This window comes from Barbus barbus (genome assembly GCF_936440315.1).
Source record: "Barbus barbus genome assembly, chromosome: 9".
NCBI classification, from domain to species: Eukaryota; Metazoa; Chordata; class Actinopteri; order Cypriniformes; family Cyprinidae; genus Barbus; species Barbus barbus.
Genome location: NC_136737.1, coordinates 10,918,352 through 11,050,740, shown reverse-complemented (window position 1 = coordinate 11,050,740; position 132,389 = coordinate 10,918,352). Strand labels below are relative to the sequence as shown.

The window sequence follows — 132,389 nt, the reverse complement described above, 5'->3', positions numbered from 1 at the left end:
CGGTGGTGGAGAGAGCGCAACACGCTGCAAATAGAAAAAACACCTGCAAATTAAGAAAACAACTTCATCAATTTGACAACACATACCCTACAAATGCTCACAACCAAATAAAGAAACACACTGCTAACACTCACAACACAACCAAACTAAGAAACACGTTTGCTGTCAAGCACCTGCTGTCAAACTGACGAAGATGTTTTCTTGATTTGCTGGTGCTTTTTCTATTTGCATGTGTTTTCTAAAGTTGCAGCGCGTTGAGCTCTCTCGGCCACCACTTGGCATGCATACTACATGTTGGAATATAATGAATGAATGAATGCATTTTATAAGCCTATTAAAATTATATAATAACTATATTATTGAACATTATGTATGGCCAAGATGACCATATCAAAGTTTCACATGAACACACAATACACATTATAAACTGCCAAAAACAATAACAACAACAACAACAACATGACCCAAAAGCATTAGGATAGTGTTACAACCTGAGAATCTAAAATAATGGCTCCGGTTTGCAAACACTGCTGTGCTGTTTACTACTGCTGTTTTAATGTTATTTAGGTTATACTATTAGGCAAATATTTTAAAGTATGTACTGTATTCATATTATGTTGTTTTGTTACGTAACATTGTGCAAACCTATGTGGCTTGTCTTGGATAGGACACGTCTGTAAAAGACGATGAATAAATGTGCAAGTCCTTTCAGGTGGAAAACATGAGTCTGACAGCAGAAGTGGCCCCCTATCCAAATGTCAGCCACATACATCCCATAATAGACACATTCTCATGTACCTGCTGTGCATTTACCAAAAACAGAACAAAACCACACTGGTTCAGTGCAAGAAAAGACCCTTAGTCTAAATAATACAGACCACTGCAGATCTTGGTCTGACTCAGAAACTGAGCTATCACTGTGTCACAGTGCATGACCCTCATGTTTACCCTCATGTTTTGAGTCAAAATAAATTGAAATTACAAAAATACAATCAGTTTGCATAATCACCATGAATAGTTGTTATTCATATCTCATGTAAATTACATGTTTGCCCAGCTTTCTGTATGGCCAATGAACTTTAGATTCTATCAGGTGTGTGAGAATGATTTAAAAAAGGTGCTGAAAATCAGTGCTTCAGGGAACATTCAGATTTCATTTGAACTATTCAGTCTTGGAGAAATGCTATGATTGCATTTTCTGCTGAAAAGCTGCAATTTAATATAACTAGTTTGTATACAAAATAAAATGATATGATGTAATTCAAGCTTGAGGTGAGATACTGCATGTTAGAACTTAAATTGTTTTGTCATTGGCTTGGTTGATCAGAAGCTGTTAGTTCTGTTTTAAGACATTATTGTTTCAAAAGGTTAAAAAATATTGTGAAATTAACACAATATTAGTGCTGGATTACTGTCAGAGAACATCAGTTACAGGCCTGGTATTGTACAATCTGACATTTATCTTCAAACTGTTAAGTCAGCTTCAGATAATAGCAGTTTGCAGTGTGGGATCATTGCATCAACTGTTTGGCTTTCAGTTTTGTGTGTGTGTGTGTGTGTGTGTGTGTGCACGTGCGTTTCCGTTGACGCTTGGTTACTTTAACTCAAAATAACCTTGTGTCAAACCTTGTGATTTTTTTTACACTGCCCTGGTACTGTGTGAAAAACTTTCAAAACAAACTGTTAACTCTGTTTTATCATGATAAAAATGCAGATATATTACAGCAACTCTGTATTCCTTTTTCTGGTCTCTCATGTAATGCATTTGCTACTTGATACGATCAAGCTTCTCTCAGATGATTCACAAATGCTCTCCACCGAGATGATCACAGGGCTTGATTATTTCCTACAGGCTGGACTTTTCATCTCCTACAATGACAGTTGTTCCTTATTTTAGGTTTCAGTTCTTTAAGATCATTCATGGAAATATTTTCATGGCTGTGACAATTGGAATAAAAACCAATAATCATATTTAAAGTACTCTTCGGAAGTTCTTACATCCCCCCAAAAAATAAAGCCTTAATTTTTTCATAATTTAACAAATCTAGTAGGCTATATTCTAGTCAGTTAAATAAACAGAAAAACTCCCACATTAGCTCTGAGAAATTCTTGAACCCCCTCCCTCTATTTCAGGTTCTACATTTCTTCACCATCTCGCTTACAAACCAAATCCTGACCACACTGTCATGAGAGACAGAATCACATCATGTGACTATAAAAACAATATACTGTATAATTGTCACAGATCGAGCCAGAGACAACAGGTAAGTAAGTAAATAAACAGACAGGTTTATTGACGGGCTTGAGGTTGCAGATTGTGAAGAGCAATGGCAGGTGAGTATCAAGCACAATGTTCAGTTCTTGGGTTCTTAGCTGTATGCTGAAATGTGGTTTCTTTGCAGGTTCGTAGGAGATCGGTGACCAGGAGCGAGGAAGAACAATGTAGGAGAATCTTTGGAGAATCGTCAGGAGACCTAAAGGTATACACACAGGTATGTATTGCACGGGAGTCAGGGTACAGTTCTAGGATGTGAACGGTAGACCGGACGATGAGTTACTGAGTGAAACGTGTTCTTAACGGTGGCTTGATTGGAAACTGCAGGTGATCAGAATTCAGGTGAGTGCGATCTGGTGTGAGTGGTGGCTGATGAGTGTGGTGACGGTGGAGGCTGTGACTGTGTGGATTCGCTAACATTACCCTGTCCTCCAGGGGAGGCTGCTGACACCCTTGAGCGGCGACGGGGCGGCCATGGCCTCTGGGTGCGGGACGATTAGGATGGGTGCAATGGAAGTCATCAAGTAGCATGGGATCCAGGATGTCGTCCTGGACCACCCAGGATCATTCCTCAGGTCCATATCCTTCCCAGTCAACTAAGTACTCTAGCCGGCCACCCCGCCGCCGCAAATCCAGGATGTCTCTGACCTAATAGACTGATGGTTTGTCCAGGATCTCTGGAGGAGGAGGCTCGTCTGGCTCAGTGGGTCCAAAAGAAGGCTCTCCTGACCAAGGGAAGAGCGGGTTCTGGTAGCCGAGCATGCACTGGAAGGGCGTGAGGCCGGTGGTTATATGTCAGAGGGAATTTTGTGCATACTCCAGCTGTGTATGCACAGTGAAAGCTAACCCTGTGTTTCCTGATGATATTTCCCAAGGGTAACATGTAAAGCATGAAAAGTAACGGCCCTAGTACTGGGCCTTGAGGTACTCCATACTGCATTGGTGATCGATATGATACCTCTTCATTCACTGCTACGAATTGATGGCGGTGTGTTTTGAACCATGCTAATGCACTTCCACTAATGCCAACAAAGTTTTCTAGTCTATTCAAAAGAATGTTGTGATCGATAGTGTCGAACGCAGCACTAAGATCCAGTAGCACTAATAGAGAGATACAACCACGATCAGATGATAAGAGCAGGTCATTTGTAACTCCAATGAGAGCAGTCCAGTACTATGAAACGGTCTAAATCCTGACTGGAAATCCTCACAGATATAATTTTTCTCTAAGAAGGAATGTAATTGTGAGGATACTACCTTTTCTAGTATCTTTGACAGAAAAGGGATATTCGAGATCGGTCTGTAACTAATTAGATCTTTGAGGTGAAGTTGTGGTTTTTAAATGAGAGACTTGATAACAGCCAATTTGAAGGTTTTGGAGACATATTCTAAAGGCAATGACATATTAATAATAGCCAAAAGAGGGTCTATGACTTCTTGAAGCACCTCTTTTAGTAATTTAGATGGAATAGGGTCTAACATACATGCTGTTGGTTTAGATCAGGGGTTCCCAAACACATTCCTGGAGCCTCCCCAACACTCCACATTTTGCATGTGTCCTTTGTCTGACACACCCATTTCAGGTCTTGGAGTTACTACTAATGAGCTGATGAGTTGAATCAGGTGTGATTGATAAAGGAGACATGCAAAATGTGCAGTGTTGGGGAGGCTCCAGGAACCTGTTTGGGAACCCCAGGTTTAAATGATTTAACAAGTTTATACAATTCTTCCTCTCCTATAGTAGAGAATGAGTGGAATTGTTCCTCAGGGGATCTATAATGCACTATTTGATGTGATACTGTAGCTGACAGCTGCATGGTTACAATTGTATCTCTAATAGTATCGACCTTGGAAGTAAAATAGTTCATAAAGTAAAATAGTTCATAAATTACTGCTGTGCTGTTTTGAAATGTCATCACCTGTTGATGCTTTATTTTTTGTTAATTTAGCCACTGTATTGAATAAATACCTGGGGTTATGTTTGTTTTCTCCTAAAAGAGATGAAACGTAATCAAATCTAGCAGTTTTAATGCTTTTCTGCAGGATAGGGTACTTTCCCGCAAAGCAATACGAAATATCTCTAATTTGGTTTTCCTCCAGCTGCTCTCCATTTTCCAGGTTGCTCTCTTTAGGGTGCGAGTGTGCTCATTATACCACGGTGTTAGACTCTTTTCCTTAATCTTCCTTAAGCGTAAAGGAGCAACCATATCTAAAGTGCTAGAAAAGAGAGAGTCCATAGTTTCTGTTGCATCATCAAGTTTTCCTGCGCTGTTGGATATGCTGAGGAATTGAGATAAATCAGGAAGATTACTTACAAAGCAGTCTTTTGTGGTAGAAGTGATGGTTCTACCATACTTGTAACAAGGAGTAGAATTTACAGTTTTAGCTATATGGAGTTTACACAAGACTAGATAATGATATTTCGATAATGAGTCGGTCCTGAAACGTGTTGTCTAACCCCAATAGAGTTCAAAATGTCTATGAATACTGATCCTAATGCATCTTTTTCATTATCAACGTGGATATTAAAATCACCAACAATTAAGACTTTATCTGCAGCCAGTACTAACTCAGATAGAAAATCAGCAAATTCTTTAATAAAGTCTGTATGGTGCCCTGGTGGCCTGTATACAGTAGACAGTACAAACATCACAGGGGATTTATCATTAACACTTGTTTCTCTAGATAATGTTATATGAAGCACCATTACTTTTAAGGAGCTATACTTAAAGCCTGTCTTCTGAGAAATACTGAGAATATTGCTATAAATTGTAGCAACACCTCCCCCTTTGCTTTTTGGACGCGCCTCATTTTTATAACAATAATGGGGGGTAGACTCATTAAAAATAATGTATTAATCTGGTTTTATCCAGGTTTTGTCGTGTCCTCCATCTCCTCTAAAGAATCACTCTTGAAGCCTTGGGGTTTTGATGCCAGAATTTTAGATTTTATTATCAGAGACAATAAAACCGAGAGACCCTGCAGTGAATCTCCCGACTCTATGTTCGTTCATGCTTAAATACTGGTTTTGCCCCTAAGGCGTGTTCTATACATTTCCTACACCGTTATTGTTTAACAGTCTCCATCTGTCTATACATTTCCTATACCGTCTCCATCTGTTTCCTAGAGCAGACAATAGGCCCCACTTTATGTTACGTTAAAGGAAGAGACCCTATCATGTCAAAACAGGATGTGCAACTTTAGCTTACACCATACGTCTGCACATTCCATTCTTCTGCAGGCCTCTACAAAGGCAGATACAATTTTATAATAGTAGAATGACTTGATACATAAATGGCTATATTCACATTGATTACACTTGATTAATTTGTATTTTGATTAATAAAACTCTTCGACAGTTTCTGTCAAACAGAGCACATCTAGGTGATCAGTGATCATATAATTTACAAAAAGCGCTTTTGTAGAAAGGGACCTGATATTCAGTAAGCCAAGCTTTATAATTCGTTTCTCTGTGTTATATAAATTTTTTATTTGTTGAACATCAATTAAATTGTTACTCATAAAGTGGCTTGGACGTTTTTTGTATTTTCTAGTTCTGGGAACAGACAGTCTCTATAGTGCGATATCTAGGTGAAAGAGTCTCAATGTGCTCAGAATTAACTGACTTCTGTGGCGTGAGGTGGCTAGCAGACGGTCGGTTTAGCCAGTCGGTCTGCTTCCTGACCTGGGCCCCAGTTAGTCAAGTACGAACTCTAAGACTATGTGCCATATTTCTAGAGAGAAGTGTGGCACCACCCCAGGAAGGATGAAGACCATCTCTTTTCAACAGGTCAGGTCTGCCCCAAAAACTTGTCCAATTGTCTATAAAACCTATGTTATTCTTCGGGCACCACTTAGATATCCAGCCATTGAGTGACAACAGTCTGCTATGAATCTCATCACCCCGGTAAGCAGGGAGGGGACCAGAGCATATTACAGTGTCTGACATCGTATTTGCAAGTTCACACACCTCTTTAACAGTATTTTTAGTGATCTCTGACTGGCGAAGTCGAACATCATTAGCGCCGACGTGGATAACAATCTTACTGAATTTATGTTTAGCATTAGCCAGCACTTTTAAAGAGAGAGAGATAAACTATACATGTGGCAAGCAACAATAGCAGGAGAAGAAGCCATTACTCATCGTGATTGATGACTGATTCTGACTTACCACTGTTGTTTGATGAACTCGTGAAAAATGGAGCGAGAGAGAAACTAAACAGAGCGAAAAAAGAAAAAGAAAACAGTAATAGATGCGAACAGAAACGCGAATGGAAGCGTGAATGACAAGCTAACCGGCTAACGAATGCTAACCAATCGCGGTTTTAGATTAAAAGCGAACAATCAAATTAGTCAGATTAGTTTGATAGATAATATCAGAAATATGGTGGGAATTAAGTTATATTTTATCACTTTAAACAATAGAGAGTGAAAGTAAGATGGAGATTCAACAGAAAAGCGAAGCTACACAATCGCAAACCTCTCAGCAAAACTCCTGACACTGACACTCCTAATTGAGATTGTAGAGAGCGTGTCAATGGTACATTTGAGAGATAGGTGGTGGTAATGCACTTTTAAGTCTGTGTTCCACCGTAAAGCAAGAAGAAGAAGAAGACGTGTCATGCTGTTGTGAACACAGGACAATTGGACATTGCGGTGGATCAGAGGTAAAAAAAAACTATATAAATACTGTTCAGTTTCTTGCACAGACCGATCGTTTCATGTCTTTAGACCTCAATGTATCGTCACGAGCCACAGGGTTTAATTTAGTTTTGTCTGTGTATGTTTTTTTGACTCTCAAAGCCGTGGAGCCCATTGACTGCCATTATATGACTGACAGACTGCAACGGTTTGAGTTAAAAATCATATTGATTGAGTCACCTACATATTGAATACCCTGGGGGTAAGCAGATAAACATCAAATTTTCATTTTTGGGTGAAATATCCCTTTAAGTCGGTACTTCCCAAATTATACCAGCATGTTAAAGGGATAGTTCACTATTTAAATTGTAATAAGTAGTGCAACTATTTAGATTACTCTACTAAAGTAATGTAACTGATTCCATTTGATTACCATTTCATTACTTTTCAAAATTTCTAGCAAATGTTTTAAACTGTTAATCAGTTAATCAACGCTCAGTCTAGCCTAAAGCATGAAGATATTGATGCAACTGACCTAAAAATGTTCAATTATCATTCCGGTTGGTTAACACTTTTTATACTTTCATCCAAAGTGACTAAAAAGTGCCTAAAATTGTATATACCCATAATGCAAGATTTAGTGCGAACAATTAGCAAAGTTGAAAGGACATTTCTAAATAAATAAATAACTACATTTACTAATGTTATCTGCTTATGTGGAGGTCAAATCAGTGGTAAACATGAGTCTGACAACAGAAGCGGCCCACTGCTCAAATGCACAAACGCCAACCACATACATTCCATACTAGACAAGTTCTCATATACTCGCTGTGCATTTACCCAAAAACAAAACAAAACCACATCGGTTCAGGGCACACTTAGACCCATTGCCTAAATAAACCAGACCACAGCAGATCTCGCTCTGACTCAGAAACTCAGAGATGTCAGTGTGTCACAGTGCATGAAGACCCTCATGTTTATTCCACTCACAGGCCTTCTGAAAATCCACTGCAAAAAAACACAATGCAAAATCTTTTTATATATCATGGTAATCACCTGTTTGTCCAGTTTTCTATCGGTAAGGCACTTTAGATGCAGATCAGGGGTGTGGGAACCCTTTTAAAATGCAGTGACACAAATAAGTGGTTCTGGGAATACTCAAATTCCATCTGAAATATTCAGCCCTGGAGAAATAACATTTTTGCATTTTCTCTTAATGTAATGTCAGAAATGTGATTACAAAATGAAATAATCTCAAGTAAATCAAGCTTGAGCACAGTTAATTCATGCTAGCAATATGAATGTCATTGGTTTGGTTGAACAAAAAGTATTGTTCACTGGTTTTGATTTAAGTCATAACATTAGTTCAAAGACCTCAACCATGCTGGGTAAAGCAGTGGTGAGATTAATGTTGTTAATTATTGCTGGACTAATGTCCGAAAACATCACTTACTGGCTGGCGTGGTATAAATAATAATAATAATAATAAAAAGAATTTAGCTGTTTTTGAAGGTTATGTCTTATCCATGGAAACTATTTACAGTAAATGATATACCCCTGTTTATCTCCAGACTGCTTACATCAGCTTCAGATAATAGCAGTGTATAGTGTGGGATCATTGCATCAGCTGCTTAGCTTTTAGTTTTTGTGTGTGTGTGTGTGTGTGTTTTTCCGTTGAGGCTTGATTATTTTAACTCTCTCTAGTTTCAAGTCACATCTTGTGATTTTTATTTTTTTTACACTGCCCAGATATACAACTTTCAAAACAACATGTTATTTGTGTTTTAACATGATGATAATGCAGATCTCACAGCATCTCTGCCTTTCTTTTTCTCTCTTGTCCTTCCCGTAATGCATTAGCTATCTATCCCCATATCTACTGATTGGCTTCATCACGGTCTCCTCTCCACCAATAAGCTGGTGTGTGGTGGGCGTTCTGGCGCACTATGGCTGCCGTCGCATCATCCAGGTGGATGCTGCACATTGGTGGTGGATGAGGAGATACCCCCTTACTATGTAAAGCGCTTTGAGTGCCTAGAAAAGCGCTATATAAATGTAACAAATTATTATTATTATTATTATTATCTGATACCATGCAGCTTTTATTTCACTCGGATGACTCAATAATGCTCTCTAGATGGTCAAAGGGCTTGATTACTTCCTGCAAACTGGATCTCTGACAATGATAGTTATTGTTCCGCTTTTTACTTCTCTAAAATACTTTTATGACTGTAACAACTGGAATAAAAAACAGCGCACACTTTGTAAGTCGTTGCATCAAAGAAATGGCTCAATTTGCTCTTAACAGATCATATAAGAAATCATTATATAAAATTGTAGTCAAACAAACAGGCAAATCTCCCCACATTAGCTCTGAAAAATTCATGAACGCCCTCCCTCTGTTTCAGCTTCTACATCTCTTAACCATCTCTCGCTTAGAAACCACATCCTGACCACACTGTCACGAGACACAGAATCCCATTATGTCACTGTAAAAATTATATAGAATTAAAATGAGATACTTCATATAATGTTACATAAATATTTTATATAAACCTACATAAATAATTTAAACTCAGTCTGGTAAACAAACTCATGCACATGCTGATGGCATAACGAGAGAGCGCACAGTTCTGCACCCTTTATAGTGTACCACATGTAATTCTTCAGAGTACACGACTACTTTTGGATGACAGGCTTTTTGTCCGTGATATGCTTAGCCTACGGCATCAATCAGCAGAATGTGATCAGATGCGCATATGCACATGTTGCTGGACATCATAGTTAGCGATTTCTTGAAGATAAATAAAGCTTTTCGACTGCGAGTCAAACAGCATGTCTTTTGTTCTGCTGGAAAAAAAACAAAAAAAACAGCTAAAACTAGCCTAAGCTGGTTGACTGGTCTTAGCTGGTTTAAGCTGGATGTAGCTGGTTTACCAGAGGTCGACCAGAGCCTGACCAGAGACCAGCCTGACCAGCTAAGGAAGTGGGCAAAACCTCTCTAAAATCAGCCTGCTGACCAGCTATGACCAGCTAAAACCAGGCTGGATGACCAGCTAAAACCAGCTTGCTGGTTTTCGCTGTTTTTAATTCAGCAGGGACTTAAAATGATAGTTCACCCAAAAAAGAAAATTCTGTCATCATTTACTCACCCTCAAGTAGTTCCAAACCTGTATGAATGTCTTTGTTCTGCTGAACACAAAGGAAGATATTCGGAAGAATGTGGGAAACAGAGCAGTTCTGGGGCATCACTGACTTAGTATTTTTTTTAATACTATGGAAGTCAATGGTGCTGTTTTGTACAGCTAAAAATAGCTGGAAGCAAATGAGACCAGAAGACCATAAAATTTACAAATGGCCACGCCCAATTTTCGTGAAGAATAAGGTGGATAAGATCATTAGAAGTCATATTCTGCGACATGGATCTAATACACTTGGTACAACATGTATGAAGAATGTGTGCGATGATGACACCTAGTAACTATAGGCTATGACACAAGTTACTATAGAATAGGGGTGCCCAACCCTGTTCCTGGAGATCTACCTTCCTGCAGAGTTCAGCTCCAACCCTGATCAAACACAACTGAACCAAATAATTAGGATCTGAAGGAGCAGTTGATAATTACAGACAGGTGTTTTTGATCAGGTTTGGAACTGAACTCTGCAGGAAGGTAGATCTCCAGGAACAGGTTGGGCACCCCTGCTATAGAAGAAGAAAATGTCATTAGCATGCGCTAATGGTAAACAAACAGAGCACGGTGAGGCACAGTTTGGCAGTTGTACTTTTTATGTTTGCCGAAAAAAGAGGAAGTTAAGAGTTTGAGGTAAGCAGTTTTAAGTTTTAGCGCCATGTGTTGATCAACACAACATTTCATGTCGCATTTTTATTGGCTGGTCAGTAAACATGGGTCGTAGCAGCAAACACACTGTGTGATGATCAGGCTGAATTTCTGACAATGTCAGAAAATGATCGCAGGCCATCTTTGTTTCTCAAGACCGTGACAACGGCCGTGTTTGAACCTCTCTTATTGTACGACATGACCGTTTAAGAGTCACAATCATTGAAATCGCCACAATTGTTTCACAATGCCAATCTTTCATCTGGAACACCCGAAAATCGTGCAGCGTAGGCGGCTTTACATAATGACTTATGATCACAACAGTTATCTTGACAAAAATATTTTGTTATTTAACAATAATGCATGTCCTCCCCTCAGTGAGTGCATACATTACAGAAATTCAGCAACCGTTTTTTCCAGGCTCACTTTTGTCTGCTTGATGACACCCCTGCAGATCTTTTCCATCATTTTCTGCAATAGGAAACCATGCTCTAAAGCCATACAGCCTATCATTTCTGTAAAATTAATCATTCTCTAAGAAATTTAATAGTTTATCCCATTCTGTCTGCCTTGTATCATCCTTCTTGTATTTGTTCCAACAGGGCAAAACATCAGGTCTGAAAGAGATCTGTTCACACCTGGAGGTCATGTGCACTAGATTTAACCTATAAACGCATCAAACTCCATCTGGTCTGCGCTCATGACAATCAACACAAAGAGAATGTGTGAGAGGAGGGTTTTTCCCATCATTACTCAACTTACATCTACATTAAAGAGCAAGGTCCAACAAAGAGTAGCTGTTACATGACTCAATGGAACATGAGGGTTCAATGGTTAGAAGACAAAAAGGATATTTAGAATCTTCATTATACATTAGATAAATCAGGTTTTAATCTGAACTAGTTTTGAGCAGGTTAGTGAAACTGAAAACAGCCTAAATTGTCATTATTTTCCAAACAATGCTCTTGTACATTAATGTTCATCTTGATGTTAATTTCTCCACTTTAACTGTAAATTCAGATCAGATAATAACAACTGCAGTAATCTACAGAAGCCCACTGTCAAACATCCACGAATCATCTGCACACCTGCTCATCTCCTTTGAATCCTTCAGCACCGCAGACAATGAATCATCATGATGCATCTGCTCAAACATGAGGCCTTCTGGTGATGATCAGAAGGTCTTCTTCAGGACAAACATTTTTCCAAGATGTTCAGTTATTCATAAACCGAGTTTCACTGCGTTGTGTGTCGATAGTTAACAGCTGTCTCTGTTCTGCCCACATATCTGTATGAAAGAAACATTCAACATCACAAACATAAAATTCAGTATTGACAGGAAGTAGACCTTAACAGACCTTAATTTATCCATGAAATTGTTAAGTTAATAAAGTAATATTTAAAGTAAAATCAGTCACAATCAGATAAAGTGTTTACTGACCTCTGGCAAATCTTCCTTCTGAAGGCAATAGATAATCTGTGTGTATTCTGACATGTGTTGCTGTTCTATGATTGTCAGATCTACAGACATAGACACGTGAGTACATATATATGGACTATGATGGCACGACAATGAAGAAACACTGCAAAAAATAATTTTCTTAGAATGTTTTAGTACAAATATCTAAACATTATTTAATCAAGGTGCATTTACTCGAGAAGCAAAATGACTTAAGATATGTCAGATTTTCTAAAAAAAAAAAAAAAAAAAAAAAAATTCTAAATTTTGTTTTGGTTAAAACAAGAAAAAATATCTGCCAATGGGGGTAAGAAAAATTCTTAATTTAAAGGCAAAACAAGATTATTTTTCTAGCCCCATTGGCAGATATTTTTTTATTGTTTTAAGAAAAATTTGAAAACAAGACTTTAAATCTTAAGTCATTTTGCTTGTCAGGTAATTGTGTCTTGATTCAAGAATGTTGAGATATTTAGAATGGAAAACAAGACAAAAATACTAAGAAATTCTTATAGGCTTTGTCAGTTACTTGCCCTTTTGTTGTGCTTGACACAATTTCCTGCTGCAACAGTAGATCATAACAGCAGAAATGAACACCAACAGCCATACACTGAATATTATCATCAGAATAAAATATGACTGTTGGTTCTGTTCTGTAATGAACATGAAGAGAAAAACTTTCTGTTCCAAATTCACCCAAAATAATATTAAGTGTCAGTCTATAAATAGGAAACGTCAGTCCTAAAAAGAGCAACAGATAAGTAACATCACTGACCTGCACATGACAGAGTTGACTGATGTCCAGATGTTTTGTCTGGTTGCTGATGGGATTGTTTACTCTACAGCTGTAGGTGTTTTTATCCTGATATTCCACCTCCAGAGGTAGAGAGAGACTGATGCTGGACAATAAACTGTTTCCTTTGTACCAGGAGAGAGTCACATCACTCACATTCATCACTGAACACAGCAGTGAACATTTAGACAGTGATGATCCTGATGATGATGATGAAGAACAGTTTGAAGAATTACTGCTGATGACAGGAGAGGGAAGAGGAGCTGGAAAACATGAAAGACCAAGTATGTATTATAATCAACAAACTATAATAAAATATGACGTTTTCTTGCAAGGCTAATAAAAAAAAAAAAAACATTTTAAATGCAAGTCTGAGAACGAAATGAATGCTTATAAATCTACTCTAAAACAATGATTGATCATTTGAGCAGCAATTTCATATTTTAACATTTAGTAGGTAATTTCAGCAGTATTTTAGGCATCATATATCATTTACTGCATTGTGAGTTCAAACTAGAATTAAACATTACTGAACAGTTCTAGCATTAGTGACAGTACAGTTTACTCACCATACACAGTAACACTGAAGCTCTTCAATGAGGTTTTTCCACTGATGATGACAGTCAGTTTATAAAGTCCAGTGTTTTCAGATCTGATGTTTCTGATGGTCAGAGATCCAGTTTGATTGTTCATCAGTAGTTTGTCTCTGAATCTCCCATCATTACTGACAAAAATAGTTTATTTAGTCCCTTTTAATCATTTCAGCTATTCAAGCGTTTTGAGGTCCAAACGTCCACAGTATCTGATCATCTCTCTGTACTTTAACATCAGTCTGTATGTGACAGAATCTCCCTCCATCCCTGATACTGACTTCACTTCATCTGTCACAGCAACAAACACATTTTTTAAACAGACTGTTTACCACGTTAACAGAGAAACAGAATCCAATCCAATCACATGACTCAAAATAATGTCTGATGCTATTATAGGCCTATATATAAAAAAAATAATGAAAATGTTATGTATCTGAGCATTACTGTGGCATAAGAAAAAGAAACATGAATCACTCCAGAGAGCATGCTTTAGTGTTTATTTTTCAGCAAATACAAGCCACCTCTACAGCCACTGAAATTACACCACCAACACAAAAAAAAAAAAAGGCAGAGGCCAAGAAATTCTAGTTATGCTTCGACACAAATGATAAAACAGTTTCAGTGAATATTTTCAATACTTTCAAGAAATAAAAATCAAGATCAACCCTGCTTAACTTCAGTGGGCAACCAGTCTCAGTCCTCTTCATACTGAATACTACTGAGATAAAACTTGTTTGCAGTTGCTTGGTAATTATTATGCTACAATGCAGTGTGTAAATTACACCAAAGATGGCACATCGGTAATCAAAACAATAGAAGATTACTATCTTTAACTGACTGTACCAACACTGGTAGGCAGCAATAAATGTAAATGACATGTTTTAATGATATTAGCTTTAGCACAGTTTTTTTTTTTTTTTCAGCTGGGTTGTTCAATTGTCTTCTTCAGAATACACAGAATTCAGTTCTTAAGGCTGTCGGTAGATAAAGACGTGCTTTGTGTCACAGAGATGGTGTAATTGCTATTATCTACCAGCAGGGTCCGACCATACTGCACGTAAAACTCCCAAATAGTCAGCAGATAGAGCAGGGTTGCTCAAACTTGGTCCTGGAGGGCCGGTGTCCTGCAGAGTTTAGCTCCAACTTGCCTCAACACACCTGCCTGGAAGTTTGTAGTACGCCTAGTAAGAGCTTGATTAGCTGGTCCAGGCGTGTCTAATTGGGGTTGGAGTGTAATACTGGCCCATCAGAACTGATCATTATGTAGCTCATGCTGGCTCATAGTATGCATTATGTAGCTCATGCTGGTTCTTTTTCTTATCCTTCTTCCTTGTTTTGGTCTATTTGTGTCCTGTTCATCATGACCCTTGGTTCATAAATAGAGCTAATATAATAATCATGTGAATGGGTGTGAAAATAACACTGAACACAAACCACCTAAATTCAAGTCTAGACAAGATTATACTATGTAAGGTATGAGGCTGCGCAGCTGCAGACAAGACTGAGATCAGAAATTAACGGAGCGTCTCTCAAGAACCTGTTTGTCGTGAATACTATAGACTTCTGGTCTTTCTGTCTTATGAAGATCAAATTGTTTTCATCAAATACTTGCATGATGAAATCCACTCATTTGTAGTAAACACTGCCACAACCAGTGGATTTTCAGTTCAACTTTGAGGCTTGAAGCTTTGTTACATTCTGACATACGCCCCAACACGCTCTGGCCTGTAATAAGATGATCTGTATAATAATACTCTGAATGATCATCATCTGAAAGCCACCTCTGAATACTCTGTCTGATTCTGTCCATTAGTCTCCTGTAAGAAAAGACACACGCATCAGGAAGAGACAGTAAAACAGTGCTGATACTGCAAATGCTTAAAGCATCTGAAGTAGCACAAACACACAAAATAATACATTCCATACATAGAGAAAAGGAATACTATGAGAAGACCGAAGCCCACAAAAAAGGGAATGAAAAGCTTCAAGATCATGTAGGTACATGCACAGAGACGCAGAAGAACTGAAGCCAAAATTCACAGCCAAAGCACATTAAATTAACAGATCATTCGAGATATTGAATCCTTTAGACAAGATAAAATACGCTACTTTTTTAGGGTTTTTATCAGGACACAAAAGAAAGAAAGAAAGAAAAAAAGAATCAGCACAATAAGAAAAAGTCTAGTTATTTAAATTATTCATGCTGCGACTTCATTTGTATAAAGGTGCAGAGAATAACAAACACATCTTACCGAATCTTGAGCTCTGTTTGTATTAAATATTGTATCAGTATAATCCACCTCTTCCACAGTAGTCCGAGCTGTTTAGTAAAATTACATTTACAACATAAAAAAACACTAACTGCATAAAACTATTTTGTATTGATTATACAGGTAATACTTGCTTTCTTGTACTGCTTCTTTGTGGCTCCTACGGCGACAGAATATCCACACAGCTAAAACTGAGATCACTAGCAGCAGCAGCAGAGATACAGCAGCAATTACAGCTTTGAAAGCCACCTGTGGACCATCTGCGATGAATAAGGCAAAATCAGCCATTACTGTAAATTAATCTCACCAGACTTCACTCAAGATTAAATAAAAGTAGAACGATAATTGATTAATCAGTCAATTATTTACTTAATTGGATAAAAATTATTTCATTTCCTTATTAAAAACATTTTTAATTTACATTTTATCAAGTTTTTATCATTTTTAGATATATAATGCAGATTACAACAGTAAAGTTATTTCATGAATCATTTAGAGATAAACCGGCACAACAGTATTAACAGACATAGTTTCGTGAAAAACCCTGACATACCTGAACATGGCTGACAGAGATCAGTGATGTTGAGGTGTTTAGTCTGGTTGGTGAAGGAATAAGCCACAACACAGCTGTAGGAATCATCCAGACACTCAATCTCCAGAGGAAGAGAGAGACTGATGCTGAGATCAGACGCACTGATGCTGGACAATAAACTGTTTCCTTTGTACCAGGAGAGAGTCACATCACTCACATTCATCACTGAACACAGCAGTGAACAATACTGCTCTGATGATCTTTCAGATACTGAAGGGTTTTGAGGAGAATCACTGATGACAGGAACAGTCAGAAGACCTAAGAAATATGAAGAAAATATATTTTAAAAACAATCAATTATTGAAAGAGATGTGTGCAAAGATCCTTATTAATCATAGATCTAAAAAGAATTGATCTCTGGCCCAGATTCAGATTTATTTTGACATTTTTGCCTTTATTATGACAGGAGAGTGATGAGCATACCGAAAATCCCTTTCTGTATTTTTTATTCAGTTTACTCACCATAGACAGCAAGATTGAAGCTCTTGTATATGACTCCTCCATCGATGATCTGTAGTTTATAAAGTCCAGAGTGTAATTTGTTGATGTTTGTGATGGTCAGAGATCCTGTCTGCTCATCTATCTGTAGTCTGTCTCTGAATCTCTCATTATTCTCTTTATAATCATATATAGAGATGATCTTTTTATAGATTTCAGCGATACGAGTCTCTGAATTTTGGAGTTTAAACATCCACAGTATCTGATCATCTCTCTGTAGTTCAGTAACATCAGTGTTTAAAGTGACAGAATCTCCCTCCATCACTGATATCATCTGTGTTTCATCTGTATCAGCAACAAACACACCTGGAAGAAAACCGTCAACAACAACAAATTAAAGATTATCATCTTAGATATCTTTCAGAGTTTATTTAAAAAAAAGACCAAATTCCTTTATAATTTCTCAAACATAAGAATGTTTGGCTACACTATTTTACAGCATGTGTTCTTGTACTTAGTGTACTTATTCGAGAACATACAGAGTATGTTAAGGTGACTAAGATTAATTTAGGTTTAGGGGTGGGTTAATTATTACCCAGTTATTGTAATTGCCATAATACGTGGTATGCACACAGAAAACAGGACTGTAAAATGAAGTTAGGCCAATGTTTTGGTATTAAAATACATTAGTTAATAAAATACATCAAATGTATTGATTATCCTCACATTTAGGGCTGCAACTCTGGTCTCACAAGTGTGGGGTTAAACAAGAAACTTTTTAAAGGAAATTTGGCAGAATAAAATAATTTATTACATTACTTATCTTAAGTGAGCAAAATATGTTCATGTTAATCCAATACTTTTGTAGAAAAATGTGATTGTTCTTGATTTATCCATTATGTAATATAACAAAATGTGTATAAAAAGTAAACATCTTTCTCCCAGTTTTTTCTGCTTGTTCAGATTTTTTATTGCAAGAACAAATAAATACAATAGAACAAATACAAATTAAATAGCCTAAACAGAGCTTTAATTATTTATTTCCCCCAGGTAGGTCTTAGTACCGAACGATATATACACACACACATACAAATCCTTATTAAAAAAATGTTAAACAGTCAAGAGCAGCTTTGGCTGTGATAAACTTTCCTAACAAGTCAAGCAGTTGCTTCAAATTTCACAGTTGATTATTTCACACTTACTCTTTACTGTCGATGAGCTTGAGTTCTGATTCTGGGAGAGAGCATCTGACAACTTGAAATCTGCAAAATATTGTGCAAAACGAGTTAAATCTGATACTTTCTAATGTTCTGCAAAAAAAAAAAAAAAAAAAAAATACGCATTTTCCACATCAATAACCTAATGCGACGGATCCAATCAAGTACCTACACAGAAGCACGACCGATGTAGAAATATGACTGATTAAACTTAGCGTGCCCATTTATGTGAAGAGCATGCAGGACTACGTGAACTAAAGCCATAGAAAACAAATATAACTTACCATCTAAAAGCAATAAGCAAAAACAGACAAACGTGTAAGACATATCCCTTAACAGCTCAAAACATAAAACGCACATGCGTGTGACCGCATCCAAGTGCTATACTTTCACTCACACACACACACACACACACACACACACACCACACACCCTCTTAATTTTCCAGGCTTACAGTAATGAGTGGTTGATCATTGATCTCGTCTGTCACGAACCGAACAGAAATGAGAATATTAACTGAACACAAACACTGCGCGAAAATAAGCTATTGTAACATACTGAATTAGTATGCTATTTAAGGTGTAACTTTAGCCTGTGCATGTGTGTGACGTTCTTTGGACGTAGAAAGCACGCGGTAAGGAGAACGATGCCCCCCTGAGGAACAATGTAGTAAATAAGCTTAAAAGTGAATAAATAAAATCATTACATTCCTGTTCAAAGTGTTGCTGTTATGACATCTTAAATTAAAATATTGGCAATTAAATGTATAATATAGCCTAATATAATAATAACATAATATAATATTTTTTTTGGAAACAGAAACCCAGTAAAAGAGATTCATCTGAAAGATGAAATTATTCATTCCATGACTTACAGGCACATGAATATTTACATATTTAATTGGCCATCTTTTAATTAAAGTATGTAACGATTTCACTCAGTTAACACTGGTTTTAATTAAAGTACACCTAATTCATTGAAATATTAAATAATAAGACCATTAATTACAGTAGATATTAAATTTTAAAATAACAACACTAGTAACAACAATCTGTGCTAGTTTTGGGTGGGTCATCTTACCCCAAGGGTCTAATTTTAGTTTTTAACTTAAAAAAAAAAAAAAAAAAAAAAAAAAATATATATATATATATATATATATATATATATATATATATATATATAAATTAAATACTTTTATTATAACAAAACATCGATTTGTCCACAGATCCCTCATTAACAATTAGACACAAACACCACTGATTTTGAAAAAATATTTGTATTACTTTATTATTTTACCATTATATATTCAATAACGTCACACCAACAAAGGTAACCTACCATACACTTGTAGGCTTTCATCTTCATGTTTTTCGCTGTTATTTTATATTGTATTTAGATCTGCAGTAGGCTAATATTTTCCAAGAATACATTAAAAATCTACAGTAACATACTGTATGCAGATTCTACAGTATATAGAACTGTTGAGAATACAGTAATATTTCTGTGAAAACAACAAAAATCATTTACATTGTACAGTCTTCAAAGGAGTGGAAACAGTAGAAATCAGGATTAGGCATAAAACAATAAAACTCATTCATAAATGTGGAAATTGGCTGAGAATTAAGCAAATAGTTGTGAACTGGCTCAGAGGAAGATACAAATCGTGTCTTTGTTTATTTTGTGAGAAAATATGATGAGTAAAACAAGCACTATTTTTTTTTAAATCGCCTTTAGTTTTGCAAACACAAGTACACACCTTCCTCACACAACTAAATGTTTTGCACTTGCAAAGTAGTTTACAGTAAACCACTGTTTCCTGTAGCTCAGACAGCATCTCTCCTACTCTTTGATCAAATATAGCCTATAACCTAGGATGTCTAGAAATCAATCAATTATGTAAATGAAGAAGCAGGTATAAGGTCTGAGGGGGACAATGATCCAGATGACAGATATAGCGTAACCTACTTCTGTTAATACTTAAAACGTTTTTGTTGACAATTTTTCTGACTTTTTTTACAGGTTTATTCCAGCAGATATTTAGACTCGGGTTTTACTTTAAACAAATGCAGATATTTTAGTTAATTCCAGATGAAGGATGAAGATCCTAAACTGCAAAACAGTTTTTGCATAAACACTGAGGTATTTATATTATAAACATAATTATGTAGTGAGATTGTTTACACTGATGGCACAAGCTGGCCTTCAGCTAAACCCACCAAACCATCCACCCACACACTCAATGCACGTAAGTCCCCCATACATTTAAAAAAAAAAAAAAGTTACAAAAGCTGTCTCTGGTGCGGTACCTTTTCAAAAGGTACAAATATGTACTATTAAGGTATATACACTTTAGGTACCAATATGTACCTTGAAAGTATTTCTATGCACCCTAGCTTTAGGCCAACAGCCTTAGAAATGAGCACAGTGTGTCTTTTTTGTGTGTCTACATGTGGGGCGAGGGTGAGAATATTCGTTGCGTGCATGAGGGTGGGAACGTATGCTTGTGTATATGTGTGCTTGTTCGTCTACGTCTATCAGGTCGGGCCTTAGACTCCACCTCACTCATCATCTCAGTCGACCCCCACCCCACCACCATGCCCTGCCGGTGGAGGATGCCGCCGGTGCGTTGGTGGTTTCTCGCGCCAGGGCAGGATGCTCGGGTGAGCGCTGGCCCACTCTCGGCGGTCGCTTGGCGGGGCCTGGCCCTACTGGCCTTGCTGGGCCCCGGTTGGGGGGTGGGGGGCCCTTGGATCTCCGGGCCCAGGGCTCGGTCTGCCCTGGTGTGGTCGGCTGCCGGCGGAGCCTGCGGGCTTGCCGCCACGGCACCCTGGGGTGTCTATACTGTGGCTGTCGGATGTCCCACCTTCGGGCTCTCCTCTGCCCTTTTCTGGGTGGGGGCCGCAGTTGTCCCTGCGGTGGTTCCCCTGGGGGTCCCGTGCCCTGGGGGGCCTCCGGATGTTTGGGGCCTGGGTCTCTTCCATGCCTGCTTCATGCCTTGCGGGATGGGGCTGTTGTTCCCCACACACACACTATTAAACATTTACATGGAGGAACCTTATGAACACAAGCACGCTCACACACACAGGTGTACACTCAAGCATTCACATTGGTGTAAAAACGGGTGCTCACAGACACACATTGTTCTGATCTGCTGTTGCTTCAAAACTTATTTTATAATATTAGTTATGCGTGTTGCTCAATAACATTTAGAATTTATTGTGATTCATACAGATGTTGGTTGTTGCTGCAGTTTCTCTGATGTTGTGTCTTCTGTTGTGTCTTCTGTTGTTTTCTCTTTTTGTCAGCAGGTATCGAAGCAAATTGTCTGTTTTTTTTTTTTTTTTTTCTCTCTCTCTCTATCCCCCATTCTCCTTTTTTTTTCTCTTTCTCTCCCCCTTCTCTGTTGACTTTATCCACAACTTTTTTTTTTGTTTGTTTTGTTTTCTAATTCCTTTTTTTTTTTTATTATTATTATTATTTTTATTTTTATTATTATCATTATAATTATTATTTTTTTTTTTTTTATTATTATTATTATTATTTTTCTTTCTCTCTCTTGTTTTCTCTGTCCCCTGGTCTTGTCGGTCATAGTATGGTTAAATAAAAGGGTATATAAAATTTAATTAATTAATTAATTAAAATAAAATAAAATAAAAAATAAATATATAAAAAAAAAGATAAAAAAAAAAAAAAAAAAAAGGCTGTGAATGATGATAGCATAGCTACACATACGTACTGTCATGTGTTATCTGTGTTACTGACAGGCCGGGTAATAAAAAAAAAAAAAAAAAAGAAATGAGCACAGAACATCTCACTTAGATTCAGCACTGAGCTGGAAAGTGTGTCACAGAGCATGAAGAACCTAGTGTTTATTCTGCTTTCTGCAGACACACAAAGAAACAGATATTAAATATGCACCATGCAAAATGCACAAGAATTAGAATAAATAATTTGAAAGGTAATGCATTTAACAGTGATTTGCATTTACATTATTTTGTCTGTTCTTGTCTATACATTTTGTTTTTGTCTATACAAAGAAAGTCATTGGTGTTCAAAACAATAGTGGCCAACTTTGACTTTCATTTCATTGACAAAAACATTTATCAAAATATCATTACAGGAGAAAGAAGGTCATACAGGTTTATAAGAGCATGATGGTGAGTAAATGATAACAGAATGTTATCTATCCCTTTAAGAGAATGGAAACTTGAATTCTGTGTGCTATGTGACTTCGCATTTCCTTCATCTCTCACTTACAAACCACATCCTCTGAAACTTGTCTTGTAAAACCAAGAAAAACTAAGAGAAACCATAATCCCATCACACTATGGGGCATTGTCAGAAAGCACTAAAATCAAATTATACCTATTTTTTGGAGAAAACAATTTAAATGATTATTTTTTTAACGATGTAGAATTACACAATGTACCCAATGTGTCACACAAGAGAACCAAATATTATTTTAGGACCACAAATTATTAATCATGACATTTTTAGATATTATTAATCTTTGTAGATATTGGCTGTTTATTAGTACTTATAAAGCACATATTTATGCGTTATTCTGCATGAGCATATTCACAATAACTATCTTACTTATATTAAGCATTCAATTAGGAGTTTAATGAGGGAAAACTCTTAGTTAATAGTCGATATAATATTATACAAAAGCACAAATGTTGTAATTCCCTTCGAGGGATAGTTCACTCAAAAATGAATGCACTGTCATCACTTTCAAGTTGTTTCAACCCTGTATGAGTTTCTTTTTTTTTCTGTTGAACACAAAAGAACATGTTTTGAATAATGTGGGTAACAAAACAGTTGCTGGTTCCTATTGACTTCTATAGTATTTTTTCCCATACTATGGAAGTCAGTGAGGACCAGCAACTGTTTGGTTACCCACGTTATCCAAGTTATCTTCTTCTGGGTTCACTGAATGATTAATTGGTGAAGCAAACAGAAAGAGAATACAGATGAGATCTCATACATTAGAGAGTCAGGAGAGGAGTGAAGTAAGTCTAACAACATTTGAAGTTTAACATGTATCTGTGGTTACTGTGCCACAAGCTATAATTAATATATGCATCTAACTAAATGCGTTTAACTTCAAAACAGAACAAAAACAAGTTAAAGACAGATATGAGCCTCGATTGGGAGGTCAAGTGTGACAGGGTTTTTTTTTTTATCAGTACGGTTAACATGAGGCTCTTTGTCCTGTTTCTGTTGTTTATAAATATGCAAGTAAATGATATTTTGTAAAAGTCAAAATGATTTTTCCATCTGCACAAAGCAAGAAAATAATTAAACTAAGGGTGATAAACATCTGATATGGATTATGTATCCATCTATAGTAGAAACATGCCATAATCAATAAGCAAACATGGTATAAATGAAGATGGTGATAATAAAAATGATCAGCATAATAAATATACATAAGCATACTTATAATAATAAAAGAGCGCAGCTATTTATGCATATTTCTTAACTTGACATCTTTAGTAAATATCTAACATATCTTTAAATCCTAATCAGTTTACTCACCATAGACAGAAACACTGAATCTCTTGTATGAAGTCCCTCTGTTGCTGAGGATCTGTAGTTTATAAAGTCCAGAGTGTTCAGTTCTGCTGTTTCTGATGGTCAGAGATCCAGTTTGACTGTCCATCTGCAGTCTTTTCTCAAATATTGTATTAGTGGCATCTATATAGATGTTCTGTCTGTGAATTTCAGCAATACGAGTCTCTTTAGGTCCAAACATCCACAGTATCTGATCGTCTTGCTGTATTTTAACACCAGTGTTTAGAGTAACAGAATCTTCCTCCATCACTGATACTGACTTTATAACATCTATATCACCAAACACACCTGAAAATCATATAAATGCAATATATGTAATTATTAGACAACAAAACTAACTAGAATTAATTTCATAGAGATTGACTATTAAAATGTGTTTTTTTCTTTATCTCTTGTGGTGGAAATTTGTGTTTAACTAACCACATTTACTGATTAAAAGAGTTACTCACCACACAGGACAAACAGTATCAGAGCACACAGATGAGAAAACATCATTCTGGATCTAAAAACTCTCATTTCGGATATTTATCAAAGATATAACAGGTTTTCAGAAGGTTACTTTGTGGTTGTAAGAAAAAACTGCACAATCTCTCACATTTTCATGAACATGAACACACATACACACATAATCTAACACTCTCAGGAACATGAACACAAACACTCATCGTCTAACATCGAGTGCAGTCACATTCAGCTCAGACGCCACATTTACTGACCTCAATAACAGAAGGTCTGACTCAAAAACATCTCATGAGCTGCTTCACACAAAATGCAAACACAAATCTCTTTCAAATATTTTGACACAATAATTTATTGAAATGAAATCATTAGAAAATTAGAATATTAGAATTAGAAAATACTGAATTATCTTAAAATAATGTCTAATTACATTGTAAAATATCCACATATGAATCATAATGCTTATTAATTTTAAACACCATTGTGTGTCTATGACACTGTTTTAGCACAACTTCAAGTTTTAGTACATGAGGCAGATTCATTGACAATCAACTTCAAAGCTATATGTTGACATTTCTGTTTAAAAATATTAATATCAAATAATATAATAAATATTATATATTATAAAATAATTGTATTTCTACAAATTTTTAACCTTATTAAATTGCATGATTTTTGCTCTTTTAGACATTTAGTGATTTATCAAAGTGAAAGTGTATGTGAATAATAAACTATATTTATAAGTCATATTGCAGTCCAGTTGAGTTTAAAGCAGATGTACATTAAGTCAAGATTCATCATATCTGTGAAATGAAATCAGTCATATTAATCATAAATCAGTCCTGATGAGTTGTGGTGTATTATGGGTGATGATCAGTGATCTGCAGACGGTAGATGATCTGTGTGTATTCTGACAGATTTTTCTCATCTACAAACACAAACACAAGCAGATGATGAATGTACTGTATTTAACATCAGGTGCTGCTTTCTGTTGTTTCTCATGTAGAAAATACATTGCAAATTACATAAGCATACTTTTCATTTTCAAACTAATAAAAGTGTTAAAACATCAACTATGGCTCTTAGTTTTATAACTATTTTGCACGTAAACAGTTTTGTCATGTCAGTTGTAGTAATACTTGCCGTCTGGTTTTTCTTGGTTGCATTTCCTGCAGCAGCAGTAAAACACACATGAAGAAATGAGCAGCAGCAGCACACAAACGCTTATAAGTGGCATGAAATGTAAACCCTGGACGTTTTCTGTAATAGACAGAGAGAATGGTAAGTCCTTTCAATGCAACTTCAACCAGATGCTATGAACTGCACAATTAGAAAGCTTATATGTTAAAAATGTTGCTGCTGACCTGAACATGGCTGACAGAGATCAGTGATGTTGAGGTGTTTAGTCTGGTTGGTGAAGGAATAAGCCACAACACAGCTGTAGGAATCATCCAGACACTCAATCTCCAGAGGAAGAGAGAGACTGATGCTGAGATCAGACACACTGATGCTGGACAATAAACTGTTTCCTTTGTACCAGGAGAGAGTCACATCACTCACATTCATCACTGAACACAGCAGTGAACAATACTGACCTGATGATCTTTTTGATACTGAAGGGTTTTGAGGAGCATCGCTGATGACTGGAACAGTCAGAAGAGCTAAGAAACACAAAAACAGTTCAGGAAGCAACCAATTATTGAAAAATATGTGTGTAACGATGCTTAATATTCAGATCCATAAACAACAATCACATGATGCTCCCGAACAAATTTGACATACATGGGCAAAGGCATCTTGATGCAGCAGCTTATAATATAAAAATAATTTATACATTTCTTCTTATTAAACAATTCTCATTAACGGCCTTCACTATCCCACATAGACGGCAATAAAAATGATAAAAATTATTATTTTGTTTACTCACCATAGACAGCAAGATTGAAGCTCTTGTATCTGAGTCCTCCATTGATGATTTGTAGTTTATAAAGTCCAGAGTGTAATTTGTTGATGTTTGTGATGGTCAGAGATCCTGTCTGCTCATCTATCTGTAGTCTGTCTCTGAATCTATAATTATTCTCATTATTATCGTGTATAAAGATGATCTGTTTATAGATTTCAACGATACGAGTCTCTGAATTTTGGAGTTTAAACATCCACAGTATCTGATCATCTTTCTGTAGTTCAGTAACATCAGTGTTTAAAGTGACAGAATCTCCCTCCATCACTGATATCATCTGTGTTTCATCTGTATCAGCAACAAACACACCTGGAAGAAAACCGTCAACAACAACAAATTAAAGATTATCATCTTAGATATCTTTCAGAGTTAATAAAAAAAAAAAGACCAAATTCCTTTATAATTTCTCAAACATAAGAATGTTTGGCTACACTATTTTACAGCATGTGTTCTTGTACTAACAGTGTACTTATTCGAGAACATACAGAGTATGTTAAGGTGACTAAGATTAAGTTAGGTTTAGGGGTGGGTTAATTATTACCCAGTTATTGTAATTGCCATAATACGTGGTATGTACACAGGAAACAGGACTGTAAAATGAAGTTAGGCCAATGTTTTGGTATTAAAATACATTAGTTAATAAAATACATCAAATGTATTGATTATCCTCACATTTAGGGCTGCAACTCTGGTCTCACAAGTGTGGGGTTAAACAACAAACTTTTTAAAGGAAATTTGGCAGAATAAAATAATTTATTACATTACTTATCTTAAGTGAGCAAAATATGTTCATATTAATCCAATACTTTTGTAGAAAAATGTGATTGTTCTCGATTTATCCATTATGTAATATAACAAAATGTGTATAAAAAGTAAACATCTTTCTCCCAGTTTTTTCTGCTTGTTCAGACTTTTATTGCAAGCACAAATAAATACAATAGAACAAATACAAATTAAATAGCCTAAACAGAGCTTTAATTATTTATTTCCCCCAGGTAGGTCTTAGTACCGAACGATATATACACACACACATACAAATCCTTATTAAAAAAAATGTTAAACAGTCAAGAGCAGCTTTGGCTGTGATAACTTTCCTAACAAGTCAAGCAGTTGCTTCAAATTTCACAGTTGATTATTTCACACTTACTCTTTACTGTCGATGAGCTTGAGTTCTGATTCTGGGAGAGAGCATCTGACAACTTGAAATCTGCAAAATATTGTGCAAAACGAGTTAAATCTGATACTTTCTAATGTTCTGCAAAAAAAAAAAAAAAAAAAAAATACGCATTTTCCACATCAATAACCTAATGCGACGGATCCAGTCAAGTACCTACACAGAAGCACGACCGATGTAGAAATATGACTGATTAAACTTAGCGTGCCCATTTATGTGAAGAGCATGCAGGACTACGTGAACTAAAGCCATAGAAAACAAATATAACTTACCATCTAAAATCAATAAGCAAAAACAGACAAACGTGTAAGACATATCCCTTAACAGCTCAAAACATAAAACGCATCCAAGTGCTATACTTTCACACACACACACACACACACACACACACACACACACACACACACACTCACACACACACACACACACACACACACCCCCTCTTAAGTTTCCAGGCTTACAGTAATGAGTGGTTGATCATTGATCTCGTCTGTCACGAACCGAACAGAAATGAGAATATTAACTGAACACAAACACTGCGCGAAAATAAGCTATTGTAACATACTGAATTAGTATGCTATTTAAGGTGTAACTTTAGCCTGTGCATGTGTGTGACGTTCTTTGGACGTAGAAAGCACGCGGTAAGGAGAACGATGCCCCCCTGAGGAACAATGTAGTAAATAAGCTTAAAAGTGAATAAATAAAATCATTACATTCCTGTTCAAAGTGTTGCTGTTATGACATCTTAAATTAAAATATTGGCAATTAAATGTATAATATAGCCTAATATAATAATAACATAATATAATAATTTTTTGGAAACAGAAACCCAGTAAAAGAGATTCATCTGAAAGACGAAATTATTCATTCCATGACTTGCAGGCACATGCATATTTACATATTTAATTGGCCATTTTTTAATTAAAGTATGTAACGATTTCTCTCAGTTAACACTGGTTTTAATGAAAGTACACCTAATTCATGGAAATATTAAATAATACGACCATTAATTACAGTAGATATTAAATTTTAAAATAACAACACTAGTAACAACAATCTGTGCTAGTTTTGGGTGGGTCATCTTACCCCAAGGGTCTAATTTTAGCTTTTAACTTAAAAAAAAAAAAAAAAAATATATATATATATATATATATATAAATTAAATACTTTTACTATAACAAAACATCGATTTGTCCACAGATGCCTCATTAACAATTAGACACAAACACCACTGATTTAAAAAAAAATATTTGTATTACTTTATTATTTTACCATTATATATTCAATAACGTCACACCAACAAAGGTAACCTACCATACACTTGTAGGCTTTCATCTTCACGTTTTTCATGTTATTTTATATTGTATTTAGATCTACAGTAGGCTAATATTTTCCAAGAATGCATTAAAAATCTACAGTAACATACTGTATGCAGATTCTACAGTATATAGAACTGTTGAGAATACAGTAATATTTCTGTGAAAACAACAAAAATCATTTACATTGTACAGTCTTCAAAGGAGTGGAAACAGTAGAAATCAGGATTAGGCATAAAACAATAAAACTCATTCATAAATGTGGAAATTGGCTGAGAATTAAGCAAATAGTTGTGAACTGGCTCAGAGGAAGATACAAATCGTGTCTTTGTTTATTTTGTGAGAAAATATGATGAGTAAAACAAGCACTATTTTTTTTTAAATCGCCTTTAGTTTTGCAAACACAAGTACATACTACACCTTCCTCACACAACTAAATTTTTTGCACTTGCAAAGTAGTTTACAGTAAACCACTGTTTCCTGTAGCTCAGACAGCATCTCTCCTACTCTTTGATCAAATATAGCTTATAACCTAGGATGTCTAGAAATCAATCAATTATGTAAATGAAGAAGCAGGTATAAGGTCTGAGGGGGACAATGATCCAGATGACAGATATAGCGTAACCTACTTCTGTTAATACTTAAAACGTTTTTGTTGACCAAATTTTTTGGACTTTTTTTACAGGTTTATTCCAGCAGATTTAGACTCGGGTTTTACTTTAAACAAATGCAGATATTTTAGTTAATTCCAGATGAAGGATGAAGATCCCGAAAACAGTTTTTGCATAAACATTGAGGTATTTATATTATAAACATAATTATGTAGTGAGATTGTTTACACTGATGGCACAAGCTGGTCTTCAGCTAAACCCACCAAACCATCCACCCACACACTCAATGCACGTAAGTCCCCCATACATTTAAAAAAAAAAAAAAGTTACAAAGCTGTCTCTGGTGCGGTACCTTTTCAAAAGGTACAAATATATACTATTAAGGTATATACACTTTAGGTACCAATATGTACCTTGAAAGTATTTCTATGCACCTTAGCTTTAGGCCAACAGCCTTAGAAATGAGCACAGAACATCTCACTTAGATTCAGCACTGAGCTGGAAAGTGTGTCACAGAGCATGAAGAACCTAGTGTTTATTCTGCTTTCTGCAGACACACAAAGAAACAGATATTAAATATGCACCATGCAAAATGCACAAGAATAATTAATTTTAAATGTAATGCATGTAACAGTGATTTGCATTTACATTATTTTGTCTGTTCTTGTCTATACATTTTGTTTTTGTCTATACAAAGAAAGTCATTGGTGTTCAAAACAATAGTGGCCAACTTTGACTTTCATTTCATTGACAAAAACATTTATCAAAATATGATTACAGGAGAAAGAAGGTTATACAGGTTTATAAGAGCATGATGGTGAGTAAATGATAACAGAATGTTATCTATCCCTTTAAGAGAATGGAAACTTGAATTCTGTGTGCTATGTGACTTCGCATTTCCTTCATCTCTCACTTACAAACCACATCCTCTGAAACTTGTCATGTAAAACCAAGAAAAACTAAGAGAAACCATAATCCCATCACACTATGGGGCATTGTCAGAAAGCACTAAAATCAAATTATACCTATTTTTTGGAGAAAACAATTTAAATGATTATTTTTTTAACGATGTAGAATTCCACAATGTACCCAATGTGTCACACATATGAACCAATTTTAAAATATATACATTTAAAGGTAAATTTAATAATGTTTTTAATGTGGTGGGAGAATGGACATGTTCGGACAGCCTCCACTGAACTTTGACCTTCCAAAACATTTTGCATTGTAAGTTTTTAAGCACTGACTGTTTGTTTGTTTTAAATAATTTTATTTGTAATTATTTTGCACATTTGCTAGACTTTGCACACTGTAAAAAAAGTTGAGCCAACTAAAAATTTTAAGGCAACCAGCTTCAGCAAATTTTTGAGTTTTCTCAACTTTCAAGTTTATACAATGAAAAGTTGAGAATCTCCTACAAAAATTAGTTGAGAAAACTCTTTTTTTTTTTTTTACAGTGCACCAATGCTTGAAAAACAAAATGAATGAAAATATATAAATAGTAAAATGTATAGTGTAGATGCAGCTTACAAGGTGAAGGAGAATGCCTGGGTTTTCATGCATTTGACATTCAGTAGTTGCACAGCACTTTCATTTCCTTTGTTATAAAATAAATCTCCTATTGAGGTCAGTTGAACAAAGATTTTGGCAGCTGCAGTTTTCAAGGTGATTAAGATAAAGCACCCACCTGCTTATAAACAGGAGGTGCATGTGTGTTTGTGTATGAGGAGGTGCTGGGTGTTTTCCACACTCTCAGAAAAAAAGTACAAAAGCTGTCATTGGGGCAGTGCCATTTCAAAAAGTACACCTCTTCACCTTATTTACCCTTTAAGATACATATTATTATGTAAAGTGTACATAATAGTACCTAAATGGTACATAGTACATATTTTTAAACTTAATGCCAGTGACTGATTTTGTAACTTTTTTTCTGAGAGTGCAGAACAACTGCTGTTTACAAAATTATTTAAAAAAAGTGTATCAGGTTCAAAGGTTTTTGTGAAAGGTAGGTCACATGACAGTAAAATATGGCGAATGTAGTACGTCCAAAATGACATATTATCATATTATACAAATAAGCCTCAGCTTAAAGAAAACATTTATGTATGTCTTGGACTGTGGTTGTGATATTTGCAAAGTCAACCGAACATAAAATCAGTTATGCAAATCGTGCTATTATGCTTCAACTGAAATGAACTATGCAAATTCTTATAACCTAGAGAGAAATTGTTGTTTTGTGTGTGCTTGTATATGTTTTAATTGATATTTGGTTAAATGCCTGAAATAAGGTTAAGCTCAACTATTTTTGTTATGCTTTATTTCATGACATAACAATAAACAAGTGTTCAAATTGGACTACACCCAGGGGGAACCATGGGTGATGCTTACTTCTGGGTTGGCCAAAACAAGTCATCACTGCAACACTCTGGCTGTTTCTCAAACGGAAGGCTGCATCCTTCAGAGGTCGCATTTGTAGGCTGCATACGTCATAAAGAAGACCTTATTTTAGAATATTAACAGTTATAAATTTGACCATTTTTCTTAGTTAAGCATAAATTGTTGTAATATGCTTTTGACTCGCATATGTAATGCTCAGTTAACTGAAATAAACCAGGCTTGATGATGTATGTAGCCTACAAATGCGACCTCCGGAGGATGCAGCCTTCCGTTTGAGAAACGGCCTCTATACAAACAAGAAAAAGGAACTCTCCCTTGATGACCATGTGATAGGAAGTGACCAATAAAAACACATTTAATGCTACATAGACCTCAAAGGAGAAGAAAAGCTTTATTTGCACAATCAATTCCTTTACGTTTCTCTTTAATGTGCTTTATATTCAAATAGGAGCTTTATTTATTAGAGAACATAAGTTTAAATTTGTTCATAGTTTTCTAAACTTTTATCTTACTCTTGTATTTTGATTAGCAGATATAATGCATATTACATTAGATTAGAAAACATCTCCCCCTGCTGGTGTCTCTTCATGTATCGTCTTACTGAGCTCTTCCAGATGTGATATCATAAAGCACTACAGCAACAGTAGCCACGCCCACCACAGCAGAGATGACCAATCGGATCACAGCTTCAGTAGAACCACAAAACTGAACTGAGTCTGAAACAGAAGAACAAGGAAACAGTGCTCTTTCAGTCATGTGCAGGTATATCAGCAGTAAATGCACTTTACAGACCTGAAAGAGATCTGTCCTTTCAATGCAACTTCATCCAAATGCTATGAACTGCACATTTAGAAAGAAAAGGTGTTGAAAATGTTGCGGCTGACCTGAACATGGCTGACAGAGATCAGTGTTGTTGAGGTGTGTGGTCTGGTTGTTGAAGGAATAAGCCACAACACAGCTGTAGGAATCATCCAGACACTCAATCTCCAGAGGAAGAGAGAGACTGATGCTGAGATCAGACACACTGATGCTGGACAATAAACTGTTTCCTTTGTACCAGGAGAGAGTCACATGACCCACATTCAACACTGAACACAACAGTGAACAATACTGCTCTGATGATCTTTCTGATACTGAAGGGTTTTGAGGAGAATCACTGATGACAGGAACAGTCAGAAGAGCTAAGAAACACAAAAACAGTTCAGGAAGCAACCAATTATTGAAAAATATGTGTGTAACGTAACGATGCTTAATATTCAGATCCATAAATAACAATCACACGATGCTTCAGAACAAATTTGACATACATGGGCAAAGGCATCTTGATGCAGCAGCTTATAATATAAAAATAATTTATAAATTTCTTCTTATTAAACAATTCTCATTAAGCCAATTCCTGAGACTAACGGCCTTCACTATCCCACATAGACGGCAATAAAAATGATAAAAATATTTATTTTGTTTACTCACCATAGACAGCAAGATTGAAGCTCTTGTATCTGAGTCCTCCATTGATGATTTGTAGTTTATAAAGTCCAGAGTGTAATTTGTTGATGTTTGTGATGGTCAGAGATCCTGTCTGCTCATCTATCTGTAGTCTGTCTCTGAATCTCTCAGTATTCTCTTTATTATCATATATAGAGATGATCTGTTTATAGATTTCAGCGAAACGAGTCTCTGAATTTTGGAATTTAAACATCCACAGTATCTGATCATCTCTCTGTAGTTCAGTAACATCAGTGTTTAAAGTGACAGAATCTCCCTCCATCACTGATATCATCACTGTTTCATCTGTATCAGCAACAAACACACCTGAAACAAAACCGTCAACAACAACAAATCAAAGATTTTAATCTCAGATATCTTTCAGAGTTGAATCATTTGTGTGCTGTAAAACTTGCTTTTGTATTTAAATTTATGCATTTGGGGGATGATTTTATCCATGTGATTTACATTTAATGAACATATTTTAACAAAAAAGTTGACAATCATTTTAAAGCCCTTTAGAAATTTAATAAACAAAGAAGACGACAATGAATGTATAACAGTGCATAATGTATGACGGAGTAAATACTTGTCCACTTTGCATTCACTCTTTAACTTAATTGATGAAGATTATCAGATACATCAATTTCATTTAAATTCAATAAAATCCACTTACAGTTTGTGAAAAACATCCACAGACAGAAAACAGCAGCGTTTGAGACCATATTCCTCCAAAGGTGTCTGAAAATGTCAAACTCCTGTAAACAACAGAAATTCCAGAAATAATCCAGTTATGCATACTGCTTTCTCAAACTCTCAAGCTAAACTGTAAAATCCTTCTTATTGTTGAATCTTGAACATGTAAAGTGTGCAGAACACACTGGACGTCAAAGATTGAGTCCACACACCATAAAATTGACACTGACCTAAATAAAGAGTATATATAAATATACTAAATAAAGAGCAAAACGGCAAACCTCACTGAAACACTCAATCTGAGCTGTTAGTGTGCCAAAGTGCACGAACAGCCTCATGTGATTGAAGAAAAAACCTGACAATAGATGCAGTTTCCTTTGAAAGTGATATATAGGCACTTTTCTGTTGTTTTATATATATGTATATATATATATATATATATTTTTTTTTTTTCAAATAGTATCATGTATTTTAATACAAAGCTCTAAGAAGTCAAACTTTTCCACATGAGCTCTTGTCAGTTAGTATCTGAGTTTTTCTGCAGCTCTCACCCTTCTCACTTACAAATATAGCAACATAATCTGTACAGATAGAACAATTCAGAATAAAACTTATTTATTTCCCATTAAATACATAAACCATATGTGCATATAAAAATATACAAAAGAAAAGAAGAACTTATGTGAATAAAAAAGTGAGGAGCCATTAGGACCTACTGCCAAAGTGTTTGAATTTATGAATTATCCATTAATTTACTTCATTATATGTTTTAATAAATCACACACTTTCACAAAAACATATTTATACATATTTCTAATTTATATTAAGTTACATTAGTGTACTGCTTTAGTTTACATACATAAGAAGTACAAAAATATATAACGTTTGGGGTTTTTTGTTATTAAAAAAACAAATAATCAATCCTAGCCCAGGTGACAAAAGGTAATGAAAAAGTAACATAATGCATTACTTTCCATAAAAAGGAATGCAATTAGTTACTTTATGAAGTAGCAATATTGTAATACATTACTTTTAAAAGTAACTTTCCCCAACTCTGGGCACAAATATGTGACGATGTGAATTCAACAACTTTTATGAATCATATGGATATAACTATTAACAACCATACTTTGGTGAATAAACTCTAATGCTGATTTATCTGAACATGTCCAGCAGAGATCAGCTGGTTACCAAACATTTGAAAATTACGCCGGTTTTCTGTTGGCTTTGTTTGGTGAAACATAAACAAGCGTCTAACGGTTTTTAACTGATCTCCAGTCAGTTTTATAATGCAGGCTCATTTTTAATGAATGTAATGAATTTTAATACTTATGCATGTATAATATAAGGAGAATGACATTCAATTGCTTTTAATTAGCCCTGCCTAATAACTCTACAAATAGCACTGCAAATTCATAAAACACAAATTTTACAGAACCTTCATATTTAATTGTATTGAATTAAACAACACTTTTTCCTAATACAAAATGCTGAATATTAAGTGATTAAAAATATACTGAAAAGTTACTTGCCACACAGGATAAACAGGAAGAGAGCACCCATACGAGAGAACATCATTCTGGATCTGGAAACTCTCATTTCAGATATATATCACAGGTTTGAGTCAAACAGGTTCTCAGAAGAATTATTTGTGGTTGTCAGAAGAAATTGGCCCCCTCACACTCTCATGAAGACACAAACACACCGTCTATCACTGTGTGCATTATCTGAACATCCTCTCAGCATTTCAAACCACATGCATTCAGCTAACGCACATCTACTGACCGCAGTAACACAAGGTCTTACTCGAAAACATGAACATGTACTGCTTCACTCACAATATAACAGAGAATGACTTCTGAAATGAAATATTTTACACAATACAAGAAAAAAGAGAAAGGATAATTCATCATAAATGTTAAGTGAAATCTATTGTACTGAATGTATAATAAGTGTGAACTACGCCAGATCCCTCACCTGATGATAAGTGAGTATTCTGACATGCTTTTCTGACAACAGTTTAACAACAGTTACGCAGATGGCCTGCTCTGAACAGCACATTTAAAAAGAAAATAGGTAGAAAATATGTCTGATGTAGCCTATAGCTTTACATGGCCGACAAAATTCAGTAACATTGAGATGTTCAGTCTGGTGATTGAGAATCACTGAGACAATGGAAATGGCTAGAGGAGCTGGAAAACAAGAGGAAAGGACCACTAATACTGATAAAGATTGTGTTTGTATGTAGCAGGCATTTATTAGTTTTGTTGTCCACTAGGTGGCACTGTGTTAGTTTGAAACAAGTGATCAAGGGCTTACGACCAGTAGCGGGCACTCATGTGACATAATCAATGACATACATCCGAGGAAATGAGATGGAGGCAAGTCTGCGAGTAAAGGGCATTAAAAAATGGACTGGAATGCAGTCCTTGACCATGCGAATTGTAGCGTGCATGGAAATATAGGCTACAGCAGGGGTCTTCGAACTCGGTCCTGGAGGGCCGGTGTCCTGCAGAGTTTAGCTCCAGCCCTAATCAAACACACCTGAACAAGCTAATCAAGGTCTTTCTAGGCATGCTAGAAACTTCCAGACAGGTGTATTGAGGCAAGTGTGAGTTAAATTCTGCAGGACACCGGCCCTCCAGGACCAAGTTTGGATACCCCTGGACTACAGTGTGGATTGGACAGTGTGACTTCAATAACAGATACCAGGAAAAGGATTTGAACCTTTGTTTATTCACTGCAACCAAATCAAGTAAGACATTGTTTTAGATTTCTCCTCAAAATGCATGGTCTCTTTTTAAGTACACGTTAAAATTGCACATTTATCACACACAATCTAACCAATAAAACCACATGAGCTCAAAGCCCTAATTTACTGACCTCAATAACAGTTCAACATGTTCCACCAAAACTGATGCACTACTTTAAAAACAGACATTCACAATTCAGTTTTTTTTTTTTAACTTTTGAACTTATAAAATGTCTACTGTTATCAGATTTATTTATACGTAAAGAGATTGTTAAGCAGTTTTACACAAATGTAACGCCTAAAGAGATTTTTCTGAACAAAATGAATCAACAGGGACCGCGTTTCCCAAAAGCATCATAAGCCTAACTTGATTGTAGCTCCATTGGTGGCAGTGGGTCTATGATGTACTTAGACTTACGATACTTTTGGGATGCGTAGCCCTTAAATGTATCTATTAAATGTATATTCATAACCATTTGTATTATCGATATCTTTAGTGTAATTTTACTGATATTAATAATTGTGACTAAAAAGTGCTGCATAGTTTCAGCTCTCTTGATCATCATTGTGTCATGTGATTAAAGTTCACAGCCGTCAGATATCGGTTCATATCCTGAAGTGATTTCTGTTATGAACAGAGAAAAATATCAATACAAATGAGTAAAACTCCTCAGACAAACAAAAATGCAATTTAAAAGCTAAAACTGTGCTTTTACACAGAAAGGCCTACTCTCATTCGCTCTCTAAAATGAGCTAAGAGGAAGTAGATGAACAAAGTCAACAATCACTAATATAAACTAAAATCTGTTGTGTTGAATGTGAAATCAGTGACCTGGGTCTGATCTCTCATCTGACGACTGTAGATGATCTGTGTGAATTCTGAAGAGCTTCTCTTATCTAGAAACATAAAACAAGTTGATTCAGAGGGGTTTATCATTTATGAATCATTGTGATGAGACAACAGACAGACATCACAGAACTAATCACCAGAATTACAGCTGACAGAGAAATCAGCAGATACAGAAGACGAGGTTCACTGACTAAAATCATGAGAAAACATGACGACAAATTTAATACATCAAACTAGAAAAATACAATGTTTTGATCTCATTTTATATGTCTTTACAGTAATATAAGCACAATATACAGGAAATGAGAACTTTATTACTCTCACAATGTAACAATCTCCCGAGTCTCCGGCAATAATTGTTCAACGGCATTGTAATAATACAACAATAATAATGATGAGTAAAGACATTGTTGCCATAGCTCTCAACTCATTAACAGGTCTTGGAAAGCTTCTCAGACATGGTTAGAAAGCTTGAATAATATATTTAATCACTAATATCACCACTGATGTACCTGCACATGGCTGACAGAGTTGACTGTTGTCCAGATGTTTGGTCTGTTTGCTGATGGGATTGTTGAGCACACAGCTGTAGGTGTTTTTATCCTGATATTCCACCTCCAGAGGTAGAGAGAGACTGATGCTGAGATCAGACACACTGATGCTGGACAATAAACTGTTTCCTTTGAATCAGGAGGAAACAGTCACTGAACCATCACTGAACACAGCAGTAAGCTGTAAGCATTTAGACAGTGATGATGGTGAACAGATTGAAGATTTACTGGTGATGACAGGAACAGGCAGATGAGCTGTGAAAAACAATATATTCACCTCATTAAAATAAGAGCAGGTGCTGTCATTTGTAACCTGAATGTTTCGAGGCTTCTAGTGTCATCCGCTTCCAGTTATTTTTAGTGCATGGTACAAAACAGCTCATTATTTGGCTTGATATCACAAACTAGTATTTCTTATTATATTATTTCAATTTATTGTCGGAAATTGTTTGTAGTGTACTTTGTTATTTGTCTAGTTATTTACCTATAGCGCCTAATGGAAGTCTTACATGTTCACAGAAAATAGCATACTACTGCGTTGCAAAATAAAGTGGATACAGAGACGGTAAATGAACCAACAAGACAGGTTTACACAATTTGGGAATTTGGGGAGACAGGTGCTGAATTTAAATCGGGATAAATCTGCATCCGAAGGGCACTTAAGAACAATCATGGCCACCATACTGAAGGGTCGTTCCAAACCAAAGTGCTCAAAAATGATCACTACAAAAATGCCCTTTCGAATGAAGGACTTCATAGGATACAACTGATGGTTCCAGTTCCGACAAGCAGCCATCCGGTCCTGCAGCCATTTCCGGCGCCGGTCAGACCTGCCTATCAGAATGGCGGTACAAAGCGGCGAAGGCGTTGGATGGGGGTTTGGGAGGTGAGTGCGTATCTGTATGTGTGTGTGTATGTATGTGTGGCCTGGGAAGTTGGCACGCTGGCATTCGAATCAAGTTGCCTCAGTCCGCAGATTGTGAAAGCGACACAGCAGGTTGCCATGGAGACAGCTTTGATCAGGACCCCAACCGAGTCAACAACAGCAGGTGTCTGGAAGGGGGGAGGAACGCAAGAGAGTCTAACTGCAGTGCTCTTCCTGGGGAAATTTTCGACCTTGTCCGAGGTTGCGCTGGTCAGGAGAGCCAAAGAAGATAAGATTGTTTGGTCTTGGGGCGAGTAGCCGCATTCCAATTTCACAGCTACTCTCTTAGTCCATTTCTGGTCTCCAAATCATCAATTTCCTTTAACCGTGAGCTTCTCCGTGATGGTATCCATATTGCGGTTAATAGTCTTAGACAGTGCTGACCGCTCAGCTCACTACTTCATGATGGGCGGCCTTGAGGCTTTGGACAGCTGTTCCGTCTCCTGAATTCTAAAAATAACAGAGCAAAGCCTAATCCAATCAGCAGAAAACCTGTTATCGTGGTTCCGAATAGGTAGATGTCTTCAATGTCCTCCACGGAAAGAGCTGCCAGACACACGACCTGCGCCCATCGTGTAGCCAGCTGCAAACGTTCCGTCAGGGCAGTCAGGTTCCCCGATCCCAGGCTTCTCATCGAGAAGATGGTGTCAATTTCGTTGAGAGACCAGTTGATCAAATCCATATTTTTCAGTTTGGAGTGCAGTGCAGAAAGAGTCTCAAGTGAGACGACACGAGACGAAGAGGCAAGCAGGGAAGGATAGGGAAGGGAGGGAGAGAAAAAATGCGACCGCCTTCGCTGAGAGCCAAACGAGGTATGGCTATACATTTAATACTACATTTATAATAAGTCATATTGCAGTCCAGTTGAGTTTAAAGCAGATGTACATGAAGTCAAGATTCATCATATCTGTGAAGTGAAATCAGTCATATTAATCATAAATCAGTCCTGATGAGTTGTGGTGTATTATGGGTGATGATCAGTGATCTGCAGACAGTAGATGATCTGTGTGTATTCTGACAGTCAGCAGAGCAACTTCCTGAACAAAAAGTGCAGCTGTTTCCTAAATCTAGACTGCTAGATGAAAAGTGAACTGGTTTTAGAAGACTTGTTCCGTCTGCGCTCTCCAGATTACACTTTCTTTATGTCCTCTTAAATTGCATTGGAGATGGACAGGGTGAACAAAGGTAATTGTATGTAGCTGGGAGTTTTAGTATTAACTGGAGGCAAACATAACAATCAGTAAAGACAGAATGGTTCACTATATGCGTTTATTTATCAGCAGATGCATAACATCTGTGCATGACAACAGAAACAAGAGGAAAAGAGCAGCTCATGTGAGTAAAAAATCAAGACAGTTAACAACACATTTAACACAGTTCAGCTCAAAATATTAGTGAAGTTGTCCTTTGCCTGAAGTACATAACCAGACTAAACATAATTACAGTAATTAAGTCTCACAAACAGTCCAGCAGAGGGAGTCTTCAGCACAGTGATTACACACATATCCTACAGCAGTGAATGGATTTGGACTCATTATATTGTGATGTATACTTTATCAATCTTGCTGGTTTTTAACTTTTCTAAGCTTTCTTCCTTCATGTGAGCCCTTTTCGTTCTGTTGATCATAAGTCTTAGCTTTCTTAAACTCATTAAACTTCAGAAAGAGTAGATTACCCCACATGGAAAGAACCTATATGAGGATATATGCGCATATATGAAACCTATATGGATCACGGGGGAAGTCGTGGCCTAATGGTTAGAGAGTCGGACTCGTAATCGAAAGGTTGCGGGTTCGAGTCCCCGGCCGGCAGGGATTGTAGGTGGGGGGAGTGAATGTCCAGCGCTCTCTCCACCCTCAATACCACGACTGAGGTGCCCTTGAGCAAGGCACCGAACCCCCAATTGCTCCCCGGGCGCCGCAGCATGGCTGCCCACTGCTGTGTGTTCACGGTGTGTGTGTGTGTGTGTGTGTGTGCATTTGTTCACTACTCACTGCTGTGTGTGTGCACTTGGATGGGTTAAACGCAGAGCACCCATTTCGAGTATGGGTCACCATACTTGACAATACGTCACGACTTTACTTTACTTTTTACTTTACTATATGCAGTATATATGCACATATATGATAACATATATGCTGCATATATGCGTATATATGCCACATATAGGCAAAATTGAGGTGCATATATGTGCATATAAAGGCCATATAGGTCTCCTGTATTGCTTCTTTTTATCCACATATAAGCCCTATATGTACATGTAAATGTAAATTTCGACATTTTGGGCTTTTATTTATGTTGTCTAGCAGCTATGGATTTTAATAATTTTACTAATATATAGGTAAACATATAGGCGCATATATGCACACATATATATATACATGCATATATGTACCTATATAGGTACATGTATGCATGCGCGTATATGTGTACATGTATGCATGCGCGTATATGTATGCGCGTATATGTGTACATATATGTGCATATATTATAGGAAAACGGCCAATTTTATATATGTCACATATATTAAAAACATATATGTTTATATAGGTTATTTCCGTGTGGGACATAATAGTACTTCATACTTCCCAAGAAGACAGTTATTGTTTAGCTTCACTTCTTGAACACATTGAACCCAGTTCCTTTGAAACACACCAAATACAGCACTGGTGTGTGTAAAGGCTGTAATAGTGTATATGACTTCTGTACAGATTTGTGTTGATATATTTCACATATAATCGTGTAGTGTAGTGATGGACACAGAGTCTGGTGTTTTAGCTTCAGATTTTGATTTGATCCATTTGGAGGATATCAATGTAGCAGCGAGGCGCATGTGTAAGTTTGTTGTGTCCAGAAAGACTTTAAAGTCTAGAGTGTGATCCGTTTTAATCTGAAACCATTCACAAAGTTGGTGATCCCAATTGTTTTAAAATGTTTATATTCTAAAAGTCATGTAGAGTAGTGTATTCTAGCCTTAAGACACACTTGTAACACACCCAAGTATACAGAGGGCATTTTAAATACATAACCAGTATAATTTCAGGGATTTTAAATAACTATAACAACACCCAAAACCAACTTAACATGTACTGGCACAGAAATGAAAAGAATCTGCTCTCTCATAACTGGAAAAGCACAGACAAAATTACCTATGAGATCAGGAATTATCTCAGGAATAACTGGAAAACCATGGCATGGTATCTGTGCAGCTTTGTCCCTTTAGGCTTGTGGTCTGTTTCTTAATAAATAACAGATTCTTAAACCCCCCCCCCACACACACACACACACACACACACACACACACACACACACACAACAACATTAAAAGAGCAAAGAAATGCAATGTTAAAATAACAAATCACATTTTAAAATGCCAACTGAGAAATCTTTCACAAAGAGCACTGCATTTACAGTGTAAAGGTTTAACTGTTGTGCCATATGCCCCAACAGGCTCTGCCCTGTAATACACAGTCTGTTACCCTCCATCAGTCTCCTGTACAAAAAAAAAAAAAAAAAAAATAAAAAAAAAAAAAAAAACACATCAGGAAGTGTTGATAAAATGCTTAAAGCAAAGCAAAGTCACAAAATAATGTCATCCAAAAATGGGAGAAAACTGTAGCACCAATTGTCAAGTTACCACAAACTCTGCTAAAATAGGAAATTAAATATCCCAGAGAATCCAAGATACCAATACCAAAAAAAAAAATCCAATATTTAGTCAAAATGAGAGCTTCATGATCATGTTAGAAACTCTACAGAAGGACCCTTCTTCGTTAGTCTGATTTGTTCAATAAACATTTTAAGGATCTGACATGGTGGTTAGAGGAATTTGCTGTAAACTTTCCCCAAAAAATATTTTATCAGTTCTAGATACATACTTTGTTGACAGAAGACCAACACAACTAAAGCTGAGACCACTAGCAGCAATACAGCAGCAATTGCCAGCGTTGTGAAAAATGAATGAAGACTGGTTCCTGTAATGGATAATACAACAACCATCATTACTGTAAGTCTCACCAGACTTCAAACAAGATTAAAATAAATTAATCAGCAGATCTGATGGGGTAAATATGCCATGCAGGTTATGATCAATACTTCAGGAGGGACACATGACTAGTTTGAAGTTTTTGAAAGTGAATGCAAATATTATACTCACAGAAAAGGAAAATGCTAAAAATGCTCAAATTTGTTTGTGAAAATGTGAACTTGACTACTTTTATCAAACATCTAGAGACATACTAGCAGAGCATTTAATTTGTCTTATGGGAAAGTAGTTATCATTACAGGCTAAGACATACAACAACGACACAAACTAAAGTGAACACAGATTAGTGATGTTGAGATGTGTTGCCCGATTGATGAATGAATTTGCCAGAACAAAGCTGTAGGAATCATCCAGACACTCAGTCTCCAGAGGAAGAGAGAGTCACTTACTTTCACTTTCCAGTTCACTCACCAATACTGAAGCTCTTGTGTTTGATGTCTCCACTGATGATCTGTACTTTATAAAGTCTGGAGTGTAATTTGTTATATATATATATATATGTGCATATGCGCCGTTCATGGATTTGAAGTGATACAAGTCTCAAAACTGTTAAATCTAAATGTCCAAAGTATATGATCATCTGTGTTTTTCAGAAACCTCAGTTTAAATTGAGAGAATCTCCCTCCATCACTGATATCATCGTGGTTTCATTTGCATTGTAACACCATACACACCTGGAAGAAAAGAAACAACAACAAAGTCATAGATTATCGTATTAGATATCTTTCAGAGTTGTATTTGAAAAAAAATTAAAACTTATAATTGAAAAAATAAAAATAAAAAAGTAAACTAATTATATAGTCACTATTGGGAAAAGTATTAGCCTCTGAAAACTAAGAACTAGCATCTAATGAATAAGTACTAGTATCTGATGAATATCTAAAAAATAAAAACTAGTAAGATTTAATTAGATACTAGTGCGGTTTATAGATGAAATTAAAAATTTTTTAAACTTCCCACTCTTATTAACAACACGGTTACTTATGGTCAGTGAATAAGCAGTGCTGGGCTGGATGTGTTGTCAGCAATGGGTGTGTTGGTTGCTGAGTGCTGCAAACATGGATTGACTGCAGTGCGATAGGCTTGACTGCAGTCTTTAATAAGCCTAATGGATCATTGATCACACGACTTACAGGAAGTTGCTAAGGAGGGTGTCCCTTCTTCCTTGAAAACCCGGGGATTTCCAGATGCAGTATATAAAAGCAGCTAAAGACTCCATCCCACACAAACTTCATCCCCGTGAATGAAGCAGCATACCTTTAACAAGAAAGAAACTGCAAGATAAAGCCTGCATCACTTTCAGGTATGTTTGCAAAAGGTTAATTTCTTTTTGTGCCATTTACTTTTCTTTTTTAATGTACAATTTCCTAAATAATTTACAATTACCGGTATTAGTTGAATGTGCTTTATTCATTTAAGTTGACTCACAAATAAATTAATTAAAATAAAAAGTAATTAAAATATACTGCCTTTTATAAAAATGTACTGCCTTTAAGATAAAATGATGAATACATGCATTTATTTTTGTCAAACAGGCTGCTGTCTTTTTTGTACTGTTGCAACTAACCAGTATTGTTTACACATATGGTGCTGTACATTAAACAAAAGCTGTTTGTAAAAATGTTTTTATAAAAATCAAAGCAGATTAAAGATAAAAATCTAAACAATGGAAGAAAAACCTTAAATTTGTCATTGTTTTTCTGTGGCAAGTAACATTCTGGCTTAAGACGTGTTAATTGCGAAACAAAAACTTTTGTACATGCTGAAATCTTGCAGAACAGTCTTAAGTGAGAATGGGATATTCCTAGTTTTGAAACCTAACAAAAATATTGTTGAAAAAAACTGAATAGTTGTGATATATGACAAGTGCTGAGCAATGCCTGGTGACATACAAAACTTGATACATTTGAAAAGAAATATTACTCACCTGGCTGGTACCTCTTTATGAAGGGTCTTTCCATAATTCTGTTAGCAAAGGGAAGGGTACATGTGGTAGTCACTGAACTAATTTTATATTTTATGGTCATGTGACCGTGTCACGCAATGGATGGAGAGGCAGAGAAGGATGAGATAGAAAGAGCTTCTTTATTCAACAAACTGAAGGAAACTTCAACAGGAAAGTGCAATAACTCAACTCAATGAAGCTCAAATGAACAGAAGAATAAATCGTCCTTATCTTTCTCTCTAGTAGGAGAGATGGGAGGAAGCCATCCACAGGTATCCAGCAGGTAAGAGAACACCCTAACGAAGAGCATGTAGCCTCAACTGGAGCTTGAAACCTCAAGACCAGACACCGAATGTCTGGAATGAGTGATGTTTTATAGGGAGCATGATGAGTAGTACCAGGTGTGGAGGATTCCCTGATAGAGGTCAGGTGTGAGTGATAATGACGGAGTGCAGGTGAGTGGCCAGAGGGATGCTGGGAAATGCAGTGCAGTTCCAAAGGTGTATATATATGTATATATATATACTGTATATACATAGTTGTTGTTTTATTTCGTTTCAGTATGGCAGATGAAATTAGGCAGTGCCACTCAATTGAGTAAGTTTTTTTTTAATCTAGTGTGTATTCACAAAGTATTGCTGTTATTAAATGTGAGTAATGATTTACTACTGATATGACTTTGTGAATTTCAAATGAAATATTTTTCTCTTTCCTTATCTTTCAAACATGCAGTGTTATGGATTTGCCGTCTATGGAGACAGTTGTTTTGCTTCTAAATGAGGGAATTGTCTTTATTTGTGACACCTGCAAGTGTCTCTTGGATGATCCAACAACTAGCTCCGATTATGAACAAATGAGGAGGAATATTAAGCATGCTGAGTCCTGCCTGAAAGAATCACAGACAATGATTGAAGAAAGACGAAAATATTTAGAACAACGCATAGAGCAACTTATCAAAGAAAAAGGAAATGCTGAACAGCAGAACAAATCTCACGAATCTCAAGAAATAGAAAGACAGAGAGCTAGAGAGAACACAGGTAAAGGTGTAACAATTGGAGGGGCGATAGTGGCTGCAATACCAATTGTCGGATGGATTCCTGGTGAGAAATCCTCCCTGATCCACTACTACTTTTTTCATCATCTTAAGTACAACTAACCAGTATTTGTGACTGATATGATTCTTGTTTTCCACTATAGGTATAATAATGATGGCTGTGGGAACCAGCGAAATGGTTAAGGCTTCAAATGCAATCAGGGATGCTGAACATGAGAGAGATAAGGAGATTGAAGAATTGAAGCAGAATCTAGAGTTTACAGCTGAAATTCAGAAATTGGTCAGGAGTGCTGTGAACCTTCTGATTGTGCTTAGTGTAATAGTCACTGCAACGGAGAGACAAACTCAAAGCGTCATCCTCTGGGAGCCTGTGATAAAGGCCATGGAAGATGTGATGAAGGCAGCAGAAAATGTTGCAGAGAATCGACTCATCTACAGTCAGAATGTATCGGGTCTCATCGATACTTTGAGGGAGAATGTTGGAGAAATACTGGCTTTATTGAGGTATCTAGTGGTGGAATGAGTACAGAAAAAATATACTGAAGTAAAAGTACAATTACCAAACAGTATTCAGTTGAAGAAAAGATGAAAGTCAGATTGTACTGTACAATGTATAAAGTAAAACTATTAGTAGTGAGAATAACAATGCTGAACAAAATGTGACTTTACAACAGACTTGAAAAAGACTACAATGCCTCTTTTGGTTTGGATCATCATTTAGAAAATGTGAAAAACACTGATAAATGGCTTAGATAACATTCAGTATGTTTGCAAAGCAATGTATGCATATAGAAATGCAGGGGGTTTGCTTAATAACACAACATTTTAACAGTTGTATATACCCTATACTTGTATACCTATTTGCTAAACATTTTGAAAAAACTGTGATCCAGCCTTTTTCCTAAAATTCATCAGTGTAAACAGTTCTCTAAGGGCATGTTCTCGGTCAAGCAAAACCAAGAACACCGTATTGAATTGTTTTGCATGTTCAGAGTGCAGTAAAGTGCACAGCAGTTTGTCATAGCACACATGTTTGTCAAATAAACAGTGTTACTGTTGCAGAATTCATGGATTATGAACTACTTCAATTTCTGCTTCAATAGTGTCATTATTCAGCACATTTTAGTTCAATGTTGATTCAATTCAGCTATAAAGCATGTGCACAGATACTGTATATATAGTTTGCATATTCAGTACAAATTTATTCTATAAACAAAAATGCTAGAAGTGATTATTCCTTTCTCAAACCACTGAGTTTTTATTTCACATACACTACTGACTCCACATACACTATTAATATCAGGACAGTGGTTGAATCTATAGGATGTAGTGAGATATGGTGAACATCATAACCTTAAAAAACAATAACCTGGTAAGTAATATTACTAAAATAAATTGGACCATAAAGAGGAAGCGTAATAAAGAGCTGCAAATTAATCTGTGAGCATTATTAGCTTAAGAAAAATTGTAGCGCTCCAAATAATAATAAAAAAAAGGTGTGAAGGGCCAAAGGAATACTTAAAAGCGAACAGGAAAGTGGCTAACCACACACTGAATCCAATACAGGCTTGAGTGCATGTTCATGTGAGTTAAAAACAAGTGGACATTACTATTTTCAGTGCTTGCTTTACAACAAACATTCACCCTTTTTCTAGTTGGATTAGCAATTAAGGACAATCAGCTGAATTCAGTTATTACAAGTAGACCTCAATTATCGCAAGTAGAACTCCAAGATATTCTGGTCATTGACACATACAGCATAGAATATTAAAAGTATACGGCTTCAACAGATGATGTTGCTGCCATGTCAGTAGGGGTGCTGTAACAGGGTGTAAGGTTAGGATGATTTCAAGGGTCTGACAAGGGAGAGAGAGCCCGAATGAGATTTCTACCAAGCTCTAAAAAAGGAGACCCTTCTCCAGTTTTTTCTGTTAAAGTCAGTTCACTGTTGACTCAATTATGGAATAAGTTCAGTTCAACTATAAAGCAGCTCTGTAGAAAACAGCGATGTCACCATCCAGATCAGTTGAATGTAAAATAAATAAATAAATAAATCACAATTAATATTAAAAATATGGGTGAACTCAGGTAAACTGAGAATTTTTTCACTGGAAAAATGTATTATCTTTGGTTCTACTGTAAGAATCTTTTTTTTTTTTTTTTTTTATGAGGGGGAGACCAGGGATAGTTGTAATATTTTTGACATTTCTGTTTGTATCTTGGAGTTCTTTTAAGCCAGTGCATTCTAAATGTGATTCAAACTAGTTAAGTGTCTGCTATTAAATGGCTTAGTTTCAAACACGAGGAGTGAAATGTTACAATTCACCCCATATTCTGGGTTAGCTATAACATACCCTGGGGTGAGATGTAACATTATGATATCCACTGGGGAGAGATGTTACTTTATTACCTCAAAATTAGTCTTTCTCTTCTAAAATTTGCTCACATGGAATAAGGACTAAACTGAACATGTGTGGAGTGAATTAGGTGATTTGTACCTTGCTGCTTGTTTGAGAAATTGTAAGTTTTACATCTGACCAGTGATACAACCATCCTTGCTGTCCCACTAATGTAAAAAAGCAGGAAACTGCAGAAAATCTTCTTTTGGGGTTCCAAATTTAGGACATACAGGGCATTTATTTATTTTTTATTATTTTTGGGGGGCAAAATGTCTCTATTTCACAACTCTAAATACAACACTAAAATACAAATATACGTAAGTATTTTTATGGTGTCATTAAAGCCAAGTTTGTTTTTTTGTTGTTTTTTTTCTGTTAACTGGTCCTTTAACATAACTTGGTTAAAGTTTTCAAACCCTGAAATAATAGCTACTAAATTAAAGCGCAAACAGTTCTGCCTCTGCTTATAGTTTAATATGTTTAAGTGAAAAACACTTATACACAATCATCATTTTGCGTGTGAACGCGCGTATGACATCTAGTGGAAGCTAGAGATTGCGTTTATATATATAAGTTATATATATATATGTTTCTTACACTAACACATAGATTTGCTTCAGAAAGCCTTTATTAACTTCCCGGAGCCATGTGGAGCACATTTTTATGATGGATGGATGCACTTTATTGGACCTCTATTGGACTATTGAATATTAACACCCATTCCCTACCATTAAAGCTTGTATATAAGTCAGGACTATTAAAAAAATATATAACTATAACTTTATTCGTCTGAAAGAAGATATATACATCAATATATCTGTATATATAAAGAAGTCATTTACTTCTAGGATGGCTTAAGGTTGAGTAAATCAGGTGGTAATTTTCATTTTTGGGTGAACTGTCCCTTTAATTAAAAAATCACCTTAGATCATCTGAGCTTGTGGATGCGACAAAACCTGAATATTTAACACCCACACACACACTGAATTATGCTTTGTGCATTTACCCAGCACAATAACCACACACATTGAGCTCAGACCCCTGACCTCATTAGGAGTTCAACATTATCCACCAAGGCATTTCACGTCTTTAAAAACAGACATCGCAATTCAGTTGCGTAATGTCGAACTGTAATGAGATTTATTCATGAATAGATTGTTCAATCAGTTAACCACTTACATAAAATACACTTACATTTTAACACATTTTTAGAAAATTCTAGTTTGCTGATTAGATCAAATTACAATATTTAATGTGTAAATTCATACACAGATTACACCATAATGATATAAATAATCAAAAGAATCTGAAATTATATTCTTGAACTGATATTTTAGAAATGTAGGTAGGCAGCAATAAATTAAAAATGAGTAGGAGTGCTGAAATTACTTCTTCAATATACACAGGTACTTTTCAAAACGCAGTATTCTGAATTTTTTTAATTTTCAAAATTTTCCTTCATTTTGAAAATGTAGATTTTTGTCCCACAGATGGTTATCTACCAGCAGAGAGCCAAAGCCATTATACCATCCTATAAGTCTTACAGAGAGTCTGAAGAGGAAGCCATTGGCACAGTGATTATTCAAGCATCCTACAGTACTGAACACATTTGGCCTTATTGTATTTGTGTATGAATATATGAAAATCCCTTAAATGTGACACGTGGTCTTTCTTAATAAAGATCCATTTTTTTTTCTTAGAAATTACTTCAATTAAATGCTGAAATTCAGTCATTTGTAGCAAACAGAGCTACAACCAGTGCATTTGCAGTTTAACTGGGGTTTTGAACTTTGCTACACACTTTCATACACCTCAACATGCTCTGTCCTGTAATAAACTGAGCTGTATAATAACAGTCTACATGATCATCGTCTCAAAACAACTTCTGAATACACTGAATACGTCCTTGGACGTAACAATGTGTTGTATAATTGTGTATATGTGTTGGATGAGGGGTTTTGCTTGCCTTTTTCCCCTTCTCTCTCTTTCCTTCTCTCTCTCTCACTTTCGTCGTCACAAAACAGGTGCTCCAATCAGCTGAGTTCAATCTGGAGATGCCTGGGGTGATTGGATAACGATGGGAAGGAGTGGAAATATAAGAAATGTTGAACCTGTGGAGGGGAGAAAGACTTTCTTCCGCAAGGGCAATCCTTCCTCCCACTTGCTCTGATTCATGTGTTGTATTAGCGTATTGATTTGTTTCTGAGTAAGATAACTCAGGGATTTGGTTGTGCTCTTTAATAGAAAGGGACTTGTAGATGTTTGATACTTTGTTTGATGATTCGTTTATGTCTTATGTTAACTATGCTTGTTAGTATTCTTATGCTTTTTCTTATGTAAGGGAATGTAGGGGGAGGGTGCCATTTCTGTTTGTTGTTCTTTCTTTCTCCTGGTTATGGGCAGACGGAGAGAGGGAAGTGTAATGTATTTTATTCTTTTCTAGGTAAAATTTCTAAAGGTTCTTGGGTTAGTTAGTTTAGTTTGTTCTTTTGGCCTAGCTCTCACCTTAGGTTTTGTTCCCTAAACATTTATTAATATGTTAATAGTTGTTCTTTTGAGATTGACTGTTTCTGTTGACCTCTGGGTTTATTTCCCTTTTTATTTTCAAATTAAAATAAACTAATTTGAAGCTGAAGTTTGTGTTGGTTCTGGGGCGGGAGGTTGGATTACCCAGGTTCTCTCTCCAATGTGTTTTTTTTTTTTTTTTTTTTGCTACAGACCTTCCTAAACCTAGATAGGAAGTTATGTAACAACACCGTCCGATCGTGTCCACTAGCCCCCTGTAAGATACACACATCAGGAAGTCGAGAGAGAGATAAGAGCACAATAATGATACTACACATGCTTAAAGCACAGTCAGAAAATGACAAATAATATCAATAAATGTAAAAAACACATTATGTGCGATGGTTTTTTTTTTATTATTCCCACAAAGACAGTTAAAATAGTTAAAGAAGTGCCCCACTGGATTCAGAATCTATTCATGGGAGCTTTGTGACGAATAATGCAGAAATAATGGACAGTCAAAGTGTCAAGTCACAACCAATGCACATAAAACAAACAGCAGATCATTAGAGTGATCTAAGGGCTTGAATCATGTTCAAATAAGATGAAATGCAGTCCACAAAAGAAAACAAGCAAGCATAAGCACATTAAGAACCATTAAATCCAGATTTCTTAATGTCTGAGTGTTAAATAACATCATGTATATAAACGAACTACTACTCCAGCCTAGCAAGCTTTCTATATATCTTACCGTGTCTTGATCTGTGTGTTTAATAATTGTTGCATCAGTACCTCCTCCTCATTACTTTTAGCTGTTTGATAACAATTTAGAAAATTAAACAAAAAAGTTTTAAAAACTGAAATGGTGTTTCAAAGATTGTTTAACACTTCTATATATTTGGTTGTGTTTAATACTTGCCCTCTTGTTTTGCTTGTGTGTAGTTTCTGCGGTGACAGATCGTCAACACAACTACAGCTGAGACCACTAGCAGCCGCAACAGCAACACAACAAGAAGAAGTGAAGTTTGGTTGGATTCTGTAACGGATTAAACACAAACAGTCATTAGACTACTGTAAGAGACAAAGATGAACAAGATAATAAATTATTTTCTATATTTAAAAAATATATAATTCCAATCTTGCTCAGTGTACTCCTCTAAATTGAATAAAAGCTATTCCCCAACTAACAAAATGTTTTAAAATGTCCAGTGTTCTTATCATGATTAGAATGTTGAAGGGATTTGATAATGTTAGTACAGCATTCACCAACCTGTATTGTTCTTACTTCTTTTTTTAATATTACAAGAAGGTTAATGATAACATTCATCAAGAATAAAATGGATGTTCTGAAAACACTGGGTCTCATTCACTAAACATGCGTACGGACAAATTTTTGCGTGAAACGTGCGTATGGACGTTTTCACGAATAAATCATGATTCATCAAAAACTTTCGTACTAAAATTTATTCTAAATGTACGAAAAAATTCAAGAACAACTTATACCACACGTACGCAATAATCAAGTACGCACAGGACCTTATATGCATGTATAACAAACCCCACATATAATTAGATATGTTATTTACAGGGTGGATGAAAAGTAAATAGACATTAAAATTCATAATAAAGTATAATTAGAGGTCCAACTATATATATATATATATATATATATATTGTGACGAGTCGGCTGCCTCCCCCCTGTCCATCATCACCACCCCGTCCCTTATTCGCCGCCCTTCACCAGGCTCCCGACGGGAGTGGGTGTGTGAGAGAGAGGAGGGGCGCTGAAACAGCCAGGGCTGGCGGCGTGTGATGAGGCGCACCTGACGTGAATGGAGCCTCATCACCGCCGCCGTTTAAACTCCGAGCGCGCCTCTCCTCGTGAGACCGGTCTCTTCCCCGTGCATGCACGCTGGTGTCCTCGTGGGTCCAGGAAAGGGAGCGTAGAGGGAACTACCTGCCGCCGCCAGAGACGCGAGCGGCCGGACCCGCAGTCCGGCCGACACTGCACCCGCGATACGGCCGTCGGGCAAGGACGCCGGGCCGTGGAATCCCGTCGAGCACCCGGGGATGAAGGAGTTGGACGAAGCCGCCACAGAAGCCGCCGTCACCCGCGCCCCGGGACCTCCAGACGGGAGCGCGTGCGGCCGCCGGACTCCGCCCCTTTCCCGGGACCCTTCCCTCCTGAACACTGCCCTCCTTCACGAGCCCCGCAGCACAACGAGGACACCAGATCCCTGTTTATTTTGGACACTTTTCCCCCTTTGGACACTTTATTTTAAATATTGTTTAATAAAAACCTCTCCGAGGCTTGACGCCACGCCCACTGTGTCTGTCGTTGGCTCCTCCCGCCACAGTGGTGGAGAATGCGGGCAGGCGGAGCCTAGACAGCACAGTTGGGCAACATCTGATGACGTCATCCCCTCTCGCTCGCAAGAAGCCGTAGAGCCCGTACGGGGACGGAGGAAGGACGGGGACAGCCTCCCAGCCACTAATGGGGTAAGTGACATTCTGTCTATTTGTCATCATTACCCCGTGGTTGGTTGAGGCTGTCAACTAAAACCCGCTTTCTCTGTCCCGGCTCCGGCGCGGTGCGAGAGGGAGCGTTGCCCGGAGAGGAATCCCTGCCCCGCCCACTCCGACCGCTGGAGCCTGGTTGAGGAAGGTAGCACTCCTGCGTGGGCGGCGACCCTCGGACGGGGATGTCGCTTGGGGGGGGGGAATGTGACGAGTCGGCTGCCTCCCCCCTGTCCATCATCACCACCCCGTCCCTTATTCGCCGCCCTTCACCAGGCTCCCGACGGGAGTGGGTGTGTGAGAGAGAGGAGGGGCGCTGAAACAGCCAGGGCTGGCGGCGTGTGATGAGGCGCACCTGACGTGAATGGAGCCTCATCACCGCCGCCGTTTAAACTCCGAGCGCGCCTCTCCTCGTGAGACCGGTCTCTTCCCCGTGCATGCACGCTGGTGTCCTCGTGGGTCCAGGAAAGGGAGCGTAGAGGGAACTACCTGCCGCCGCCAGAGACGCGAGCGGCCGGACCCGCAGTCCGGCCGACACTGCACCCGCGATACGGCCGTCGGGCAAGGACGCCGGGCCGTGGAATCCCGTCGAGCACCCGGGGATGAAGGAGTTGGACGAAGCCGCCGTCACCCGCGCCCCGGGACCTCCAGACGGGAGCGCGTGCGGCCGCCGGACTCCGCCCCTTTCCCGGGACCCTTCCCTCCTGAACACTGCCCTCCTTCACGAGCCCCGCAGCACAACGAGGACACCAGATCCCTGTTTATTTTGGACACTTTCCCCCTTTGGACACTTTATTTTAAATATTGTTTAATAAAAACCTCTCCGAGGCTTGACGCCACGCCCACTGTGTCTGTCGTTGGCTCCTCCCGCCACAATATATGTATATACTCGCCAGCTGTGCCCCCCCAAACGAGTTACTGTGCCTCCCCACTTTCCATCCTCTCCCCTCCTTGCTGAACGCGATCGATTTTGAAAGTGAAAGTACTGATAAAACGGCGCACATAAGAAAGCGATTGCACGCTTTAGCGAGCGTCAGCAACTGCATGCGATCACAGATTGCACGCTCTTCATGAATCCGTGCTCTGCATTTAACCCATCTAAAGTGTACACACACACAGCAGTGAACACACACCCGGAGCAGTGGGCAGCCATTTATGCTGCGGCGCCCGGGGAGCAGTTGGGGGTTCAGTGCCTTGCTCAAGGGCACCTCAGTCGTGGTATTGAGGGTGGAGAGAGCCCACCTACAATCCCTGCCTGCCTGAGACTCGAGCTCAAGGTTGCGAGTCCGACTCTCTAACCATTTGGCTACAACCTCCCCATTAACTGCATCAAACAGTCCAATTATAGACTCTAATGGAGTTTTTACATTATCAGGCAAAAGAGAAAGCAACTCGGACACAGTAAATGTGCCCAGTGTGAAAGCCCCAACTATACTGACGTACCTCTGGTTGCTGATGGGATTGTTAAGAACACAGCTGTAGGTGTTTTTATCCTGATATTCCACCTCCAGGAAAAAATATTCAGAGTTTCTCACCGCACAGAATAAATAGGATCAAAGTACAGAGATGAGAGGACAGACACAAAAGAGCAACTTCCTGAACAAAAACTGCAGCTAAACATAGACTGTTAAATAAAGGGAACTGGTTTTGGTGGCGTTTGTTCAAGTTCAACGTTTTCTCTAAGTTCAATTATCTTCATCTAAATGTCCTAGTAACTCCCAATGTCAATCTCAAAAATACTGCATAAACAGATTTTCTATAGCAACATCATTCTGGATTGCTCTTTATCAGAGAAGTTCTGAGTCTAACAGGCTTTCAGAGGGTTCACAAACACACATCGTGTGCATTAGCTGAAGATCCTCCTAGTACATTAAACCACATGCATTCAGCTCAAACACAGCATTTACTGACGTCAATAACAAGATCTGACTCCAAAACAGCTCATGAACGTGTGCTGCTTCACACTCACAATATAATCATGAAACCTTTTCAAACATTTTTACACAATATTTAATAAAATAGCTTTATGCTTTAATTTAAAAAAATACATAAAAATAATTCAATTAATAAAATTAGAAGAAAATGTCAAAAATAAACATTTTGGCTTTAAATAACGCTGAAATAAAACATAAAATATCCATCTGAGAAATCAGAAAGTTTATTGAACCAATCGGAGCACTCTTGTCTGTGACTATTTTGTTACGGTATTGCTGCACAGCAGGACAAGACAGGCAGGTATATCAGAACTATAAACTTTACAAGTAGAAATCGTAAGGTGTCACATCAAACATAACACAAACAATAGCAGACAAAATGGCAAGAGGGTGAACACAGGCTTAAATGCACAACATAATCAACCGAAAACAGAAAATCGTGACATATTTTAGTACAATCATATTTTATTAGGCAGATTCACCTGCATATGACTCTAATTTAATGTTGAGCATGTCTCATTTTACTGCATCAAATGCATTTTACACTTTTATGCATGTTAAAGTATAAATCTGTAACATTGTTAAACTACATGAGTTGTGGTGTATTATGGGTGATGATCAGTGATCTGCAGACGGTAGATGATCTGTGTGTATTCAGACAGATTTTTCTCATCTACAAACACAAGCAGATGTTGAGTGAATTTATCATCAGGTGCTGATTATTTTGTCATGTCAGTTGTAGTAATACTTGCCGTCTGGTTTTTCTTGGTTGCATTTCCTGCAGCAGCAGAAAAACACACATGAAGAAATGAGCATCAGCAGCACACAAACTATAAAGAGCCAAAAAAGAAAAAGTATGCCATCATTTCTAGATGACATCATTTGTTTAGAGTGACAGAATCTCCGTCAGTCACTGATACTGACTTCACTTAATCTGTATCAGCACCAAACACACCTGGAGAACAAATAAAAACACATTATTATCAGACCGAGACTTCATTTAATCACATTTCCTGGAGCTTAATGAAGCACGATTAAAAGGGTAAACCAAATTAGTTTTTTTTATCTCTTGTGGAAAAGCATTTTGCGATTACATACTCCACAATTACTGGAAATATTAAGAGTTTCTCACCGCACAGAACAAACAGGATCAGAAAACACAGATGAGTGGACACTGCAGAAAAGTCCAGCCGAGAGTTACTTCAGAAACAGAAGAGCAACTTCCTGAACAAAAAGTGCAGCTACTTCCTAAATCTAGACTGATTGATAGATGAAAAAAAGTAAACTAGTTTTAGAAGTCTATTCCCTGTTTGTCTCCGTCTGTGCTCTCCAGATTACATTTAATACTTTCTTTATCTTCCTCTTAAATTGCATTATAGATTTCAGCTTTTCGAGTTCCTAGGTCCAAACATCCACAGTATCTGATCATCTCTCTGTACTTCAGTAACATCAGTGTTTAGAGTAAAAGAATCTCCCTCAGTTACTGATACTGACTTCATTACATCTGTATCACACCTGCAAATCATACAAATGCAAAATAATTATTAGACAACAAAACTGACTAGATTTAATTTCATAGAGATTTAATTTTTTTCTCGCTTGTGGTGGAAATGCATTTTTGTTAAACTAAACATATTTACCAATTAAAAGAGTTACTCACCACAGGACAAACAGGATCAGAGCACACAGATTAGAAAACATCATTCTGGATATGAAAACTCTCGTTTTAGATTTATATACATTTTTTTTTTTTTAGTCTAACAGGTTCTCAGAAGATTTATTTGGGGTTGTTAAAGGAAACTGGCCACATTTCACACTCTCATGTACATGAAAATACACAAACACACATCATCTAACACTGTGTGCATTAGCTGAAGATCCTCGCAGCACATTAAACCACATTCAGCTCAGACGCCACATTTACTGACCTAAATAACACAAGATCTGACTCGAAGTGAACATGTGCCAGATCACACATTCCATATGACAATGAATCTTTCAAATATCTTGCAGAACATTTTACACAAGATTGATTAAAATACAATAGATTAATATTGAGATATTTAACTGAAACATTAAGACATAGGCAATTTAATAAAACGTAATTCTAAAAAAAAAAATCTCAATACTTTCATGTGTCTGTGACACTGTTTTAGTACAAATCATATTTAATTGGGTAGATTCATCTGAAAATGACTTTAAATTACATGTTGAACCGGTTTCATTTCACTATATCAAATGAATTTTACATTTTTATGTATGTAATGTTAAATTATAAATCTGTAATCTTGTTAACCTGCATGTTGGACTTTTAGGCTTTTGGTGATTCATTAATACCAAGTGTCTATCTGAATGATAAACTATATAATAATTCATGTTGCAGTCCAGATGAGCTTTATCTTTGGAAGCAGATGAACATGAAGATTCATCATGACTGTGAATGTCACAAGCATATGATGAGTGCATTTATCATCAGGTGCTGATTTCTCTTGTTTTTCATGTATACAATACATTATAAATCGTATAATAATAGATATACAATTTATAACTTACATACAATAAGAATAAACAAAAATAATAATAATAATAAAAATGTGAAAACATCAACTTTGGGTCTTATAGTTTTTTAACTTTTGCACATAAAGAATTATTTTGTCATGTCAGTAAAACTGAAATCCACAGCCACAGATTCTGTAATTAATAAAGAGAAAATGGTCAATCCTTTCTGTCGAACTTCATCCAGATGCTATAAACTGCACATTTAGAAAGAAAATATGTAGAAAATGTTGCTGCTGATGTACCTGAACATGGCCAGCAAAACCGACTGATGTCCAGATGTGTGGTCTGGTTGCTGATGGGATTTTTGAGCAAACAGCTGTAGGTGTTTTTATCCTGATATTCCACCTCCAGAGGTAGAGAGAGACTGATGCTGAGATCAGACACACTGATGCTGGACAATAAACTGTTTCCTTTGTACCAGGAGAGAGTCACATGACCCACATTCATCACTGAACACAGCAGTGAACATCTGGACACTGAAGATCCTGATGAGAAGGCACAGATGCATCTGGTAATGACAGGAACAGGCAGACGAGCTGGAAAACATGTAAATTAAATATAAGCGTATTGTTGTAATGTAAGCAAACACAGGCATAAGGGAAAGTAGGATCCAAATGTAGATAATGTTTATTAATAACTATAAATAGTCATTTAATATCACTGAAGGGTCATTCCAAACCAAAGTGCTCAAAACTGCCCACTTAAAAAGGCCCTTTGGAACAGTTATGTTTACAGTACAAATGTTCAGTGTATGTACTTCTATAACAGCCAAGTTATTTGTTAATTTATGTTTTTCATATACAGACACAGTCTATATTATATTACATGTAAAGGACAGGCAGTAATATAATTACTACAGGAAATATATGTGTAAAAAATGCAAGGAATACAAAGAATGCATGTCCTTTGCTTATATAGATGGCCCCATGAAGAACAGTTTTTGGTCCACTACATAAGTTTCTTTTCTTATAATAAAGAAGGGATTTATCGGAGTACAGTTTGCTGGTGGAAAATAAAAGCAGATGGGAAAATGCACTGTAATTTTAACGAACCTTAATTTTTAGTGTTGTTATATTCCTGATTCACTACTGATCAATTATAAGCTTTACATCCATTTATACAATATTTAAAGTCATATTTGTCTTACCATTGACAGTAACACTGAATATCTCGTCTGAGTTTCCTCTGTTGCTGCGGATCTGTCGTTTATAAAGTCCAGAGTCTGTGGTTCTGATGTTTCTGATGGTCAGAGATCCAGTGAAAGAGTCCAGCTGCAGTCTGTCTCCAAATATCTCATTACTGCTAAACATATCAATGCTGTGCTTATAGAGTTCAGCTATACGAGTCTCTTTAGGTCCAAACATCCACAATATATGATCATCTCTCTGTACTTCAGTAACACCAGTGTTTAGAGTAAAAGAATCTCCCTCAGTCACTGATACTGACTTCATTTCATCTGTACCAAACACACCTGCAGAACATATATAAAAACACATTATTATAAGAAAGAGACTTAATATAATCACATTTCCTGGAGCTTAGTAAAGCACGATTAAAAGGGTAAACCAAATTTATTGTTTAATAACTTGTGGAAAAGCATTTGTGATTGCATACTCCACATTTACTGGAACTTTTAAGAGTTTCTCACCACACAGAACAAACAGGATCAGAAAACATAGATGAGAGGACATTGTAATAGAAAAGTCGAGAGTCACTTCAGACAAAGCAGAGCTACTTCCTGAATAAAAAGTGCAGCTACTTCCTAAATCTAGACTGATAGATGAAAAAGTGAACTGATTTTAGAAGTCTCTCCAGATTACATTTAACACTTTTTCATCCTCTTAAATTGTATTGGAGATGGACAGAGTGAACAGAGTTAATTGTATGTAGTTGGGAGTTAGAACATAATAACAATCCGTACAGATAGAATGTTTCACTATAAGTGTTTTTATTTAATTTTTTTTACCAGCATATACATAAACATCTGTGCATGACAACAGAAACAAGAAGAAAAGAGCAGCTCATGTGAGTAAAAAATCGAGTAGCTATCAAATTAAGACAGTGAGTAGAGCAGCATTTTCCCAATACATTCCCCAGTGTAGCTACTGCACATTTAACACAGTTCAGCTCAAAATATTAGTGAAGTCATCCTTCACCTAAAGTGCATTACCAGACTAAACATCATTAAGTCTCACAAACAGTCCAGCAGAGGGAGCCTTCAGCACAGCGATTACACACACATCCTACAGCAGTGAATGGATTTGGACTCTAACTTTTCTAAGCTTTCTTCCCTCGTGCAATCCTGTGGTCTTAGCTTTTTTAACCTCATGTTAATCTTCAGAACGAGTAAGTTACATAAAACCTTCCCAAGAAGACAGTTTAGCTTCACTTCTTGAACACATTGAACCCAGTTCCTTTGAAACACACACTGGTGTGTGTAAAGGCTGGAATAGAGTATTACTTCTGTACAGTTTTGTGTTGATATATTTCACATACAATCGTGTAGTGTAGTGGTGGACACACAGTCTGATGTTTTAGCTTCAGACTTTGATTTGGTACAGCTGGAGGATATCAGTGTAGCAGCAAGGCTCATGTGTGAGTTTGTTGTGTCCAGAAAGACTTTAAAATGTAGTGTGTGATCCTTAGTCATTTTAATCTGTAACTATTTACAAAATTGGTGATGACAAATGTTTTAAAATATCTTCAGATTTTAAAAGTCACACAGTGTATTCCAGCCTTAAGACACACTTTTAACACATCCGAGTATACAGGGGCATTCAAATACATAACCAGTATAATGTCAGCGAGTTTAAAGAACTAAAACACTATTATTCTAAACATCCAAACCATCTTAACCTGTACAGGCATTGAAATGTTGTATAAAGTTGTTCGCATTTAAATGACAAAATGACCTATGAGATCAAAAGTATCTCAGAAATAACTGGAAAAAAACATGCCATGTTATCTGTGCAACTTTGATACTTTAAACTTGTGGTCTGTCTTTCTTTAATACATATCAGATTCTTACATATCACATATCATATACATATCAGAATCAAAAACACATAAAAGCGCATGAATACCATGTTAAAATAAATAATAATAACAATGCATTCACAGAGATCCTGTCTGCTCTGTAGTCTGAATATTTCATTATTCTCTTTTTTTATCATACTGTATGTAGAGATGATCTGTTTATAGATGTCAGCTAAACGAGTCTCAGAATGGTGAAGCCTAAATGTGCACATTACAAGACATCTCTCTTTATTTCAGTAGCATCAGTGTTTAGTGACAGAATCATCACTGATATCATCACTGTTTCATAAATACCGAACCAAAAAAAACTATTTGTCAATAACAAATCATAGATTGTCATTTCAGATTGTTTTTATGTTTACAGATAAATTGACATCATTTATCTCTATACATTACTAATCTCAAAAACATTACTGACATTAACTAGTCGACTCCAGCCATTTCATACTGAAATCACTTAAAAATCTTCATGTGTAAATGTGTAAGTTCATTATGGTCATATACCGACAAACAATCAGTACAGAGAGAATGTTTCATAATGTTTATTTTTCAGAAACTTCACAAACCACTACAGCAGGATATGAAATTAGAACACAACGCAAATATCAAGAACAAACTGCGGCCATCATATAAGCTTCAGCACATTACTATTTGAATAAATTACCTGAACTGTTTTTTTTTGTTTTTCAGATTAAAGCGACTCCTAAAGGTATTCAGATGCTTAATGTGATGTTCATATCTTATCAGGAGCTCCACCTGGTGTCCATAATTAACCGCATTATACAGGTGATTATTACATTACACTGTTTAATGTGTAAATTCATAAACAGCTTATGCCATGTAGCTAAATGACATCAATTCAATGATTAAAATGTTTAAACTGATATTTTATTAATACTGACAGGCAGCAATAAATTAATGTAATAACTGCCAGAGAAGAACTAGTTTCTACTTCCATGCCATCTACTACCACTCACTGCAATTGTGTCTAAGGAGCACATGGACTTCTGACATGGCTAAATAATTAATTTATGAATTCAGGTAGTTTGATATGTTTCATAAGTACTTTAACAGGCTGTGATGACTACTCGCTTTCTTCATTCATGCTTTTTTTTTGTTATGCACAGGTTGTTTCTGTATTTGTTCAATTATACTTATATTATAAGTGGATTTTATTCATTTTTTAATGAAATCAATGTATCTGATAAACCAACATACATGAATGTATGTAATGTATGTGTAAATTAAAAGTGGACTAATAGACTTGTTCTATTATACACTGAACAAAATTAAAGCCCATTTTGAATTCATTTATAATTTATGAACCAAAGTCTTCTTTGTTTACTGAAGAGCAGTTAAACGTAACTTAAAATAATGAATAACTAGCGCTCTCTTCCACCTTCAGTACCACAACTGAGGTGAGACCATATGAGCAAGGCACAGTACCCCCAACTGCTCCCTGGGCGCCGCAGCACTATGGCTGCCCACTGCTCCGGATGTGTGTTCATGATGTGTGTGTGTGTGTGTGTGTGTGTGTGTGTGTGTGTGCATGTTTATGTGGTTTATGAGGACACAAATTTGTATAATGACATGGGTATCACAGAGGTATTACAATATGAAGGTGGTTTATGAGGACACTGCCTATGTCCCCGTAATTCAAAAGGCTTAAAAAACATACTAAATGGTGCTTTTTTGAAAATCTAAAAATGCACAAAGTTAAACCGCAAAAACCAACATGTGTGTGTGTGTGTGTGTGTGTGTGTATATGTGTATGTGTGTGTGTGTGTGAGTGTGTGTGTGAGTGCATGGATGAGTTAAATGCAGAGCAAAATGTCTCAGTATGGGTCACCATACTTGGCCAAACGTCACTTTACTTTTCACTTAAAAAAAAAAAAAAAAAAACAGTGGAAAACCAGATTACAAGGCAGAAAATTACAAGTAGGCCTCCATTTTCTCGTCAATTTACAGGCATTTCAATGCAAAATTCAAAACGGGTAAAATACAGAAAATTCCTTCATATTACCAGTACATTGGGCTGTATATGGCTTTTCAACAAAAAGTCATATACATTGTGCAACCAAACAATTTTATAGACTCTATAAGGTAACGTTTTGCAGGTTATCATTTTTTACATTATAGTAGGCTACTGAGCGCATTTGATCTAGTTGTACATGTATGAGCCCCTGAAAATCACCTGAAAAAGTGGAATATCCTGTTATCATTGAGATACTATCATCTTAACACAACTTCTGAATACACCATCTGATCCCGTCCATTAACCTCCTGTTAGAAAAGAGATGCACATCAGTAAGTCAAGAACAGAGCTGATTCTACACATGCTGAAAGCACATATTCAGAGTCCCATAGGTTTCATAAGAACGCTTTCCTATAGCTCAAATGGTAGAGCATGGTGCTAGCAACGCCAAGATCATGGGTTCGATTCCCAGGGAAAGCAAGAGCTGTTAAAAATGTGTAAACTGTAACTTGAATGCAATGTAAGTCGCTTTGGATAAAAGCGTCTGCTAAATGCACAAATGTAAATGTAAGAATCTAGTCATGAGAACTTAATGATCATGTAAATACATGCATCTTTAAGAATGAATTAATAAATAAGCACTTTAACTATTAAATCCAGACTTTTTAAAAATTGTGAATGATGTCTGAGTGCTAACTTATGTATATAAAAATGTCCATAAGCAGACACACAAAAAACAATACTTAGCTTAGCAGGGTTTCTGTAAGCAATGAGATTTAGTGCAGAGAATAACAAACATATCTTACAGCATCCGGAGTTCTGTGAGGAATTAATGTTGCTTCCGTATAATCAACCTCTTCTTCATTAGCCTGAGCTGTTTGATAACAATTTATACAATTAAATAAATAAACAATTATAAAATTATACATTTGTATATATTTTTTTCTTCTTTTTTTTTTTTTTTTTTGGTTATTCGTAATACTTGCCATCTTGTTTTGCTTGTGTGTAGTTTCTACTGTGACAGAATATTAACACGACTACAACTGTGACCAGCAGCATCAACAAGAGAAATACAACAAAGAGAAATATAGATTCTGTAACGGATAAAACATAAAGAGTCATTAAGCTACTGCTGCACATTATACCACCAAACTGATCATTGAAATTGAAGGGGCACTGCAGGGAACAATCAGATTCAGACAGATTCAGTGTGAATATAATACTGACATACCTGAAGGTGTCTGACAAAGTTGAGTGATGTCCAGATGTTTGGTCTGGTTTCTGATGGGATTGTTGAGCACACAGCTGTAGGTGTTTTTATCCTGATATTCCACCTCCAGAGGAAGAGAGAGACTGATGCTGAGATCAGACACACTGATGCTGGACAATAAACTGTTTCCTTTGTACCAGGAGAGAGTCACATGACTCACATTCAACACTGAACACAGCAGTGAACATCTGGACACTGAAGATCCTGATAATGATGAAAAAGTTTGTGAGGATTCTCTGATAATGACAGGAACAGGCAGAATGCCTAAAATCATGAAAGAAAAACAGGAACAGTTAATTATTGATAAAGATGTCTTTAAAGATTGTCTATCATCATAGATCAATAACAATGTGCTTCCAGATGGTCAGTTTTGCATTTACTTTAAAATTAAAAACTCTTTTAGTATGATTTATTCAGTTTACTCACCATAGACAGCAATACTGAAGCTCATGTGTTTGATCACTCTATTGATGATCTGTAGTTTATAAAGTCCAGAGTGTAATTTGTTGATGTTTGTGATGGTCAGAGATCCTGTCTGCTCATCTATCTGTAGTCTGTCTCTGAATCTCTCATTCTCTTTATTATCATATATAGAGATGATCTGTTTATAGATTTCAGCGATACGAGTCTCTGAACTGTTAAGTCTAAATGACCACAGTATATGATCATCTCTCTGTAGTTCAGTAACATCAGTGTTTAAAATGACAGAATCTCCCTCCATCACTGATATCATCACTGTTTCATCTGTATAAACATCAGACACACCTGGAAGAAAAGAATCAGCACAGATTATCATCTTAGGTATCTTTCGGAGTTTATCTGAAAAAATAAAACTTTTAGAATTTTAAAAATGTTAGACTTTATGTACAAAAAAATCTAAATATAGAGCAAAAGTATCAAGCTGCATTATTACATAACTGGTTTACACAATAAGCAGCACCATAATAAAAAAATCATTTTAAGGGTTCGTTCACCTAAAATGAAGCTTCTGTCATCATTTTATCACCCACATTTTATTCCAAACTTGTATGACTGTCTTTATTCTGTGGAGCACACACGAGGATACATTTTAATTTTAATTTTATTTTTGTGAGTCAATGTTGTTTAGACGCCACTCAGAATATCTGTGTTCCGCAGAAAAAAGTTCATCACAACATAAAAGACGTGAGGGTGAATTAATGATTTTTTTAACTATACCAAAACTAAAGAACTCACACTTACAATTGTTTTTTTCACCCTCATTGTTGAATATGGATATTATTTTTTGGTTCTACTGTATCACTTTTGTTACATGTTAAAAAACATGGAAGTGCAAAACATGTTCTTTTGTATTCCACAAACAAGTCATTCAGGTTTGGAAACACACGAGGGAGAGTACATGATGACAATTTACATTTTTGGCTAAAAATTATACTTTTAAATTGATCGGATATTCCATTAAGGTTTATATAATTTGGCAAAATGTACATCTTTTTATTTTAAAATACTGTAAACTGCACTTAAGTAATTTCATTGTGCGAACTGGTCCTTTAATATTCCAGGATCAAATTTTTCAAACCCTATTCAGAAATTCAATAAAGATGAAGCACCTTTTACGCTTTTATAAGCATTCCTGTTTCCATTAAGACTGTTAGATACTGGAATAGTCTGCCTGTATTACAAGAAATATAAAAAATATATGTATAACTTACCATCTAAGAGCCAAAAACAGAGAAAAGCATGAAACACCCGCCACATGTCTGAAAGTAACAATCAAAAAGCGTTTCACGTTGTGAAAACCTTCTACAAAGAGGCGGTGTCTCATTCGCTGATGCACTTTCACTGACTGTGGGTTGGCAGCTTCAGTCCAAAAAATCACAGTAAAATTCAGTGTTGTTTGGACCACAATATTCTTCTAAATGTCTGCTTTTGTGATTCGCATAAGAAGAACGTCGCATGAATGACATGAGGGTGAATAAATGATGACAGAAAAGATTTCCTTATAGATGCAGACTTCACACTTACTAGCTGGTGGGCTTTAGATCTGATTCAAGGATGGATTCAGGACTGTTGGGACTGTTGCAAGTATGGATTCAGTGAAGGAGTGCTTGATTAAAGTTACTGGCGTGTCAGCAGGGGTGTTGAATGAAGGTAGAAGGTTAGGACGATTCCATGAGCTCGTCGAAAGAGAGAGGGCCCAATGAGATTTCTACCAAGCTCTAGACGAGGACAGTAGACAGTTTCAGTTAAAGTCAGTTCATTGTTAAATCACTTCAGTTTAATAACTGTGTGAATTTCATCAATTATGAAATGAGTTAAATTCATCTATAAAGCAGTTCTGTAGAAAACAGCGATGTTACCATCCAGCTCAGTTCAGTTTAATTGAAATATATATATATATATATCACAACTAATATTAAAAATATGGGAGAATTTGGGTAAATTGAGACCTTTTTTCACTGGAAAACTTGACTTCACCCTTATATCCAGTCATCATTTCATTAGTTGTTAAATATGGGTTTCTTGGTTAAATATGGGTCTCTTTGGTGCTGTTGCATGAATGGTTTTTTTTTTTTTTTAGCGGAAGACTGGGGACTGGTTGTAACATTTTTGACATTTCTGTTTGTATCTTGGAGTTCTTTTAAGCCAGTGCGTTCAAAATGTGATTCAAACTAGTTAAGTGTCTGCTATTAAATGGCATAGCTGTTATCATTCACCACATAGTCTGGTTAGTTGTAACATGCCCTGGGGTGATGTAACATTATGCAATAGGGATAATGACCAAAAAATTAATTTTGACTTTTCAACATAATTGGTTAGGATTAGTGTGTGTGTGTGTGTGTGTGTGTGTGTGTGTGTTTATGTGGTTTACGAGGACACTAATTTGTATAATGACATGGGTATGACAGAGGTATTATAATATGAAGGAGGTTTATGAGGACACTGCCTATGTCCCCGTAATTCAAAAGGCTTAAAAAAAACATACTAAATGGTGCTTTTTTGAAATCTAAAAATGCACAAAGTCTCCTGTGAGGGCTAAGTTTAGGTGTAGGGTTGGTGTAGGGCAATAGCACACACAGTTCGTTCAGTATAAAAACCATTACGCCTATGGAGAGTCCCCATAAACCACAAAAACCAACATATGTGTGTGTGTGTGTGTGTGTGTGTGTGTGTCTGTGATAATAAAACTGATTAACATGCATATGTGTTTAATCATGTTTGTTAGTGTCAGTCATAGTAACTGGCCATAATAAAATTGAACTTGATCACTTAAACATTGAGAGACACGCAGGCATATTGAAATTCAAAGAAAACATATGAATAAAACAAAAAAAATGTGCTTGGAGTTAGTTATATGATCAGATGTTTCATTGATGTTAAAGCTAACCCTGAGTCTTGCTGTTACAGCTAACCCAGAGCCATGAACTAGCTCACCTTACAGCTAACAGCCAAAATATTAGCACCAACTAGTCTGAAAATAAATACACACAGACACACACACAATAAACACCATTTTACTATGATGAGTTTAAGTATGGACTGTCATCACAAAAAGAAATTAAGTATAAAAAGTTATTCACAAAAAGAATTGACTCAATTGACTTTTTTTTAATTATTATTAAACTACTTCTTCAGTAGGAAGCTGGCACAAATACCAAATAATGAATTAGATATTTGACTGAATAAAATATTTGACTGAAATAAAAGGCACATACAGTTCTACCCTCTGTTTAATGTGTTTAAGTGAAGCCCAGAAAAACACTTGCTTATACACAATCATCATTTTGCGTTTGTGTTGTGTGAACATGCATACGATAGATATAGCGGAAGCAAGAGATTATGGTTTATAAACTTTTAAATATGGATATTTTTCTTACACAAACACTTCGAGTCACTTCAGAAAGCCTTCATCAAGCCATGTGGAGTGGGCTACTTTTATGATGGCTGGATGCACTTTATAACATTCACTTGTGGATGTGACAAAACCGCATATTTAACACCCCCACAAACACACTGAATTATGCTTTGTGCATTTACCCAGTGCAATAACCACACGCACTGAGCTGACCTCATTAAGAGTTCAACATTTTCCACCAAGGCATTTCACATCTTTAAAACCAGACATCGCAATTCAGTTGCGTAATGTCTAACTGATATTCATGAATGAATTCATGAATAGATTGTTCAATCAGTTAACCACTCAAATAAAAACACATTTAAATTTTAAAACATTTTTCTTAACATGTTTAATCAAACGGAACCATTCTAATATATATATGCATAACAATTTTATAATTTCGTTTTTTATCTATTTTCTAAAATATCTATCTACACACTTATTTTTCTTAACATATGAGCACAATATATATATAAATTATAAGTATTTTCTTATCAGTTTTACTCGCAGAACCACATATTGTACATTGAGCTAAGAGAGGAAGTCCATTAAAAACTTATTTATGATGTTAGGATTATGATGTTTCGCACATGCAATGCTCTCCCCCATATCTCACTTACAAACACAATTCACATCCTGTGAAACCTATAGCGTTAACCACACTGTCAGTAGTGTAAGATACAAACAACAAAATTCAATATTATGATTGAAAACAATATAAGCTTACATGAATTTCATTGAACATAGCACTGGGCAATCCTCTACATCTGACAAAGAGACAAACATGATCAGTGCAGCGATAATGTTTAATAATGCTTGTTCAGTAAATACACAAACCACTTCTACAGCCTAAAAATATCAAGTACAAAAGAATAACCTGCTTAAGCGAAAAAGAATAACCTGCTTAAGCGAAGCAAAAAAAGAAAAAGAAAAAAGGTAACAGGCAGCTATAGACTTCAGTGCATTTCTAAGTTTACTACATTCAAACAATTTGAATAAAGATGAAGCTTAAATCATCAGTCACATTAAATCACCTAAACTGGCGTTTGTCGGATTACATTGACTCCAAAACTAGAGATATTCATTCAAATATTACTGACATTTTGTCAAGAGCTGCACCTGGTGTCCATAAATCAAACACATTACACAGACATGGATAATACTGATAACAATTGCAAAACATATTTTGTTGAATAGTGCCCTATTTACTATGTTTTACATTGTGACACCTTTCTTCAGAAAAATAAAAACTTCAAATGCATCACATTTAGTACCTGGACTGAAGCATTCACTACTTGCTGAATACACATAGTAGAAACTTCTTGCTTGTCGATTACATTAAATTACAATATTTAATGTGTAAATTGTTACACAGATTACACTATATTGATAAATGACATTAATAATCTAAAGAATCTGAGATTACTATCTTGAACTGATATTTTACAAATACTGGCAAGCAGCAATAAATTAAAAATGACTTGTGATAATGGTCTTATCTTGAGAGCAGGAGTGTTCCCAGATACAAAGGCACTTATTCCATAGTTTTGAAAGATGATTTTTGTCCCAAAGTTGGTTATCTAACAGCAAAGAGCCAAACCCGTTATAACATTGATTCCTGAAAGTCTCATAAAGAGTCAGCAGAGGGAGCCATTAGCACAGTGACTATGCAAGCATCCTACAGTACTGAACACATGAGGTCTTATTGTACATATATGAGTCCCTGAAAATCCCTGAAAGAAGTGGTATATCCTTTTATCAGTTGTGTGTGTTCCAGATATGAGCTCTTTGTTAATAAAGATCAAATTGTTTAGAAATGACTTAAAATAAAATGCTGAAATTCAGTCACTTCAGTTCAAACTTAGCTAGAATCAGTAGTTTTGAGGTTTTGAGGAGCATACACCTCAACATGCTCTGTCCTGTAACAAACTGAGATGTATGATAATGCAGTCTATATGATCATCATCTCAAAGCCACTTCTGAATACACCGTCTGATCGCATCCATTAGGCTCCTGCACGGAAACAGACATGAATCAGGAAGTCGAGAACAGAGCTGATTGTACACATGCTTAAAGAACAAATTCAGAGAATCAAAGTAACAAATAATATCTATAATAAAAAAGTGCAATGTCACTGTGAGTGTTAATTTATGTATTTATAAACAGCCATAAGTAGACACACAAAAAACATACAAACTTAGCAAGGTTTCTATAAGCAACGAGATACAGTACAGAGAATAACAAAAGTATCTTACAGCATCCAGAGCTTTGTGTGGAATAAAGATTGCATCTGTATACTCAACCTCTTCTTCATTGTCCTGAGCTGTTTGATAATAATTTGTAAAATAAATAAAAAAAAAGTTATGAAACTTAAATGGTGTTTACAAGATTTGCAGGCACTTCTGAGCACTACATTTGCACAAAATATATTTAACGTAATACTTGCCATCTTGTTTTGCTTCTGTGTATTTTCTTCGGCGACAAAACATCAACACGACTGCAACTGTGACCACAAGGAGCAACAGCAGCAGAAATACAACAATGAGAACTAAAGTTTGGTTGGATTCTGCAATGAATAAAACACAAAGTCATTACACTACAGTATGAGAGTCTCAACAAAGATGAAAAACGGTATAAATATCTTACTGAATGCAATTACCAATTGTTTTCATTAATCTGTCAAACATTTCTATGATTAACTAGATTAAACAAAACGTTATTCTAAATATTGTTTAGTGTTCTCCTCCAAACTGTCAACAATCAAATGAACATGATATGCTTGGGTAAACCAGTCTCAAAATCCCCTAAAAGCAGTGAGTTCAGCTACTATAAAACATTTTAGAAATAAACCAGGATGACATTATTAACATGGTCAACGCATTCAGTGATAAGCTCTGGGGAGGGGGGTTAATACTGGCAGTTTAGTTCGAAGAAGCATGAAAAAAGCACACCACTTTACTATACTTGTTCAGGAAGTAAAGTAACGCGCGTGTGTTTCATCCATTAACAACATAATTTTCAAGAAATATATGTAAAGGGATGGCCAGGAACGATCAGATTCGGACAACAGCAAATATGCCCAGTGTGAATATAATACTGACATACCTGGACTTGTCTGACAGAGTTGACTGATGTCCAGATGTGTGGTCTGGTTTCTGATGGGATTGTTGAGCACACAGCTGTAAGTGTTTTTATCCTGATATTCCACCTCCAGAGGTAGAGAGAGACTGATGCTGAGATCAGACACACTGATGCTGGACAATAAACTGTTTCCTTTGAACCAGGAGAGAGTCACATCACTCACATTCAACACTGAACACAACAATGAACATCTGGACTCTGAATTTTGTAAAGAATCTCTGATAATGAAAGGAGCAGGCAGGCTACCTAAAAAAAACATTAAAGAAAAACATGTCAGGAAAAATCAGTTCCTGCAAAAATGTTGTCTATAAAGACTGTCAGTCCTCATAGATCAATAAATATCGGTGCACTTCCAGATGGTCAGTTTTGCATTTACTTTAAAATTAAAAACTCTTTCTGTATGATTTATTCAGTTTACTCACCATAGACAGAAATACTGAAGCTCATGTGTTTGATCACTCCACTGATGATCTGCAGTTTATAAAGTCCAGAGTGTAATTTGTTGATGTTTGTGATGGTCAGAGATCCTGTCTGCTCATCTATCTGTAGTCTGTCTCTGAATCTCTCATTCTCTTTATTATCATATATAGAGATGATCTGTTTATAGATTTCAGCGATACGAGTCTCTGAACTGTTAAGTCTAAATGACCACAGTATATGATCATCTTTCTGTATTTCAGTAACATCAGTGTTTAAAACGACAGAATCTCCCTCCATCACTGATATCATCACTGTTTCATCTGTATAAGCATCAGACACACCTGGAAGAAAAGAATCAGCACAGATTATAATTTTAGGTATCTTTCAGAGTTTATTTGAAAAAAAAAAGAAAAGAAAAACTCCATCACAATGTCTGTAACATACAAATTTATAAGTATGAAAAAAATAGAACAAAAATATCAAGCTTGGGGATAGGGACAGTTCTGCTAAAATAAAGCTTCTGTCATCGTTTACTCACCCTCATGTCATTCCAAACCTGTATGACTGATTTCCATCTGTGGAGCACCAAAGAAGATAATCTGTGTTTTCTTTGTCAATACAGTGAAAGTCACTTGTTGTTTGGACCCTACTGTTCTTCAGAATATCTTCTTTGTGTTTCCGCAGATAAAGAACATACAGGTGAATAAATGATGAAGCTTTTCACTAGTTGCCAAATATGGGTTTATTCTCTTTTGTGCTACTGTATTTTTCATGTTTGCGAATGTTTTAAAAAAAGAGGAAACAGCAAAATACCTTGTTTTGCTATCTATTCCACATACAAGTCATACAGGTTTGGAAACACATGACGGAGAGCAAATAGCTAAAAACTAAGTGAGTAAATCGTATGTAGGCTGTAGATTTAGTTTAATAGCCTACAGCCTATTTTGACAAACTGTAGCCTACATCTTTTAAAATGCTGTGAACTGCACATTAGATTTATTATTTTAACATTCCTGGGTTTTGAGTTTTCAATCCCTATAGGCGAACATTCACAGAAGATGACGTTTTAGTTTACATATTTTAACAAGCTTCATGTTTCTATTCAAACTGTTAGAACATGCTGGAATAGTTTGATTGTTTAGGGGAAGAAGTGAAGCAATATAAACATAACTTACCTCCCAAAAGCCACAGACAAAAACAGAAAAATGCATGAAACACCATATTCGTTAAAAGCCAAAACAGTCCGAAACCATAAAACGAGACATTTCTGAACATAATATTCAGAGGGCTCTTCTAGACGAAACCTATAGCTACTACAAAAGGCGGTGTCTCAATGCTCCGTTGATTGTGGGTTGGCAGTTCTAGTCTGAGAAATAATTAAATAGGTATCACATAGCCAGACTATTTGCCTTGGCTTTTTTCATTTAATAGCCTACGTTTAATGGAAGCTCAGCACAATGCTTGCTTATACACAATCATCATTTGCGTTTGCAGTGAATTTTTGTTTGTTTTTGAAGTCCTGCGTTTTATTCTAAGGTTTCTGAGGAAAGGCGCGTTCTGACACATCTTTAAACGCGAACGCCGTGTTTATTACGCGATTAGAAGAAATAGTTATTTGAGAAATTAAAGTTAGAAATCCAAGAACGCAGCATTCCTGTTTTTCCGGTTTTTTGGTGTGCGTGTAAACGTTAAGATGAAACATGAGAAAGTGTGGTGTGTGTAACAAAAAAAAGGTGAGGTAAATATAACTATTTTAATAAAATGAAGAGCAGAATATCAACAAGAACAGAATATATGGTTTTTGTGTCCCCGACATTGTAAAATAAAAAAGAATACGAAAATGTGTGTATTGGCTAACTCCAGTTAATAGGCCTATTAATGTTGGAGTCAGCCACCACAAATGCTATTAATCACAAAAAAAAAAATATTTTAGATATGGTGGAAATTGACACAGTGCTGGATATGGAGTGAAAAGTTGCTTAACAAGTTTATTTTCCAAGGGAAAGGGTTTATATGCAAAACATTATCTGTGAACTAACCTCCTTATTCTTTTCTTTGCATTAAGCCAACATATGCAAATATGTTGGATATTGTGAATCTCATACCTTTACAAACACACAAGGCTTTTTTTTCACATACTTGGTAGCCTAATTGATTTAAGCTGATATCTTCTGCAGCTTTACTCCTCTTTGCTATAATCATGACATATTGAAAATTTTAAATTCATGAAACTCAGATTAAAGTTATAGCCTTAATCACGTACCTCATGATGTATCTGATGTTTATTCTAAATCATTTTGAGATATAGAAGATAACTAGATATAAATCAATTAACTAAAAAAAAAATATATAATAATAATAATAATAAAATATGTGGAGAACAGTGGTCCAGAGGAAAAATATAGATATAAATTTCCTTAAGCTTTTTAAAAATTCCCCTTGTTGCATTTCTTGTTTCTGGTTAAGTTAATGTAATAGTATTTAGTGCTTTAATGAGGGTTTGAACAAAATGAAACCATTTCAGTTAATTCTGCGTTAAAGATGAACATCATGACCTACAAAACTGATTTGGCCTCAGATGACTGTTATATTTGAACTCGAAACGTTTGTTTGCTGTAAGGTGACGTTAAGGGACAAGATGCCCTTCACCCAAACCACCAACCCACCCACCCACACACACGCAAGAGCTTGCAACACACCTACCACATGCAATCAATAGACTTTAGCCAATAGCCTTCACAGACCACAACGCATCTTGCTTTTACTCATAAACAGAACTGGAAAGTGTGTCACAGTGCAAAACCAACCTCATGTGCTTTCCAAAACAAAGCAAAGCAAAGCAAAAACTCAGAACTCAGGTTCTGTGCAGAACAACAGCATTACATATATGCAATAAAAACTGTCCAACTTTCCATAATAGACATGAGAGTATTTGCATTTTCAAAGCATTTGCATTTCTACTATGAACTTTATTTGCATGAAGGTGTGTTGATTTCATCACACTGCTTTGCCTCTTTAAAACTAGTTTATTCTTATTTGTTGCAGCCATATGAAAGATCAGCATGTACTGATGAGCAACTAATCTACAAGCAAAAATGAACAGCATAGTTAGTGAATATTATCTATAAATCAAATATTAAAAAATAAGATAAACATATATTAATATTACTCTCACTGGTCTCTTTGAAAATATAACTCTGACGTTTGGAATGTTTATTAACAGATGAATGTCCGAGAAAAGCATCTTAATACCAGTAACATGGCTCCATGCTGATATAAACAGATAAACTATTTTGTCCACATCACCATAAATGCATAACAGTTTACAGTAAATTGTGCAGTGTCTATTTTTGATGCATATGATTATTCTAAAGCTGAGGGTTAATTGCATATAAATCTGCTGACACATAAAGTGTCATAAGACTCAGATCATGAAGCAGCCAGTGAGTCTCTGCTGATGAAACATGATCTGGAATAGCATGTTTCCTGCATTTCATGTTGAATTTTTAAAACAGTCTGACGCATCAACAGTGGTACATAGTCTTTCTCACTACCATCTCTGTATATTTACATTTTTCTTTCCTGTCTGTTTACTCATTATTAAGTCTATAATTTAACTTAGGTACTTTCCAAGGTATTATATTTGTATATAAAATAACAAAGACATCTAAATGATATGATGCTTGATTCGTAGTGAATGTGAATAAGCATTGCTTTTCTTTATGAGAATGGAAAACCCATGTCTGTGGGTTGTGAGAGTGTTTGCATCGCCCCTTTCGCTTGTTTACACCCCACATCCGCTGAAACCAACTCTTTTAACAATTCTGGTCAAGTCATGTCACGTCAACCAAAAAAAAAAAAAAAAAACATAAAAACATAATGCCATCACATAATTTAATCATTCTCCAAAAATGAACATTTCACAACTTTAACTCAATTTTAACACTGCTGACACCAATGAAATCAAATCATAGGGAAACTGTTGGTTTTAAATTTAAAAGATGAAATATTTTACACACTTTTAGATCTTGCACTAAAGCTTAACTTCTGAAATCAAAATGAGTAAAAATAAATAATTTTAAATTTCTTAGAAGTGGCATTTTATTATTCACATTTTCTTCAAACTCCAATCTCTTTTTCGTCTTAATTTATATATATATAAAATCAAACACAATACAATACAATGGCCCACCTGCTGTTTGTGTACAGTACAAACAGATGGTCTGTGGGGGCAGGGTATTTCCCAGAACATCTAAAATTACAGTTCAAATAAGAATAATGCACAAGAGACCAAAGTACTCTTCGTGCTAATATCAGATAGGTGCCCAGGGAAGTATTACAGTCCTTGTTAAGGGAGAAAACCATATTTAAATTTAAACAAATTTAAAACAAATCTGTGAGGGAGTGATGAGGCTCCTACAGTCTAAATTTCATAAGATGGACTCTGTGCATTGTGTATTGCAGTCAGGAGGGAAAATAAAAGTGAAGGTAAAGGGAAAATATCTGTGAGCTGCTGAATATTTTTGCAATGAGACGTTGTTTATTCACATATTATTTATTGTTTTATTATTTATTAATTATTTATTATTATTTAGTCATAACATATTATTTACAATATACAAAAGTAGAACAACATGAGGGTGAGAATTTTCATTTTTGGGTGAACTATCTCTTTAATGTCTTTTTGGTAGATTTGAAAACATCGCCCCCTGGTGTCTTTTTATGTCTTGTTTTACTGAACTTACCCAGATGTGATGTTATAACTACTGCAGCAACAATAGCCACGCCCACCACAGCAAAGACGCCCAATCGGATCACAGATTCAGACAACAGAGGCTGTCTCCGAAATTGGCCCCTATACCTTCAAATAGGGCACTACTACAGCCATTTTTTCAAATTTCAATTTCAAATACTAACACTTAGCTTAAATGTCCCACTTCACATGTCATCATGATGTTCTTCTCTTTAATTAACTACAAATAAATGCAATTATCAGTTAAATACCATTCAGGACAAACAGGAACAGACAAAGATGAGAGAAACTTCAGAAAATCACATTAGAACATCCGAAATTCATGCTGATCGTTCACACAGCTGTTCTCATTATAACATTCAGCTTTACATACAGTGCACAATTTCTCATGTGCTATTACACAGGAGAATAAGCCACGTTGAACTAAGACCCCTAGGTTAATGACTTCAATAACATTTCCACACTCACACACACATACACACTGCAATTCAGTTAAATATTGAAAAATAAAGCTGCATCAAAGAACATTAGGAGACAAAGACTTGCAAAGAATCTATTATTATCAAACTATCCATTTAATTTGATAAATCTACCCTGTCTACGCTTGAAATTAGCTATTTTGTGGCTCCCTCTGGTGTCTGTAACACATTACCTACTAGATGAGCTAATACAAGCCTGACGGTGTGTTCCAAATGGGATGTATCGTCCTCCGAAGGGCACTTCGGAGTGAAAACAATCATGGCTGCCATATTAAATTGTCGTTCCAAACCAAAGTGCTCAGAATTAGCCACTTCAAAGGGCCCTTCAGAATGAAGGATTTTGAAGGGTACAACTGATGGACACTTCGGGCCCCCATGATCCTTCGCGCTGATTCTTTGCATGATGACGCGTCCATATAATGACACGGAAGGGCACTTCAAGAAACAGTTGTTTGGTCCCCTACACCCTTCAACCCTTCGAAGCTCTCACTCCGGAGGGTAAACCCTTTGAAGGGATTAGGGCATAGGGATGAGCCCTTCCGAATGGAACGCAGGGTAAAACAAGCCTAAAATTGTATTTCACAGGTGAAAGTAATGCAGGGTCAAGCTCAGTTATATATCAGTCAAATTACTATTATGCATTATACATAGTGGCATATTTAGAATATGACTTGAACTTGTTTGCACTGAAACATTTAGTAAACTATGAAAGATTCTTCTTAGAAACTTTGTCATGACAAAATAATTTTTATTTGAGCAACACTGCATTAAACATCAACATAACTGCATGAAATAGGCTGCATGCTCTGACTTTTTCTCAGATTTGTTAGTTTTTTTAATCTTGTAATTCTCTTTTCCTCAGAACTGCAAGATAGCTATGTGAACACACAATTTTGTGTTATAAATTTAGAATTGTGAGATATAAATGAACAAGTTCTGAGAAAAAAACAAAACAAAACAGAATTGTGAGATAAAAAAACTTGCCTTTTTACCTTTACTTTTTTATTTTGATTATTTTTTTTTTATTCAGTGGCAGAAAGTAATCGAGCTTCCATAGTCTTCACAAAGTAGCAGTTTCTAGTTTAATTTGATCTTTGCATTCATGCCTCACATGTTAAAGCAGGGATGTTAGCTATGTTTGGTTCTCTGATGTTCATGGTCACATGACGTTAAACTAAACAAATACAATTATCATATTTGCTGCTAAGTGTTTTATTTATTTATTTATTTTATTGTTTATCAATTCTACATATTTGTGATTACATATTGTACATCCATACTAATTGTTTTGCACACAAATCAGTTATTATCAATAACATGAAAATACCAGTCCAAAAAAATAAAAATAAAATTATACAATCAACAGTAACATGCTTCATAGCATCTTTTCAAATTTACTATATCCTTACATGGACAACATCAAGCAAAATTATATGACATATGTTTGAAAGTTATAAAATGAACACGAAATTTACCCTCAATAAAGGCTTGTTTGTATATAAGATAACAGAACTAGAACTAGAAGATGAAATAGCACTAATTGTGTACTGCCCCTTTAAGGACCGCCTGTTCTTTTTTCCTCCTAGATATGCTGCCTGTAACATATATATATATATATATATATATATATATATATATATATATATATATATATATACTTTTTATTATTATTATTATTTTATTTTATTGGATGCAGCTCATCATAATGACTTGTTTAACATCAACAGGCAGTCATCATTGAAATAATTGCAAATAAAGACAGATTACAAATAAACAAAATTTTCTCAAAACTCAAAAGAAAGGAATAAAATAAGTAAATAAATATCTAAATATAATAAATGTATATCTCGTCTCGTCAGTCGTCACTGTAAAGAACACGTAATACGCATTCGTAAGACGTCACTGTTTACAAAATGACGTCTCTTATTTTCAGGAAATGATAACGGTACCTTGCGCTTTTAAACCCGTTTTCAAAGCTTACTTTTTCTAGGCCCCCAAAGCGTGGACTCGGCCCTCAGTGAAGTGAGTTCACGGTGTTTTGTACATTCACTGATTTATAACAGAATATAAATAGCATTTTATTAGGTGTCTCGTTGCTGTTATTTGAGTGTCTTTTCTGGGGTCTGCTGACGGAAATAAACATTAGCTTAGCAGCAATGTAAGGGAGAAGCTAATGTGAAAATCATTGAGCGGATTTTATTGTTTTTCTAGGTTGGTGTGAATCGTCGTTTCGATATTTTGGGGTGATTATGTCACAACCAGTGTAGTCTGTGAGGGGAGAGCATGTCCAGCAGTGCCTTTCTTCTCTTGTAACATAATTTTGACTCATAATCTGCCTGTGTACAATACAGACTTCTTCAGATGATCATGACGTAAGGCTTGGTTTAGGGCTGTCTCTGTTATTCCAAGGCAATATTTTCCCCTTATGCTGATGTCTGCAGATCACTGTAAACTGCATATGGCATATGTAACTGTAATGGCATAATATGTTAATAAAATATCCCAAAATCACTAGAACAGTGTTATATATTTAGTTGACTTGTGGATTTACATTATCTCAAATCTTCCCAAGAATGTTTTTAAATGATCGCTTTTGTTCATTTTTAAAATATTGCTTTGTTGTGCCCTTTCATTTTAAAGAAAGAGCATTTTCTGTCCCTAGAAAAGACAGCAAGTTGAGTATCTTTTTTTTTTAATACAGTGACTGTGGTTGTAAAATGTACTTTCATATCATATGCTGGTGTGTGGTAGTTATTTGACCGTGGGTTAATGAAAAATTTACTCCCTGATAAGACTTAATAAAAGGGAGTGTCAGAAAAGCCTCTGCATGTCAAAACTAATAATGTTAAGATTATTCCACTGACAAAAGATAAATACTTAAAATATGTAAATTTGTTTTAAAACGAATTAAATAGCCTAACTTTAAATTTTGATAGTTGGATAGAAAAACACAAAAGACATGCTTGAAGTGTGTGAATTAAGCATGCATTTGATCACTGTTATGTTTTTGATTTTGGCAGATCTGCTCCTCCAACCACACAGCAATTCACCAACAGTTCAGCTCCTCTCACAGCGATAAATGCTGGAATATCTTCATCAGCCTACGAGTGACGACAGACTTTATAAAGAAAGTGGAAAACATGACTGATCCAGAAACCTGCAGTATAAAACAGGAAGATAGTGAAGAAAAAATAGGTTGGTGTATGTTCTTGATTCTTCAATAAAGTTATAAAAATTAAAGCAGTTCATCAGATTCAGTAGCTGCAGTTAGAAAAATCATAAAGCTGTGAAATAACAGTTAAATCTGCAGTACAGAAAAAATGACAAGTTACAGTGGTACATTGTTTTGTTGATTACATTGAGTTGAGGCTCAGCTATTCAGCAGATTTAGCATGGAAGAATATGATGGATTGAGGCGCACTGGTGCATGTGGTTAAAGGCATTGTTTTTTATTTTCATTCTGTTTTTTGTTTTTTTAGCATATGTCACTAACCCTATCACAACTCACCCCTCCTAAATGGAAATACTGTAAAAAAAAAAAAGAAAAAAAAAATGATCCAGTAATATCTTCAATAGTTTTTTTTTGAAAACAGTTGTTTAAAAATAACATCACAAAAGTTAGGTAATGCTGACATTCCAACCATTCATATTCATTCATAATTTTTACGTTTTTTAACCTAAAATTTAAAAAAGAAAGAAACATAGATTAAAGAATATCCAAGTTTAGCTGTTTTGAAACAGTCCACAATAACCAGTTGAATTGGTAATAGGTGAGGGTATTGTGATTGAATGTAAAAGGGGTGCCTCAGTCTTTGCCAGCACAGATGGGTCATGGTCCAAATTTTATGAGAGAATTGTCAGACCACTTCTGAGTGCAAAATTTTGATATTTCACCATCTACCATGCATAATATTGTGAAAAGATTCAGGGAAAGATAAATCTTGGTAGGTCTATGTGTAGGTCAAGCAGGACACCTCAGTTGAATGTGCCTGAACTTTGAGCCGTCAGGCACAGCCATATCACCCTTGAGCCCAAGACTGGTTACCCACTGAAGCTAAGCAGGGTTGAGCCTGGTCAGTACCTGGATGGGAGACCTCCTGGAAAACTAGGTTGCTGCTGGAAGTGTTGTTAGTGAGGCCAGCAGGGGGTGTTGACTCTGTGGTCTGTGTGGGTCTTAATGCCCCAGTATAGTGACGGGGACACTATACTGTCAGCAAGCACTGTCCTTTGGATGAGACGTTAAACCGAGGTTCTGACTCTCTGTGGTCATTAAAAATCCCATGGCACTTCTCGTTAAGAGTAGGGGTGTAACCCCGGTGTTCTGGCCAAATTCCCTTCACTGGCCCTTGTCAATCATGGCATCCTAATAATCCCCATCCACTGAATTGGCTCTATTACTTTCTCTCCTCTCCACCTTTGACTGGTGTGTGGTGAGCGCACTGGTGCCGTTGTACTGTGGCTGCTGTCGCGTCATCCAGGTGGATGCTGCACACTGGTGGTGGTTGTTGAGGAGAGAGCTCTCCATATGAGTGTAAAGCACTTTGGGTGTACAGCAATACACAATAAAGCACTATATAAATGCCTGATTCATTCATTCATTCATTCAAATGGCATTGCATGAGAAACTGTCATGCTGCTTTGTTAAATATAGCTACATCGGCTCAGGAGTAATGTGGAAAATCAGCGTCACTTAACATACTCTGCTGCGTGCAATTAATGCAATCTCTGTTACACAAGAAGAAATCTATACATCACTTCTATGCAGGGATGCTAAGAGTTCTCTGGGAGTTCTCAATTTTTTCATAATTGGACATCTTAAATAGTCCAAAAGACAGTGGAAATGTGTGTTGTGGTCAGATGAGTCCACATTTCAGCTTGTTTTTGGGGAAAATGGACATCAAAATCCTAAAGATGAAAGAGAACCATCCAGACTTTCATCAGTGACGTGCAAAAGCAAACGTCTGCCATGGTATGGGGGTGCATCAATGCAAAATGCATAGGTGACTCATATGTGTCATAGCACCATTGACATAGAGGCATATAATGGGATTGTTTACATACATATTTTCCTACAAAATGACATATTTCACTGGAAGTCCATGGATATTAGAGGAAAATAATGCCAGGTCTCATTCTGCATGTGCTACAACAGCATGGTTTCGGAGACACATGAGGATTTGACTGACTGGCCAGCAGATCTGTCTCCTATTGGAATGTGTAGCCCATCATGAAAAGAAGAATCGGACAAGATGATGTGACACACTGGTAAACATGCCACTGTCTAAACATTTTTGGATTGTGTTGCAGCCATCAAAATTAAAATTTGTTTATATTCAATTAAGTTAATCAGTGAAAACATTGAAAATATTTTCTTTGTGCTTCAGTTTATAAAGGTTAAATAGAATTGAAAAAAATCACATTTTTGATTTAACTGCACTTTAAAAAATATCCAAAATTTTTCTGATAATGGACTCATCTGAGATGAGATGAGATCTGAAATGACGCTCGTTGGCGTCTGCATAGAATTGATGTATAGATTTCTTCTTGTGTAACAGAGATCTCTTTCATGCAGTGATTGACTATGTTAAGTGACACTGGTTTTCCATAGTACTCCCAAACCCATGTGGCTATATTTAACACCGCAGCATGACAGTTTCACATGCAATGCCATCTGAGGACACATTCAATTGAGGTTTCTTGCCTTTCCCTATACAGACTGAGATTTATCTGGGTTCCCTGAATCTATTCACAATATTATTCATGGTAGATGGTGAAATACCTGAATTATTTGCAGTTTTGCATTGAGAAATTAGATTTCTAATTTGTCTGACAATTCACTCATGGAATTTGGCACAAAATAATGAGCCACGACCCATGCTTGCAACGACTGAGATCCCCCTTTACACCCAATCACGATCCCCTCAATTATTACCAGTTATTTTTTCTTTCCCTGAATCTTTTCACAATATTATGCATGGTAGATGGTGAAAGATCTAAATTTAGCACTCAGAAGTGGTCTGACAATTCTCTCAATAAAACTTTGACCATGACCCATCTGTGCTGGCAAATAAAAAATGCCCCTTTTACATTCAATCACAATACCCTCACCTATTACCAATTCAACTGGTTATTGTGGACTGTTTCAAAACAGTTTAACTTGGATATTCTATAATCTTTTCACTTTTATTATGCCTCTTGTCCCAACATTTTTGTGAGTGTTGCAGCCATCAACACTTGTTTGTTTACAAAAAAATACATTTAAGTTGGTTAATGTAAATTGCAATTTGTGCCTGTAATATTTAAAAATAATAATTGGATGGTAGATGCACACAATTCAAATGTTCATACTTTCTACTATTATGTCAGGGTTTACATGTCTTTTTCATTTCAGATTTGTCTCTTTAATGGTTTTCTTTTATGCTTTGCTGGAAATATTTTGAAGGTTTTTTTTTACATTCATTTTAGACCTGATAGAAGAGAACAAGGAGATTGAAGAACTGACTGAATTGGAAGAGAAACATCTTGTAAAAACTGAAGAAACATCCTCAAGTCCCTCATTGAAAAGAAGAGATGAAATATGTTTCACTTGCCCTCAGTGTGGAAAGAGTTTCTCAAGCAAGCAAAGTCTTGATATTCACATAAAATTTCATCTTGAAGGGCTTTCAAATGACCTGAAAGACCACCTGAAATGTTATACAAAGGATAAGCCTTATGTATGTAATTTATGTGGAAAGAGTTTTAGTCAGATTAATGTATTTACAATGCACCAGATAAGACACAGCGGTGTGAAGGATCATGCTTGCTCTGAGTGTGGGAAGACTTTTTTTACAGATGGTGCGATGAAAGTGCACCAGACAGTTCACACTACAGAAACACCTTACAAGTGTTCACACTGTGACAAGAGATTCAAACGGTCAATATATATGAAAAGACATGAGAGGATCCACACTGGAGAGAAGCCATATCCATGTGATCAATGTGGGAAGAGCTTCAGGCTAAAAGGAATCCTTAATGATCACATGAAAATCCACACTGGAGAGAAGTCGCACACATGTGATCAATGTGGAAAAGGTTTTGCACAAAAAGGAAATCTTAAAGAACACATGAAAATCCATACAGGACTGAAGCCACACACATGTAATCAGTGTGGGAAGAGCTTCAGACTAAAAGGACTTCTTAATGATCACATGAATATCCACACTGGAGAGAAGCCGCATACATGTGATCAGTGTGGGAAGACTTTCGCACAAAAAGCAAACGTTAGCAAACACATGAAAGTCCACACTGGAGAGAAGCTGCACACATGTGATCAGTGTGGGAAGAGTTTTTCACAAAAAGGAAACCTTAAAGAGCACATTAAAATCCACACTGGAGAGAAGATGCACACATGTGATCAGTGTGGGAAGAGTTTCAGACATAAAGGAAACCTTAAAAAACACATGCAAAGCCATATTGGGGAGAAGCCGCATACCTGTGATCAGTGTGGGAAGAGTTACACACGAAAAAAATCCCTTAATGATCACATGAAAATCCACACTGGAAAGAAGCCGCACACATACGATCAGTGCGGGAAGAGTTTAACTTGTAAAATAAATCTGCGTACTCATTCTAGAGAAAAACAAAATAACTCTGACCAGTACAGTACAAAAATAATCAGGGCAGATTTCCTGAAGGGCCACCTAAAAGTTCATTCAAAAGAGAAGCCTTACGTATGTTATTTATGTGGAAAGAGTTTTAGTCAAATGGGTGCATTAAAGATACACCAGAAAAGACACAGTGGTGTAAATGATCATGCTTGCTCTGAGTGTGGGAAGACTTTTTTTACAGATGGTGCACTGAAAGTGCACCTGATAGTTCACACTACAGAAACACCTTACAAGTGCTCACACTGTGACAAGAGATTCAAACGGTCCGAAAATCTGAGAATACATGAGAGGATCCACACTGGAGAGAAGCCTCATTCATGTGATCAATGTAGGAAGAGCTTCAGACTAAAAGGAAATCTTAACAAACACATGAAAATCCATACCGGAGAGAAGCCGCACACATGTGATCATTGTGGGAAGAGTTTTGCACGAAAAGGAAATCTTAACACACACATGAAAATCCATACCGGAGAGAAGCCACACACATGCGATCAGTGTGGGAAGAGTTTTACACAAAAAACACTCCTTAACGATCACATGACAATCCATACTGGAGAGAAGCCATACACATGTGAACATTGTGGGAAGAGTTTCAGAATATCAAGTGTTTTTAAAATGCATCTGCGTACTCATTCTAGTGAAAGACAATATAACTGTGACCAGTGTGGTAAACATTTTTTAAGGACAAGTGCCCTGAAGAGGCATCTGAATGTTCATACACAAGAGAAGCCTCATGTGTGTTCTTTGTGTGGAAAGAGTTTTAGTGAGCGGGATGCTTTAAAAATACACCAGAAAAGACACAGCGGTGTGAAGGATCATATTTGCTCTGAGTGTGGGAAGGCTTTTTTTACAGATGCTGAAGTGAAAATGCACCAGAGAATTCACACTAGAGAAACACCTTATAAGTGTTCACACTGTGACAAGACATTCAAACGGTTAGTATATCTTAAAGTACATGAGAGGATCCACACTGGAGAGAAGCCGTATCACTGTCATTTATGTGGCAAGAGGTTCACTCAATTGTCTTCTCTAATCTGTCATAAAAAAAAAGATGCACATCTGAAATTACAGTAAGTAGTTCAAGTGTCTTTTTAATAAACTTTGAGTAAACTGAATTGATCTTCGAGTTTTCTGTCCTCATCAAAAGTCATCAATACACCTGTTTTGCTCAGAAAACAAAAGGGCATATATTTCAGAACACATAGGAGATATAAATATTAATCTACAAACTCATTTTTTGTATAGAATTACAAATACTATTCAAATATTTATTACAATACAAATAAATATTTTATATATTCTTCAATAAAATGAATTTCATTGGGCCCTATCTTGTCTGCCACATCATAAAGCTGTAACAGGAATGGAAACAACAACTTGTGGCAAGGATCTAATTGTTGGAGAATTTTAATAAAGAGACAGGAAAACAATAAAGAAAGTTGTGAGAACTCCTAACACCAGACAATGACTGACAAAACACAAGAGAAACACAAGAGCTATTTAAACACAAGGGATATAAGCATTCTAACAATCTAATTCCCTAAATTAGGTGTCAGTCGATCCAATTTCATTACCAAATGACAAAAATAAATTTGGAGATTTTACGGAGCCCCTAAAGGGAATTTTGCAAAAACACAAAAATACACAGATTTAAAACCTTAACTGCCCATGATGCAAACAATCATTTACTATACTGTGGTAATACAGAGTCAGACAATCTAAATTTTTTTATTAAGAAGTATTTTTCTAAATTTGATTTTTAAAAGCATTTTCATGTGATTTTCATTTTCTGTGAATATAGCCTATAATGTATAATAATAATAATCACAAGTCTTTTATATTTTGAAATGTTTATGTTTGTACTTTTGGAAATATCTTATCTGCAAATTAAGCTAATTATTTAGCATTTTAGGCTCATTTTGAGCACAAAATATGTGCTTTCTGTAAATGTATTTGTTTCTTGTGTAATTGTTTGTAATATTTGTCACTAAGCAATTGTATGGAATGTAAAGATGACAAACAGGTCTGAGCCAGGTTTGAGTGCATTAAATGCATTCATCATTTTAACGCCGTATTTCCATAATTAACCTCACCTAACTTTAATATACATACCTATGATCTATACAGCATGCCACTATCTTCTTTTGGTCTAAAGTAATGATATATAGGCTGTGCATGGTTAAGGCTGATTTGCAGTTGAGAAACCTTTCAGCACACCCATTTCTTTGACCTGCAGCAGCTGTTTCTAAGAAAAGAAGTAGTAATTGCATTGCATACAAGAAAGAAATGGTCCAGAAAGAAGGTGGTTTGGAAACAGAAAAGAGGGTGTCTTAATCTCCAGAATGTGTATTGGACATGAAAATTCATGAAATTATAGTTCTGCATAGAACAGGGAAACATGAAACCGAAAATTGTAACAAATGTGTCAAGCAGAAACAGTAGAACACTAAATGTGATGCTTATGAAAGAGTAAGATTTAATTCTATTTTGGAATTTATTTGTCACTCTAGACTCTTGTTAGGAGATGGGCCAAAACAATGTATAATTTATAGTGAATTATTTATTTTGAAAGAAACAGGATGGATTAATAGAATTTAGTTTTTTTTTAAGTCGTTGTTTCAAATTTCCCTACCATACTCCTTTCCAGTAGGTGGCGGGAATGCGTCTTTTAAGTTGGTCTGCCAACCGCCATTAAACTCCAGAAGAAGAAATGTGCCTTCACAGCTTTGAGTCTTCTGAGGTGAGGTAATTCTTCCTATATTTATACAGCTTGTTAAAGCAACATTTTACAGGCTCATTCCTAAGTTACTAATACACGACGGGTGCAGATTCCTTTTAGAATTAAATTTGTACTTTTTTTTACTTAAATAGTACATAAATAGAATAAGCAATATGATTGTGTCTTAAGAACCAATCTAACTTTATACACATGCAGACAATGAAATGCACTGTGTCATACAGTACAAATATTTGTACAAATACAAATATTTATGACCCCCTTGAAGAAATTTTGGAAAATGTTAAAGATAAATTCATTAATCTGGTGCACTTTTACAGTTCTAAATGAAGAGCTATAACCCATTTTCATTGTGCAAATTGAATGTAAAACAAAAGTGCATTGACTTGTCCCTGAACCTTAAAGGTGATGTAAGTTTTTGACTCTTCTTAAGCCAAAAAAATAACATAATGTGTTTGTAGATATTTAGGAAACATGTTATGTTAGTAATTCTGCTCTGAAATGTGCGTTCTGGGGTGGAATGCCTTTGTTTTTGTAGTACCCATTTCAACCGCTAGCTGTCATCTTACATACGGCACCTTTAATAGGACTTAACCATGTATTTGTTGTAGTATCTCAGTCTACATTACATTTACATTGTGCAATAAAAAAATGAATCCAATTAAGCCAAATTTTCTCTTTGATCTGTTTTGGGTAGGTTCCTTTGTGTGTTATATAATGGCCACTAGATGCTCTCTGGATGTATGTTTTCCCTGAAGAGATATATGCATGTTTGTTGTGTTTTGCTGTGAAATGAGAGTCAGGTGTCTTTATTAAAATCAATATATTAAGTATTTATCGCTCATCCATTCATGATCCACCCACAATTAACTGGAACATATTTTTTTATTACTTGGCCCGCCCTGACCCGTGGATAAAACCACAATACACGCATCACTATTGTGTACTCTCACAGAATGTCCCAAGTCTCCACTTCGTTCCAGACCATCAAGTTTTAGGGTACAAGCTCTTTACTGGTAGTGATGTTGTAAAGGGGAATTAATGGGAATCAACCTTAATTTGTTTTCACTTATGCTATGTATTTATATTTAGTCTGTGGCTCAATCTGTTTTTAACATTATTTGTTTTTCACATGAAGAGGCTTTTCAGTAGCTGTTAATTGTGGCACTCCCTATTATTAATGAGTGTTAAGTGGTTCTTCGTTTTTGGATGAAAAGATGGGGGGGGGGGGTAATATGACGAGATTGATCACGACAATTATATGTCACAATATAGGTGTTTTTGCCACATTTTTGATATCATAAAAATAATTCTTGTTACCAATACTAGTAGCTATGTTTCCATCCAAAAATATGAATTAAACTTATGCGCAAAACTGGAATATTGCATAAAACATTTGCGAATAAAGCACCGTTTCCATCCAAAGAGTCAAATAGAACAAAATCATCACTTCCCGGTAAACTGGCACTAAATATCACTAAGAAAACTAGGAGAAGCCACTGAATATAATAATTTTCATATATGATTAAATACTTGTGCCTCAGAGCAAGCAGATGAAACACAATAAATGCAGTCATTGCTTTCGGAGGTGGATGCCAGCTGTTTGGGAACACAGTCGTGTAAAACAATTATACAGAAATACTTTGATGACAGACTCTCCTCAGACATTTCAGAATGACCATAACAGCACACAGATGCTGTGAACAAGACTGGTCTACTGCTAGTCAAGTTATCCCGTCTCATAACACAAAGTCACATGATTTTTTCAATGAGTTTTTTATGCGCATTTTTTTAGAATTTATGCGCATCTTGGCGTTTCCATCCAGTGTTTTATGCGATATTCCAAAATGCACATAAAAATAGCTGAATGGAAGCACAGCTAGCATCATAAAAAAACAAATAACAGCCTAAAAAAACACAACTCAAGCATAATTACAAACAAATTGTTCAAAGTAATCAAATGTATATAAAAAAATATTTAAAAAAATTCAGACTGCACTGCTGCATGCCATGCCATATCTCTCACAGCAGGCATGCATCTGTTACTTCTGAGATGGGCAAATTGAGAGATCGCTGATCAAATCATTAGAAGCAATTATCTGATAGTAGCTGATCTGCTGTGGGAAAGGTATGTTCATGTTGTCCTATACATGAGAATGCTTTATATTATAAGCACTTCAAATAAAAAAGCATAAGCGTTTACCACATCTTGCTCTGTTGTACTTTGGCAGATGCGTGTGCTGGTTAATGTCTCCGACAGGTGTTTTCCTCAGCATGTAATTTGCATTTTATGGTTATATATTTATCTGTAAAATAGATTTAAAACAAATTGAATAACTTTACATTTTGATAGATGGATGAACACATACAAAATGATTTAAGTGTGTGAATTTCTGAAAGCATCAATTTGATAACTGATTTATTTTTGATTTTGACAGATCTGCTCCTCCAACCACACAGGAATTCACCAACAGTTCAGCTCCTCCCACAACAGTTTATGAAAGAATTTATGAAAGTCGAAAACATGACTGATCCAGAACCCTGCAGAATAAAACAGGAAGATACTGAAGAACAAATAGGTTGGCGTATGTTCTTTATTCTTCACTAAGTTTATAAAACTTCTAAAGCAGTTCGTCAGATTCAGTAGTTGCTGTTAATCATAATCATAAACGCTTAAAAATAGGAGTTAAAACTGCAGTACTGAAAAGACATGGTTACAAATTACAGTGGTTAATTTTTGGGGATTTTTACATTGTGTTGAGGCTCATCTATTCAGCGTGGATAAATATGATGGATTGTGGTATACTGGCACCTGTGGTTAAAGGCATTAACTGTGCATAAGTCACTAATGCCATCAAAACACACCCCTACAAAAAGACAAGACATACTGTAAAAAATTAAAAGAATATTATGGGTTGGTATTGACTTCAACTGTTGTTTTGAAAATGGTTGTTTAAAAAGAAAACAGAAAGCCAGAGGTGGAACCTGAAGTGAAACGAGGCTTCTGCACAGCTAAGAAGCTAGAGCTGGACCCTCAACAGCCCCAGCAGCTTTGATGCTTCAAGACAGAGGAGGTTCAATTCTGCCAAGTCTGGACCACCCGCAAACCCCCTCGCTTTGGGGCATGGTTTACAGTTTGGCCAGGATTTCTATATTGCCTAAAGTATCCAGGTTTTGGCTTTGTTTTCCTGTTTTGGTAGTAGTCTAAAAGTTGTTTGACCAATAACATAACATGCATTGTATATAGTACAATGCATGTTATACATAGTACGTAGTGTACCAATCGGGCCGTGAAAGAAGGTGGGATCTATAGAGAATGGTCAAAGCAATGCACGTGCATATCAGGTGTGTTCAACTTAAAGCGGCGTTGCACGAGAGTGATTGGTAAGCTTAAAGCAGCCGTCTGCTCCACTCTCTATAGCTGTCACTGTACTTAGATGTCATACGTTGATCTGTGCAGCGCAGATAACCAAAACCTGGTTATTTTAGGAAATTCATAAATCCTAGCCAGGATGTGTCCCTGGGAAATGGCACGTCTGGTCACCTTAACCTAAGGAAAAGTTATTTGGTCCACAATTTCATTCCTGGGGGGTGATTTTTATATCTGTACTATACATATTTACTTTATATTTACTTTTTTTTACTTTATACTTTATATTAGTAGTTAAATCAAAATTTTAGTAATATTTCTCACTACAAAACCTGTGCCTGTAATGTTTTAAAATAATAATTGGATAATAAATGTACTTAATTCAAATGAATTAATCAAAATGTTTATTTTCTACTGTTACCTAAGGGTTCAAATGTCTTTTTCCTTTCACATTAGTTTATTTTCTATACTGAAAACTTATTATAATGAACTCTTTTACTTTTAATTTTAGACCTGATAGAAGAGAACAAGAAGATTGAAGAACTGACTGAAGTGGAAGAGAAACATCATGTCAAAACTGAAGAAACATCCTGGAGTTCCTCATTGAAAAGAAGAGATGAAATATGTTTCACTTGCACTCAGTGTGGAAAGGGTTTCTCAAGCAAGCAAAATCTTGATGTTCACATAAAATGTCATCTTGAAGGGTTTTCAGATGACCTGAAGGACCACCTGAAAGTTCATACAAAGGAGAGGCCTTACGTATGTTATTTATGTGGGAAGAGTTTTATTCAGATGGGTACATTAAAAAAACACCAGAAAAGACACAGCGGTGTGAAGGATCATGTTTGCTCTGAGTGTGGGAAGGCTTTTTTTACAGATTTTGCACTGAAAGTGCATCAGATAGTTCACACTACAGAAACACCTTACAAGTGTTCACACTGTGACAAGAGATTCAAACGGTCAATATATGTGAAAAGACATGAGAGGATCCACACTGGAGAGAAGCCGTATACATGTGGTCATTGTGGGAAGAGTTTCGGACGAAAAGGACATCTTAACAAACACTTGACAATCCACACTGGAGTGAAGCCGCACAAATGTGATCATTGTGGGAGGGGTTTCACACAAAAAGACCTCCTTAATGTTCACATGACAATCCATACTGGAGAGAAGCCGTATACATGCGATCAGTGTGGGAAGAGTTTCAGAATATCAAGTGTTTTTAGAGGTCATCTGCTTATTCATTCTAGTGAAAAACTCTATAACTGTGACCAATGTGGTAAAGATTTTTTCAGGACAAGTGCCCTAAAGAGGCATCAAAAAGTCCACACAAAGGAAAGGCCTCATGTGTGTTCTTTGTGTGGAAAGAGTTTTAGTGAGCGGGATGCTTTAAAAATACACCAGAAAAGACACAGCGGTGTGAAGGATCATATTTGCTCTGAGTGTGGGAAGGCTTTTTTTACAGATGCTGAAGTGAAAAAGCACAAGGAAACTCACGCTACAGAAACACCTTACAAGTGTTCACACTGTGACAAAAGATTCAAACGGTTAGTATATCTGAGAACACATGAGAGGATCCACACCGGAGAGAAGCCGTATACATGTGATCAATGTGGGAAGAGTTTCACTCAATTCTATTCTCTAACCTATCATAAAAAAAAGATGCATGTCTGAAATTACAGTAATTCAAATGTTGATCTGTACTTCCAGGTGTGATGCTGTGTAGAGTCACATCAAGTGATTATTTTGATAATCAATTAATTGAGATGAATTAGATTAAAATGATTGATTGACTGATTGGTGATTATTTCAGATGTATCAGTAGCTTTTATTGATTATTCGGCTTTTATAGTTAGTTCAAATGTTATAGCCATTCTAACTAATAAATTAAATAAGGAAATCACTTGAAAATGTTTTTTTAATAAACTTTGAGTAAATTGAATTGTCCAGAAGTCATCAATAAACCAACTTTGCTTAGAACTTAAACAAAAATTGGTTGATGGTCATTTGTGTATATACATGTAATAATTCCACATGCATCTCCAAAAATAAATACATTCATTAAAAATGTAATCTTTTTCTAGCTGGCCTTACGGTACGGCCAACCTAGACGGCTACCTAGTTTGCCTATAGGCATGCAGCGGCCTAATTTTGAAGGATCCTTGGAAAACAGCCTTAGTTTTGCGTCCTTCATTTATCTCATGTTGAACTGAAGAAACTGAAAGAAAACGGGTCAGCACTGAACTTTTCTGAGTTAATTATAAAATGTAAGACAAAAATGTTTTTCAGAGATGAAGGCATATATGTTTTGTCACTAAATGCCAATATTGTGGCCACTGGGAGACCACAGACAGTTGCCATTCATTGTACTGCATTAATAGAAAGCCAGTTAATGTAAAGATTTTTACATAAAAAAGTGTTTTTCCAAAATTAAGTTATAATAGTATTAATGGTATTTTCATGCCATGACCATGGGGGTGGGAATTCATGTGCACTAGGCCAATGGTTCTCAAACCTGTCCTGGAGGACCCCAAGCCCTGCACAATTCGTATATCTATAACTAGATGAGGCTGATGAGTTGCTGGGCGGCTTTAGTTAATATTGCCATCAACGGGCAACCAGGTGAGACACAGAACCCACGACCGATCTAAAGTATTCAGAAAGAAATGTGTTACCCATTCTCAGTGGGAAAGTGCCCAAGGACAGGTTTGAGATCCCCTGTAAGAGAGATGGTACTTCACTTTGTGTCAAAATGGTTGATTTATTACCCTCATAAAAATTTCACCCCCCTCCCATAACTGGACACCTGTTTGGACACCTGTTTTGTACACCCCTAGCCCCCACCGTCTCTAAGCGGCCATTTTATTGACCTTATGGTGAACTTAAGAATTTATGACTGTGTGTGTGTGTATGTGTGTGTGTGTGGGGCCGATGTTATGTGGTTTAAACTTTAAATGATGAATTTGTGTTAAATGGGGTAAAGGGAAGTTTTTATTAAAGTGTTTTCACATACACATCAAGAAAAAAAAAACATCAAACATGTACGTAAAACGTACAAAGACTGTTTATTTCCCTACAAGTGTAGACTTAAAACAGGAAAAACGTAGAAAATAAAACAAAAAAGCATTAGATACACTATCTTAAAACTAGTTGTTTGACAAAGTTAAATAGAAGAAGTGAGCGCGTTCGTTTAAACCTATTTTGCGGTTTTAAAAAGTTGTGACTTTAAAACAGATACAAAGTTAAATAATATAGATTCGTTTTTATCTTACGATGGTACGTGTGTTTTTCCCTTACAAGTGGACACTAGTCTTGTTAAAACAGTTTTAGGAAAAACTAAAACAAATAAAAAAGCATTAGATACGCTATTTTTCCTATCATTAGAATTTAAAACTAGATCGTTTGACAAAGTTAAATAAATAGAAGAGTTGCGAGCGCGTTCGTTTATCTATAACAAAAAAGAATCGGATGCGTTAGTTAAAACAATAAGATATTTATCAAAAAAACTATGTCTTGCTTTAAAAAAAATAGTTTGACTTTATAACAGACATAAAGTTAAATAATATAGAGACGAGTTCTCTTACCGTGAAGTGAAATAAAAAATATCAGACCGTTAAAACACCAGCATAAGATAGCTGTAAAAATCTTCTCACATTACAATTGAAAACCTAGTCTTTGTCCCAACTTAGAAAAGTTAAACAAATGTCTATCTTACGCAGCGTCCGTTTACACAACCTCACGCTTCTGTGTCAAAACTGAGAATGAGCTGCGGGCCGCTGTCAGGACACACCCACAGCACCGCCCTCTAACGCTGTAAGGAGAGTCTGAAGATTTGCATGTTAAAGAAATTAAAGTAATGTTTTAACATTAGAACAAAGTTATTTTATAAATATTTTACATTTCTCAATTAATGAAACCGTTCACCATTCATCATAAAACTTTTCACTTTAAAAGGTTACATAACCTTCTTGTAAACAAACGCCCCACAGTGGAAAAATGTTGTTTGTTTGTCTTATTTTATTTTAGTTATTCACACTTAACACCTTTTATTTATTTACTCTTTGATATTGTCAATCTTAAAACTTCTAGTGTGCTGCGTCGGTTAAAATACACGTGCGGGAAGAAACTGAAATGATAGCAAATGTTTTGGATTTTCAGTCATAATTAGAGGGGTGGTAAACTTTTTTTTTTTTTTTCTACAACATCTTACGAATGTAAATGTATGTCTCACGCAGAGCGACCGAATGAGAAAGTGTGCTGCGCGTCTGGTCGCACGGGCACTGAAACGGCGTTATCTGATCAACGTTGTAAAATAGCTAAAGTTTCTGGGGATTCAACTCATTTGCAATCTAATGAGTTTTTGAGGGGATCTGGCGTCGTAAACTTTGTTAGAACACGGTCCATTGATTAAAACAGACGGTGTTTCTAACATGTTCAGCGATCAAAGCATCTCTATGGCATCTATTTTACGATGTGCACCTATGCGCGTGTGTCTGTGCGTCTCTGTCGAAGGTTTAGACAAAACTTCCCAACCCGGTCAAAGGAAGTGTAGTTGAGAATTGAGTATTTATAATGTATTTATAATCTATTCGAATGGTGGGGTTTAAATTAACGTTCAGGAAGTGATGAGATAGAAAAAGAAGGCGATAACCACAAACTTAAATAAATACAGGTCCCCAAAGATGACGATTTTAATAAGACGGTCTATAGGAAAACATTCTTTAATTTACTTCATTTACCTATTATTTCTTTGTTTCACTCATATATTTTTCAACTGTCAACACAAACACACACACACACACACACACACACACAAACATTCAACATATCTACACGTAAACATCCACATAAACAACCATACAGTTAAATATTTAAACTTATGATGTCTCATACAAACCTTTTTTAAAGAACGTTTAGAATCACACTGGGTATCTTTACAAGGTGATGAAAAGCAGCATGATTAAACAATGATACAACTTTTGTTTTAACAAATAAGTTTAACCTAAACTTATAACAAACCTAAAATCATGATCCTTTAGACCAGAGCAAGGATTAGAAGCAGTCAAACGATCCTCTGAGTAAAGCAAGACTCTTACAGAGATTTTTCTTTAGGAATTGGACCTATATTAGACTGAAAATTACTTAAGGTTGTCTGCAACAAAAGTATAAGGTCCCACAAATGCTTCTCAGGATCTTTACAACAGATTAGACTTTCTTTCTCACCTTAAAAACGGTATTATTAACCGCAGAGTTTAAATGTAGCATTTGTTCACAGTATAATGTTCTATTAAAATAAAAACAACTGGTCTATATAGGTTTATTTGACTAAGATTTGATCAAATAACTGATATAAGAAACATGCAAATATTTGATAAGTCCATCTTATCACACCACAACCTGACGTGTCTGATGGTTTATGATAAGATCTTACTGATACAGATGTGTTAAGTGTCTGTAAAATAGTTTAAAAAGTCATCTTTTTAGCTTCCACGTAGGATTTGTGTCCACGCTCGAGTGGTTTTTGTGTAACAGAATCCTGAGACAAATGAAAACAGAATGTGTGAAAGGCTTTACTCTTTAAGATATTTGTAATGACAGACTAAAAGCTTTATAAAACAATCGTGCGTATGCATTTCTCTCGTACATGTATACAGTAACCGATGAATACACAAAACACCATTAATACATAACCTTCCTGACTCCATTGTCAGGAAGGCCCAGCAGAGGCTGTACTTTCTTCGCCAGCTGAGGAAGTTCAACCTGCCACAGGACTTACAGAAACAGTTCTACTCTGCCATCATTGAATCCATCCTCTGCACCTCAATAACTGTCTGGTTCAGTTCATACCAAATCTGACCTCAGAAGACTACGGAGGGTAGTCCGCACTGCTGAGCGAATCATTGGTACAACCCTCCCCACTCTCCAAGAGCTGTACTTATCCAGAGTGAGCAAAAAGGCTGCTAAAATCACTCTGGACCCCTCACATCCAGCACACTCCCTCTTTGAACTTTTACCATCTGGTCGACGCTACAGAGCTCTGAGCACCAGAACGACCAGACACAGGAACAGTTTCTTCCCTCAGTCAATACATCTCATGAACACTCAATAAATAAACGTAGAACACACAACTAATACATTAGCCATTCACCAAACTCACTTATTTTATTTTCTCATTTCTAATTGCACATACTTGACCTGTACATACATAGTCGCCTATATTATATATTATATATTGTGTTATTTATTTATTTTTTTTTGCTGCTTTGTACACTGGTTATTGGCTATTTCCTGTTATTTTGTTTCATTACCTGTGTCCTGTCCTGTTACTGTCCTTCTGTTGCACTGTGGAGCTTCTGTCACTACAACAAATTCCTTGTATGTGTAAACATACTTGCCCAATAAAACTCATTCTGATTCTGATAAATTCAGTGTGATTCTATCATATCAATCAATAATAAAAGATTTAATTTATATACCATATCTGACTTTCTCTTCAAAACACAATAAACTTTCTTACGACTTTTTAAAACGTGTTGAACAACCGGTTTTGGGGGAAAACCGTATAGTGTTGTGTTTCTAATTTAGGATGGTTGTAGTTAATCACGTCTTTATCTAAAACATTTTTTATTCAAACTCTCTTACGCGCGCACACACACACACACACACACACACAGAGCTTTCCCGGACAGCTGCAAATTGGCAACAAATTATTTTCTTTGTTTTATCATTCAGCTGTAGCTAAAACCCTATAACGGAGTTATACTATAGATGCTGAAAGTGCTCATTAACCTGTTTAACTCTAAAAATGTGAACAATGTCGCTCACGAGTAGTTTAACAAACAAGGGTACGCTCATAAAACAAGTCTGGAAGCGATTTGAAGTATTCTAACAACAAGTACAACCGCTTCAGAAAATAGCACCGCAGTAGGCTAAACTCTGGATGTGATATCGACCGACTTATCAGATGTTCAACATATTATTACAAGGTCTTGCTTATAGTTTATGATGAAGCTAGAAAAATATAAGAACACAACCAAATCCTAACGCTATTTCACGAAATAACGCAACAACGGGTGCTCCGTTTCAACATATACACGTCAAATCTGTTTTACCCTAAGTATATCCTATTCTTCTTATATATATCTATCTATATATATATATATAGATATATATATATATTTGTTTACGCTAAATAGCTACGTTTTAACAATTCTTTTTGTTTTTACAAAGATGTTATATTGAACGCGTGTAACTAATACCTCCTTCAAACGTTGCGGCCTTTCAGGTCAGCGAACCACAATACCCAGCATACACCTCAGACTACAAACGTGGCCGTCGGGGATCCATATGCCAAAATGCTCGTGCGTGACAGCGCTCTAAACCATAGGACTTCTGATTATACGGGTGCACAGATATAAAAAGACACGCATTTCCACACTTTTGTGAAGTACACGCACCTTTCCGTGTTGTGATGATGTAAACCCTTTTTGTGGTCTCTGTTAGCGACGTGAAGTCCAATTCATTTCTGCGAAACGATTCTTTCCCACAGTTCGGTTCAGTGATTCGGTTCAAATAACCAATTCTTTGTCTCATTAAGTCGTCTCGCTGTAATCAAAATGGGTGTGAAAGGTGGGATAACATATTAACGTGATGTTTTGGTACGTGTCTTACACAACTGTGCGTTACTTAACGTTTTTATTAAGTTTTAATATAAAAGGTAATAGTCTGTTAACAATTTTGATGCTTTTATTATGAAATCGTACAAAGAACCACTAAAGTACGCACTGTTTGTTAACACGGAATACTCAAAATAATAACCTACTACGAGGTTTATTTACAGCATGCCGAATGTAATACAGTTAAACAGAAACATTACAACATTTCAAACTTGTTAAACAACAGCTTCAATACATTCCTCTTATGAAAACGATTAAAATCGAATGCTGTCAAACAGAATGTTGTCTGCAAGTTCCCGACGTGTAAATTACCAACAAGTTCTCAATATTCTCAATATGAAAATATGTTCAAAACGCATAAACATCCATCACGCATATAGTTTGTGCGTCGATTTAACACGTTCTGTACATACGATCAAAAACACGACCGACAGACAGACAAACCCTCAACGATAGCTGAGATGGATCAGGAGGGAGGACAAAATTATTATTATTCGTCACAATAACATACCGGGTCCGAGAAATTTGATACCCTTACTACAGATTTTGCGACATTCTTTAATCTAGTTGTTATTTTCCTCTTATTCAATCATAAACCTGCAAGAGTTAAATTAATTGATAACATTTGAACAAATTCTCTAAGTGAAAAAATGAAATCCTGTGTTTTACGTTCAGATTTGTCTGATCGTTTTGCGATATTGCATCATTCTGTAATTCGGGTTAACGGGGTTAAATTCTCAAAAGAAATACAACAACGATTAAATGACAGTCCTTCTACATGACACCGCTTAAGACTAAACAACACTAAAGGACATCTTTCTGGTCTGTCTACGATGTGTACGTTCACAAGACAGACCTCCACTTCAAATTATTTCCCTTGAGGCGTTTGTCCACTGAATCTTTTTCAACACAACGACATTAAACATTAAAGAGTGTTATCGGTCACTATCGCCATCTTCTGTGAGTCAAATAAAGCAACATCTCTGGCGTACCTAAGCATCTACAATGCGTGCATGCGGTAAACATCTTTGTTTCTCCACTTCTGTCATTTTTGTTAGATGTAATGCAAACAATATTTTGAGAACTATGATGTTCCACGCTTTGTAAAGGTTATAGAAAGAATTCAAACATAATTTTTACATAGGAATTATCTTTGCGCAAAGCCGATCGACTAAAAATCATTGAATTACAAAATGCAAAACTGTATACACCATTTAAGAAAAATTGCTCTAATGCCTACAGAATACAGAAATCCGCCTCTTGATCTATTGCGACTGGCATTTTACTAAGTCAGACGATCGGCATTACGGATGACGCGGCTCACATTTTGTTTGCTGGACTACATATGCCATTACGCTGTACTGTAGGTGAGACCCTCCCTCTGAGAACCATCAGCATTCGGTGTTTATAGAAATAAATGAAAATTAAGAAAAATGTATTGTGAGTGTTTGACTAAGTCGGTATTTCTTTTTTAGGACAATTATACATCTATTTGATGTGAGACTTCATTAAGGCGTACTGTTTTACACTTACAGCTGCAACGTATCTCACCATCGTACTCAAAGTTACACATTCAGTAAAGTCTGAAGTTGTACGCGATCTTGAAAAGGCTACCCAGCAGGCACACAACGTCATATGACGTTAATATTAGGTTGGATTTAGGTCGCGACGTCAGGTGACCAAAATTCAATGTCAAGCCAACGTCTAATGACAACGTTGATTTGACGTCCAAAACCGACGTCAATTGACGTTGATATTTAGTTGTTTTCAGGTTGTGTTGGGAAGTAACCAAAATCCAACGTCGAGCCAACGTCTAAAGCCAACGTCATATTGACGTCAAATACTGATATACAGTCGTCGGGTATGGCAACCAAAACCCAACGTCGCCTAGACGTCATAATGGTAACGTCCACACAACGTCAGATTCTAACATCATTTGACGTTGTTTTTAGGTTGTGGCATTAACTAACCAAAATCCAACATCGAGCCAACGTCTAAAGCCAACGTCATATTGACGTCAAATACTGATATACAGTGGTCAGGTATGGCAACCAAAACCCAACGTCGCCTAGACGTCATAATGGTAACGTCCACACAACGTCAGATTCTAACATCATTTGACGTTGTTTTTAGGTTGTGGCATTAACTAGCCAAAATCCAACGTCGAGCCAACGTCTTAAGCCAACGTCATATTGACGTCAAATACTGATATACAGTCGTCGGGTATGGCAACCAAAACCCAACGTCGCCTAGACGTCATAATGGTAACGTCCACACAACGTCAGATTCTAACATCATTTGACGTTGTTTTTAGGTTGTGGCATTAACTAACCAAAATCCAACGTCGAGCCAACGTCTAAAGCCAACGTCATATTGACGTCAAATACTGATATACAGTGGTCAGGTATGGCAACCAAAACCCAACGTCGCCTAGACGTCATAATGGTAACGTCCACACAACGTCAGATTCTAACATCATTTGACGTTGTTTTTAGGTTGTGGCATTAACTAACCAAAATCCAACGTCGAGCCAACGTCTTAAGCCAACGTCATATTGACGTCAAATACTGATATACAGTCGTCGGGTATGGCAACCAAAACCCAACGTCGCCTAGATGTCATAATGGTAACGTCCACACAACGTCAGATTCTAACATCATTTGACGTTGTTTTTAGGTTGTGGCATTAACTAACCAAAATCCAACGTCGAGCCAACGTCTAAAGCCAACGTCATATTGACGTCAAATACTGATATACAGTGGTCAGGTATGGCAACCAAAACCCAACGTCGCCTAGACGTCATAATGGTAACGTCCACACAACGTCAGATTCTAACATCATTTGACGTTGTTTTTAGGTTGTGGCATTAACTAACCAAAATCCAACGTCGAGCCAACGTCTAAAGCCAACGTCATATTGACGTCAAATACTGATATACAGTGGTCAGGTATGGCAACCAAAACCCAACGTCGCCTAGACGTCATAATGGTAACGTCCACACAACGTCAGATTCTAACATCATTTGACGTTGTTTTTAGGTTGTGGCATTAACTAACCAAAATCCAACGTCGAGCCAACGTCTAAAGCCAACGTCATATTGACGTCAAATACTGATATACAGTGGTCAGGTATGGCAACCAAAACCCAACGTCGCCTAGACGTCATAATGGTAACGTCCACACAACGTCAGATTCTAACATCATTTGACGTTGTTTTTAGGTTGTGGCATTAACTAACCAAAATCCAACGTCGAGCCAACGTCTAAAGCCAACGTCATATTGACGTCAAATACTGATATACAGTGGTCAGGTATGGCAACCAAAACCCAACGTCGCCTAGACGTCATAATGGTAACGTCCACACAACGTCAGATTCTAACATCATTTGACGTTGTTTTTAGGTTGTGGCATTAACTAACCAAAATCCAACGTCGAGCCAACGTCTAAAGCCAACGTCATATTGACGTCAAATACTGATATACAGTCGTCGGGTATGGCAACCAAAACCCAACGTCGACTAGACGTCATAATGGTAACGTCCACACAACGTCAGAATCTAACATCATTTGACGTTGTTTTTAGGTTGTGGCATTAACTAACCAAAATCCAACGTCGAGCCAACGTCTTAAGCCAACGTCATATTGACGTCAAATACTGATATACCGTTGTCAGGTATGGCAACCAAAACCCAACGTCGCCTAGACGTCATAATGGTAATGTCCACACAACGTCAGATTCTAACATCATTTGACGTTGTTTTTAGGTTGTGGCATTAACTAACCAAAATCCAACGTCGAGCCAACGTCTTAAGCCGACGTCATATTGACGTCAAATACTGATATACAGTCGTCAGGTATGGCAACCAAAACCCAACGTCGCCTAGACGTCATAATGGTAACGTCCACACAACGTCAGATTCTAACATCATTTGACGTTGTTTTTAGGTTGTGGCATTAACTAACCAAAATCCAACGTCGAGCCAACGTCTTAAGCCGACGTCATATTGACGTCAAATACTGATATACAGTCGTCAGGTATGGCAACCAAAATCCAACGTCGAGCCAACGTCTTAAGCCAACGTCATATTGACGTCAAATACTGATATACAGTCGTCAGGTACGGCAACCAAAACCCAACGTCGCCTAGACGTCATAATGGTAACGTCCACACAACGTCAGATTCTAACATCATTTGACGTTGTTTTTAGGTTGTGGCATTAACTAACCAAAATCCAACGTCGAGCCAACGTCTTAAGCCAACGTCATATTGACGTCAAATAATGATATACAGTCGTCAGGTATGGCAACCAAAACCCAACGTCTCCTAGACGTCATGTTGGTAATGCCCACTCAGTGTCAAACTCTAACATCATTAGATGTTGGTCTTTTGTTATTTTTAGTTTGCGGTATTAACTAACTAAAATCCAAAGTCGAGTCAACCTCTCAAGCCAACGTCATATTCATGTCAGTTACTGACATTCAGTTGTTAGGTATGGCAACCAAAACCCAACGTCACGTAGATGTTATAATGGTAATGTACACACAACGTCAAATTCTTACATCATTAGACGTTGATCTTTTGTCCAACGTCGAGCCAACGTCTTAAGCCGATGTCATATTGATGTCAAATACTGATATAGTCATGAGGTAAAAAAAACAACAACAATTTTCACAAGAGAACTGTACATTTAATGCTGTTGTTACAGTTATTTGAAATTATTAGCAAAATTCTTTAGAACAACTTCTATAAATTAACAAATGTTATTTTAAGTAGCTATAATGTTATTAATCACAAATTATAGTAGTTCTCATTTTTTAAGACAGGAAAATGGTTGTATTATTTATACTCTATTTTTTTCTGTTGTCTTAAATTGCATATAAATTAATGTAAATTCACACAAATAATCTGTAATATGTAGCTCATTAAAGGTTTATGTCCATAGCTGTTTAGCATTTTTCTTTGTAATTTTAAAGCACATCATATCAGTTTTATATTTAGGTGTTTTTACATTTAAACTCTGCAATTCTGAACACAAATATAGCTGACTTATTTCATTACATCAAAATATGCATAGTCTGTTTTTTAAAGCTGCACTACTCTCCAGGTTGAAACTTTCAAGCCTCTGTCCACACACCAGCTGATCCAAATTGCTTTGCAATGGAAATTGTGAACAAATTGAGAAAAGTATGCATAATCTTTAAAAGCTCAAACAAAAACAAACAAAAAAACATTGACTTCACAAACACGTCATACAGCCATCGTAAAATATTGGTATGTTATCTGATCAGAGTATGCATTTGTTATTTGTGTGAGAGAAACCCATACCTACTGAGAAATTTGAAATGAGAAAAAAACAAGAGCATAGAGAAAAGGGTCTGAGAGGACTGGAATGCATACATTCCATTCAATGTGTAGAAAACATACATTCAAATATAGAAAATTTAGAATCCTCAATTTGCCAAATGTGCATGTCTGCGTTATGGAAACACCTTGCTGTGAGGTGACTGCATAACCACGGAGTACTGTTGCAAGCAATACAGTGATGAAATGAATAAGAGTACATTCATTATCAAAGGCCTCAATTATTGTTGAATTAGTCGCACATCAACATTTACAGTTTACATTTTCCCACACCACGAATGCTGTAACAGCATTGCCACTGCAGTCAACAGTGTAATCTGTAGACAAATGTTGCAATTATGACAGTGTTTGTAGTAAGTGTTACTGTGGACAAAGGAATAAACCTAAACCAACAGGTGGTGTAACACTTACAGCAAAGGGTCAGATATAGAAAATGCCACAGTTAGGCACAGCTGCATTTAGGCATAAGAGTGGTTATACAGTTGAGGCAAGGTATTTGTTAAAGTTCAAAAGGGTCATTATTGGTCATGTGAATGAAACTGTAATTTACAAGTATAGCCAGACATGTACACACCTTCTCTGTACTCCTAAACCTAACCTTATTTTAACTATAAATTCGTATGGAAATTATAGGTGAATAGTGAATGGCACAGATGTGCCTGACCCTGGTTATGAGCATAAGTGAAAACACAATTTTACCAATTACTTACATGTAACAGCCTAAAAAATAAAAATCAATACATATTTGCTATCTTTTGTTTAAAAAAAAAATTTCTACAGTTACAATGTTGTTTGACATCTCTCTATGTTGCTTTGTTCGTGATTGGTTAATCTGAATGTCATCCAGGAATCTGACCAATGACAGCAGGGCACGCCTGCTCCCGCTCAGATTTGAATATTGAGCTCAGTCGTTACAGCAGCTCTGTTTATCTGCAGTCCTGCTCCGTTCAGTGCTCTAGGAATGGATTTTACATGATTGTCTCATATCTGACAGATGAGTTATTATTTTGACCGATTTTGAGTTATGCGGTGTCGATTGAGAACACAGACACAATGGCTATGGACACATAATGGAAACGGCAGAAGGTAAGTACCTTTTATAATTGTTTTTTGTTACTGTTAAAGTGATATGATAATCGCGATGACATAATCTGTTACTGTGTTTTGTGATTATGTTTTAATACTGTCCAGATAAGGCTGTGTGACGATGTCTTGGGCATGATTAAAAGTGACTCGTTGTTGTTGTTTTTATATCACGAAATGTAAATATATCCGCGTAGCGTTAGTACTACAAGTTCTGGAGGTTTATGTAATAGATACATATACATGAATGACAGAATAAATAGCGGGAGCTGGACCTTAATATGAGTTAAGTACTGAAGGCCGCCTTTTGCTGATCTTATTTTTAATAACAGAATGAAATAGTAAAAATAACGATATTGTTATTTTATTGTAAAATAAAATGTCTCACTCTGGAACATGAACAACTGACATGTGTTCAACAGAGAGATCATGAAACCACCTGAAGAATACTACCATGCTTTCGGATCCAATTTACTGCTAAGTGTTTGTATAAAGCTGGTGAGTAGCCAAACTTTTTGTTAGCCTGTCAATTACTATTGTTTTATTAAACCTGTTAAATATTCGTGTGTGTGTGTGTGTGTGTGTGTGTGTTTCCCCTCTCATGGCCCAGAGGTTTTGGGATTGAAAATCTTCTGCCATATGATCTTCTGTAAAAGTGAGTATTCATAATACTTTAATGATCATGTGCTGTTATATGTGAACATGGGCAAAGCAGGCAAACTCTGCACCAAGACACCACTCTGATTCAAACTTAATTCTTGAGTTTAGCTCACTCAAAATCAAAACTCCCTCATCATTTTCTAACCCTCATGTCTTTTTTAATCTTCTTTTGTGTTCCACAGAAAAAAAAAGTCAGTTATGCAGGTTGGAAAAGACATAAGTGAGTAAATGATGACATCATATCCACCTTATTCTTCACATAAAAATGGCCCATTTATAGATTTTATGGGTCTTGCTTCCAGATATTTTTACTTTTTTAGCTATACAGAACTGCTCGTTTTGCTGCTTGATATTGCAAATTGGTTTGTCATACCATATTATTTTAGTGTATTATCTTAATTATGAACACACTGGTTTGTAATACAAACAGTTTTACTATTTACTGCATGTTGTTATTGTTATTTAAGGCTAATGAACTTGAAGTCTCGCCCATTGGCTTACTTCTGCGTTTAGGAATAAGGTGGATGAAGTATGAAGATACTTGAGTAATTTAATGATCTCCTCAAGTACATTTGTTAGACATCACCGACGTGTGATAGAAAAGCAGTGTAAACAGATTAATAATTTTATTAGTTATAAATATACAGATATTAGCATTTTAGCAATTGATAAAAATATTATATTTTTATTTTTTTAGTGTACTAATTGCCATTTTTTACATCTGGGAAAAGTTGTTATTTGTTGTGAATACTCATTTCTTTATTTGCATTTCCTGTAGCTCAAATAGAGCATGGCGCTAGCAACGCCAAGATCATGGGTTCGATTCCCAGGGAAAGCAAGAGCTGATAAAATGTAGAAACTGTAACTTGAAAGCAATGTAAGCCGCTTTGGATAAGTGTCTGCTAAATGTAAATGTATTTATAATTACAAGTAGGGTTAACTTGTAACTTGCTCAAGGGTAACTCAAGCCCTGTTTACACTAGTGGGTTTCCTGCCAGGACTGAGACTCGAACCCATGACCTTCAGGCTACGAGTCTGCCTCTCTAACCATTAGGTCACAGCTAAATAATTAAATTAGTCAGAATATCTCATAATGTCAAATGTTGTTTAAAGAAAAGGTACACAAATGGAATCTTCCTTTTTAAGGACTTTTCAATAAATCTGTCTTTTTTTTTTTACCCCCAGATGCAGCAAGGATCCAGCTGATTACTTCAGATTTGGAGGACTGCTCTTTATCTACTGTGTCTGTCACTTCTGGTGCAGAATCATGGACCTTTATTTGTATGTTTTGATTTTACTTTTTATTACACTTGTGTAGCTAGTATTCAGGATTAAAATACAATGTAATTTTTTTCCACATATATTATCAGAGCTATATTGGAGCCCAAAAGGGTCAATCAAATATTGATAAAAACACTATAAACCTGATTGGGATAATACAAGCTAAAGTACAGTTCCCTGCACAAAGAAAAAAATTGATACTAACCCTAAATTTTTCAATTGCTTCTCAAGAATTCCTCTTCAGGAAATTTGTTTACACAAATTTACATCTGAATAATGAAACCGTTTTAAAGAGATACTCCACCCCAAAATGAAAATGTTGTCATTAATCAATTACCACCATGTGGTTCCAAACCCATAAAAGCTTTGTTCGTCTTCTGAACACAATTTAAGATATTTTGGATGAAAACCGGGAGGCTTGTCAATGTCCCATTGACTGCCAAGTACATTACACAGTCAAGGTCCAGAAAAGTATGAAACACATCGCCAGAATACTCCGTCTGCCATCAGTGGTTCAATCATTATGTTATAAAGTGACGAGAATACTGTTTGTGTCAACGTAGCGCCATTTTGGAGATTATGCCCTGGACACAAAATGTGTACACTCTTCTGTATCAGCCTCGACACAGGAATGCGTCTTCTGCGTTGATTTATGCTTTGATTTGAACGCAAACAGCGCATCCCTGTGTCAAGGCTGATACAGAAGAGTGTATGTGTTTTGCGTCCAGGGCATAATCTCCAAAATGGCGCTGTGCTGATGCAGAGGAGACGTTACGGTGCCTAATTGTTGAATAAAGTCATTATTTTTGTTGTATTTCTATATAAAAAAGTATTCTCATCGCTTCATAACATTACATAACATATTCTGACAATGTGTTTCATACTTTTCTGGACCTTGACAGTGTAATTTACTTGGCAGTCAATGGGACAGACACAAGCCTCCCGGGTTTCATCCAAAATATCTTAAATTGTGTTCCGAAGATGAATTAAGCTTTTACAGGCTTGGAACGACATGGGGTAAGTGATTAATGACAATTTTCATTTTGGGGTGGAGTATCCCTTTAAGCCTGGAATACACTACACGACTTTTAAAAATCTGAACAGATTTTTAAAACACCAGGCATCATACACTTACCGATTTTGTAAATAATGACAAAGGAAAGCTGGGCATCATATATAATTAGGCCTGGAGTACACTACACGTTTTTTGTCCTGATTTTCCGCCAATTTACAGTCTGGAGAAGTTGACACTAGTTGTCGAAAGTCAGAGCCAGTCTGCAGATTTGATAGTTGACCGATTCAACAGAAAATCGCATAGTGTATGATAGTCACAGACTCCGGTTTTTTAGCTTCAGACTCCGATTCTATCCAGTTGGAGGATATCAAAAATGTTTGATATTTTCAGCCGATTTTAGAACGCATATTGTTTCCATTTGTCACGCGTCTCCAAGGCTCATGTTTCTGAGTGAGTTTGTTGTGCTCGGAACAACTTTAAAGTCTGGTAGTGTATGATCCTCGGTCATGTAGTGTATGATGCCCAGTTTTCCTTTGTCACGATTTACAAAGTCAGTATACAGCCAGGTCCATAAATATTGGGACATCGACACAATTCTAACATTTTTGGCTCTATACAGCACCACAATGGATTTCAAATGAAATGAACAAGATGTGCTTTAACTGCAGACTGTCAGCTTTAATTTGAGGGTATTTACATCCAAATCAGGTGAACGGTGTAGGAATTACAACAGTTTGCATATGTGCCTCCCACTTGTTAAGGGACCAAAAGTAATGGGACAGAATAATAATCATAAATCAAACTTTTGGTGATGCTCTGCCAGGCCTCTACTGCAACCGTCTTCAGTTCCTGCTTGTTCAGTTTTGTCTTCAGCAAGTGAAATGAATGCTCAATCGGATTCAGGTCAGGTGATTGACTTGGCCATTGCATAACAGTCCACTTCTTTCCCTTCAAAAACTCTTTGGTTGCTTTTGCAGTATGCTTTGGGTCATTGTCCATCTGCACTGTGAAGCGCCGTCCAGTGAGTTCTGAAGCATTTGGCTGAATATGAGCAGATAATATTGCCCGAAACACTTCAGAATTCATCCTGCTGCTTTTGTCAGCAGTCACATCATCAATGAATACAAGAGAACCAGTTCCACTGGCAGCCATACATGCCCACGCCATGACACTACCACCACCATGCTTCACTGATGAGGTGGTATGCTTAGGATCATGAGCAGTTCCTTTCCTTCTCCATACTCTTCTCTTCCCATCACTCTGGTACAAGTTGATCTTGGTCTCATCTGTCCATAGGATTTTGTTCCAGAACTGTGAAGGCTTTTTTAGATGTCGTTTGGCAAACTCTAATCTGGCCTTCCTGTTTTTGAGGCTCACCAATGGTTTACATCTTGTGGTGAACCCTCTGTAGTCACTCTGGTGAAGTCTTCTCTTGATGGTTGACTTTGACACACATACACCTACCTCCTGGAGAGTGTTCTTGATCTGGCCAACTGTTGTGAAGGGTGTTTTCTTCACCAGGGACAGAATTCTTCGGTCATCCACCACAGTTGTTTTCCGTGGTCTTCCGGGTCTTTTGGTGTTGCTGAGCTCACCGGTGCGTTCCTTCTTTTTAAGAATGCTCCAAACAGTTGTTTTGGCCGCGCCTAATGTTTTTGCTATCTCTTTGATGGGGTTGTTTTATTTTTTCAGCCTAATGATGGCTTGCTTCACTGATAGTGACAGCTCTTTGGATCTCATCTTGACAGTTGACAGCAACAGATTCCAAATGCAAATAGCACACTTGAAATGAACTCTGGACCTTTTATCTGCTCATTGTAATTGGGATAGTGAGGGAGTAACACACACCATGGAACAGCTGAGAAGCCAATTGTCCCATTACTTTTGGTCCCTTAACAAGTGGGAGGCACATATGCAAACTGTTGTAATTCCTACACCGTTCACCTGATTTGATCACCTCAAATTAAAGCTGACAGTCTGCAGTTAAAGCACATCTTGTTCGTTTCATTTGAAATCCATTGTGGTGGTGTATAGAGCCAAAAATTTTAGAATTGTATCGATGTCCCAATATTTATGGACCTGACTGTATGTATGATGCCTAGTGTTTTAAAAATCTGTTCAGATTTGAAAAGTCATGTAGTGTAATCCAGCCTTTAGAATTAATAGTCGTTTGAAATTTGTAGATGTTTTGTATTTCTTGTGCTGAGAATATTTAATTCAACTCATTATCTTCTCATCAAACTGTTCTGTTAATTGGTACAGTATTTTAAATGTTGAAATGTATTTGAAATGTATTTTCATTTTTGTACAGTATATGTAGAGACTTTGTATTTTGTCTTTCAAAATAAAACTTTTAATTTACAATTGTCAGCATCCTTTAACACTATAATTTTTTGTTTTTTAATAACCTGTAAAATAAGTGTTTCTCTGTAGAACTTTTAGGATAGTATTTTACTTTTAGCACTTTATTGAATGCGTTTCATCATAATCTAGGAAAAATCTGTGAAAGGACAGTGTTCCTCTGTACACTGTTCAGTGATATCACTTTTTTTAATTGGTCAGTAAAAAATCCATAAAATAACAGTTTTACACTGTTAAAAAAATAAAGAAACGGTCAAATGACTGGCAGTAACGGCTGCCAAACAAAAACCATAAAACTGAAGTAAATAAAAAATGGGACAAACCACGCTCATATTGATGTAATGTGGAATACCATTCATATGCCTTAAATACGGGATGATTCTATGTTAATGTCAAGCCTTGTTTGCAAATATGTGCTAATATTGCCAACTTACAAAATAATGACAGACTGCTGATATTACTGAACTCATAGTGTGAAATATCCCAAAACATTGCTTTTGGTACCATATAAGAGTCATAATTTGCTCAGTCAGTTGTTTGTTCTCTCACTTTTGTGTACATACAACAGACCCAAGTAAATGTTTAGAGATTTTTCCTCACTGCCTTTTAGAATTAACACAAAATTGTGCAATATCAGTTTTGTCTTCAGAAGATAAAAGCATAGCAATTTGGGTGGGCCCATGATCTTCCATCTAGCACCACAGTAGAACCAATGTGACATCTACATTAGATATGACAAACCTAACACAAACTATAACAAGCGGTTCATAATGTGTTATGTATAATTAATTATTTGGACATTTAACTCCTCTTCCTTTTGTATTCACAGGTTGATAACAAATGTAGTAATGGCCAGTTTCTATAGGGATGTAATGCAATGTTTGTCCACCGTTGGAGGCTGACAAAAATCAGGTTGACATCAGAACTTAATGTAAGATTGACGTCAACCTCTAATGTTGGATAGATGTTGCATTTTTCATTTTCAACCAAAATACAACATCTGTCCAACGTTGGGTTCTGACGTCAATCTGACGTTGGGTTCTGACGTCAACCCGATTTTCATTTTCAACCAAAATACAACGTCTGTCCAACGTTGGGTTCTGACGTCAATCTGACGTTGGGTTCTGACGTCAACCCGATTTTCATTTTCAACCAAAATACAACGTCTGTCCAATGTTGGATTCTGACGTCAATCTGACGTTGGGTTCTGACGTCAACCCGATTTTCATTTTCAACCAAAATACAACGTCTGTCCAACGTTGGGTTCTGACGTCAATCTGGCGTTGGGTTCTGACGTCAACCCGATTTTCATTTTCAACCAAAATACAACGTCTGTCCAACGTCGGAGATTGACGTCAATCTGACGTTGGGTTCTGACGTCAACCCGATTTTCATTTTCAACCAAAATACAACGTCTGTCCAACGTCGGAGATTGACGTCAATCTTACGTTGGGTTCTGACGTCAACCTGATTTTCATTTTCAACCAAAATACAACGTCTGTCCAACGTCGGAGATTGACGTCAATCTGACGTTGGGTTCTGACATCAGCCTGACGTTGGGTTCTGACGTCAACCCGATTTTCATTTTCAACCAAAATACAACGTCTGTCCAACGTCGGAAATTGACGTCAATCTGACGTTGGGTTCTGACATCAGCCTGACGTTGGGTTCTGACGTCAACCCGATTTTCATTTTCAACCAAAATACAACGTCTGTCCAATGTTGGATTCTGACGTCAATCTGACGTTGGGTTCTGACGTCAACCCGATTTTCATTTTCAACCAAAATACAACGTCTGTCCAACGTTGGGTTCTGACGTCAATCTGACGTTGGGTTCTGACGTCAACCCGATTTTCATTTTCAACCAAAATACAACGTCTGTCCAACGTCGGAGATTGACGTCAATCTGACGTTGGGTTCTGACGTCAACCCGATTTTCATTTTCAACCAAAATACAACGTCTGTCCAACGTCGGAGATTGACGTCAATCTGACGTTGGGTTCTGACGTCAACCCGATTTTCATTTTCAACCAAAATACAACGTCTGTCCAACGTCGGAGATTGACGTCAATCTGACGTTGGGTTCTGACGTCAACCTGATTTTCATTTTCAACCAAAATACAACGTCTGTCCAACGTCGGAGATTGACGTCAATCTGACGTTGGGTTCTGACATCAGCCTGACGTTGGGTTCTGACGTCAACCCGATTTTCATTTTCAACCAAAATACAACGTCTGTCCAACGTCGGAAATTGACGTCAATCTGACGTTGGGTTCTGACATCAGCCTGACGTTGGGTTCTGACGTCAACCCGATTTTCATTTTCAACCAAAATACAACGTCTGTCCAATGTTGGATTCTGACGTCAATCTGACGTTGGGTTCTGACGTCAACCCGATTTTCATTTTCAACCAAAATACAACGTCTGTCCAACGTTGGGTTCTGACGTCAATCTGACGTTGGGTTCTGACGTCAACCCGATTTTCATTTTCAACCAAAATACAACGTCTGTCCAACGTCGGAGATTGACGTCAATCTGACGTTGGGTTCTGACGTCAACCCGATTTTCATTTTCAACCAAAATACAACGTCTGTCCAACGTCGGAGATTGACGTCAATCTGACGTTGGGTTCTGACGTCAACCCGATTTTCATTTTCAACCAAAATACAACGTCTGTCCAACGTCGGAGATTGACGTCAATCTGACGTTGGGTTCTGACATCAGCCTGACGTTGGGTTCTGACGTCAACCCGATTTTCATTTTCAACCAAAATACAACGTCTGTCCAACGTTGGAGATTGACGTCAATCTGACGTTGGGTTCTGACGTCAATATGACGTTGGGTTCTGACGTCAACCCGATTTTCATTTTCAACCAAAATACAACGTCTGTCCAACGTTGGAGATTGACGTCAATCTGACGTTGGGTTCTGACGTCAATATGACGTTGGGTTCTGACGTCAACCCGATTTTCATTTTCAACCAAAATGCAACGTCTGTCCAACGTCGGAGATTGACGTCAATCTGACGTTGGGTTCTGCCGTCAATCTGACGTTGGGTTCTGCCGTCAATCTGACGTTGGGTTCTGCCGTCAATCTGACGTTGGTTTCTGACGTCAATCTGACGTTGGTTTCTGACGTCAACCCGATTTTCACTTTCAACCAAAATACAACGTCTCTCCGACGTTGGGGTCCAACGTCAACCTGACGTCATATTGACGTCCGGTGCCTGCTGGGTACAGACACAAAATATTAAGGATTTTTTATGCTTCCTATGTAACTCAAGAGTCCGAGTCACTAAGAAAATTATCATATGAATACAGAAAACCCACTCATGATCATCTGGGTTTATTTTTGTAAATGTTGTTTTAAATTACTTTTTTCTTATAACAAACAACTAATACTGAAATCCTCTCTTCTAAATATATTGATACCACTCTATACTTTTTCATTGTTTTTTAGATGAAGACTATTCTCTGAATTCGGTCAATCATGTCGCGACTGCTTGCCGGAAAACATGAACAAATGCATTATAAGATAATAAAAGAATAATCCTTGTACAAGAGTTTGTTTAAACCGAGATTGTGATGTACTGCAGATCTTTTTCTGCTCTGTCTACAAAGCGGCCATCAGACACAAGCATCCCCCGATCTTACCGTTTCTCCGTTACATGTACATCTATGTCATTTAGAACACAAAGTTGCACATTACAAATTGAAGATGGTGTGGAAACACTATTTTCTTTGTACGCGTCTCTAAACAGGTCTTTAATAAATAAATCACAGACGTCATGTAGTTGAATTCATTGAAAGGTGCGCATTTTTGGCCGTTTTAGACGGTCTGCTCCAGCACACAGACGCGTTTTAGGTATTCATCTGACCAAAAGGTTTGATCCTGGGGAAACACGCACAACAGCGGCTGTGTTTTGTCACGATTGTCTTCATAATTGATCCGCTTTTATTAAAACAATGCAGTGCGAAGTTACTGTATTCAACAGCACGGTCCCTTGAAATATTTTAGTATATTTTTTCCCCCCTTCTAAATATCTTAACATGTATTTAGCTTAAATATTGTTTGTTAAGCGTTTACAAAGTTGTCATGCCTGTCGTTGAATTTTATAACATATATTTCACCAAACCTAAAGGACAGAAAATTAGGTTTAGCATAAGTCCGCGTTTCAGCTAAAACGCAAGAGAACTGAGATTTCTTCACTGAGATAATCTACAGAATGTGAAACAAACTCATTAGAGTTACATTAGAGTTTTGGATTCTAGCGCATGTCGAATATTGTTTGTTACTGTTTCACAGGTATAACACCTCATTATTTGAAGACTCATAGGCTGCTGTATAAATCACAAAGTTTTCCACTGTAGTAGGGCGACTCTGAAACCAGACCAAAAATAAATAAATTAGCTTGAGACTTAGTCGTAGCAGTATGACAATTGTTGTTTTTATCTTTCTATGATTTGTTTGTGTTGTTCCGAACCACGGTTTCATTTTACCTATTGTATCGTCATGTGTGATTGTAAAAGTTTTGTCTGTGAGTGTCTTGTTTTTTTTTTACAAACAGTACTGCTGTAATGTTAGCGAACTCTTTGCGTTCGTCAATATTTATGCAAATTTGCTTGATGAAATAAATATACCCTCTTCATTCACAATATTGTATCAGGTATAAGATACAAGATCCTTTCTTATTACATTGATAACAAACAAACAAAAAACTTATCTTAGCCGTGACCGATGTTTAGGAATTCCTGGCGACAACCCCACCCACCCTGTACACCAGCCAACAGGTTGAGGGCGGTTCCGAAATCTAAAACCGTCGATGACTGGCCTGACAAACTCAGTTACGGCGTTGTTACCAGGTTTGAAAGTGCAGACGGCGGAGCTACCAAAAACAATCAAAACGTTATATACATGGATCGACAGAATCAGCTTCAAGAATCCAATTCATCTGAGCCTGACGCCCCCCGCAATGTTTCTACTGATAACGCCTCGGCGGATCTGAACCATAAACCGGAAACTGAAAGCGAAATTCCACAGGACCATCGCGGATTAAAACGGTCAATCAAGATTTTAGGAAACGGGGACAACGTTCTATATCGGTTAGGGGACAAAACGTATCTCTTGGAAAGAATCGAATTCTGAAAAATCGTCTGACGCTGTGCAAAAGCTAATGGATCGTGACCGGAGTTCTGGAGATGTCGCGGATGTGCGACTGGAGTCCGACTACGGTACTGGAAAAACGTGTCTTGTAAAAGACGTCATAGACCCCGCTGTTAAACCGCATTACCGAGGACAGATGATCAAACTGATGCAAACGGTCATCGACCATGCTTGCGATCCGAATCACGATTGTGCGGGGGATACAGAGCGTGTAAAAAATCTCAAGAACGAAATGGATATTGTAAGAAGCCTGAAAAATAACCCATGGCCTGATTTGAGTAGCATGTTTCTCACCGGCAAAGAGTCTGCCTTTTTAATAACCAGAAAAATTCTGGATGTAACGTCCGAATGTGAGGATGAAATGGACATTAACGAGGTTCTCTGTCTGTGTACGTGCATAACAGATTTATGCACGTCGTTGGCTGCAAAAAATTGTGATTCTATAACGTGTGAAATTGTTGAATCGCTGGTTGATTTTATATTTGAGCAAAACATGTTTGTCTGCAGAGATTTTCTTTTCTGGCTAGACCACCGGTATAATGTCGTTACTACCGCTTCTTTGTAAATTTGTCACTACTTCAATGTATGATTGTATACTCAACGATATATTGTTGAAATAAAAGGTTGTCACAACTCCTTGTTCTGTTCTCTGACTTCATAAAAATGTCATTATTTAAAACGTTTAAAGGTAACTATTTAAGCGGTACAGATAGTAAGTTTTTTGTTTGTTTGTTATCAATGTAATAAGAAAGGATCTTGTATCTTATACCTGATACAATATTGTGAATGAAGAGGGTATATTTATTTCATCAAGCAAATTTGCATAAATATTGACGAACGCAAAGAGTTCGCTAACATTACAGCAGTACTGTTTGTAAAAAAAAAACAAGACACTCACAGACAAAACTTTTACAATCACACATGACGATACAATAGGTAAAATGAAACCGTGGTTCGGAACAACACAAACAAATCATAGAAAGATAAAAACAACAATTGTCATACTGCTACGACTAAGTCTCAAGCTAATTTATTTATTTTTGGTCTGGTTTCAGAGTCGCCCTACTACAGTGGAAAACTTTGTGATTTATACAGCAGCCTATGAGTCTTCAAATAATGAGGTGTTATACCTGTGAAACAGTAACAAACAATATTCGACATGCGCTAGAATCCAAAACTCTAATGTAACTCTAATGAGTTTGTTTCACATTCTGTAGATTATCTCAGTGAAGAAATCTCAGTTCTCTTGCGTTTTAGCTGAAACGCGGACTTATGCTAAACCTAATTTTCTGTCCTTTAGGTTTGGTGAAATATATGTTATAAAATTCAACGACAGGCATGACAACTTTGTAAACGCTTAACAAACAATATTTAAGCTAAATACATGTTAAGATATTTAGAAGGGGGGAAAAAATATACTAAAATATTTCAAGGGACCGTGCTGTTGAATACAGTAACTTCGCACTGCATTGTTTTAATAAAAGCGGATCAATTATGAAGACAATCGTGACAAAACACAGCCGCTGTTGTGCGTGTTTCCCCAGGATCAAACCTTTTGGTCAGATGAATACCTAAAACGCGTCTGTGTGCTGGAGCAGACCGTCTAAAACGGCCAAAAATGCGCACCTTTCAATGAATTCAACTACATGACGTCTGTGATTTATTTATTAAAGACCTGTTTAGAGACGCGTACAAAGAAAATAGTGTTTCCACACCATCTTCAATTTGTAATGTGCAACTTTGTGTTCTAAATGACATAGATGTACATGTAACGGAGAAACGGTAAGATCGGGGGATGCTTGTGTCTGATGGCCGCTTTGTAGACAGAGCAGAAAAAGATCTGCAGTACATCACAATCTCGGTTTAAACAAACTCTTGTACAAGGATTATTCTTTTATTATCTTATAATGCATTTGTTCATGTTTTCCGGCAAGCAGTCGCGACATGATTGACCGAATTCAGAGAATAGTCTTCATCTAAAAAACAATGAAAAAGTATAGAGTGGTATCAATATATTTAGAAGAGAGGATTTCAGTATTAGTTGTTTGTTATAAGAAAAAAGTAATTTAAAACAACATTTACAAAAATAAACCCAGATGATCATGAGTGGGTTTTCTGTATTCATATGATAATTTTCTTAGTGACTCGGACTCTTGAGTTACATAGGAAGCATAAAAAATCCTTAATATTTTGTGTCTGTAGCCTTTTCAAGATCGCGTACAACTTCAGACTTTACTGAATGTGTAACTTTGAGTACGATGGTGAGATACGTTGCAGCTGTAAGTGTAAAACAGTACGCCTTAATGAAGTCTCACATCAAATAGATGTATAATTGTCCTAAAAAAGAAATACCGACTTAGTCAAACACTCACAATACATTTTTCTTAATTTTCATTTATTTCTATAAACACCGAATGCTGATGGTTCTCAGAGGGAGGGTCTCACCTACAGTACAGCGTAATGGCATATGTAGTCCAGCAAACAAAATGTGAGCCGCGTCATCCGTAATGCCGATCGTCTGACTTAGTAAAATGCCAGTCGCAATAGATCAAGAGGCGGATTTCTGTATTCTGTAGGCATTAGAGCAATTTTTCTTAAATGGTGTATACAGTTTTGCATTTTGTAATTCAATGATTTTTAGTCGATCGGCTTTGCGCAAAGATAATTCCTATGTAAAAATTATGTTTGAATTCTTTCTATAACCTTTACAAAGCGTGGAACATCATAGTTCTCAAAATATTGTTTGCATTACATCTAACAAAAATGACAGAAGTGGAGAAACAAAGATGTTTACCGCATGCACGCATTGTAGATGCTTAGGTACGCCAGAGATGTTGCTTTATTTGACTCACAGAAGATGGCGATAGTGACCGATAACACTCTTTAATGTTTAATGTCGTTGTGTTGAAAAAGATTCAGTGGACAAACGCCTCAAGGGAAATAATTTGAAGTGGAGGTCTGTCTTGTGAACGTACACATCGTAGACAGACCAGAAAGATGTCCTTTAGTGTTGTTTAGTCTTAAGCGGTGTCATGTAGAAGGACTGTCATTTAATCGTTGTTGTATTTCTTTTGAGAATTTAACCCCGTTAACCCGAATTACAGAATGATGCAATATCGCAAAACGATCAGACAAATCTGAACGTAAAACACAGGATTTCATTTTTTCACTTAGAGAATTTGTTCAAATGTTATCAATTAATTTAACTCTTGCAGGTTTATGATTGAATAAGAGGAAAATAACAACTAGATTAAAGAATGTCGCAAAATCTGTAGTAAGGGTATCAAATTTCTCGGACCCGGTATGTTATTGTGACGAATAATAATAATTTTGTCCTCCCTCCTGATCCATCTCAGCTATCGTTGAGGGTTTGTCTGTCTGTCGGTCGTGTTTTTGATCGTATGTACAGAACGTGTTAAATCGACGCACAAACTATATGCGTGATGGATGTTTATGCGTTTTGAACATATTTTCATATTGAGAATATTGAGAACTTGTTGGTAATTTACACGTCGGGAACTTGCAGACAACATTCTGTTTGACAGCATTCGATTTTAATCGTTTTCATAAGAGGAATGTATTGAAGCTGTTGTTTAACAAGTTTGAAATGTTGTAATGTTTCTGTTTAACTGTATTACATTCGGCATGCTGTAAATAAACCTCGTAGTAGGTTATTATTTTGAGTATTCCGTGTTAACAAACAGTGCGTACTTTAGTGGTTCTTTGTACGATTTCATAATAAAAGCATCAAAATTGTTAACAGACTATTACCTTTTATATTAAAACTTAATAAAAACGTTAAGTAACGCACAGTTGTGTAAGACACGTACCAAAACATCACGTTAATATGTTATCCCACCTTTCACACCCATTTTGATTACAGCGAGACGACTTAATGAGACAAAGAATTGGTTATTTGAACCGAATCACTGAACCGAACTGTGGGAAAGAATCGTTTCGCAGAAATGAATTGGACTTCACGTCGCTAACAGAGACCACAAAAAGGGTTTACATCATCACAACACGGAAAGGTGCGTGTACTTCACAAAAGTGTGGAAATGCGTGTCTTTTTATATCTGTGCACCCGTATAATCAGAAGTCCTATGGTTTAGAGCGCTGTCACGCACGAGCATTTTGGCATATGGATCCCCGACGGCCACGTTTGTAGTCTGAGGTGTATGCTGGGTATTGTGGTTCGCTGACCTGAAAGGCCGCAACGTTTGAAGGAGGTATTAGTTACACGCGTTCAATATAACATCTTTGTAAAAACAAAAAGAATTGTTAAAACGTAGCTATTTAGCGTAAACAAATATATATATATATCTATATATATATATATAGATAGATATATATAAGAAGAATAGGATATACTTAGGGTAAAACAGATTTGACGTGTATATGTTGAAACGGAGCACCCGTTGTTGCGTTATTTCGTGAAATAGCGTTAGGATTTGGTTGTGTTCTTATATTTTTCTAGCTTCATCATAAACTATAAGCAAGACCTTGTAATAATATGTTGAACATCTGATAAGTCGGTCGATATCACATCCAGAGTTTAGCCTACTGCGGTGCTATTTTCTGAAGCGGTTGTACTTGTTGTTAGAATACTTCAAATCGCTTCCAGACTTGTTTTATGAGCGTACCCTTGTTTGTTAAACTACTCGTGAGCGACATTGTTCACATTTTTAGAGTTAAACAGGTTAATGAGCACTTTCAGCATCTATAGTATAACTCCGTTATAGGGTTTTAGCTACAGCTGAATGATAAAACAAAGAAAATAATTTGTTGCCAATTTGCAGCTGTCCGGGAAAGCTCTGTGTGTGTGTGTGTGTGTGTGTGTGCGCGCGTAAGAGAGTTTGAATAAAAAATGTTTTAGATAAAGACGTGATTAACTACAACCATCCTAAATTAGAAACACAACACTATACGGTTTTCCCCCAAAACCGGTTGTTCAACACGTTTTAAAAAGTCGTAAGAAAGTTTATTGTGTTTTGAAGAGAAAGTCAGATATGGTATATAAATTAAATCTTTTATTATTGATTGATATGATAGAATCACACTGAATTTATCAGAATCAGAATGAGTTTTATTGGGCAAGTATGTTTACACATACAAGGAATTTGTTGTAGTGACAGAAGCTCCACAGTGCAACAGAAGGACAGTAACAGGACAGGACACAGGTAATGAAACAAAATAACAGGAAATAGCCAATAACCAGTGTACAAAGCAGCAAAAAAAAATAAATAAATAACACAATATATAATATATAATATAGGCGACTATGTATGTACAGGTCAAGTATGTGCAATTAGAAATGAGAAAATAAAATAAGTGAGTTTGGTGAATGGCTAATGTATTAGTTGTGTGTTCTACGTTTATTTATTGAGTGTTCATGAGATGTATTGACTGAGGGAAGAAACTGTTCCTGTGTCTGGTCGTTCTGGTGCTCAGAGCTCTGTAGCGTCGACCAGATGGTAAAAGTTCAAAGAGGGAGTGTGCTGGATGTGAGGGGTCCAGAGTGATTTTAGCAGCCTTTTTGCTCACTCTGGATAAGTACAGCTCTTGGAGAGTGGGGAGGGTTGTACCAATGATTCGCTCAGCAGTGCGGACTACCCTCCGTAGTCTTCTGAGGTCAGATTTGGTATGAACTGAACCAGACAGTTATTGAGGTGCAGAGGATGGATTCAATGATGGCAGAGTAGAACTGTTTCTGTAAGTCCTGTGGCAGGTTGAACTTCCTCAGCTGGCGAAGAAAGTACAGCCTCTGCTGGGCCTTCCTGACAATGGAGTCAGGAAGGTTATGTATTAATGGTGTTTTGTGTATTCATCGGTTACTGTATACATGTACGAGAGAAATGCATACGCACGATTGTTTTATAAAGCTTTTAGTCTGTCATTACAAATATCTTAAAGAGTAAAGCCTTTCACACATTCTGTTTTCATTTGTCTCAGGATTCTGTTACACAAAAACCACTCGAGCGTGGACACAAATCCTACGTGGAAGCTAAAAAGATGACTTTTTAAACTATTTTACAGACACTTAACACATCTGTATCAGTAAGATCTTATCATAAACCATCAGACACGTCAGGTTGTGGTGTGATAAGATGGACTTATCAAATATTTGCATGTTTCTTATATCAGTTATTTGATCAAATCTTAGTCAAATAAACCTATATAGACCAGTTGTTTTTATTTTAATAGAACATTATACTGTGAACAAATGCTACATTTAAACTCTGCGGTTAATAATACCGTTTTTAAGGTGAGAAAGAAAGTCTAATCTGTTGTAAAGATCCTGAGAAGCATTTGTGGGACCTTATACTTTTGTTGCAGACAACCTTAAGTAATTTTCAGTCTAATATAGGTCCAATTCCTAAAGAAAAATCTCTGTAAGAGTCTTGCTTTACTCAGAGGATCGTTTGACTGCTTCTAATCCTTGCTCTGGTCTAAAGGATCATGATTTTAGGTTTGTTATAAGTTTAGGTTAAACTTATTTGTTAAAACAAAAGTTGTATCATTGTTTAATCATGCTGCTTTTCATCACCTTGTAAAGATACCCAGTGTGATTCTAAACGTTCTTTAAAAAAGGTTTGTATGAGACATCATAAGTTTAAATATTTAACTGTATGGTTGTTTATGTGGATGTTTACGTGTAGATATGTTGAATGTTTGTGTGTGTGTGTGTGTGTGTGTGTGTGTTTGTGTTGACAGTTGAAAAATATATGAGTGAAACAAAGAAATAATAGGTAAATGAAGTAAATTAAAGAATGTTTTCCTATAGACCGTCTTATTAAAATCGTCATCTTTGGGGACCTGTATTTATTTAAGTTTGTGGTTATCGCCTTCTTTTTCTATCTCATCACTTCCTGAACGTTAATTTAAACCCCACCATTCGAATAGATTATAAATACATTATAAATACTCAATTCTCAACTACACTTCCTTTGACCGGGTTGGGAAGTTTTGTCTAAACCTTCGACAGAGACGCACAGACACACGCGCATAGGTGCACATCGTAAAATAGATGCCATAGAGATGCTTTGATCGCTGAACATGTTAGAAACACCGTCTGTTTTAATCAATGGACCGTGTTCTAACAAAGTTTACGACGCCAGATCCCCTCAAAAACTCATTAGATTGCAAATGAGTTGAATCCCCAGAAACTTTAGCTATTTTACAACGTTGATCAGATAACGCCGTTTCAGTGCCCGTGCGACCAGACGCGCAGCACACTTTCTCATTCGGTCGCTCTGCGTGAGACATACATTTACATTCGTAAGATGTTGTAGAAAAAAAAAAAAAAAGTTTACCACCCCTCTAATTATGACTGAAAATCCAAAACATTTGCTATCATTTCAGTTTCTTCCCGCACGTGTATTTTAACCGACGCAGCACACTAGAAGTTTTAAGATTGACAATATCAAAGAGTAAATAAATAAAAGGTGTTAAGTGTGAATAACTAAAATAAAATAAGACAAACAAACAACATTTTTCCACTGTGGGGCGTTTGTTTACAAGAAGGTTATGTAACCTTTTAAAGTGAAAAGTTTTATGATGAATGGTGAACGGTTTCATTAATTGAGAAATGTAAAATATTTATAAAATAACTTTGTTCTAATGTTAAAACATTACTTTAATTTCTTTAACATGCAAATCTTCAGACTCTCCTTACAGCGTTAGAGGGCGGTGCTGTGGGTGTGTCCTGACAGCGGCCCGCAGCTCATTCTCAGTTTTGACACAGAAGCGTGAGGTTGTGTAAACGGACGCTGCGTAAGATAGACATTTGTTTAACTTTTCTAAGTTGGGACAAAGACTAGGTTTTCAATTGTAATGTGAGAAGATTTTTACAGCTATCTTATGCTGGTGTTTTAACGGTCTGATATTTTTTATTTCACTTCACGGTAAGAGAACTCGTCTCTATATTATTTAACTTTATGTCTGTTATAAAGTCAAACTATTTTTTTTAAAGCAAGACATAGTTTTTTTGATAAATATCTTATTGTTTTAACTAACGCATCCGATTCTTTTTTGTTATAGATAAACGAACGCGCTCGCAACTCTTCTATTTATTTAACTTTGTCAAACGATCTAGTTTTAAATTCTAATGATAGGAAAAATAGCGTATCTAATGCTTTTTTATTTGTTTTAGTTTTTCCTAAAACTGTTTTAACAAGACTAGTGTCCACTTGTAAGGGAAAAACACACGTACCATCGTAAGATAAAAACGAATCTATATTATTTAACTTTGTATCTGTTTTAAAGTCACAACTTTTTAAAACCGCAAAATAGGTTTAAACGAACGCGCTCACTTCTTCTATTTAACTTTGTCAAACAACTAGTTTTAAGATAGTGTATCTAATGCTTTTTTGTTTTATTTTCTACGTTTTTCCTGTTTTAAGTCTACACTTGTAGGGAAATAAACAGTCTTTGTACGTTTTACGTACATGTTTGATGTTTTTTTTTTCTTGATGTGTATGTGAAAACACTTTAATAAAAACTTCCCTTTACCCCATTTAACACAAATTCATCATTTAAAGTTTAAACCACATAACATCGGCCCCACACACACACACATACACACACACACAGTCATAAATTCTTAAGTTCACCATAAGGTCAATAAAATGGCCGCTTAGAGACGGTGGGGGCTAGGGGTGTACAAAACAGGTGTCCAAACAGGTGTCCAGTTATGGGAGGGGGGTGAAATTTTTATGAGGGTAATAAATCAACCATTTTGACACAAAGTGAAGTACCATCTCTCTCCTGTACTAGACCATTTCTTTACAGGAGGACTCTCCAGAGTTCTGGAAACCAGGGATATTTCATAATTCAGTGGGCAAAATATCACTGAAATCTCACTTGTTATTATTTGTGACAAAAAAAACCCGCATTTTTTTAGTACGTTTTTGTTTTAACATTGTAGAGGTAATGTAATGTTATGACGTATATGTATGGTTAAGGCTGATTGGCCATTCACCAACGAGAAACCTTTCTGCACGCCCATTTCTCCGACATGCAGTAGCTGTCTCTAAAACAAGAAAAGTAGTCACCGCTACAATAGCATCATCACACAGCTTTGAGTCTTCTGAGGTGAGCTATTTTGTCAATTTTTATACAATTATAAACATACAGCTTGTTAAAGCAAGATTTTACACGGTCTTTCTGTGTTGTTTTAATCTGGTGCAATTCTGTTGTTGCGGTCTGCTGACTGAAATAAACATTTAGCCTAGCAGCAGGGTTGCCAGGCTTCCCAAATAATACGGAATCGTCCCGTATTTGAGACATAATTTTGTCCCGTATACGCAAGCATACGCTGTATGACAACCCAAACAATACGAATAACAAACTATAAATTGAAATTCATTTTTGGACACATTATTGTTTGGTTTTCGAAGGTTTGCTGAAGGCGTTAAGACCCAGCAGAATCCTGGTCGCTCTGCTTCACAGCGAGAGGTTGATGAGATTTATTAACCCTGCTTGTGTTCGGACTCCTGTCACAAACGACTTCTTATAAATCTGTCATTATCACTAAATATCAGATTCATAAAAGCATATTGCATGCAGTTCAGGGTAGGATGAAATGGGTGTAATACTCACAAAAGTTTGTATGCATAGATGTGTGTGTGTGTGTGTGTGTGTGTGTGTGTGTGTGAGAGAGAGAGAGAGAGAGAGAGACATGTGAGTGAGTATACATGTATCCACACACGCACTAGTCCAAGGCCTTTGTGTTTGCAAGCACAACATGGTCCACACATAATATAACATAAATAGTTTATTTTTTAAAACAAAGTGCTTATTCTTTAACAAAATTTTAATCTTCATCTTTATGGCAGAAGATACAATACAATCTTGAAGATACAGAACAATCGTCATATTTACAGTAACGGATTGTCACCTTAAAAATGGTGCTTACGAGCCTTAGCTACAGCAAATGCTGTCACTATGACCTCCATATTCAAAGACCTTTGTATGTTCCGTTCAATTGAAATTAGTGCCAGTGCTGACAATCTCTCTTGGTTCATTGTTGACCTAAGGTATGTTTTTATCAGCTTTAAAGCTGAAAAACCTCTCTCACCAGAGGCAACGGTGATGGGAAGTGTTAGCAGCAGACGAAGAGCAATGCTCCTATTTATAGAAATATATGGTTAGCATCTTAACTTATTATTTATTATTAGTTTATCAACTAGCTACGTTAACAAATTTAATAGAAGAGTTGGATAATGTAAGTAAATGTATTGATATAGAAAGTAACACTATATCTGACACTGAACTTACCATTTTCACTGTCAGGAGGAGGGACTGGGGAATCTGCCTGAGGTGGTGGTGACAGGAACTGAAGTAATGCTCCTGCATGCAGAAATATATTATTAGCATTTTAATTTAATCTTTTTTTATTTAATTTAAAGTTTATTAACTATTAGTTCATTGTTAGTTGACAACTAATTATTTTTTCTTAGAGTTATATGAATGTAGGTTCATTATTAAAAATGGAAATCTGAACAAAAATACAAGCAATTAAATGTTGTTATTTTACAGAATTTTAACGACCCTGTCCATAAAAATGATGGACAATGTTAAAGTCTAATGCAACCTCAGATACACACACACACACACACACACAGACACATGCAATAATATATGTTGTATATAAGCAATTCAAATAAAAAAAGCATAAGCATTTTCTTTAGCAGATGCATGTGCTATTTAATGCCTCTGACAAGTGTTTTTCTTGGCATTGCAACTTGCATAGAAAGACATAATACGTAGAATATATAAATGCATTTTAAATAAATTGAATAACTTTATATTTTGATGAAGACAAACAACATGATTTAATTGTGTGAATTAATAACTGATTTATTTTTTATTTTATTTTGGCAGCTTCTCCTCCAAACACACAGGAATTCACCTACACTTCAGCTCCTCCCACAACAGTTTATGGAAGAAAGTCAAAAACATGACTGATCCAGAAACCTGCAGAATAAAACAGGAAGATACTGAGCAACAAATAGGTTGGTGTATATTCTTAATTCTTCAATAAGGTTATAAAACTTCAAGCAGTTCATCAGATTCAGTGGTTGCAGTTAGAAAAAAATCATAAAAGCTGTGAAATAACAGTTAAAGCTGCAGTACAGAAAATGTGAAGTTACGAGTTTCAGTGGTTCATTGTTTTGATGAATACATTGAGTTGAGGCTCAGCTGTTCAGCATGGATGAATAGGATAGATTGTTGCACACTGGCACCTGTGGTTAAAGGCATTAACATTCGCTTATGCCATCAAAACTTGCCCCTCCAAAAAGAAAAGTCATACATATGAGACATAATATGTTATGTTTTAACATAAATAACATCACAAAAGTTAGGCAATGCAACCCTCTATACACGGCTTGGCAATAGAATCACCATTGGCTAGTACATTTTTAGTTTACTCGCCAGACTAACACACACAGATATACAGGTGCATCTAAAAAAAATTAGAATATAGTGGAAAAAGTTAATTTTTTTTTCTTGCTACTTATTTCCAAAAGGGAAACTTTTATATATTCTAGATTCGATACATATAAAGTAAAACATTTAAAAAGTTTTTTTTGTATATATATTTTTTTTGTATATATATTGGTTCGACTGGCCAGCCCTTTAAGAACCGGTTGCTTTTCCACAGGCTAGAGAGCCAATACAGAGCCAGGTCTTACGTCACTGAATACGTTTCATGTTTCGGTTCACTAGTGCGGGAGCGCCAAACACAACAGACTTGTTCGAGCGCCACACAGACAGATCGATGGATCGGCACACAACACACTATAGCACTGCGAGAGTGAACCAAAAGCATAAAGAGCTGTCTGCTTTCCAGTCACTCTCGCAGCACCCCGATGCCTCGCACTGATCCATCCCGAACAAGCCTAAACAAACTATCAACAATGGCGGACGTTGCGTTGCTATTGATGTTCATGGCTTTGCGAACCTACATCGTCATCCAAACACGACGAATCCAACGTATTCGTGTTTAGCTGCTATTTCAAATATGGAGGTCAAAAGTTTCGCAAGCGGTTCTTCCTTCTAGCCCAGTGATGTTTTGGTGCTACTTTCGAACCGCTTTTCCTGGTTCGGAGCTGGTTCTTTGGGTGTCAAAAGACAAAGAACTGGTTTGAAACTAAGCTCTGGCTCCGAACCAGCACTGGAACTGCCTTGGTGGAAAAGGGGTATATGAAGTTTCCGAAGTCACTGATGATCTGGTGTGCCGTGACGTCTGCTGGTGTTGGTCCATTGTGTTTTATCAAGTCCAAAGTCAGTGCAGCCATCTACCAGGAGATTTTGGAGCACTTTATGCTTCCATCTGCTGACAAGCTTTATGGAGATGCTGATTTCCTTTTTCAGCAGGACTTTAGCACCTGCCCACACTGCCAAAACCACCTAAAAAAAGGGGTTTGCTGACCATAACATTACTGTGCTTGATTGGCCAGCCAACATGCCTGACCTGAACCCCATATTGAATCTATGGGATATTTTCAAGAGAAAGATGAGAAACAGTCGATCCAACAATACAGATGAGCTGAAGGCTCAATAGTGCCTCAGCAGTGCCACAGGCTGATCGCTTCCATGCCATTCCTCACTGCTAAAGGAGCCCCGACCGAGTATTGAGTGCATAAATGAAAATACTTTTAAACACAACTTTACATAACTTGAACTTTTGTTTTGAAAATACTTATTTTGATTGATCTTAGGAAATATTCTAATATTTTGAGATTCTGGATTTTTGACTTTCATGAGCTGTAAGGCTCTAATCATCTAAATTAAAACAAACAAAAATAAAGGATAAGAGGTACAGAGAATGGATCAGATTTTATAGGGAAAGACAGCCTAGTTAAATGTTTAGCCAGGTCACCTCTGATTTTTTAAACTAATCAATCATGTTAACAACTTTACAGCACTTGTTGTGAATTTCACTGACACTGTAGTAGGGTCGCTTTGTGAAAACATCTAAATGGTTAATTATAGAGACAGTAAGACAGAAACTCATCTGTTCCCCTCTCATATTGGTCTGAAAAGGTAAAGAGGTGTTTCAGGTCTCGGGAGACTAGCATAAATTGACCAACAGCGCCATCTGCTGTTTTTGGAAAAGAAAGTTGCTCAATTGCACATGTAGTGTGAGAAAATCAGCCTGTCACATTTGTGAGAAAATCAGCCTGTTGCATTTGTGAGAAAATCAGCCTGTTGCATTTGTGAGAAAATCAGCCTGTTGCATTTGTGAGAAAATCAAGCCAAGTTTCCTCATAAAAAGGCAAATGAGTCTCACAGTTGTAACACACAATACATATATTTGTCCATACCTCTGCATTTTCTCTCAAAGAGTTTTGTATTTGAAAATCACTTTCCGTTTGTTTGAAAGTCGAGTTTTTCTTTGCAAAGCAGATTGTTTTTATTTGCAAAACACTGGATTTGTTTGATGAATATTGGCACAAAAATCGCTCCATAAAAACACACCAGATGAGAATTTTTCTCGTCCTGACAAGTGAGCCTCAGGTGTTGCAGACTCACCCACATCTCTCAGCTACCACAGGTACATCAGGCTGTGGTGTCACAGGTGTGAAAAATCCAGTAATCGTTTTCAGTTTACTGAGTGCTTCCTTTTCACGTCGCTGTCTTTCATTTTTTAGTTTTCTTTTAAGCGTGCCGCTCCGATACCGCTTGTCCGCCATTATACTGATTAATGCGGCCGCTAGGTACAACAGTGTAAAGCCAACGCTTCGTTATCACCAATAACCAATCAGCGTAAAGCCAACGCATCGTTATCACCAATGCCAGACCAATAAACTAACCTTAATTGAAAAATAAACAAATCAAATTAACGGAAGCGGGCGGGGCCCCCTATTGGGCGGGGCCCAAGGGCTCGAGCCCACTCAAGCCCAATGGTAAATCCGGCCTTGGCTACAGGGCTGTGTCTGTGTTTATAGGACAGCGTCACAAATGGGTGGAACTTTCTCCCCTCGGTGAATTGAATAGAGGGACAATCTGAAACAGCTTGTTCTGAGAGACTGTTTATGATTTTATCAGTTTATAAATAAATGAGTGGGTGGATTTTTACCATTATAGGCTGGTTGTTTTCACACACTGCGGCCACAAAACTGTGTTCAAACACCTTATAAAAGTGATTTTTGCATAAAAAGTCCCCTTTAAACATCAGTCAGTCAAGCATTTTTATGCTAGAACCTAAATAATTAGAACTAAAACGTGGTAATCGTGTATGAATGAAAATGGATGAATGCCTATTTGTCATTTTAACAGAACTTAGAACTGGTGGTCTGGTGCTTGAGACATTGTTGGTCATTTCAGTTTTCTGTAAAAAAAAAAAAAAAAAGCTAACAATAATACTGAAAAGATAATATTACTACTACTAGGTACTGTTGTCAAACGTACTGACCTATATATATATATATATATATATATATATACATAAATACACACAGCATATATTTTGAAAATATTTACATGTATATATTTATATAAATTAAATCATATATAAATATATTTAATATAAATGTAACATTTTTCTTAAATATATACATGCATGTGTGTGTATTTATATATACATAATAAATATACACAGTACACACGTATATTATGGAAGCAAAGCTTTTTTTTGGATTCGATTAATCACTTGACAGCACTTCAATTATTATAACTGGAGTGAAGTCAGTGATGTTCTTGTAGATGTTCTTTGCTTGTTTTCTGTAGCTGCTGTTTGAGTAACTGAAGAAACATAAGCATTATAATTAGTAACTTACAATGCTTCTATTAAAGGGGTCATATGATGTGATTTCAAGTTTTCTTTTCTCTTTGGAGTGTTACAAGCTGTTCGTGCATAGATAACATCCCTAAAGTTGCAAAGACTAAAGTCTCAAACCCAAAGAGATATTGACCCAAAGACTCGACCACGCCCCCCTAAAACGGCTCATTTAAACATGCCCCCACGTCTACGTCACAATGTGGAAATATTTGTGTAATACCACCAAAATGTTCACGCAAAGAAAGAAGGCGTGGTTTCAGTAACCGCAGTAGTGTTGATGCAGCCTTGTCAGGGAGATGCTGCGTGTTTCTATGCGAAAGCAAAAGCACTTTATTTGGCCTTCCGAAAGTAGATGCAATTAGGAATCATTGGTTAATATTTATTTACAACACAACAACACAACCCAAATGCTCGAATTTGTGCAACGCATTTTATGGATGACAGTTTTGTGAACCTAGGAGAGTACAAGGTTGGCTGTGCTCAAAGGGCAATTCCAACTTTGCTATGACAATCTGGTGCTTCTGAATCAGGGAGTTTTGCATGTAAAGCATCGTATGTGTGAGGGGAACAGGGTCACATCACAGCGGAGTGTACAGCCCGTCAGAAATTGTCTTAACCGTGGCTTGTGTACTGCAAATACATACGAGCATCATCACTGTGTCTGTCACGCAACTCTGTTCCCCTTTCGGGCTTGGACTGATAGAACTAACTTGAAAGTTGAAGCTCGCGATTATGGTAAGGAGCATTACATTTCCGACACATGCTTGTGGTGTTTGGCCAATCACTATGCACTGGGTCAGTTGCCCAATCAGAGCAGACTGCACTTGTTGGAAAGAGGGGCTTTGTAAAAAAAACAACGCGTTTGAGAGAGGCGGGGCATAGAGGAACTACAATAAAGTACACTATTTGAAAAATAATGTGTTTTATGAACAGTAAAGCATGTCAACATTCTGTTAAACCAAATACACAAAATAATAATCTTTAAAATAGCATCATATGACCCTTTTAAATTATCATATAAATTATCATATTAAATACAAACTAGCTCTATCAAAATATTTTATGAAATGACATCCATATGCTACTTGACTAAAAGATACAATGTGTAGTTAATAGTTACACTAATATTAGGCTGCTTTTTTCCGGCTATGAAACTAATTAAGTAAATTATTCAATAAATTAGCATGATAATATTGTCTCGTCGATCTAACATCGATCTCACGTCGATCTGAAAACGTTGTTCTCTCTGAATACTGAAGCCTGATTTCGTGATTTGTCCACATCTGTGCACTTGCACAGAAAAATGGCATTTCAGCCCACCAAAAAAAAGCCTACATAAAGGGGCTTTCTCACCGCATAGTTCTCGCAACTTGTTAGCAGGGTAGTTCCTAGAGGACTGATTTTCCCACAGTGCCATTTTCCTAGTTGTTTTCATGTTTGTGGAGTTAATGTCTTTTACGTTTTTTAGAAAATGCTGGGTGCCGGTGTTTCATGTGCGTTTGGCCAATCACTGTACACTTGCATCACTGGTAGTTCCTATAGTGCTGGATTAGACCCTACTCTGAAGTAGGAGCTAATGTAGTTCCCCCAAATGGAGTTCCTAGAACTAAAATCGTTCCTAGTTCCTGTGGTGCGAACACGCCAAAAAAGCAGATAATTCGGCCAATAGTTCTAGGAACTGTGAAAAGTTTCCTCAGGTGCGAAAGCCCATTAAAGCACACTAAAATCCCATTTCATCAAAATGTTTCTCCTTAAGTGCAAAGGTCATCTCCATGCTGACTCTGAAGAAAATTAAAAAAGTAAGTCTTTCTGCTCACTGGGGAAAAGCCTCAGCAGCAGATTAACTGTGATAACAGCACTGCGGCTAAGACTGCAAGAGCATATTTCAGTCTAATAGCATAATTTTGGTGACATTGTTTCAAAACCTGCTCCACAAGTGTTCAAGTGTCCCACGTTTTCTAAGGGAAAGCAGATCTGCCCCATGTGCTTTACCATTCTCTTTCTCTCAGGAGTCTAAAATGAGGAAACGGTGGAGTTGCTGGGCTGAATGAACGGGACTGCTTGAGCTCACCCTGTCCCATATACAGCAAGCCTCACTTTTCCTAGAGCAAGGGGATGCGGTTTGGTTTCTTTGAGGGTTCCGAGGAGGACTTTGCTAATAAAACTACTGTTATTGACAGCTTCTATGTAGAGGAATAGTTGGACATCATGGAGGACTGTGCCTACAGCCAAAGGAGCTGGGTGATTTTTTTTTTTTTTTTTTACCTTTTATGTGATAGGACAGTGGAGATTTGACCAAAAGTGAGTGGGAGAGAGGGGGGTGGGATCAGGAAAGGTCTGTGAGCTGGGATTTGAACTTGGGATTTCGAGATGCCTGGAGTGCAACCGGTGTCATATGTCGGCGTGCTGCCTGTGAGGCTCTAGGCGGTGACACCTTTGGCTGAATTTAACTTAAAAAGCGCCAAAAGGATGC

General features: G+C 36.5%; 7 protein-coding genes across 14 annotated transcripts; 2 read left to right on the top strand and 5 right to left on the bottom strand.

Moving 5' to 3' along the window:
• Positions 1-14,068: 14,068 nt before the first annotated feature.
• On the bottom strand, positions 14,069-18,736 carry LOC306875035 (uncharacterized protein). Of its 2 annotated transcripts, none has more exons than XM_079425403.1 (7): positions 18,399-18,736; positions 18,100-18,159; positions 16,922-17,263; positions 16,421-16,717; positions 16,002-16,127; positions 15,850-15,917; positions 14,069-15,414 (listed from the first exon to the last, which is right to left on the bottom strand). In XM_079425403.1, the coding sequence occupies exons 1-7, from the start codon at positions 18,472-18,474 to the stop codon at positions 15,364-15,366; spliced, it is 1,020 nt and encodes a 339-aa protein (XP_079281529.1). In that variant the 5' UTR covers positions 18,475-18,736; the 3' UTR covers positions 14,069-15,363. The 2 variants fall into 2 exon arrangements, with proteins under 2 accessions (XP_079281529.1, XP_079281530.1); XM_079425404.1 differs by having other exon boundaries at positions 14,075-15,414; positions 18,569-18,714.
• A 4,919-nt stretch (positions 18,737-23,655) lies between these two features.
• On the bottom strand, positions 23,656-27,623 carry LOC306875070 (uncharacterized protein). 2 transcript variants are annotated; one of them, XM_079425460.1, is made up of 6 exons: positions 27,557-27,623; positions 27,258-27,317; positions 26,078-26,419; positions 25,515-25,811; positions 25,290-25,410; positions 23,656-23,979 (listed from the first exon to the last, which is right to left on the bottom strand). In XM_079425460.1, the coding sequence occupies exons 1-6, from the start codon at positions 27,597-27,599 to the stop codon at positions 23,967-23,969; spliced, it is 876 nt and encodes a 291-aa protein (XP_079281586.1). In that variant the 5' UTR covers positions 27,600-27,623; the 3' UTR covers positions 23,656-23,966. The 2 variants fall into 2 exon arrangements, with proteins under 2 accessions (XP_079281586.1, XP_079281585.1); XM_079425459.1 differs by lacking the exon at positions 23,656-23,979 and having other exon boundaries at positions 25,105-25,410.
• A 4,352-nt stretch (positions 27,624-31,975) lies between these two features.
• On the bottom strand, positions 31,976-35,525 carry LOC306875091 (uncharacterized protein). Its single transcript, XM_079425493.1, has 5 exons — positions 35,322-35,525; positions 33,770-33,851; positions 33,079-33,420; positions 32,493-32,789; positions 31,976-32,324 (listed from the first exon to the last, which is right to left on the bottom strand). Exons 2-5 carry the CDS (start codon positions 33,816-33,818, stop codon positions 32,206-32,208), a joined length of 807 nt encoding a protein of 268 aa, XP_079281619.1. The 5' UTR covers positions 33,819-33,851; positions 35,322-35,525; the 3' UTR covers positions 31,976-32,205.
• Positions 35,526-56,764: 21,239 nt separating this feature from the next.
• Positions 56,765-60,418, bottom strand: LOC306874619 (SLAM family member 5-like; the record flags this gene model as incomplete). Its single annotated transcript, XM_079424767.1, has 4 exons — positions 56,765-56,781; positions 58,068-58,361; positions 58,973-59,296; positions 60,322-60,418. The coding sequence occupies 4 exons, from the start codon at positions 60,416-60,418 to the stop codon at positions 56,765-56,767; spliced, it is 732 nt and encodes a 243-aa protein (XP_079280893.1).
• A 7,167-nt stretch (positions 60,419-67,585) lies between these two features.
• On the bottom strand, positions 67,586-72,912 carry LOC306875039 (CD48 antigen-like). Of its 5 annotated transcripts, none has more exons than XM_079425409.1 (6): positions 72,720-72,879; positions 71,547-71,885; positions 71,089-71,370; positions 70,430-70,549; positions 70,239-70,306; positions 67,586-69,996 (listed from the first exon to the last, which is right to left on the bottom strand). In XM_079425409.1, the coding sequence occupies exons 1-6, from the start codon at positions 72,817-72,819 to the stop codon at positions 69,946-69,948; spliced, it is 960 nt and encodes a 319-aa protein (XP_079281535.1). In that variant the 5' UTR covers positions 72,820-72,879; the 3' UTR covers positions 67,586-69,945. The 5 variants fall into 5 exon arrangements, with proteins under 5 accessions (XP_079281535.1, XP_079281538.1, XP_079281536.1 ...); XM_079425412.1 differs by lacking the exon at positions 72,720-72,879 and adding an exon at positions 72,083-72,212; XM_079425410.1 differs by having other exon boundaries at positions 68,771-69,996; positions 70,430-70,486; positions 72,720-72,912.
• Positions 72,913-78,714: 5,802 nt separating this feature from the next.
• LOC306874991 (uncharacterized protein) lies at positions 78,715-85,535 on the top strand. The gene is made up of 3 exons (XM_079425340.1): positions 78,715-78,798; positions 79,797-79,971; positions 83,242-85,535. Exons 2-3 carry the CDS (start codon positions 79,917-79,919, stop codon positions 85,494-85,496), a joined length of 2,310 nt encoding a protein of 769 aa, XP_079281466.1. The 5' UTR covers positions 78,715-78,798; positions 79,797-79,916; the 3' UTR covers positions 85,497-85,535.
• Positions 85,536-87,109: 1,574 nt separating this feature from the next.
• Positions 87,110-92,586, top strand: LOC306875020 (uncharacterized protein). Of its 2 annotated transcripts, none has more exons than XM_079425385.1 (3): positions 87,110-87,162; positions 89,598-89,738; positions 91,041-92,586. In XM_079425385.1, exons 2-3 carry the CDS (start codon positions 89,657-89,659, stop codon positions 92,201-92,203), a joined length of 1,245 nt encoding a protein of 414 aa, XP_079281511.1. In that variant the 5' UTR covers positions 87,110-87,162; positions 89,598-89,656; the 3' UTR covers positions 92,204-92,586. The 2 variants fall into 2 exon arrangements, with proteins under 2 accessions (XP_079281511.1, XP_079281512.1); XM_079425386.1 differs by lacking the exon at positions 87,110-87,162 and adding an exon at positions 89,391-89,435.
• The last annotated feature ends 39,803 nt before the right edge of the window (positions 92,587-132,389 follow it).

Coding starts and splice junctions, on each gene's coding strand:
- LOC306875035 (XM_079425403.1), bottom strand. CDS start 18,474: ATGTGCGTTTTATGTTTTGAGCTGTTAAGGGATATGTCTTACACGTTT. Junction 18,160..18,398: donor TTGCTTATTGCTTTTAGATG/GTAAGTTATATT, acceptor AATATTTTGCAG/ATTTCAAGTTGTCAGATGCT. Junction 17,264..18,099: donor AAGCTCATCGACAGTAAAGA/GTAAGTGTGAAA, acceptor GTTTTCTTCCAG/GTGTGTTTGTTGCTGATACA.
- LOC306875070 (XM_079425459.1), bottom strand. CDS start 27,599: ATGTCTTACACGTTTGTCTGTTTTTGCTTATTGATTTTAGATG. Junction 27,318..27,556: donor TTGCTTATTGATTTTAGATG/GTAAGTTATATT, acceptor AATATTTTGCAG/ATTTCAAGTTGTCAGATGCT. Junction 25,812..26,077: donor CTTCAATCTTGCTGTCTATG/GTGAGTAAACAA, acceptor TGTGTTTCTTAG/CTCTTCTGACTGTTCCAGTC.
- LOC306875091 (XM_079425493.1), bottom strand. CDS start 33,818: ATGGTCTCAAACGCTGCTGTTTTCTGTCTGTGGATGTTTTTCACAAAC. Junction 33,421..33,769: donor GTGGATGTTTTTCACAAACT/GTAAGTGGATTT, acceptor GTTTTGTTTCAG/GTGTGTTTGTTGCTGATACA. Junction 32,790..33,078: donor CTTCAATCTTGCTGTCTATG/GTGAGTAAACAA, acceptor TGTGTTTCTTAG/CTCTTCTGACTGTTCCTGTC.
- LOC306875039 (XM_079425409.1), bottom strand. CDS start 72,819: ATGTTCAGAAATGTCTCGTTTTATGGTTTCGGACTGTTTTGGCTTTTA. Junction 71,886..72,719: donor TTGTCTGTGGCTTTTGGGAG/GTAAGTTATGTT, acceptor CTTTTCTTCCAG/GTGTGTCTGATGCTTATACA. Junction 69,997..70,238: donor CACACAAAGCTCTGGATGCT/GTAAGATACTTT, acceptor GTTTCCGTGCAG/GAGCCTAATGGATGCGATCA.
- LOC306874991 (XM_079425340.1), top strand. CDS start 79,917: ATGACTGATCCAGAAACCTGCAGTATAAAACAGGAAGATAGTGAAGAA. Junction 79,972..83,241: donor AGATAGTGAAGAAAAAATAG/GTTGGTGTATGT, acceptor CATTCATTTTAG/ACCTGATAGAAGAGAACAAG.
- LOC306875020 (XM_079425385.1), top strand. CDS start 89,657: ATGAAAGAATTTATGAAAGTCGAAAACATGACTGATCCAGAACCCTGC. Junction 89,739..91,040: donor AGATACTGAAGAACAAATAG/GTTGGCGTATGT, acceptor TTTTAATTTTAG/ACCTGATAGAAGAGAACAAG.